This window comes from Neodiprion fabricii, chromosome 5 (genome assembly GCF_021155785.1).
Source record: "Neodiprion fabricii isolate iyNeoFabr1 chromosome 5, iyNeoFabr1.1, whole genome shotgun sequence".
NCBI lineage: Eukaryota > Metazoa > Arthropoda > Insecta > Hymenoptera > Diprionidae > Neodiprion > Neodiprion fabricii.
In genome coordinates, this window is record NC_060243.1 from 15,391,266 (window position 1) to 15,507,986 (window position 116,721).

The window sequence follows — 116,721 nt, forward strand, 5'->3', positions numbered from 1 at the left end:
ATTAAAAAGCCATCGAGAGAGTTGATCAAATACTATTATTTAATCAACCCTTACGATATCTTATAAATGGACTTGTATATTTGGAAAGATATTGAGGATTGAGTCAACGTAAGCTTAAAAGTATGTTTTTGAATTTTATAAAATTACTTGGATAATGAACACCGTTTTACAGAGAACGTTAAAACGATTACATTATTGTGCTGAAAAAAATATTTACTTGTTGAAGTAGATCTTCATATTCACTTGCATGATGAAGTTTTCAATCCTCTTTAAATTTAAATACTATTTTGAAGGTTAGAAAAAAATTCACGCGGAACACATTGACACGTTGTTGCACCAATAATATCGTTCACTGTGTCACTGATTATCGTTACGCCTTAGCGAGACTTCCATATCCATCGCTAGCATACCGACAATTATCGTAACCCACGGTCTCACATACAGGTCTGGTAACTCCGGCACTTTTAAGTGGTAGGAGGTGTCACCGTTAGTGAGGCACACGGTCTTGTTTCCTATCTATCCGCTAGGGGCGCCATCGGCCCGGGGCATGATAGATATAGATATATACCAATAAGATAACCTGCTCTTCGAAGTTTTTGACAGTTCATAACTCAGTGTAAAATGTGTGTCAAACTGTCTCAAAAGTTATGAGCCCTCGCTTGATGCTTATGGATTTTATTGACTTAAATATTTGAGGATTCCGTTAAAAGAAAACAATTATCACGCCCGCAATGGAATGCTATTGAACATCTCAATCATTTTTCATTCATATGTTTCTTCATTTTTGAATGTTATTCAGGATTGTTGATTCCGAAAAATCAGCTGTTCGGATCTGATTTATGATTGGCTTACCCGAGGGGGCAGCGCTGCAGACAGTGAAGACGAGAACCACGGTTCTGTCTTATTATCTGAGTCATTCCCCACCCTTCTAGTTTCCGGACCTGTATGTAAGATCGTGTCGTAAACTAACGATTCGAACTAGCGACAAATATCGTTAACTGCATCGTACAGAATCACCACTAGCGACAATTGTCGATAGGCAGCGTTAACGATAGCGATAATCGGAGGTTTTAATAATAATTCCAACGCCCTACAATTACAAAGTGCCTACAAACGACTTTTAATTAGACACGAATTGAAAGAATTTGAAAACGGCAATTGCCTTTTTGATGGCGTTGGCATATTGCATATTTCGTCGAGGCCTAAAAATTATAAATGCCCCATTGGTAATGCACAGTTTTCGGAAAATGCCATACAATTCGATCACGATTACATACAATCATGTTTTTCGTCATCTCCTTATGTAGAAAGCATTATATCTTACATATCGGGATATATTTCTTATAAATTACAATCGATGGTTGACTGTGTTACATGCAAACAGCAGTTGATAGGTGATAGTATGCCACTTCCATCAAAAATAAAAAATAGAGGTCCTTTTGTCATGCCATCCCAGGATGTAGAAGCGATTTGCAAAATTTCCGAAAGAATTATTTGCCAATATTCTCATGCGTTATTGAAAACCAACGTCAAGGCAACATTAATAAATAAAATTATGGGCCATCTAGGAACTCCATTCGACAATATCATGAATGAACATGTATTGACCCAAGACATATTCGACAATCATCGATACCAATTGTCAAAATACGTCATAGAATTTTATTTAAAATTTCGGATGCATGCTGAAGCGAAAAAAATGTCGGAAAAGAGTGTTATGTGCGATCTAAGTATACAAAACTCATATCATTTTCTAATCAGTAAACTTCACACTTGAAAACATATTTATATTTAATAGATATATGTAAAATACAAATATTTTCATAACTTATTATTGTTGTCAGTTTTTTATTTACTATCCAAAACCATTGCAAATTTCCTTCTAAACCTACAACATTTATTTCAGTCATCGAGCGATTTAGCTTTAATATTGCAATGGATAGCTCAATTGGTAGCGTGCTCTGGGGATAAGGGTGAATACATGGGTTTTACCTCCCCCGTTCTACAATTATTTATTTGCTATACTTAATCAAATATTATCTGTATTGAATTTTCTTTGGATTTTTTCATCACTTATAGGAATCGAACACAGGTCTTCTCCTCGACACTCAAGCACGCTGCCAATTGTGGCTATTGATTGAAGCATCATTATAGGCTAATCTTCCAATATTTAAGTTGTAGCCGCGCTTGGGGTTTAGTTTGGTTTATTGTTAGTTTGTTTGGTTGTTTCACAGTTTATGGTAACCCCTACTTTTAAATATAACGAGAAAAAAGTTTTCTATCAGCTCATATCATACACGTATCGCCAAAATAAAGCATACAAAACATCAGTGAGATCACCCTTGAGTCTATTATTGAACATACACGAGAGTGCTTATGAAAATGAAATATAATATGAATAAATATAAAAAATTTAAAAAGTGCACAATACATGTGAATAATAAATGTATGCATTTGTTGAGGATTTTTGAATGTGTGTTTAAAACGCCGAACCTCTCCTTTCCCCGCTAATGGCATCGACATTTCTGGCGCAAGTAACATATATCTATTATGTCTACGCCAATGGGTCGCGCGTGCGCAGAATGACCAAAAGTAACTTGCTCTGTCTCACTTCATCGCCGTCCTCGCCACTTATAGGGAAGCAGAGGGCGCTGGCAATATAGGAATATTACGATCTTCCGATGAGAAGCCCGTAAGACGGCAATGCCGTCTAATAAATGAGATGCTGGTGTGCAAATCATTAATCTACGAAAGAATTTTGTTGAAAATATGTAAATTTGACAAACTGGTGAATTTGAAAAATTAACAATATTGCAAGTAATTATGCAATTGCAAAATGCATTTTTCGAAAAATGGCACCACCAGACGATATAGACTTTTTTCCTGGGACCTTCCTGAACACAATGCAGAAAACCGCATCTCGATATCTGCTGTCTCCAAAAATTTCTTTATTCCGGCTGATTTTGATCTAAATGCCCTGGACTTGAGGTCCGACTGTAGGCAGAAAATACACCTCTTTAGGGGGAGGGGAAGGGGGGGGGGGGGGGTTACACTCCAAAACTGACCTTACCTAATATTAGGCGTACAGAGCTGTCGATTTATTTTATGACTATGTTTCTCGATAGAAATAACCATCTGAAACGGGAAATTGATTTCATCATTTTAGGCAGTTTTCAAACTTTTTATTTTCCAAAAAATGAATACATCGAAAATCCAATACGATTGATAGTTCAGAGCCGTCTTCTGAACATGTAAAAAAATTTGCAATTCTTAATCTTCACAATTGTGGGAGAAGATGAATTTTTAAGGAATTTTTTGTCGAAAAAAATGTTATAATTGTAATTTATAATTATACATCAACGTAAAATAGATTATATAACTTCAGAAAAGTAAATTAACAACAAAATAAATGTCATCAACGATATTGTCGATAAGAATTAAAAGGCCCATACATAGGACCTTAATTTTGACAGAATTTTTCTTGCCATCTTATCTGAGCCAATTTGATGAGACGACGTGTACGCCTATAGAATTCAACTGTCGTTGCGTCGATTGTGAAACCGATTTATTCTCTTTCTATTCCGCTGCTGTGCGAGGCAATAAGCTGTTTTTCCAAGCGAGCAGCAAAATAGTGCATTTTTCATCATCATGGCAACACACCCTTTGTTCAATTCTAAAATTGCTTCAGCTACCGCTGTTTCCACATGTAGTCTACACTTCTGCCAGATCACGCTGTGGAAACTTTTGTTTGCATTTTGGGTCCGACACGATGAGCAGCGTTCCAACAACGAAACATCGGACAATCTCTTGTGTATAGATAGGATTCTTTTCAGATATATTTCTTTCACTGGTGTGTCAACATGCCCCAAATGAGGACCTGGCTCCTCTCCTCGTGCAACTGCCGCTTCAGAAATACATAACAACTAACAAGGTATAGTATACCTGCACTCACGTTCAAGGACGGTCAAATATATCTCATAAAAGCTGGAAGCACGCATGATATAGGTAATAAACATCTTTCATTATTTTCCATGAATGAGTATGCTATCACAGTTCTCGACGTACATTTATCTCATAAAATAATTCCTCTAAAATTCATCTCCTCCCACAATTGTGAAGATTGAGTATTGCCGATTTTTTTACATGCTCAGAAGACCGTTCTGAACAATCAATCGTATTGGATTTTCGATATACTAATTTTTTCAAAAATAAAAATTTTGAAAACTGCCTATGGAATCAATTTCCCGTTTCAGATGGTTATTTCTATCGAGAAACATGGCCAGAAAATAAATCGACAGCTCTGTACGCCCAATATTAGGTAGGGTTAATTTTGGAGTGCAGTTCCCCCCCCCTTGAAATCATGAACTTGATTGAATTTTGATGTAAAACAAATTGGTTTTTCAACATGATTGTCACGTACTTATTTTCTTGAGAAAAATATCGTGAAAAGTATTGGTTTATTCATAACTTTTAAGCCAAGTATCATTATGGGCCGATTATTCGTTACATCGTTATATACTATTTATTTGTAAGTGATTTAGTTTGTGATCTTGAGGAGGTATATGGTCCAGCAGGACTGAGCGCCTGGTTACCCCCTTCTAACATACAATACAATACAATTGAGGAAGTATAATTTTTTGAAATTGTTCTGTGAATCTATGATTCAAGACGGAAAAACGGGTTTAGAATTCAATCAATATCTCTTTTCGTTGTCAAGTTATATCCAACTAAAAAGTTGAACCAGGAAATTTTTATAATTTGTAACTCAAGTACAAATTGAGATAAAGATTTCGAAGAAATCAGGAATGCTCTTTTCAATAGGCAGATTGAGATGGAAAAAATATAACAAATCAAAAATTCGATTTTAAAATTTTGTCGGGTTTCATATGGAAAGCATCAGATGTATTTAAGTACAGTACTGTCTCGTCTTTCAATGTGGGAATGGGAAATTAAAAATATAAATGAAGGGAAACAAAACGTAAATTGAATTTTGGTTGAGAAGAAAAAAAAAATTAAATATATTTGGTGTACATTCATATTAATTATCTCCCATTGTAATTTTAAACGTAAATTGTACAGCACCACTGATTGGGGAAAAGTGCACAGACCATTGCAAAAGGTCATTTCTTGTAACCGCAAAATTCTTTCTCGGAAGAAAAACACCTTGTCGCGTGTATGGATCCCAAGATATGTTAGAACCAGGAACAATATCTTTTATTGGACCTGTACTGACCTCAGTTGACGCATCCAGAGTCCAGTCAACCCATAACGCAACTCCATTGCAATTTCCAGTACTGCAATTAGATTGGCAAGCAATAATGATTGTGTCGAATCATTTTAATAAGATAAGCTGCCGATATTTTTTTATGGCAAACAATGCTACATTGAAACAGCATTCAATGAAAATATCAATTCAAATATCGTGAAGACATATATTTTGAAATGATCGATTGGACAATGTTTGCAATTGCAGTTTTATTGTAGAAAAGTATGATGGGAGAAGTAAGCATATCTGTGGGAATATTACCTATTTCATACAATAGAAATTTCAGTACTCTGTTTCTGAAACGTGCGGTTTAGACTTGAGGATTTACTAGACAACCGTAAAGCGGCACAGGAAACTTTGAGGGAAATTCCATAAAAAATATAATAGATATTGGAATTTAAAAAAACCTACCATGCTATGAAAGCTGTATCAGAATTTTGAATATCAGGCTGATGATCTATATTTCTGTCAAGGTGCAATTCTACAACGGTGAAAGGAGCCGTCAAAGCCTGTCCCGGATATTCCCAAAGAGGATGTGCTTCTATCTGATTATCGCTTATATCACTAGAAACCTGTAAAAATTGTTCCTATTACCAATTTAAATTACGGTAGAGCTCAAACTATGCAGTCAATGAATTAATTATTTCATCAGTACCTGAACAAGTTCATCAAACCTAGACATATCAAATCCTTCGCATTTTCTAACTGGTGCACGGATCTTGTGTAAATCTTTGAATTCTACTGCAACAGCTCTGACGGTAACTGCCGATGGTATGCGTGCAATGTGCTTTGGATATCTCGAACTCAGATGCCAAAAGTATATGTTATCCCATGCGAGAATGGAAGTAACAAAGTTAGGTTCGCCAAAAATTAAGTTCACTCCATCATCTGGATTCAAATCATCTTTCGAATTAACAATGCGAACTTTCTCAGACAGACCATTAGCCTTCACAAACATTTCCATCACTCTGTGGGAGAGACCGTTACTCTCAAAAATGATAACCTGTGAATTGATTAGTATAATTAGTGTGTTAGTCAAAAAGTAAATTTTTAGGGCACGTCACAGAATTTTAGATCTACTCCAGAATTTTTATTATGACAGTACTGGTCATAAAACGAAATCCACTTGAAAAAACAAAATTTCAACCATCCACACCTGAGATATGATTTAATTTGCATTTAGGAATTGATACAGTGAGACATCAAATATTTGTTATTTATAAATATTTATAATTATTTTAGAAAATTATATACATTTTGCTGTTGTGAAAATTCTCTTTTTGATAAAGACTCATAGGTTTGTTTATTGAACCAAATATTTCGATTTAAAAATATATTTATTCTTTTTTTTCTGTTAACGATCTTATTTTGTTTCACTGAAGTGTGCACATGGCTGATTCCATCTCAAATCATACAGGACAGCGCAGGTCATATTCCACAATTGCTTGTAACTGACCTATGATTTCCTCACCCAAAATAAGAGCATAAGTATATTTTATTATGACCCACATAAATTTTTTGCGCCTGATAACGATTTTTGAAGAATTTAAGGTAAATATAGACTAATATTTATCGTACAATTTCCGAAAAATAACCGCTATTTCGTAAGTTTTGAGCTTTTCTAAAAATTCTTGTTTTGGAATATGTAAAATCTGACACTGTTGAATCAAATATCAAAATCCAAGAAATTTGTAGAATTGCAAAAAATATAAAAATTAAAAAAAAAAAATTACCAATTTGATAATCAAAACACAAAGAAAAGAATAAAAACTAATGTTCCATTTTGTAGAATCGGAAAGAATGATAAAATAAGATAATTGTAGCAAACAAATCTAGACTTCTCGTGTTTGTTAAAAAATATTCGGAATGAAAAATAAATTTCACATGCGATAACAAGTAGTGAATCGATTCAAAAATGCTTCTACGAAATTCAAAAACTGATATTATATTGTTTTCGCAGGAATTCGCATCTGCAGGGAAATGCAGAATTGAATCATATTCAATGGAGGAGGCCTTCTTATTCCTTACACTACTCAGGAGCGTATCTGACCATGTAAATATAGCTGCCAAATGAAAATAATTAGATAAATAAGAATAAAATCGATAACTCGATTAATAATAAATCCACATTGCCATTCATAGGGTAGATAGTGTATACTCCCTACCAAACATACTAAGTTTTCCGAAAAATCAAAACTGGGCTTTTTCTGAAAAAAGACTTTTTTTTCAGCTAGCTATATTTTTTGCAATTTTGCAAATTTGTTGGGTTTTGATCTTTGATTCAACGAAGTGTCAAATTCTACGTATTCCAAAATAAGAATTTTTAGAAAAGCTCCAAAATTGCGAAATGGCGGTTATTTTTCGGAAATTATACATTGAATATAAAAAAAAAAAAGCATATTACTTCAAAATCTTAAAAAATCTTGAAAAATTTATTTGGTTAATAATAAAAAATACGTTTACACTTATTTTGGGCGAGGAAGCACGTATGTCATCAGTTATGTATAATTATGGAATATAATTCTGCTGGCCGGCATGGTTTGAGATGGATTCAGTCTAATGATTTATCAGAGATATTTTCCAAGCATCTTCATGTTCGTTTTCACTCACCTTCTTTGATCCAAGTTTAGCTGCAGCTAAACCTAGCAAGCAATTGTCTGACAAACACAAGCATACAGAATCTGACGTGATCCTTTTTTCTAATGCTTGTATGTACTTTTTATTGCGCTTCTTATCATTCAATTGCCCTATTCGTGTTCTCGAGTAGGCCAAGTGAACGAAACAGTCACATATTGGTCGCTGATAGTTGACTTCATCCATACTGTAGTCAAATAAATAACAGATTAGCTCTACTTTCTAATTTTATGAACAGATTTGCATTCAAAGATTAATGTTATCTTTCTATTCTTGAGATATAAATCGTTCGTAGCTTGATACAAGAATTCTTGGATGCAGCATATTAAGTACATTGTGCTTGATAATTTATTGAAATTTTTACACTTTTTCTTACGCACAAATTCTCCCTCAAAAGACTGCATTAGTCAACTTTAACCGACCGAGGAAAGTGTCACTCATTTTGACTATTATTTGTGCATCGTTGATGTGGAAATGCTGCAGATTGCGCAATTTTATATGCAACGCCGTACACAAATATATAAAAAAAAAAAAAAATGTTCTACACAACAATAAAGCCAGAAAATGTATTTCCGTGAATGAATCACCACTAATTTTGTTTGACATTGCATGTGTGATTTGCTAGAATGATATTTGAAATATTAGGTTTTCGATTTTCCAAAACGTAAGACATTGTTTGGCTCGAAATTTCATGTATATTCTCTGATTAGTGTAGGACAGTGTGTGAATTTTATCATCGGCAGGATTTTGTGTAGAAATTATAGGAAAATATTATTGTTTTCTAATCTTCACAAAAAATTTTAGATCCTTGGTTGGATGACACCGTATCTTCGTAGAATTTGTAATGAATATTCCAAAACTCTGAAGTCAATATACAAAAAAATTATAATCAATAATTTTATGACAGAATATGAGTTTCAGTTTCAGTAGTACTTAATAGGAAGCTGACAATCATATGACGTACAATGTATTTTTCCGAAAACTGCAAGGCAAACACATCATAGCTTTTAACCAAAATCCCAGCTCACAATCAAATTTACGAACACTAACAGGAGAATATACTGTAAAATATTGGGTAGAAAAAAATAGCCTTTCAAAATATCGAAAAAAAACTGGTATTTCTAATTTTTCAGGCCATTCTGATGCCTGTGTGATTCGTTTCATATCTCTGGTGAAAAAGTTACTCCATAGTGAACTTTAGTGTGATCAACCACGTTTGATTATTGCAAAAATTGTAACTCAGACTCTTGATTTTAAAGTAAATCATATCAGGTACTGTACAAGTACAAACTCCGACCAACTAGCGCTAACATTTCACTAAGATCGAACAGATTCTGATAGAGGCAAGGTTTTACCACAACAAGATCACGTGGAATACCTCACATATTTAAGTAATATGATTATTAACCTTGATCCGTCATTCAGGTGATACCAGAAAGAATATTCGTCATGAGAAGTGACCAACGTTAATTCTTGTCCAGAGCAAATTTCATACGCCGGTGATAGGTAATAAACTGCTTGCATCCAATGATCTCTCCATGGAATTTTTTCATTCAATTCAACTGTGCTCTTTCCATGATTCAACTCTAACTTCACATCTGGATGTTCCCAAACTGGTGCACAGCTTAAAAGTACCTAAATCGATGATTGCTATGTTACTGCACAGAATGTAAATTTGTTCCCCACAACCCACGACAATTTTTTTACCCACAAACACTCTCACAAGGAACATCAGTTTCGTGTTCTCTGCCAATTTTGTTGCAAGTCACCAATGTAGTAGAGCCTTGAAAACTACAAGATACGTATTTTTTTTTATCAGTAGAAAACGGTTCAAAGGGAAAAAGCAACCTCCAAAAATGGGCACCCAATAGGGTAGTTGCTCAGTTTCAGATAGAAGCGCTGAATGTATTCGGGTGAAGCTAACACTGAAATATTTTATTCATCAATAGAAAAATTCCAACATTGGTTTCGTTCACACACATCAAGCGCATCAAGAAATCACCCCGTTGGGTGCCCATCTTTGGGGGTCGTTTTCACCCATAAAATCGTTTTTGCTCCAATAAAAAAATACCTATCCTTCAGTTTTCTATGCTCTACAACATAGATAGTTGCAACGAATTAGCAGGGGACACCAAACTAATGTTTTTTGTCAATATTACACCATATATAATAATACCTGCCCCTCGGTATCCATCTTCAAATCCCACCACATAAATACTGCATGCGCAGTGCCTGCTGCAATGGATTTAGTTTTATGACTGAAGCTTTCTGACAGTTGAAGGGTTGCTACATCAGACCAATCGAATCTAAAAATGAGACGGAAACACGATGCATGAAAATGAATAATCACTTTCTCAACTTCTAATTTATCAAGTACCTGCAGACTGCCAAAGGTTTGGTCAAAAGTTTGAATGAGTCACGTGGCAACTGACTAAGCTGTAAATCATGGACTGCAGCAGCACCGCTGCATGATCTAGTGACAGTTGGCGTATCAACAAGGATTTTATCACCAGTAGAATTCAAAACTGGTTCTATCCTGTTCCAAGCACATACCAGTGGGCTGTCAACAACTTGAGCCCAGACTGTGCCGCTATGTGGAATAACTATACTGTCGTTCTGAATTCAATAATATATTTTAATACTACAGAGCTTGATGATAAGAGATGTCAGCAGCATTTTCTGAATGTTAACTGATCTACTTGAAAATGTGCTCTCTGATTGTTCAACTTTTAATCTCAATAATACTTACATCCAGCAAAACCTTGTGAGCATGTCGAAATGTGGATAATGCGCCTTCCCCGATTAATTCAGTATCAAAAACCTCAGTAACTAAAATGTTGGCACGATTTGGCATATCTCCATCTATTCCAACAGTGATCTCTGTTGATCGTTTGAAAATCAATTTAATCTTATCCGCATATCCATTATCTTCGATTATTTTAATTGCACATTCTGCCATTGGTTTAAATGCCTGAAAATTTTGTCTGTACCAATTAATTGACACTTATACTTTCACCAAATACGATGTTAAATTTTTATGGAGATTTTGTCGACGCAACAGAAATGGCATTATATTTTTCAGCAATTTCAGCTGATATTTAAGCATATATATTTATAGTGAATCTTTTAATGTAGCAAAGACTAATTTTGTTTTGCCAGAATGAAGTTGTTAAAAATTCAATTTAGCGATACGAAATGGTGAATTATTAGTGTTTTTATTTTAAATCAGATTTGATGTCAACAGACTTTTTCGACTTCCAGAATCATGAGATAGTGATTGCATTATCCAATTTTGTCTAATTTAAGTCTTCTATTCAAACAAATCTGATGTAAATGGGGTTCATCGATGGTCAACAACTATCAAGTCATCAGTCATTGACTTTCAAGCTGGCAATGGTAACAAAGACTTTTTATAGTTAATTTTTTAATAACAACACTAGGGAACCCATTGAAGATCACTTGTTTCATATTCAAATTAGAATTTACAGTAATGAGTTTTTATGAGACTCAATATACTTGTAAGGTCAATATAATTTTCGTTAATATTTAGCACTGCATGCACTTAGAGCTGAAATATTGGAAGTCATACATATTGATTGAGCATTTACAGTGGCACTAGCAAACTAAAGTTACAAAACACTGGACACCATGTTTGTTGAATGATTGTTTATAGAGTTTTTCACAACTATTTAATAACTTATAAATTACAGGGAAAAATCAGATAAAAAATGTGGCCTAAGCTCGTTTCCGTTTGCATTACCGATCTGTGAAAAGCAGGTATTTACCTCACACGCAGTTATTGTATCAGCCCCACATTTGGCAGCCATCATTGAGAGCAGGCCTGTTCCAGTCCCAATATCAAGTACGTTAGCTTTTTTTCCTAACGCATGTTTTTTGTCAATCGCTGCTTTTAAAGCAGCAAAATATTTTTCATTCTGTAAAAATTAGTAAAGTAATAAATAAACAGTGATGCTTTATTTTTTGCCAACTTTGATGCAGCTAGTTCTACTAATTACCCTTTCTTTGTCGTGCAGCATATCTGCGAATGCTGAGCGCGCCACTTCTTGGTGATAATCATAATCCGGATCTTTCTCTTCCCAGCATATTGTTCCTGTCATTGGATTGAAGCTCTGTGTGAAGACGCTCATGTTTTTATTACGCACAATTCCTCGAGATAGCTGCCTTACTGCAAAACGTCTGTGAAAGAAAAATGAAATATAAATTTTATTCAATTTTCAACGTCCATGAAATAGCCGTTATTTTGAAAACTCCTTTTTCTAAGACAAACGTTATAAGCCCTCGCTTTTAGCTCGAGAATGTCTCAAACAGAGAAAAAATCGCTGAGATCAATTTGATTTCGCTATTTTACATTGATTTCCATGAAGAAACTAAATTTCAAATTCTTGAATAGGATGTGCTGAATATAAAAGAAAAATAGTGAAAAAACAAGTTACATGCTCCGTCAACTTCTTATATTTCCGCAACTATTCAACTCGTGACATTGATTTTGGTAACATTGAAGTAACGAAACATTAAAATGAAATTCACTGCTTAGCAGCCTTCGACTGAAGCTGAAGGTATTCAGTTTTTAAACTATGAGAAGGGTTTGTTTTATTATGGTTTTCTAAATTTCAGAGAAATGTAGAGTAGAAAAATAGCAACTTTTCCCAAAAATGCATCATTACATTAACTTTACAAACTTGGACCGCCTTCAGTTTCGGCATTAGAGGCTGAGGAATGCTATATTTATTCAAGTTACATTCTATAAATTATTGATCACAAATGAAATATTAAAATTTTTCTGGCAACATACCAATGAGATCGCAATGTATGGGCGTGCAGAGTCCTAGTTTTCATTCAAATCATACAATAGTCGTGATCTTGTTCACAACCATAAGCCCCAACAGACAAACATTATTTTGTAGTGATACTTCATGTACACTAATCATGTTATTGAATTTTCATAATCTGTGTGTTCACCTATCCATAATTGCTATCTCATTGTTATGTTTTTAAAACAATTTGAACGTTTCATTTAGAATTAGAGCTTATACCTGAAATTTCAATCGATCACAATTGATTAAAAAAAGTTTAAAAGTAAATAGATAAAAAATCAACCTAGTTCATATGGTCAAAATGAACATTCATACCACCTTAAATCATAATTTATAAATAAATTAACGTGTTCGATTATTACAACAAATCTGATGATCAAAATTCGGTCTTATACGACATTGTTATCATAGATATTCACGCCTATAAAAATTCTTACTATTCTATTCTAGCATGCATCGAGCATCGTTACTTTTTATCACTTTTTGAAATCCATAATTTGATTATGTATTGAAACATTTTTTTAAATATATAATTAGGCAGAGCAAAACGACATCTTACATTATTTCATTTATTTTTCCGGTTTTCAGCATCTTTTCTATGCTGCTTAATGCAATGACGAATGCCTCTCCTTGCTCTAGTACTATCTAAAATCAACTAGGTAGAAGTATCAAGTTATGCAGACTCTATAAGTAATGAGTAATAACATGGCATACCCCTATAAATGATTGCCAAAAACTGGGACATTATTCATAAAGACATCAAAAGACACAACTACTAGGACTGCAAGTGGTATAGCAGTGCAGAGAATATGGTTATATGACTTGACAGGTTAATATCTACACGAAAAGACATAGCACACATCCATACATCTAAGTAGCGTCACGAATACCGCAGAAATGGAACTACAGATATGAACAGAGCGAGAAGGAAAAATTACACAAAACAGTTTTCAACATGGCTTATAGATTTTTGATATTCTTTATTGCAACGATATTCAAGAAACTCAAGACTTACGAACATGTATTTGAAATTATACATGTAATTAAAATACATATAAAATTTATAAACATTGAAGAAAAAAACACTATAGAACGATCAACAAATAAATATCTTATAGCTCATCGGAAATGCTAGCAACATTTACCGTGACATACAAAGTTTTTTAAGTGTCAATGGTCGAGAAAAGAAAATAATATGTGAATTGACGTTTCGGCCCTAATGGGGGAGAGTGGGTCTGCTTAGAATTGAAACAAATTTATTAATGAAACATTGTTGCAAAGGAACTGTGTTATTGTCCACGCGTAGTAATGAAATAATGAATTGAAAGAGAAAAGGAAAAGGTTTGAAACTTAGTAACAATAACGGAACGAAACATTAAGAACAGTCATATCCTAGAAGTTTCTATGAATTAAGTTTGATTAGAAACTAAGTTTTCTACTAATACTTGAGAAAGTCAATCTGGCAGGGTATGAGTATGTATTGCTTCATTATTTACTAAATTTTAGGCAATCATAAAATATTGAATGGATGATTATTGTAAATCATTACTTGACATTAAAAAATCTAACCTCATATTCTAGATGGAGGGCGAACTTGCTGACTGCCGGAAAAGAACCAATCCATTGAAAATATTTCTGAAAAACTGTATAATTAGGTATTTCAGAAAAAATTTCTCGAAAGTTTTTAATTTACTATGAAAAACCCCAGTTTCCACATTGAACTGAAATGAGTTCCTAAAATATAAGTATGTTTTATTTTAAATACAGGTTACTAAGTTTTAGACAATGGTAGATGTATTATTTTCACTACCTTAGATGTACCGTGACTATCAATTGATTCGTGTACGATCATATCTATTGCATAAAAGTGCAGGCCTGGCTAAAAATGCACAAGATTGTTTGGTCAGATATGATGGATGCAGAATTTGATTTTAAAACAATTGAGCGGTCAAAAGTTTCATTGACAATTATTGTAGAAAATATTTGTGATTAAATAAATAATTGAAGATTCCTAGAACTAGTAACAATTGAAATGTTTGACATGGCTCGTACAAGGTCACTACTAGCGACAAATGGTACCTCTACCTTCAGCGAGTTTCAACATAACGAGTTTTTCTGGAAATACATTGTTACATTCGTGTTACAAGTTTCAACTTGGTAATTTATCTGTGATAATGAAGAGTAGTTTACAAATAACGTATAAGTGGCGCAGATAAAAAAATTTCTGAGCATCTCGAACCTTCGGGCCTGGTATGTCTCAATAAGATTAGAATCTGTGATTGGGTTTGGTCGCTTATTAATTCATGCACGTATGGCAATTCAAGATATAGGTGTCCATAATTGGGAAAAATGCCAACTTTCTAATAAATAAGAGTAATAAAATTACAAAGGTGACTCAAACAAGCAACTTACCAAATTTTTCTTTGAAGTGTTACCACGAATAGCTGGATAAATAATCAAACAAAATTCAAACAAAACAGCTGGTCATAGGTTAAGTTCGTATACAAAAAATTTAAATTACAGAGCTTAAAGGTTTCAAATTCGGACATGAAGTTTTTTGTGCTTATAACATGTACAGATTGGATACACGTGACATTTATAACCTCAGATTATCAAAATCTAATTAGCGATTGTGTCTGTATATAAGTAGATATTTGCAAGTTAAATCTCAAAATTCATTATTTGTTTCGGAGTAATATTTAACCACAGTGTATTCAACCTAACATCGGATGGAGAAACAAACGCCTCCTGTGATCTGAATCAACCCGGCAAAATTTAATTGTGAAATAGAAACATTTGGTAATGACAAATTTTATGGAAATAAATTTTCATCAACAAATTAGATTTTATTTCACTACTATCTGAAACCAAATTTTTACTCTAATTTACCAGTCACAATTGAATAAAAACGTCTATGCAAAATCCTCCACTAGTGTTTTCAACCAACGTCCTAGACCAAAATCGTGAAAACTGGAGATATAGGATGCTTTCCGTTTACATCAATTTTCAGTACAATTACAGTATATGCTCTAAGAGTCGTACGTGATTTCAGTAATCTGATCTAACGAAATAAGCCTGTTACATACGCTTCTGATCAGGGAAGTTCTTACGTTGCCCACCAGTCAACTCTGCCGTCGTCAACAAAGTAAAGGGTCCCTACTACAAAGACGGCGACCACTATGTTTGACTCTTGATGAAAACACATCATTTGAATATGTCTCTCTACCTAATAAAAAAGTTCTGAACAAATGAACTGGTAAAAAAGATTATAATAACATTAGTATAAAAAAGATTATAATAACAATAGTATACATATGAAGTTGGCGGTGGGGTGAGATGCCGAAAACAAAACAAAAAGCATCTAGCAAACAAAACTTCCTTTGACAGCTGTCCTCGGCTGTTTATGACAGTCTTTGACAAATATTTTTATAGGTATCTGTTTCTGACACGCAAAAAATAGACCTGCAAACGAGAATTATCAAGATGATTCCCGACGGGAATTGTCTTTTTCGCGCGCTGGCGTATTGTGTATACGACACTCAAGATCGACACGCAGAGGTGAGACTGAAGCCGTGTTCGTACATTGACTGCCAGTACTAAAAATTCCCTAGGACAGAGACAGAGCTGTCCACGAACTCTGCAGCGCAAAAGAGATAAAAGATTGCTGACAGTACTGTCAGTCAATTTTCGAACACGGCCTGAGTATCGTTTTAAATATATCATACTGGCAAACATTGCAGCAGAAGTAATGAAACAGAACTCGAGGAGAGTTATATCAGAGAAGGAATAGGTTTTTTTGGATCCTGTAAATCCTTGATCCAGTTAACCACTAAGTAAGAGCCTTCCCAGTTTCTTTGTGGTTTCGGACATCGTCGTTTCTATCTTCGAGGTTGAAAGAGCCAGACAAAATCTCCGGGATTAAATTTTATGTCCCTGGCTCGAATATCATAACGAGTTTTTAATTTGTCTGAAGCCATAGAAATTCTATTTGTAGCAAAGCTATGAATTTCTTCTACTATGGGGAAAATAATAACTATAGCAAAATAAGTTGCCAAATGCTACTGGGGATGCATGGCATCGGGGGTTTTGTACATGTGAGTGGATTCGTTTACGAAAACAATCTGAGCAGGTCTGCATAGGGAGCCAATAGCAATGTCGGGTTGATCGGAAACAACCGATTCACAGTTGCAGACCTGTCATTAAATCAGCACAAATAAATTCACCTGTCTAACAGACTGTATAAGGAAATAGTGAGGCGCGAAGCGCCGAGGTGGGGTTGGTGCGCGAAGCGCGCAGGGACGAAGCCCTTAGTAATAAAAATATAACAATTAGGAATACCGAGTGCCTGAAATATCTTCTTATGAACTTTGTTTTTGTAGGAAATATTGTACGACTCATCGTCGTCAATCCTTTATATAGGTATTCACTGCGATGAATATAAGTATATGTAAATTCATAAGTGTTAAACACGCAAATTTCAAAGACACTTGTCATAAAAACAAAGGCATTATAAAAAAAAAATGGGTGCGTGTACTTATGTACGCGCGTGAGAAATTATACTTCTTTGGCATCATTAAAAAACAATAAAACAAATAACGGATGTCCTACATTATATTTAAATAATCTATTAAATTTTTGTCACGAACTTTTTATTAAATGGTCTGTTAAATTTATTTCTTTATTTTGTAAATATTAAAAAACCAATAATAAATATTCAACATTGATAATTTAATAATATTTAGTATTAATTATATTAAATAATGATATTTAATTTATATCAATAAATAATACATACGGATAACTAACCTTAATTATATTGGAGCACTTGAAAAAGTATTTTCGTACTATTTTTTCACTAATATTCACAAATTTTTCGAGACTTAATGAATTCGGTCGAGTGGGCAACTTAAATAATACACACGGATAACTAACCTCAATTTTATTGGAGCACTAAAAAAAAGTATTTTAGCACAATTTTTTCACTAATATTCACAAATTTTTCGAGACTTAATGAATGCGGTTGAGTGGGCAACTTCATCCTGTTAATTTTGTGTTACAGTGATGCGCGCGCATCTTGAAATTGAATTCGGTTGAGTGGGCAACTTCATCCTGTTAATTTTGTGTTACAGTGATGCGCGCGCATCTTGAAATTGAATTCGGTTGAGTGGGCAACTTCATCCTGTTAATTTTGTGTTACAATTTTGTGTTACAGTGATGCGCGCGCATCTTGAAATTTCACTCTCATCAGTTTTTCATAACGCGCCTAAAGAAGTATAACTTCAAAAATCAGGTGATTTTTGTTCCCAAACCATGACCTTTTCAGCTCTTAGAGCATATACCATGCAGGAAGCCTGGCGGCGGAAAAAGTGTCCCCGAGTGCGAAAGAGAGGATCATAGTAAGACGAGCATTCCTCTCTTCAGAAAGTGTGGCGTAAAAGTAAGATAGAACAATACCATGTGCAGCCTGTCCTTGTCGCTCTACAACCTGGATGGCTGATACGTTTCTTCTCAGCCAATAAAATGCCGAGTAAAAAAGATGGAGTGTCCAGGGTAAACCGGGGAAATATATCTCGCTCTCTCATTACTACGGCCACAGTTTCGCGAGGTTGACGACATGGCATAAGCAACTTGTAGGGGCATGGGGGGTACTGTGGTCGTGTTTGAAAATTGACTGACAGTACTGTCAGCAATCTTTTATCTCTTTTGCGCTGCCGAGTTCATGGACAGCTCTGTCTCTGTCCTAGGGAATTTTTATTACTGGCAGTCAATTTACGAACACGGCCTGTATATGCTCCAAGGCAGCTACCTGCGGTAGTATATGCCTTAATTAAGTACCGTGCTGAATTGTTCCATGTCAATTCTACCAAAGTGTGACTGTGTAAATATTTTGTAATACGTACTCCAATTTTTCATGGCAAATGACGACATGGTATGGGAAGAACTCCCAAAGATCGATGCCGATCCTCCGAGAATGCGTGACAAGTGTATACAATGCAGGTAGATAATGTAAAGTTGACATCAAACCTGCCGGATCTAACCTATTCTAATCTAATCTACTTGAACTGGATTTGTACAGACCATATGCATTTCATAAGAACCCTAGCTTGTTTTTAGTTTATCTATTCATTTGAAATAATTGACTGATACAAAAAGACACCAAATTATGAAATATATCTTTAATCCAGGAGACCTATCACAGTTTGCTGGTGTCTGGGATTACCAAACACACGGCTATCTCCAAACTCAAGAGTGATAATACTTCAGCATCCTGCGGAAGTTAAACGTTGCCTCAGAACCGCACCTATGTTGACGTACGCTTTAGAACCAGGAAAATGTTTAACATTCAGGTAAATACGCTTAGGCTGATTCTTGCAGCATCATAGTTTGAGAACCTAATTTCTAGAATGGTAGAAGCTGGTAACTGCCGTTGGCCACAGCAAATTTTATAGTGATTCGCTGCCTATTCTTGATGCCGCAATCTGCAGTTCCGAGGCAGCCACGTTACAAATTGAGCCACCTAATTTTCATTCGTCAGAAATAATCTCAAGTAAATGAAATGAGAACGAAACGTATTAAGGGGGATGTACATGTTAGATCTAAAATTATGCTTATTTTTAAGAACTTTTTTCTAAAGAAAATGAAAACACTTCAAGCAATTTGAGTTTGAGAGCTTTATTATTTATAATTTCAAGAACATTTTACAATTTTGTCCAATTCGTAACAGATAGAAGGAATGCTTTGAGTTAATAACACCTTTCAAGTGGAAACTCGTGGCCCAAATGATGAATACAAATTTTCATTCAAAATATAAACGATTAGGCACAAAAAATGTACATTTTCGCCGAAAAAATTCTTTAAAAAATTTTTGTAAAAAACATTTGAGATTGAAATTCAATAATCTAGCCACAAGCTAGAATGGATAGATAAGATTGTGTTAAAATTTCAATTCGATCGGATAAAAATTGATCAATAAATCTGTACCACTGGATTGAACACATGGTCGTTCGATACTTATTCATGCCGTGCCGCCATTTTGTTATCAATTTTAATGAAAAGATTCTAAAATGTTCTTAAAAATACAAATAATAAAGCCCTCAAACTCTAATTGCTCTAAGTGTTTTCATTTTCTTAAAAAAAAACAACCCTAAAACTAGGTTAGGTATGATATTAGATCGTCCTAGCTTTACCCACTCCCCTTAAAAGAGGTTTATTCCGATGCCTGCCAATCTGAAATTTAAAAGAAAACGTTTTGTATGATGCAAAAATTATTCTGAAATAATATTTTTGTTTTCAGTATTGCAAAGATTTGAGTTTATGTAAATTCATGAATGGTATGAGCACTTTTATCGTACGTTCTTTTTAACTTCCTGTTTCTCTGATTTCAGAGAAAATAGGAAGTTATTGTAATCACCTCGAAAATAAAAAGTTTAGTTCTCACTAGATCTCCACGTTTTGAGGTCCGGAGAATCACCTCCAATCATTTTCGAATGGACGTCTGTGTGTGTGTGTGTGTATGTATGTATGTATGTATGTATGTATGTATGTATGTACATTCTTTGTTTCGTTATTTTCCTTAATTCTGTAATTATTGTTAGCTGCCTTGGATACCGCCACTCTACCAGTTCGTGTGAGTACTTGAGCCTAGCCAGCCGTACAACGGGTTCTCTAATTATTTTTCGTACGGTTTCGTGTTATTTTTCTTGATTAATAGTATTGTTTGAAAATTGACGCTATCGCGTCTGGCGCCCAACGTAATTGATTTTGTTATAGTTTAATGTTCAGAATAAGTGGAGAATCGCGCCAAAGTGTCAACGGTTAGTCCTTATCTGAGGGTAACAGAATTTAGCTTTACAAATTGGCACCCAACGTGGGGCCACAACAGGCCAGTTACAGTAAATTCCAGTTCAAATTTAGTTAAAACCTTGAGAGAGAACAAGAGAGAGAGAGAGAGAAAGAGAGAAATTGTTATTAACAAAAGAAACCCCTTCCTGCTTTTATTCAGTCGGTTATCTTTAAAAACAGTTGATATTGAGTGACCCATCGACCCAAAATATTTAAACGTCCCGGATTACAGATATTACGACGACGAAATAATCCCTCGCGAGTATTACTTGTAGTCGACGCATTGTTCGCGTAGAGCAGCGCGCAGCCAAAACCAATTTTTTCTCTCGCCCGCTATAGTCCGGTCAATTTAGACATAAAAATAGTGATCGAAACACAATAATTCCGACAGAGCTGAATTTTGGTAGAGACCTTGGGTTTACCATTAAAAAAAAAAATAAAAAAGTCCCCATCGATACCATGTGTGCTAAAAAAGTTATTCAAGGTCAGAGGTCAAAATTTTCGGTGTTGTTTTTTGTTTTTAAGGGGAATACCATACACATTGTCGGGTGGATAGTCAGAGGTATCAAACATTGTATCTACATCACGTTTGATGATATCGTAGATATTAGGCACATTAAATTGATAAATAATGCTGTCTGTGTCGGTATACATCAATTTAGCTTATTTATTCGAAAAGTTGGTTTTAATGTGATTATAGTGGAATCGTAGAGAAAGATTTTTGACAGATCTAGAATTGATGCGCTGACGTTAATAGGTTTGGCGAAGTGAACTTTGACACGGTTCATTTCAATGATAACCATATCAGTGCCAAATACGGTGCAGCTGTGAAAGTTTGCTCGGGCAATAAGCGTTCTCGCACCACCTCTTCCCTCCCATTTTGTGACCAATTTAACATCTTTATGATTTCGCACATTCTCCATAGTCTTGCCGAACACCGCGTTATTCATGAGCTTGTAAAAGTTTTTCTCAAATTCATTCCTAGACCGCTTACGCATGTAAGCGTGTTGAGCGTGATGTAAGGCTCGAGCCATGGAGATTGCACTTTCGTTACTTTCAATCCTAAATTCAAACACTGTTTCAAATTTCTATAGTGCAATATATACTTTGTTTTGGGGTGAAGGGTGGTCGAGAGTTTGGCATTTTTACTACCTGGAGGAGTAAAATGTTCGGGACAAAGAGGTAAGTCTTTCTGATCCTCGTGGAGTTCTACAGGGTAGTCCAAATCTACCTCCAGAAAGTAACCGATCGGCGGATCGTCCGGATGGTTTGTTATATCGATGTGCTGATACTCCCACTCGAACGAACCAATTGGTAAATGCACGCTCATAGCTGCACCGTACAGATTATTCACGTCAAAATACGTGAGATACGATTTCACGTTACTAGGATCAAAATCTTTTCCCATGAATTTATTATTGGCCCGAGCGTGTCGATTAGAACATTGTGCTACGCCGCCTCGAATAGCTTTTTCAATAAATAAGACCATTTCAGGGTTATCTAAAAGTTGCAAATTTACATTAGTATGCTTGAGCATCGCGTCGAAAGCAAGTCCCGGTGCAGTGTAGTAGTGCAACGGAACTAAATCGTATGTTTTGAAGCAGCTAGCGCGGAAAACTATTGGAATTGTATGCGTCTCTCTGAAATTCAAATTACACCGATTATGAGCAGGACCACGATATTTACCCGTGAAGTGACAGTGATCGTGACACTCTTTCTCCTCAGGGGTAAACGGCTTTTCGCAAATATAACAATTCTTTGCGCGCATGTGACGATCGCGATGCACTTGGGTAAGACACTCCATCGGAATTAAGTTTTTGATGCGTGAGTCTACTTGGATCGATGAATCTTTAAGCTGTTGCATAAACCAATCTATGCAATCGGCACCGCGTTTACTGTGGAACTCCGATAAAGTCTCATCGTACGCGCAATGTACATAGTATGCTACACTGTGCGGGATATGCTTTTGAAATTCACATGTTTTACGGTTTGAAACGTGATTTTGGAATTGATCAACCCTTGCAGACTCTAATATACATTCGAGATCGTCGTAAACGACAAACGGGACAGTGCCTATGTTTCGAAAATTGGAAAATGCTAAATCTTTACACTCGGGAAATTCCATGCGTACCTTATTTAGCATAATACAATCTTGTCGATGATTGTGCATGTTTCACGGTAAAGTGAGACAAACAATTGTCACATAAAAACGTTTTGTGTTCATGATCAGACAATTGTTCGCACTTACATCATGTAGAGTAGCAGGGAATTTGATACCTGTACAGTCCAACTCGAAAATATAGCGACGATAGTTGTGAGTCCTATCGGTGTGGGTGTTGACCGGGTGGAAGGCTGCTGTGCCGGACTAGAGAAGACATCTTTCATCCTCGTTCCTCACGTTGATCACAGCCTTCTTATGTCGAATGTCCTGGGTCAACTCGATGAATGTTGAAGCCCCCGCGGCGAGAGGCTGGTAGCGGTTGATATTTACAGTGATGTTGAGGATCTCAATCATACTCCAGCCGGAATCGCGTTGCTCGAAATCTTCCACTTTTGATAGCAGATCATTCTGTGAACGTGTAAACCAGCCCTCTATATCGCTCGATGGGAGAAGAATCGCCACGTTGGAGGTGTTGAAGCTTTCAACTTCGGTGGAGATCTCTTCGTGCTTGGCATTTTGGAATTTGCACGATAATATGAGGTTGACCTTCACATTTCCCTCCTCGCGCAGTACCAGCTCCAACTTCTCGGTGACGATGCGCTGCACATCATCCAGAAAGACGTCCAAATTTTTATGACGTAGATTTGTGACAACCCCTGTTCGGATTCGGCTGGCAAATGCACTATCCACGTCGTCCCACTGTATACCCGCAGGAGTACCGATATTTCCACCCGTCACCACTACGCATTCCTGCAAATGCTTGATCTTCGTCATCCAAGATTGTAGGAGTGTGATCGTATGTTGAATCCGTATTTTCGCACCAACAGTCGTTCCTCGTTGCATAGAAATATTACGTAGAACTTGGATATTCACAATTACAATATCAGTCCAATGATTGATGACAGCGTCATTCACTTCTCCGGGTGGTTGCTCTCTAAGCAAATTGTACGTCCCGTCCATCTGCTCTGCAAGTCCCATATACGCTTCGATGGCCATGACTTTGACGTTGATATAAGCAGAACTTTGTATAACTTTTGACTTGTACGTATCGTGTAACACTGATGAGTCTGCATCGGATGCGTTGAGCTTATATATAGGCCGATAGATCGCAAGAATTTGGGTGTGGTGGTGGGGGGTCCAAGCTTTGTACCACCCCCGCCATCAAAGAATCAAAAATTTTTATGGTATACAGGTCTGAGCCTGCACACCCCAACCCTAAACAGCATGGGGATATGTGATGGGAAAAATCGATAAGCGAAAAACAGGTAGCGAGCAGTGTTTGGCGTGAGAAGAATCTTGTCTTGCCCACTCTTGACCGGATGGTTTGTGTACATACAGTTTTTGGGTTTTATGACTCTTTATAGCGACCAAGTCCGAGCCTACACACCCCCAATCATATTAGCGTGGGGTATGCAACGAGAAAAAAATCGGTCAACGAAAAGCAGGTAGTGAGCTCTTGAGAAAATTTTCTCCCAGCGTATACTGCCCCCGCGTCACATTTTTGTCTGTATGTCACGTGGTGCATGCTCTACGGATGATTGGCTGGCTGGTTTTTGCTCGGTGGAGGGTGGGTGCGACTCCTTTAGTATGAATTCGAACAGCGGTTTGAAACTTCTCTAGTAATTTTGAAAATCCTTCGTGTGAAAACAAGCGTTTTTTATAAAGTTGTGAGAAAGAAAAAAAAAAAACGGTGTTCATTTGAAAAATCTTAAGACTTCAACGAGTTTATATTTTTTGTGAGTACTTTATAGAATACACATATATATGTATATGGTGCTACGCTAATCCTCTTATGATACTCTGAATGTTGATTTGAATTCCGTAATGATTATCGCATTTGATTAGTATGTTAACAAAGTTTTTCGATTTGTTTCAACTTTTCTGTATTCCCTATCATCATATCCATAAAAATTCTGGAAAAATTTTAGAAACTTATCAAAAAAAAAAAATTAACGGATGGAAAAGAAGACCGTCAGACTCCCCACCCAATTCACCACCACGATCGCCGACTTATAAGCGGGTGTGCAGAGAGGTGGCTTACGATGAGGAGGAGGATGCTGATGAAATGATCGATAGTGATGCCGATTCGTTGATTATCGACACCGAGCCATGTATTGACAACAGTGCTGGTGATGATGATCGCGAGTTTGAGCAAAATTTGGTTGGCGAGCATCATCGTTTAGAATCATCACCATCACCGACTGATGCGGAGGATGAGGAGGAGGAGGATGAGGAGGAGGATGATAATGTTAGCGAACAGGATAACGATAATGATATTATGGATTATTTTGAGGAATAAACCACGATAAATTCACAATTATTGATTTTATGTTTTTCACAAGTAAAAATTCATAACATTTACATTTTGTATGACAAGAATGGGCGAAAGTGATAAAGATATATATTTGTAATGTATCCTAGTTCTAGATTATAATTTTATCGAATAGTAAATTTTTTTAATTTTATGTATAAGCTATGATATAATTGAGATTAATTCTATTGAATATTCTACATATAAACTCGAATATAATTGTATATATTGTAATAAATTCTATTGCTATTTTGGCAAATATTGTCCATATTATCTATATACACGATTGCAACCTAGACAGTCTTTAATTAGAGGATTCGGTCCATCCACTATATAGCCATGGGGTCCTGGTGTGTAATGTGTGCTACATCTGCGGAAACTTGCGATGATGTAGTCCATTTTCATATTCTCTGGTAGTTTATCCCACGCATTATTGATGGAGTTTGATGCGAACGTGTAGATGAATTCTTTTGGTAAAAAAGCTATATCCTCGGACATCATTGCCCTTAAACCGTCCAATTCTTTGTACAGACGGAAGGATTTCTCGAGGGAGCTGGTACACTCTTTCGAATACCAACTCCTTAGTCGCTGCACATTTTCAAAGGCGCAGTTGTATACCGAGATGTATTCAGAGTTGTCATCATACCAAATTGAGCCTGGCGCTGCTGCTTGCTGGAAGTTATTCGCTGGAGCCTATCCATGGTTCAAGTCATGCCACGGTGCCGCTTCCATATACCTCAATTTTTCCAGTGCAGGGGGTATGATATGCAAATCTTCCATATTAATAACCCTCGTTGTACCATCGACAATCTCCGTCAGCCATGCTTTCTTCTCCGCCCCTTTGACGTATACGTAACATACATTTCCAAGCATTTTTCTCACAATCTTCGTCACATCCTCGTGAAATTTGTTACCTGCATTCCATGATATTCCGTGGTGATTTTGTGTCAACCATACATTGGTAGCTCTACATTCAAGTGGTAAGCTTGCCAAATCATAGGGTGGCTTGAAAATGATGTAATCCAGACCCGACCCGTTTACATTGATGACTGCAACTTCCTTGGGTACAAACTTCATGTTATGACCAATAGAAAATGGCCGTGGGGGGAGCGCCACCATTATGTGGTCCAGAACCGGCGTAGCTCTACTACTTCTATCAAACTTAGCCGTTGTAATTTAACATACTAGATCGTGGGAGACGAGGTTCCATGATATCTCCATGATTTCGGTCGTTAATGTTGTATCTATCGATTCTTGGTTGCATCGTGTGATGCCGATTTTGTGTGAATCATGGTCCACGGCTTAGAGTTGCGGTAAGCCGCCGTGTGATTGCATGATTTCAGTAATTAATAAATTTCGTGTCTGAGCGACCTCGTAACTGCCGAATAATCAATTCTTTTGTATTTACGAATTTTCTGATTATTTATGAATTTCCATTAGCCTGCTTCTGTACTTTCTATCGTATTTTGAGCCCTATTGGCTTTATCTTTCGTTTCCTAATTTTTTGTAGTAATACTGTGCCTTATATTTCATTTCTGTTATTGCTTATTATATTTTTATTTATTTCCTGCCTATTGTATCGTATATCGAGTTCCTTGGAGTATAACCGAGCATAGAATCAGCCTCTAAATACTACTGCACCTTTTTCTATTGCTATTGGCCATTCTATATTATTTTTTCTTGTTATTGTTTTCTCTGTATATTTTAAGTTCTGCGTATTTTGTGTGAATCATGGTCCATGGCTTAAAGTTGCGGTAAGCCGCCATATGACTGCATGATTTCAGTGATTAATAATTTTCGTATATTCTTGATTCTTTTGTACTGCGGCGTATTTAGCGTATTTCTTTATTTTGTGAACTCTCCGAATTTCTCACTCTCTCATAATTTTTTATTCTCTGGTAATTTTGTATTCTCTCAAGAGTTATGTTTAAGAATTTATTGTTTAATTCTTCAGATCCGTAATTATTGTAAATTATTGATTCTATCGTTTATGAATAACTCTACCGAAAATTATCTATCGTACTTGACCGTATATCTAGTTGATCGTTTACGCTACCGATTTTATAAATTGTTAATGAATGTCAATCTTTCGTACTGATTGGAATCTTTGGTAAATTCGTCGTATTCTCCCGTTATTATCTACCGAGCTATCTTTACTTTGTTTTCTACCGATTGCAATAAAGTTCTCACTCTTGTTTTTAATCAACAGAATAATAATTTTCGTAGCGTCATTTGCAACTTGGGTAAGATCACGTTGCTCAGTGACGTGTAGTTTTAAGTAAATTCTTGCATTATATCGCTTCTCACGACCTACGCTCATTTTTCTCTGTTAACTACCATCTCTCGTTTCAAAGCTACCGTTTAATTCTATTCTACCGAAAATTTTGTGAACAATTATTGCCTATTTTATTAACTACCGCTATCGATACCATTTCATTTGCCTGTCCTAACCCTGTAACCTACTCGACAATATATGACTGATTGACCTGTTCATTTTTTCCTGACTTGAGTTATTCTTTATTTCATTATTTTCCTTAATTCTGTAATTATTGTTAGCTGCCTTGAATACCGCCACTCTACCAGTTCGTGTGGGTACCTGAGCCTAGCCAGCCATACAACGGGTTCTCTAATTATTTTTCTCACTGTGTCGTGTTATATTTGTTGATTCGTATTATTGTTTGAAAATCGACGCGAACGCGTCTGGCGCCCAACATAATTGATTTTGTTATAGTTTAATGTTCTTAATAAGTGGAGAATCGCGTCAAAGTGTCAACGATAAGTCTGCATCTGATAGTGAGGGTAACAGAATTTAGCGTTACAGTATGTATGTATGTATGTACGTGCGTGATCAATTTTTTGTCCGACGATATCTCGAGAACAGGTACTCAGATTTTGATGAACTTCATCTTAATCGACGCACCTCTTTCAGACTTAGACCTGATTAGATTTTGGCTGTGATTGGTTTAGTAGTTTTTCAATAATTTAAAAAGCCAAAATCACAAAAATAAAATAAAAATGGTGTTATCTTCGCAACAGATACACGGATTTGCATGATAATTGGTATCCGAAAGGATTTGGGGTCGTTGACCACATATCTGAAGTCACATTTGTAAAATAAAGATTTCACGTAGTAAATATGCACGAAAAAAATGAAAACATTCGGAGTTTGATGAAAATTGAAAAATTCATGTTCTTTGTGTCGCTGATCACAAATTATTACCTGCCCGGCTTTCGTTGCCCCCAAACGCTACACAAACCGGAATTTCATACAAGCGTAAAGAAAAACAGTGTTTGATACGCCAGGCCAAACTCGTTTCTTGCGCACTACTCGTCTGAAGGCCGCATGAAGCCGGGGCTAGTAGTATAACAAGGAGAGTTCTACACGCAGATTTCTGTTACCGACACTTACTGACATCCTCCCCAGACTCTAACCCTTTTTCCGCGATGACGTCACAGTTTGCCGTACGGACTTGAGGTCAAAAACGTGCAACCTTACCGACAGTTGTACCGGTCGACGCTCAAAAAATCGCACTGCTTTACCGACAGTTATTATCGGTCGAATGCCAAAATCGTGCTGCTTTCCCGACAATCTTAGCGACCTAAGGTCAAAGTCTGTAGTGCTCGCCTGCCAACGCTAGAGGGCATGAACTTTTTCACCGATCTGGATGTCGGTTACCGTCCCGCATTCTTTTCCCACGATAGGACTGCTGATGTGCAACATTAATCACTTCGAATTCTTTTCCCACGGTAGGACTGCTGATGTGTAACATCAACCACCTCACATTCCTTTCCCACGTTATGAACCACGCGACATTCCAAAATTAATGGTTTTGACAATTGTTTTTTATCCACTCGGATATCGATACGTTATCTTCGACGTGACATTCTTTCACCTCAAATTCTTTTTCCACGCTGGGAATACTGATGTGTAACATCAACCAACACACATTCTTTTCCCACGTTATTATCCATGTGACATTCGAAAATTAATAGTTCTGAGAATTGTTTCATTCACTTTCATCATATTAATCATGTGACATTCTTTACCCCCCCCACCAAATTTCAAATGCAAGTGGAAAGTGGTATTATAAAATGTAGAACCGAAAACTTCAGCATCAGTCTGAAGCCGTACTTCTTGCAAATGAAACATGCTCTGGAACAACAACATGAATTAAAGAAACGACTAGAACTGCTCATCAAGATCATTGGAGAAGTAAAACATCTGCTGAAAATCAGATCTGACCACAATCAACTCACAACAAAATTTGAGCACATACAACTCGACAGTGACCAAGATGGATTTTTCAAAGTTGAACGAAGTCGCTCGCCTCGAGTCACTTCTGCCCTTGGAAAAGCTGTCGGACCTCGAATTATACTTTGAACACCGAGTCAGCGGCGTTCGTCGAGTAAAGACGTAGTTCGGTGATAAAGTGGTAGTGGACTTGGAGGACTCTTTCACGATTTTTCCACCGAACCGGTTGACCAAAGCCCTCCTAAAAGATGATGATGTGTTCCAGAAGCTGACGACAGCCAGTAAGGACACACGGTTGAGTCTACGCTATCTTGGTGGACCGTATAATCAACTTGAATTCATTAACGTATAATCTAAGTATCACATGCACATATCCAGTATCTTGTAGTAGTCTTACGTTCAATATAAAAAGATTGAAATTATGAGTATTTTTTGTTTTACATCAAGCCATCCTGTGTACCTTTAACCCTACATACGTTTTATACCTTGTAATTGTAACTAAAATTAAGTCTTAAAATCCAAGAAAATGTTACTCCGAACACCAATAAGCAACGATGCAGGGTTGCAAGCTGCGTTTGCGCCTTGTAACTGTAATGTGAACTCTGCGATGAATTTTGAACGGGTTCAGTCAAGACCAAAGTGCAAAGTCGACCGATAGCTGCGGTAGTATACATTCAAAGCCAAGGATCTGCGGTGTTGGGTTACTATCGCTCTCAGAATACAAAACATAACTCGGTTTGAGTACAGCTCGGTCAAGGATGGAGAGCAAGGTTGAATCTCACATAAGCTTCGTATTAAAAATACAATTCTCTCTTAAGAGCTAAGGTGAAGGTGTAAAATTAATTCATGTATATTTTTAAAGAAACAGTTTTATTGAGTACAATTTTTTAGGCTACAGTTGACAATTACTTCACAATGATGGTACAATAATTGTATTGAACAGTATCGTAACCAGAATGATAGATTCGCCAGGAATGAGGGACCGTTCTTGCAAATGCTTCTGCGCAGTAACACAAATCGTACACCCTCGCCGTTTGAACAGTATGATGATTTTGTAGCCAATTTTGGAGTAACAAAACGTTTTGTGCTGCACAGATTGCGTTGGGTATTGTATGCACGTCACATCTTAGAGACACAGCTGAAGTTTTTTGCAAGGTTTGAAGCGATGGACAGCCAAAGTCTAGCAAATCGATGATTTGAACTTTGGGGACAATTTTAAGCAACCAATCTCGTTTTTCCACTCCTTTTACGTACACGGTTTCAGCTTTGCACAGCCTGTCTTCAATAGTCCACTCAAATTCCTAAAACAGCATGGTTGCACAGCTCTAAGGTAAACCGTGAAAATCGCGTTCCAACCAAGAATTTTGGCTTTCGTATTTGACGTCCAGACAATCCCATTCGTAAGGTGGCTGGAAGAAAAACATTGACGAAGATGCTTCCGAGTAAATTGAAATTATAGCCAATTTTTTCAATGTGAAGGTATTGTTGAAAGGTCTACGAAAGCCTTGTATGTCAACGATAAGCTCCATCTTTGAATTGTGCGAGATGGTGGGAACAGGTCAGCTTTTATACCAACATTTTCATCCGACCACTGATTGGGTTGTATTCGACAATATGATCGTGAATATTCAAGTAATACGCCGATGTTTCAACGGGAAAGTTGGCTCTAGCTTCAAATTCAAGACGGATGTCGACAGGTCCGTACTTCAAAGATTCGTTTTGTGTTGAACAGTCGATAACGAATACGGAGACGTCTTGAAGAAATTCACTCTTTGTCAACAACGGCTCGAGGTTCTTGTCGTAGGAGGTAGCTTGGAAGTTTACGTACATTTCGTACAGGAGTGCATACAGATTATCACTCATGTTGAGGTTTGTAACGGTCTTTTCGTTTTCGCGGTTTGCTTCGACCAGGATTACCTCCAACTGCGGAGCCTCTCGCAATCAACCAAAATTTTCCGCTATCAATTTACTTTTTATTGTTTTTATTTAAAACGGAATTTCGAATGTCGGTATGACCGAATGACATGCATCTATATGGAAACCGAATAAAAGAAAAGTATAAATATGAGAGAAAATAATAAATAAATTGTATAAATAAAATGGGCACGGCGGACATCTAGGACAATAACAATTCCATAAACGGCATACTCGTAAAATTACAGATAAAATAGTAGAGGTCAGAATATAAAACTTATCATAAGCTTGTCTTTGGGGATATTCTTCAAATCCCAGTTTCCATTTCCTCAGTTGCGCTCGCTAATTCCGTGCCAGGCCAATTTGAATCCCCTCGTCCGTCATATCTCAGTGGTTTTTCCTTGATCGGGAATCCGTAAAAGATGGGTCGCTGCTACGAGTCCTTCGTTCTCGCAATAGAATCCGTATGCGTTTTACTTCATTTTTCGTCGGTTGTATTTATTCGTTCGTTATGATTTCTTTATTTTAGAGCGCACTCTGATGACGATCGACCGCTCATTCGTCGTCTCCCGCTTAAACTTCTCGATCGATTGCTAACCCGTCGTCTCTCGCTTACACTTCTCGATCGATTCTCTACATCTGTCATATAACCGCTTAGGTGAAAGCCCCCCTCCCTACGGACCTACCTATTACTGAGTCCCGTAGTCACTGCTTTGGCGGCTGAATTCAACCGTTACAGGTTCAGGTTACCGTACGGATAAGATTGAGAGTTTGAAAATAGCTTGACGTCCGTGATATTGCAATGATCGAAATGACTTGCGTTCTTGCCGGTCTTGTTCTTTCGACTTGTTTGGAAACCCAAAATGACGTACCCAGGTTTTTCAAGCAGAGTGAAAGTTTTCACAGTTCAAACGTGTTTCGATGTTGTGGGAAGTAAGGGATATTCGTACAATTCCCAACTGCGGAAGCTCATCGCAACAGGCGGATCTCTCTTATTGAAATTTAGTAGGTCAACTTTTTTCTGATCCGCGAGTTTCCAATACGATATTAGCCATTTCACTGCATTGATCGTGATTTTGAATTCCTCGTCTTGAGTCTGCATGATTGCGTTGACGTCAGTTTTTGATCTCATCAAAATTAACTTGTGTTCAGCGTTGACAACGATCTTGCGGTAGCCTTAGGCGAAACCCAATATCATGCTGAGCGGTATCAGTACGTCGAAATTACCCTTGGCATCGGTTAATTTTTTCTTCTCTTCTACATCAAGCCATCCTGCGTTCTCCATCAGCCAAGTCTGACCAGGGTGCAGAAAAGCGTAACCCTTCATGAGACTTGTCAAGCCAAAGTTCTTGCTTCTATCAATCTCAACTGCATTAATTTCGTAGCGAATTCCTTCAAAAAAATGACAGATCGCGTTGTTTACGAGCTGTGTGTTCACAGTAGCTGTACCATCAGGTTTGAGGAGTCGTCCATGGATACGTACCGAACTTTTGCTGGGTAATATGCATAAATCCTGATGCTGAAGGGTGATTCGAATTTCATCGCTGTTGTTGAAAGTTGACGAGGCGTAAGGTTTGTGAGCGTGAATCTCGTAATGCGCAACGGATTTGTCAAGGACGTCTGGTGTTTGAATGTTTAAGATTTCTTCCTCCATGGTACGTAGCAGATGAAACAGCAAAATCGGATTTTTATTTGTCGGAAATTCCTCTTCCAAAAGGTGTCAGTTTCAGACTCAGAGCTATCAGGAACTCCACGTTTCGAGGTGTTAACGGTTCGAGAATCGATCTATGACTGACTTGATCGGGGCATGCCGACTTACTGATATACCCACTCTTTGACGGTCTGTTATATACAATTCCCATCGTTTATTGGGATTTGATATGTAGTCTCACAGTAATAACTTCTCTACGAAAATTAACCAGGTCTCCGTCTTGATCCACTAACCGGAGCTGAACGTGATCCATGGTCCTGACGGTGATCGGAAGGTAAATGACGTGCGACGGTACTTACACGATCTTATATCCTGGTGGGACAGTGGGGAAAACCTCGTGAATAGTGTGTACTTTATATCCATTGAGGTAGGCGCCCGTTGTAATACTGCACACAACTCGCAACGCGTTGACCTTGAGTGTAGTTACAGGCACGTCTGATTCGTGAGTTTTATCAACCTCCAATACACGTGGCGTGAATCCCAAACGTTGAGCAATGGAATCATTCGACTCAAAGTCAATCGTGTGGTTGCATGTGATTTCGCTGCGTGATGTATTATTGTTGGGTTTGATGCTGAGCCTAACATCTGTATTTCTTAGCACGTTTTGACGATACTTCTCTATGTGCTCGATCTTGTAGTTGCTGGTTGGTATGGTGATCACCATCAGCTACGTAAAATTTATTGTGACCAACATCAACGTCGGAAATCGAATTAAAGGTTAACAATGCTACCAAGCCAAAAGCATAACTTTTATCACGAGCAAGTTCGATCGGTGGGAAATATTGTGCCTCGAGAATCGAAGAGGTTCCCGAAATCGTCAACGTTAACGACTCATCAATGACTGCGAGTGATAGACCAACTTTGATGAATCATGCACCATGTTCATATAGCTCACCATCCAAAAATTTTAGACACAAGTGTCCGCATTCAATTGTATCATAATCCTGGTACCTTTCATGATTGTATTTAATGTTACCAACGCCGAGGTATTTTATGAGGTCTGAGGGTGGTTGAAGGTTGCCGAAACTGTCAAAGTAATCGATATTAGTGTCGCGTTTCTTGTATGCAACTCAGTGTGTTCCCGGACCGTCTTTGTCGTTAAGGTTGATTATAGCTGACTCGTTTTTTCGTCGACCGTTTTTGGGCATTACGTTTCGCACGAAAACACCACGGAAAAGCGGAACCTTAAAGATTTTTCCATATTTCAACAAGACCCAATCAGTCAACGCTCGACGTGGTAGCATCGCATCAAGTGTTTTGAAAAATGGAGGCCAAGACCTGTTTTGTTCGGTTCCATATGAAGCCCTTTGCCCAACGCGATAGCTTCCATAGTTTTGTTGTGTCGTTTGCTTTCTTCCAGTTCTCGTTTAGCAGCACTTGCATCGTTCACAGCCTTCGCTATACCTGCCGCACCACTGGCTGACGCGCCTGTAGCACTAAGTCCAGCGAAAATAGGAATCAGAAACGGTAGAAAACCACTGACTTTTGAAGCTACTGGTAGGACGCGAGGTGTTCGCGCTTTACATTTACCACCCACTTTTTTAACGGCGTTTTCAGCTTCCCTCAGCTCAGATACGATAGCTACTTTTGTATCGTTGCTGGGAACCATAGAACGTTTCACAGCATTCATACTTTTTCTCAAGCTCACATTTTTTGATTTTCGAATTCCCATTCGAAGTTTTGATTTTACTTTCATTGTATTAGCTATTGCCTAAGCCGCTGCTTATTCATCCAAATTGGCGTCTGACGCGAAAACCCGTTTCCAAGCTTTCTCAGCCAACACTCTATCAGCCTCGTTTCTAACTTCAAGATTTTCACGATTCTGGGACTAAGCAATGTCGTGGTCCTTGCAAGCTGCATCGAGCAGATTGATTCCTGGATCACCCCGCGCGCGTCTCTTCGTTAATTTTGTACCAGGCCCAGAGTACTGATAACCTGGTACATGCAATTTGACTGGATGGCGGTTGATGATTTTAATAATCAGACCATAGCCACGATGTTGCCGCTTGCTGCTTCGTTCACCTCTGTACACGATCATGTTCGTGCGTTGACTGAAAAAAAGTGCTTTAAAACGGGATATTTATAGCAAATCCGATATGTTATGTCCGAGATGCGGTTTGAGAAACAAGCTACTAAGCTTCACCTGATGAATTTTGACAAACTCTCGGAGCAAAATGTCAAAAGGCACAAACGGCATGGTGAATTACTTCTGAATAGTGTACGTGCAATATTCTGTGGAACGTCGAATTGTGGTAAAACTAATGCGTTGCTCATACTTTTAACCCATCCCAACGGACTCAGATTCGAAAATATCTATATCTACTCAAAATCTCTCAACCAGCCGAAATACCAATTGTTGAAGCAATTGTTGGACAATGTTGAGAATATGGAGTACTCTGCTTTCACCGAGCATGAGCAAGTGAGTACACCGTAAGAAGCACGGCCCAACTCAATGATCATATTCGACGATGTAGCATGCGAGAAGCAGGACAATATTAGAGCCTACTTTTGCATAGGTAGAAATTACGACGTTGACTGTTTCTATCTTTGTCAGACTTACGCTCGAATCCCCAAGCATCTCGTGCCGACAACGTCAACTTACTTGTGTTATTCAAACAAGACGACATGAACCTGAGACACGTATACAGCGACCATGCAAACACTGATATGTTTTACGCAGAGTTTGAAAGTGTGTGCTCCGCATGCTGGAACGGTGTGAAGTACGGGTTTCTCATGATCGACAAAGACAGTGAGCTTAACGAAGGACGATACAGGAAGGGATTCGATTCTTTTGTTAGCATGGAAAAGAAATAAAATCTAACGTTTTCGAGCGAGAGACGCAGTAGCGTTGCAGACTCAGTTGCGTCAACATGCAGAGCTCTGAAATTTCCAAGCAAAAAGATGTCCTACATCAGACCGCTCATGCAAGTGCAGCGATCCGTCGAAAACACAGATTGCTCAAATCGGGCAAGGAATCTACGGCTCAGAAATTGAGTGACGTTTTCAAACCAATAGTGACTCCGTTAAACGAACTGGTGAATATTACAAAAGGGACTCAACCTGTAAAACAAGAGGTGGAAGAAATTAAAGAAGAAATACAGCAGATGAAAAAGGAAACGAAAAATTAAACTGTCTCGGATATGGACGATTCCTTTGCTTCGGCAGGAGATGAAACAATCGTAGAAACACCGGTCGAGAAAATCGAGGATGAGTATTTTGCACTGATGAGAGATGCGAAGAAGAAAGGGAATTGGACAACGTGTACGGTGTACGCAACCTCGCAAACGGACTAATGATTGGTCATTCGTTGATATCTTTTGAGAGTGACTTCATCCGTATTGGCGATACGTTTTACCCACAAACGAAGGGTTTGCTGGAACTTTCGTTCAAAAAGAAGCCTGACGGTTCTTATGTGAGCGCCGGAGATCGGGAAAATTTTTAAAACATAATCCTCGCAAGCAACACGCATCAAAAGTATTACTCATCCGATGAGGCTGTTCCAAACGAAAACAGTTACAAATACCAAAATGTCATTGCCGAATTGATGGATTATTCCCCATCACCTCGCCGAAAGGGTGAAGGTCTACTTCCGCAAGCTATGATCACTCGACAAGGTGTTGAAACGAAATACGTTCTCTGGGCTGATCCAAACGAGTTAGTGGAGCGTCTTTGTTTACTCCCGGCATCTCAGGCAGCGGGAAACCCGAATCACAATAACGAAATAATCTCCATAATCGAAGAACTACGCGAAGCAGGAATGTCTTATTGAGCAGCTCCCATCGGTTTTGCATTTATTTCCGAGATGAGCGTCGACGTGTTTGGACGGCATCTGGATAAAAACACGGCTGCGAGCACTCACGGTCCTCCGGGTGTCGGATTTCAAATAACAGCGGACGGACATTACGATATACAGAACAAGAGACTCTTCAATGTCGCAGATCCCGCAGACCCGAACAATGCTGTAACTTTAAAAATATTGAGACGAAAATTCAACGCGCTGCAAAAACAAATCGACAATCTCGATCAAATGATCAAAGCTTTGGAGCTCACCACGGAGAAAGCCTTGGATACCTCCTACACAGACTTTGAAACAGGCAGAGACCTGTTGATTCGGAACCCTGAAAACATTTCCAAATTGAACACCAGACTAAGAGCGTTGGAATATGAACGAGAAAAAGCAAGCACTGGTGACGAAACTGCATAAGCCTGCACGCCAGAATTACCCGCGTTGACGTGTAGACATGCGCGGCATCGACGAGATCTGGCAGGCGGATCTTGTTGATATGATCTCACAGTTATTGATATCTTTTCAAAGTACGCGTGGGCTGTACCGATAACGAGCAAGTCTGGAGATGATGTTACGAAGGCAATGGAGTCTGCGCTTGTCCAAGGACGGGTACCGAAAAAATTCTACGTCGACAGAGGAACGGAATTTTACAACTCGAAATTTGAATCTCTTATGTCACGCTACGGGATCAAACTTTACTCCACGTACAGTAATTTGAAGGCTTCGATCTGCGAACGCTTCAATCACACGCTCAAAAGTCAAATGTGGAAACGGTTCAGCATGCAAGAAAGCTGCAAGTGGCTCGATATCTTATCTGATTTGGTTTCGGCTTATAACGACGCCAAATACCGAACCATAGGAATGAAACCGTCGGATGTCACCGTTGAGAACGAAAGGCTGTTATTACGTCAGGCGCAGGGGGGGCTGCGAGCGAAACCTACCAAACTGGCAAAGTTCAAAACCGGTCACAAAGTTCGAATCAGCAAATTCGAAAACGTCTTTGAAAAAGGTTACACTTCCAATTGGATGACAGAGATATTCACGATAAGTCGAGTGGAAAATACCTATCCTGTGACGTACAAGCTTAAAGACTACTGAGATCAACCCATCGCTGGTGGTTTCTACGAACAAGAGCTTCTCAAGGTTGAACATCCGGATATCTATCTGGTGGAGAAGGTGCTCAAGAAGCGTGGAAGAAAAATATATGTTAAATGGTTAGGTTTTGACAATAGACACAACAGTTGGATAAACGAATCGGACATGTAACATCAAATAATTGAATTTTTGTAGCGGTTCCATCGGTACAACAGTTTTGAAATAAGCTTCTAACGAATGTGCTAATTCCTCTAACTTATTCACAATCCATTGAATGCAAGTCTTTCCACGATTAATTTTGAATTTTGAAATTGAATCGTTGAACGCACAATGTAGATAGTAAGCTATACTATACGGAAGATGCTTGTGATAAATTGTTCTATTTTCCCTAAAACTTTTAAGAGAGGGTTGCAGTAAACATTCTAGATCTGCGTCAATGCAGAATAGAGCGGTTTCTTTGTGTTGAAAATTTTTAAATTTGAGAATCTTGTCCTCTCCCGCTGGTAAGATAACTTTGTTTTTGTTTAAATTCATGCAATCTACATTGTGCTTTAACAAACACCTTTCAGATTGAAAGTGAGTCAAACATCTATCAAATAACCAAGTACGACCATTACGTTTAGAAATTTGAGAACTTGTTAATCGAGACAGATTTCAAATTCAAGTAAAATGAAAGATTCTATTTTTCTCATAATTTTCTATCGCTAAAAGATGAATTACAGGTTTATCAGACTCATTCTGATCCAGGTGAATCGGTACTTCTTCACTTTTCTTCCGATCACCTTGGTCTATACCATAAACGTTAATGGAAAGTCCATTACGTTTCTCAAATTTTGAAATGGTGTTTTTGTCTGGAGACATAGAAAACTTTATACCATCATACTGCAGCACTGAACTGAAATGCGGGTACAAGCTGGTCGCGTTGGGATGGTTGTTGTCGACTGGGAACAGAGCTGCGGTGACCGACCAGAGAAAGCAGTAAGAGTCGTTGTTTCTGATGTTTACCACAACCTTCTTATCACTGATATGCTTAGGTAACGGGGTGTATGTGAACACACCGCCTCGTAGTGGCACCTACTTGTTGATATTCACAGTCAAATTGATTATTTCAGTCCGCGACCAGCCTGAATCTTTTCCTTGGAAATCTTCCACCTTTTTCAACAAACGCTCTATCGCGTTTCCGATGAACCATTCGTTAATATCCGTTGTCTGGAGGATGATTTCATTTCTCGTATTAAAAAATTTGATCTCTTCCACCGTGTGATCATCTTTTCTAACTTCAAATTTACAAACCAGGATAACAGAAGCCGAATATTTTGACTTCCGAATTTCATCTATTTCTGAATCTCTGCTGTCGATGATGATTTGTCCAAGATTTTGTACGCCGATTCCATAATAGCGATCAATCTCAAACACTTCTTGGATTCCATCTTGAGCTTTTTCCGCACGTATACTTGACAGGTTGAGACTGAATGATCGTTTGCAGTGATAAGCGTCCTTTTTACAGGGCAGCTGTACGTATGTTTGTGTGTGCGCGCGCTGTGCTTTGCATTCCCAGAGTGATAGTAACCCAACATCGCAGATCCTTGGCTCTGAATGTATACTACCGCAGCTGTCGGTCGACCTTTCACTCTGGCCTTGACTGAACCCGTTCGAAATCATCGTAGAGTTCACATGACAGTAACACGCCAAAAAGAATGTCACGTCGATGATAACGTATCGACATTCGAGTGGATGAAAAACAATTCTCAGAACCATTAATTTTGGAATGTCACATGGTTGATAACGTGGGCAAAGAATGCGGGGTGGTTGATGTTACACATTAGCAATCCTACCGTGGGAAAAGAATTTGAGGTGAAAGAATGTCACGTCGATGATATCGTATCGACATCTGAGTGGATAAAAAACAATTCTCAGAACCATTAATTTTGGAATGTCGCGTGGTTGATAACGTGGGAAAGGAATGTCAGGTGGTTGATATTACACATCAGCAGTCCTATTGTGGGAAAAGAATGTGGGACGGTAACCGACATCCAGGTCGGTAAAAAAGTTCACGCCCTCTACCGTTGGCAGGCGAGCACTACAAACTTTGACTTTTGGTCGGTAAGATTGTCGGTAAAGCAGCACGATTTTGACATTCCACCGATAAGAATTGTTGGTAAAGCAGTGTGATATTTTGACCGTCGACCGATGCAACTGTCTGTAAGGTTGCACGTGTTTGACCTTAAGTCGGTACGGCAAACTGTGACGTCATCGCGGAAAAAGGGTTTGACTCTGGGGAGGGTGTCGGTAAGTGTCGGTAACAGGAATCTGCGTGTAGAACTCTCCTTGTTATACTACTGAGGCTCTACCTCGGCTTCGTGCTGCCGTCAGACTCGCAGTGCGTAAAACGCTCGTTTGGCCTCTTATATCCAAATACACTAGTTTCGTGCACAAATAACGGGAAGTTCAAAGGCTGGCTCACAGTCAGCCCAAATCCGTCCCTTTTTTTTTCTCTTCCAATCAAGTTCAGTATGTAACGAATAATTCCAAATATTTTTGCAGTTTAGAATATAATTCTAAAATCTTTCAGAATTACACTTTAATGAAAGTGACTTGATTCTAGAAATTTCAACAATACTTGTTTACTCATTGTAATCGCTAGCCACTTATTCGTATAAAGTCAGATTCAACATGTCATCTGTACTGTTATTATAAATTGTAATTTTGGAATCCAGAAAACGGATCAAACTAGATTTCAGTTATCTTTAATTTTTTCTTGCTGTAGGCAGAATTTTATTGTCTACGGAATGTTGAAAACGAATTTAATTCTGTGCAAAAAGATCGAATAGGAATGGTTAGCAAAGGAACTGCATTTCATATAATTAGAACTGGATTGCAATTCGAATGGAACAAATGGCGAAAAATCGAATCGTAAATACAGATTCCAAACAATAGAACGTTTCATTCGGATTAATTTTTTTCCCTATGCATCTGACATGCATTACCAAACTGTGTGTGTGTGTGTGTCCGCGTACGTGCGTGCGTGCGTGCGTGCGTGCGTGCATGCGTGCGTGTGTGTGTGTGCGCTCACGAATGTGTGAACAGATTCTTATTCGAAATTTCTATTCGGGTTCTAATATCGGTAAATAAAGAAACTCCACGTGTAACTATACTTTCAAATTATATTTTAATTTTGTATTTTTTATGGACTCATAATACACTTCATTCAGCTGATTCTTATCCTATACGATTCTGAAAATGTGCCATACTCATTATCACCACGAATTCGGAAGAAGCATTACGATCTTTAACGCATTAAGAACCAGTCGGCAACTGACAAAGTAGATGAATTTCGGTCATTCATATTTCGACAGCCAATGATGCAAGTCGATTCGGATTTGTTTTATTTTTGAACAAATCGATATTTATAATCAGCCGTTTTCGGAATATCGTGGACTCAACAGGATACTATGCCACCGAGTGAAATGGTTGCCGTTATTGTCGACATCAGTGCTACCTGCTATTGATTCTAACAAAACCCAAAAAAAAAGAAATGGTAATGGAAATGTATCTCGACTCACATACTTTTGAAAAAACAAACCTCAAACAAACGGAATGATTGGTTGTCAAAGCATGAATTCCCGAAAAGGTCTAGCTGGATAAGAATGGTGAATCTGCCCCGGCCGAATTTTTCAAAAGTTTCTAACCTGGAAAAAAAATTGTGCAAAATTAGAGCCTTCTACGTCGATTCCGATGGGTCTTTCTGCTGAAATAACGTTTTTTTACTATAAAAATATGGTATCTAGTATCTAGTATCTAGGTACCAGGGTACCCACTTATAGGTGAAAAATGTTTAGTCACCTGGAAATAAGTATTAATATTGATAAATATCTTCATGAGATAACACAGGTTAATAAAAAAATAAATAAAGCCATGCTACGCTACTACCACTACCACTAACATTTCGAAAATTTGCGAGCCGCCAAAGATCAAAACTGACCGCGAGCTGCGTGCGGAGTGCTAGGAACGCCTGCCCCTTTTTCCCTTTGCGGCAACTGCACTGTCTTACAAAACTTGAAAATAGCTCAAATACTTTTCACTTGTGTTCATTTGATTAAATGAAACGATTTTGGATAGTTCCGTTCACATCCTTACTCAATGAATAATACAAACTAATGATGGGAACCCGGATACCATGGGTACGCGTTAATGTGGTCAAAGCTGGGTGCGCACATGAAGGTTAATGTGTCGCAGGTCGAATTTTGAAACTTTTATTTTTTAAATTTCAGGAAATGATGAGTAGAATCAGATCATTTTTTTTTCGTAAGAGCAAAAAATTGGATACACTGCAGAGCAAATTTTTAAAGGACAGTTTCGATAATTAAATATAGAGTTCAGCATTAAAAATTTTGAGAAATTTCTCTCATGAATGTCGAGATGTTTCCAAGATTTCAGAATTTTTTCAGATTTTTCGATCGCCTCCTGGTATGTGAAGCTGCAAAAATAGAGAAAAAAAATGTTGCTTCAGCACAAAGACTTCAGAATCGACGTAGGAAGCCATAATTTTGCTGCATTTTTTTCCAGGCTAGAAACTTTTGAAAAAATTGGCGCCTCAAAAATTCGGTGGGGGCAGATTCACTATTCTTATCTGGCTAGACCCTTCACCCACTTTGTCAGCTAAAATAATTTAAAGCGGATTATCATTTTGGGGTTTGCTTACAGATTCGCAAATATAATCCGTACGACTCAAAACATTGACTTCATGTTTGTATTTACTTTACAGTCATACAATTGAAACCTGAATTTGTCGTGATTTTACTAATTTTAGCCCACAGCATGATTTTTCTTCGACTTTTCAGTCAAGCCCGTTATTTTTACAAACAATCAAGAATAAGCAATTCCCCAACGAATGATGTATTCCAAACTCTCGGTTAGAAACATCTATTCGCGTAATAAATGGAAGTCGCATTTATCTATTTAGAATCAAATATCATTGAATGTGAAAAAATGTGTAAAATTGAAGAAACGTGTCTACATTTAAAAAAATGAAGTATTCGATAAAATTGTAGTTTCTGTCTTTCAAATCAATTTTGGGCAACTGAGGCGATTTGGTAAAATTTGAACTTTACTTTTTTCGCAATGATTCAAGCCGAATTGATTGACTATCTTGATTTTTTTGATATGACTTTCCAGTTGTAAGGTAACATTGATCAAAGATTCGTGAATTCCGCAAATAACCAAATTCTTACTTTTAAGAACTTATGAACGGGATAGCAGAAATTTTGAAAAAATCGGAGACGGTACTCGCTCTTATAATTGAAGGAAAAGTCATGGAAAAAAGAATGAAACCGAAGAATCAATTTATTATTAAAAATAAAATTAAAATAATAAAGGGAGAAAAACGTCTGTTCAACGCTGCGCCGCCCTTAATTAAGTACGTGCCGCCCTAGGCTAGAGTCTTGTTAGCCTAGACGTAAATACGGGCCTGGCATTACCAAACGAAAATAATCCCTAAAAATTGTATTTTCCATGATACCTCTCATTACTATACAAACCAATTCAATTATTGAAAATACCATCAGATATTTTCAAAATCTGTGGTGGAGGAAATCTAGCTGAAAAACAGGCCTAACTCGGAAAAAAATGCAGTCAGTGAACTTTCATGAAAATTGTTCTTTTGTGTGTAAGAAAGCTACCTGCGAAAGTTTCCGACCATACGGTTGTCGACGCCGAATGTTAAAAACATTTAGTGGTGAAATTACAGTTTTCGGCCCATAACGGTTTCAATTTGACTTTCTTCTAAAAGTCTTCAAACAAAACAAGCCGGTTTGAGCTGACTGTGAGCCAGTCTTTGAACTTCCCGTTTTCCCGTTTGCATTAACAAATAAATTTGCTTCTTTGCGGCAGTTTGGCGGCTATTTGTAACCATAGAAGCGATATGGCATGGTAATTTTCGTGGATGACTATTCGAAAATGATTAGTTAAAAAAAAAAAAAATAGCCTGTAACAAATGGTTTAAAAAATGAATAAATAAATAACGTGTTTTCATTGGTATGGCGGGCTATAAGCCCCAGCGGATAAGTCTGGCATTGTGCTAGCGCCTTATTTATTTTTCATGGACTACCGGAAAATGCAATAATTTTTGTGTAGCAAATTGTTTAGAACCCTTAATTAATCCGACAAGTTTAATTAATCGTCTTGTGATAACGCCTCGACGACCAGCACTATGACCATATTTTTTCGTTTCCTTCATTACGTAATTCGACCCCTGAAGGGTCGCCATACTGTAACAATTGGTTTGCCAAAATCTGTCACTATCTTCCGGTCTACATATTCATGATATTGTTATAAAGGGCGAAGGCGCCCGGTATCCCCCCCCTCTTCTGATATAGCAGTCACCATCAATAAAAAAAGACGCACAGACTGTTAAATGATATAAAATGAATAAGGTTGTTGTGTCAGCCGGGATTATTGTAAAAATACAATCTTGTTTCCAACTTACACCGAAAAAAACGTGTCGTTAATAAAAGCATTTTTCCCGTTTCTTCATTTCTTGTCCATTTAATCACTTCTTTTCGCTCAAGAACTTGTTTATCTACTCACGTAACTTGCAGACACTTTCCACACACATATGTATATGGCAAAATCTATATGGATTCACCGACCATTCTATGGCGACCAGCTTGCATCGATTTATAACTTTGATAACATGTCAAAGTTAATCTTCATGCGATTTCATGAGACTCGTATTTTTGCGTTTTGAGGAAGAACGAATTTCTATCTCTGTGCTATGTCCTCGAGATCTCATATTTCTTTCCCACAGTCTTATAGTCACTTTACACCGTGCATCCTCTCCGTATTTTCACCGAGTTAGTAGGGTCATCTCTAAACAACAACTAGCGAGGCCCCTACATTCTCACAACTCGTTACTGGCATCCTAACTTGCACACGAGTCACTTCTAATTATATCTCTTCATGCATATCCAAGGCCTTCCCCCAAGCCGACTCTTTTACATTGGCCACTGTTATAACTCAATTACTAAGTCTTTTATAATAAACCAACTATACCATTTAAATTGTCAACCTCTCTTAAAACCGATTCCTTCCTTCTGTTACGTGCAGTCGATGATCTGAAGGATCTCGTCCAACGTGACTGATTAAAAATATATATACATACATATATATATATATATATATATATATATATATATATATATATATATATATATATATATATATGTATATATATATATATATGTATGTATATATATATATATATATATATATATATATATATATAGTCTATTCCCGAGCGATTAGAAATAGATTGCTTTAGAAATAGATTAAACATACCAGCTGTGATGAGAGTACAGGATTCTGGGTGACAGGGTCTCAGTGGTATGGACAGGGCGAATAGATGAAACTCGTTTTGTCCACAATGGTTTATATTTGTACAAGATAAATGAAATGTACTGTCGCAAATATTATTGAAAGAAAGTAGAATAACTAAGGTACTACGTTACAGTTGAGGAATAGTTGAGTCAAGGAGTGGGACACCTCGGTAGCGCGAGGGTGACTCTTAGGACACACCACCGATTTGCCGAGCCGTTCCGTCAGGAAATCCTGAGTCTCCACGTTGCCTTTTCTGGGTAATGGAAGGTCCTTTCTAGTGGTCGGTTCGATCGATGTGGTGCACCGCTAACTTATCTCCAGGCTGAGATCTCGTTGATCTCACACTCCTCAATTACGACTGACTTGATGGTGTCGATGGATTACCGATTACAGCTCGGTTTCGTCGGTGGCGGGGCGTTATTCTGCAGAGTAGCCAACGCGCCACTTTTCGGTGTCGATGCACTTCCTGACTCATCTGGTTGTGTGCGGGGCAGCGATCCTCGGAGGAATGCGCCGAGTAAGCAGCTTGACGCCCAGCGCGTGTCGCGAAAGTCAAAAAGGGCCGTTCGTAACACTTCTATGACTTCCTGGATTGGAAGCAGTGGCACGTAAGTGCATAATCGACGTGTACGAACCCTCAAATAGCCAAATAACACCTTCGTTGGGCGTAGAGTTGGCTCCGGTAGCCGCTCATCGAAGTCTACACGATCTACCTTATAGTATTTTTTTCTCAATTTTGAAATTTTCAAGAAAATTGTGTTTTTCTGAGAATAAAAAATCGATGTTTTCTACAAATCGCCGCCATTTCGTTCCCAATCATCTATTTACGATTTTTTTTTTTTTTTTTTTAGGTATAGAATTTCATAAGCCTTCAGTTCGTGTCTAGTAAACTGTGGTTCAGTTGAAAGTCTCCAAGGTAAAGAAGGAAAACTGAAAAGAAGTCAATTCCACGAGAAATAACTTTTCTCAAAAATGCCATCTTGGATCATCGAAAAAATTTCATATATTTTTCAACATCCAAAAAGCTATCCTTCTGTCAAGTGGCAACAAGCTATCTTCATTATTACGCGAGTTACAACCTCGCGATAAAGAATGCAATTTCTTCACGTTGTAGCGTTGTACCTACCTCATTTACAAAGTTAAAAACAAATCTTCATTACATTATCGAAGAAGTACGAATGTTACACGCTATAGTATACTGTTACAAAGCGCATAACATTTTTCACTCATAACATATAATACATGTAAATAAACTGTGATCTAAGCTTTTTTTAGTTTTATGCGTTACTTCAATTCATATCATAATTAGGATAATGAAAAAAAAATCGCTTGTACTTGAAATTCGAAGCTAATGCACTTTTGGAAACGTTCATGCTGTAATATTTTCCATATGTATTACTTTACTTCGCATGATAAATGATTATGTGAAAGTATGTAATGAATGTGCAACATTTTTCATTTCTCATGTCGTAATCCCACCTGAGAATACAAGAGGTAAACAATGACAAATTTTAGGTTATACCCGCAAATTTCATATTATTATCCTTAAAAATTATTCGAAACTGATATGTATTTCACGTAAGTAGTACCATGATATGTGACGACCACTATGATGATCTACCAAATCCTCAGAAATATAAATAATTTCACGTGTTTTGTTCGAATAATTGTTGCACGCTACTGTTGTGTCTGTTGTAACCGTATGTGGTAACTCCAACTGTTGTGTTAGGATGAGAGGGTGTAACGGTGAAGGGGAGAGGGGGGGGGGGGGGGAAGGAAAAAAGAGGGGGTTGGGCTGTGTATAGAAGTGAAAGGTAAGGCGGTTCAAAGACGATGAGGTTTTTTTTGGCACGGCAATCAGGATTATCCGCGAGAAAGTTAGGGTGGTGTAGATGGGGATTTTGGTTGGCGAGCGTATGAAGATGAAGATGAAGTTAGCACGCGTGCTAGCTGGCGCGCGTGAGCAACTTTTGACAGAGCCTGTACGTACAGAGCGTTCAGTGCGGACGGCGTCCGATGCCTTGCGGCAACTTTCAGCATATGCGGCATAGCAAAGCCAAGATATAGTCATTAAGGCACATACCGGCTCTGCGCGGTTTTCACAAAAACGCAAAGCTCGCAGACGGCTACGGATCTGTACGACCATTGCGAACAATAATGGCGTAACGCAGTGTTCGAAACACGTATCTTCAAAATCTTACACATTTTATATTTGTTGTGCCTTCCTACTTTATCTCTTGGAGTAAACCCAATTTGTATTGAAATTTAAACTAAGCATGTCAATATCGTAGTATTCGATATTACATTTTCTTGTGTCAAGCCTGTTTGAGCTACGAAATAGTATCTAATTTATAATGCAGCAATTTTTTGGGATTATCCGGTAAGCGTGAGCTGCTAATGACCACCCTACGCTTCCCTCATTTTTACAACTTCATAAATTAATATCAATACATCAACTGTTCAAACCCTCAAAATTTGGAAATTGTACAGTGCGAGAAGAAACGCATAAGGCTTTAGTTTCATTGGCAGATTACCCAATGATTTTTAGAAAGGATACTACACATTTCAAAACACTTGCAAAAATTAAAAACGAAGTTGGACTCTATTACTCAAACAACGGGATGGGAATGCGAACATGCTATTAGGTTTAACCATGATTTTATGTCAGCTTCTATGGTCAATTGCATAATATATTATGTGACTGGTTTTTTATACCGCAATTTAAGGAACCAAAATAAATGTCAAGCATGTCAGAAAGCCGTTCAGTCAGTAAAAGAAAATGATACAGAATTGATTGACATGAAAACCAAAGGTGGTTCAAGTCATAGCAATATATTTCTGGTTTTTTTTCTATCAGCGATCGAGAAATACTTCTGTAAGCACATAGAACCTGAGGATGAATCTGTATATGAATCTACTATGTCTGATATGATACAGAATTACAGTTTTTCATTTCCTTACGAACAACACAAGGATGAAATTGTATCATATATCATGCACTACCACATAACTATGAGAATGCGACAATGACCGAGAATTCATACTCGTGACGTTCTAAAGCAGAGCCGTGAAAAGAGAAAATTATCGAAATTGATGAGTACGTAACTTTTAGCAGCTTGATATCCATAAGGTTGACGCAATAGGATAGTGGTAAGAGCACAATTTTGTAACTCAAATATTGTTGGAATTGCAAAATAAGCGAGACACAATTTTTTAACCAACTTCGAAAATTACGTAATGTAGTTTTCTGTTTTTGAAAGGCTCGACCCCTCAAAATTCAAACTATTTTCGATTATTCTGTTGCGTCAACATTACGAACCTCATCCTCATAGGATTATTATGACTTCTATTTATTTTATATTACTTTAGATGTTTGATATATTTTACAATTCTTTATTATTTCTGGTATTTTATGTTTTCAATTGCAACTTCTCATATTTTTATAAATATGACACGCTCATCTCATGATTAACCTAAAATTACTCTCATCTCTTTCGAATACGACATGCCGCCATTATTGTTTACAATGGTTCTATAGCTCCGTAGCGGTCTGGTGGACAAGTACCGAATTATGTGAAAATAATCACAGCCGCCGAGCCGCAGCCGGACTCATGGTCCTACATACAGGTCTGGTAACTCGCTCGAAAGGGCATAGCCGGATAAGCAGGTCGAATCGGCCCCCGCTGAATTTTTTGTCGGTACTTCAGGGATCAATTTGGACCCAAATGAAAATAATTCAGTGAAAATTTCAGCTATTAATCTTAAACGGTTTCCGGGTAATTGAAAAAAAACCTATTTTTTAGTATTTATTTTTTTTTTAATAGTAAAATTAAAAATTTTTTTTTGCTGATTTTTTTTTAAATACTTACGAGTAAAAGCTGTGAAAAAAATTTTTTTTTATGATTTCTAGACTAATAGCCGATTTTTAAACTAAAAAACAAAATTACAATTATTTTTTTTTATGCCTATTTTAAAACATGCAATCACTAAATTTGGACAGAATACGTCTTTTATACCCCTCTGTACTCAGGAATTTTTTCAATTTTTTTGGTTTGGTGCAACGTCATGAAAAAAATTAAGAACCAATTTTTTGTTAATTATTTTATATTTCAACTGCTTAGAACACTACTTACAACTAATTATAAAATGTATTTATTCATAAAAATATTCATCAAAAACGTAAGTGGTCATCAAAATATTTGTTAATATTTTCGTCAATCTTCATCACTGTCTTCATTAATAACTACACAGCGCCCGGTATTATTGAAAATGCGACTTAATTGCATATTTTCATGACGTTGCACCAAACCAAAAAAATTGAAAAAATTCCTGAGTCAGAGGGGTATAAAAGACGTATTCTGTCCAAATTTGGTGATTGCATGTTTTAAAATAGGCATAAAAAAAAATAATTGTAATTTTGTTTTTTAGTTTAAAAATCGGCTATTAGTCTAGAAATCATAAAAAAAAATTTTTTTCACAGCATTTACTCGTAAGTATTTAAAAAAAAATCAGCAAAAAAAAATTTTTAATTTTACTATTAAAAAAAAATAAATACTAAAAAATAGGTTTTTTTCAATTACCCGGAAACCGTTTAAGATTAATAGCTGAAATTTTCACTGAATTATTTTCATTTGGGTCCAAATTGATCCCTGAAGTACCGACAAAAAATTCAGCGGGGGCCGATTCGACCTGCTTATCCGGCTATGCCCTTTCAGTGGCGGAGGTGTCCTCTTATTGAGGCACCGGCGTTGCGCGTAGTGACCACGAGTGTCGCTGCTATCGAGGGATTTAGGCTGTGTGAGACAGACGGAACAGATTTCAAAACCACGGACGGTCAACAACCTTTTTCCATCTCTCTCGCACAGCCTGAATCCCTTGATAGCAGAGACACTCGTGGTCACTAGGCAAAACGGCCGGTGCTTCAATAAGAGGACATACCGTCACCACCAGAGTTCCCAGACCTGTATGTAAGACCGTGGCCGGACCACCTATTATTCTTACATCGTGGTCTACGAACAGTGTGGCCGGGAAGAAACGGGAAAGGAGATGTGACTCAAGCCTGCTTGCCAGCAAAAATTAGGCACGTTTTCGGCGCAGAGTTAGTAGTACCGATTTCATCTACTCGCCGCGTTCGTGTTTACGGTCGTTCGAAATATGCGAATGTTGTAAACAAGCAACTGCTAGCCGGTCAATAATCATAATAGTTGAACGATCAAACATCGATAGCAGATCGATCGTCAGTGCGGCGAAACGTTGTACTAAGGAACGGTGCGCTGAAATCTAGCCCAACTTTGTTTGCCGGAGTTACGTCTCCTTTCCTCTTACTTCCTGAGTGTGGCAGACGCCATATTCAGGAAAAATAAAGCGCGAGGTTCAAAATTGAAAAATATCACTTTTGGTGGTTTCACATGATGCGGAATTTATACCTTACATTACTAATAGCACATCGCTGTCTCGATGAAAAATAAACATGTAACAGTCGAATAAGCCCACCTAAATGATAATAAAATTTTAATGTGGATGTAAAGGCTTGATCGTCGTAGCCTATAAGTTTCGTCCTCACCATTTCTCGCTCTCACTCCCTTGACGGCAACCAAACTAGTAACATCGGTCAAAACATAAAAATAGATATACTTATCAAAATGGAGTGAGCTTGTAAAAAAAAAACTAATTGTTTATTTGAAGATTTACTGAATTTAAAGTTGAATAGTCACTCAAATTATAAAGAAAAAAAGGGAAAAATATATATATTAAAGGAACATACGGAAAGACAACACAGCGAGAAAAGATTCATAGTATCACCGAAAAAAAAAAAAACATTGAATTTTTTTGTAAGTTCAACTTTGACCTCGAATAACTTTTGAAGGAGTGTGACTGTCGAAAACTTTGTAAGGACTTTTTTTTGTAGAGCGTCAAATTTCCTACAAAAATATGCTTTGGTCCGCTAATTCAATTAGCCGTTGCAAAAATACGAAATTGCAAAATTTAAAAAAATATATTCCTGTGTTATTTGAACGGGTAATAGAAATTCCCGATGCGCGACCTCTTAATAATAATATTAAGGGCTCTGCTTTTTACAGGCGTCTTTTCACACCTTCTCGGAAGTTTTTGTGTGAGGATTTTGGAAAAAAAAAATTAGCCGTTTTTTTTTAATCAGCCTAATGTACACCTTATTTATTTACATTTTTTGATATACATATATACAAGGCAGTTAGTTCATTGGTTGCCACGCGAGGAAAGAAGTAGTCCTAGTCCTGTTGCACCGCGGTGGAGGCTGCAGCGATGAATTGGTGCGGTCCTTGGTGGCGGCGTGTATCGGCTCTCCGGAGAGCTAGGCGGTGTTGGAGGGCGGCGATTCTCCGGCTCGGTCGCTTGTTGTGGAGACTCCCACTTGCTGTCAGACGGTGTCGTCTGAGTGGCCGTTGACACGTAGGTGGGTTGAGACTCTGCAAACGGAGAGACCGCTGCCGGGATGCTGCGGTAGTAACTTGGAGACGTTACTCTCGCTCTTCTGACGTCCCACAGCGAAAGCAGGATCGCCGGTGGCCTAGTCAGAGGCCTTGATGGGAGGTCCACACGGTGAAGCCACCCACGGAGCTGGTGGGTTGTGGGAACCTGTCCTTTTGGTTGGGCTGGCTGTTGCCAGTTGAACAGAGTCCGTCATGCAGTTGTCAAAAGTCTGCGTGCTGGTCTGTGATCGTAGCGTAGCGTAGCGTTGCGTGGCGTAGCGTGGTGTAGCGTAGCGTAGCAGTGTAGTTCGGACGTCTGGTCAGTTTCGGCGAGACCCAAATGTCCTGCCGATCGATGAGATCGGTGGTCTCTTATCACAGCCTTGGTTGGTCTTCAGCAGCGGGAGACCGCGTTGGCTGATTGCGGGACGCGCTCGACTGCGTGGGTGGCGTGAGCGGCGCGCGTGACGTAATACTTCTGTGTCGCGCGACTAGAAAGCGTGAAACGCTTGTTGCGGTGCGTGAGTTGTAAGGCGCGCGACCGACTAGTTGACTTCATAAGGTTGTTGTGAACAATTCTATTCTATCTTTTTTATTGTTCTTTTATTAAACGTATCACGCGGAGATACGGCGAAGATGATACACTAAACTATTTATTATTTTAATTTATTTATTGTATTGTAATGGAAAACGGGCATTCCGTTACAAACATTATACAATCAAACATATTTGAAAGTCGTCACGAAATTTTCGAAATTGTACTCTTTCTATACAATGAAATTAAAGTGATAATAAAAAGCTTACAGCAATAATTTTGAAATGTGTATCCACTTACATATTCAATCATCGCCCTAGGCTCTGCATAGTTTAGGCCAATCAGAATATACATGAATATACACCGGTGTATATATATAAGTACATATATATAAGTACACCGGTGTATATCCATGTATATTCTGATTGGCCTAAACTATACTTATTGCCGAGCGCGCATACAACGCCACCATGGCTAAGCTCCCTCAGCTGGGAACTATTCTATCTCAGCTCTCCACACTCGAGTGCTGACCGCCTGCCTCAGACTCTCACTGAGCTCTCTCGTGTCGACTTCCGCAAGGTAAACTCTTTGATGTTCCTCTGAGATTAAAGTAGGGTACCTTACCCATTCTCTGCTACATTACAAAGATTGGAACTTAAAGTCGATACTCATGTGGTCTAAATCAAAACAAAAATAGTACGAGCGTTACGGGCGTCAAGCGCTGAGGCCGCCGGCTACTTACGCCGACATATACGTAAAAGTGGTTCAAACGTTAGTAATATATGAAAGTAAAAATATCAAGAAACAATAAAAATTTGCGTACATTGTAGAAAAATGTATAGAAATAAAGTTGTGTAAAATTATGATAAAGATTGTAAAATATAAATATACGATTATTTACGTGTATAAAAACTTGTTTTTGTATAAATCTCAATTATAAAAAATATTGTAAAATAGTCGACACAGTGACATTGAATAAACGTCGATCAGAAATGAATTAATTAAAAAAGAAATACTAAAAAAAAGCTAAGTTTTCTTCTGCGAGTTTCAAGTATCACAGCCTGAACCGTTCTGAAGCTGGTATGTAATTTGCCTAATATTTCGAAATTCGCGGGATCGATTTCCTAAAAATGGCGATGCCAATCATTACGGAGCTCGCGCTTGGGCCACACTGATCCTAGGCCCGTATTCATAGTCAGTTCTTAAATTTAAGCACGGTCTTAAGTCCTCGTTTACCATGACTTGAGATAGGACTTCAGGGTCTGAAGACCGTGCTTAAATTTAAGAACTGACTATGAATACGGGCCCTAGACCCACTGTAGCGCTAAACGCTCTGTACGTATAGGTTCGGTCGAAAGTTTCTCACGTGCGCTAACTTCAGCTTCATAGTAAGAAGTGATGCAGGCTATGGGGAGAGGGAGGTCTGCCAAAAGGGGTTTATTTGGTAAGATGACGGCCCTGGCTTGCCGGCCTAGACGTTTTGGGGCAGTGGGGGGGGGGGGGGGGGGTGGCCACTCGAATGGTGTTAGTGGCATCGAGGACGTTCTTCTTCCTCGTAGTCGGCCTGCTGTCCGTGGGCATTGGTTCTAGGGTCATGGAGTGTTAACCACTCGGAAAACTGAAGAATGATCGTGACCGGAAGGTGAGGATCCCGACAGGGATGGACGGGCTAGGCAGCGGGTAGATCGATGTACCGTAGTCGCTGCTTCTAAGTTATGACCGCCGCATAGTCCTTCGCCCAGCGCAGGACATCTTTCTGTAATATTTAAATATTACCACGGACTTATGGATGGAGCCTTCCCTTGCGGGGGTATCCTAAAAGACGGAAGGGTAATCGAATCGATCAGCTATCTTGATAGGAGCCATTTGCGCGCCACGTTCAAATCGTTCACCCTATGTTATGATTACTATGTAAGGAGTTTACTGATAAATATAAGCTTAAATTTAGTGTTTTATTTTCTCGGATGATAATTTACGTTGTTTTATTTGGAAATAATCATCTTTTTTGATAATTATATGAATATTAAATCAAGTAAAACTTTTAACTGAATAAAGTAACGGCTCGCTAAAGTATTTATTTGGGGCAAAGAACTTATGATTTTGATCTATAGTCCGGTCAATTTAGCCATAAAAATAGTGATCGAACCACAAAAATTCCGACACAGTTGAATTTTGGTAGAGACCTTGGGTTTACCATTATAAAGAAAACGCAAAAAGTCCCCATCGATCCCATGTGTGCTAAAAAAGTTATTCAAGGTCAAAGGTCAAAATTTTCGGTTTTTTTGATTTTTCTCATTAACGGTTAATTTTATCAAAAAAATTTTTCCGACCAAAATTGTAGATCATAAAATTATCCACAAAAATGGTCACTATACTTTTTTTCCTAAGAATTATCATTTCTGAGATATCGCGATTCTAAAAGTCGAACGAGTTACATTCTACTCAACATGCACGCATATTATATGTGTCACGGATATACATAGTATATGTGTAGTATATACACTGTGTATATACTACACATATACTATGTATATATACTGATATACATAGTATATATATAGTATATATTATAGTATATACAGGGTGTCCCTAAATTGCCTCCCACGGACTAGCCAGCATAATACCTCGTTAAAATCCAACCGAGAATTTCTTTTCCGGAAGCTCGTCCGACGCATAGTTTTTGAATTATAAGCGATGGCGCTAGGCCAATCAGAGTGCACCATTTCATCTAGATTTGCCGCCACGGAAATTGCTGTTTTTTTCGTCTGGGTGAATTATTATTATTTGCATACGAATTAAATATCGGCACCTCCCCTCTCTCGCTGCTGTATTCCTTATTCTTGAGGATGCGCTTCTGTTTACACACACAAGTGTGCGCCCATGGATGTGCGGCCGGCAGCGTGTGCCGCGGCAACAATACCGAGGTCAGCGCTCGAGAAGGGGTACAACAGCGAGTGAGGGGAGGTGCCGATATTTACTTTGTAACCGAATAATAATAATTCACCCAGACGAACAAAACAGCAATTTCCGTGGCGGCAAATCTAGATGAAATGGTGCACTCTGATTGGCCTAGCGCTATCGCTTATAATTCAAAAACTATGCGTCGGACGAGCTTCCGGAAAAGAAATTCTCGGTTGGATTTTAACAAGGTATCATGCTGGCTAGTCCGTGGGAGGCAATTTAGGGACACCCTGTATACTGATATACATAGTATATATATATAGTATATATTAGACTATTCGATCTCCAGCTTCATGAAATCATAGTTTATAACATAATATTGAACCTTGTGAAAGGAAATCGCCGTGCGATTTTTTTAAGAGGTGCCGCGTCGAGATTTTGTAATTCCCATTTGATTAGCACGTAAGAAATCCAATTCTGACGGTTGGAGGGAGATAATAATTTTTCTCTGTAACGAACGGAACTCTATATAGTAGCGCTTGACAGTTTATATGTTTTCTTCGAATCGCCGTGTTGGAGAAATTTTTTGATCGCACGATCTTCGAGTGATTCAACATAGCGTAAAACGTGGTTTTTCGCCTTTTCGAAAAATGGGTACCTAGGATAAACTCCCAGCTTCCTCGACTGGGTCACATTAAAATGTTGAATAATATCCGTCAAATACATTCGAAGAAAACATATAAACTGTCAAGCGCTACTATACATATAGAGTTCCGTTCGTTGCAGAGAAAAATTATCATCTCCCTCCAACCGTCAGAATTGGATTTCTTACGTGTTAAACAAATGGGAATCACAAAATCTCGATGTGGCACCTCTTGAAAAAATCGCACCGCGATTTCCTGTCACGAGGTTCAATATTATGTTATAAACTATGATTTCATGAAGCTGGAGATCGAAAAAAAAATATTTTTTTCTTTGAGGCAGTCTAATATATACTATACATATATATACTATGTATACACTATGTATATATACTATCTTAATATATATAAATCTCGTGTCACGATGTTTGTCCTCAATGGACTCCTAAACCACTTAACCGATTATAATAAAATACGCACACCATGTGCAGTTCGATCCAACTTGAGAGATAGGATAGTTTAAATCTCAAATTATAGTCGCAATTTTAATTTATTGCTAATTATTTGTCTGTTATTATTTGACAGTCACAATCATCTGTTAACTCCAAATGATTCTAACAGATGTCGATACCTTTCGACTGGGTTGAGTAAGTAATCAATAGATGGCGCTGCTATGGTAAATCTACGAACGTGTCATATAAGCTACATTTTAACGGCATAATTACCACGTGTTGTTGACGCTATAAAATTAATTAAATTTATTTTGGAGTGAACGAAATACCGTACAATTCAATTATTTCCACTTTTTAAATTTTTGGTGTTAGCATAGCCGGCCACGTGTTACTTAGACTGAAGTGTAAATTGCATTCATATTATAATGAAGATAATACAGTGAAATTAATCCTGTTTTTTACTTATTTGTGCTTCATTGATCAAAACTTTATAATTTAACTAGCAGCCCATCCCGGCTTCGCACGGGCATATAATAATATAATAAAAGAAAATACACAATGTTTACAGTGAGTTTCTAGAAAAATATTACATTTATATTATTACATAATATTATTATATGCCCGTGCGAAGCCGGGATGGGCTGCTAGTATATACTATACATATACTATGTATATCCGTGACATATCATATGCGTGCATATTTTACAGAATTTAACTCGTTCGACTTTTAGAATCGCGATATCTCAGAAATGATGATTCTTAGGAAAAAAAGTATAGAGACCGTTTTTGCGGATAATTTTATGATCTACAATTTTGATCTGAAAATTTTTTTTGATAAAATCAACCTTTAACGAGAAAAATCGAAAAAACCGAAAATTTTGACCTTTGACCTTGAATAATTGTTTAGTACACATGGGATCGATGGGGACTTTTTGCGATTTCTTTATAATGGTAAACCCAAGGTCTCTACTAAAATTCAGCTATGTCGGAATTTTTGTGTTTCCAAATGTCTAAATTGACCGGTGGTCGCTAGTTGTTGCTAGCTTTTTTTTCGACCGAGCCACTTATAAGGTGTGATCGTTCTGAAGTCAAGGATGAGATTTTGTGTTGTTTATAATATTCCTGAGTTATTCAAAATTACATGTATACACAACAAGGTTATTTAATATTTGGAGTCCACGTGATGGAAGGAGTAGTCGTGGTCCTCTGGAATCTCGGTGGAGGCTGCAGTGAGGAGGATGGGCGACTGATTGGTGCGGCGCTTGGTGGCGGCGTGTAGTGGCTCGTCGGACGTCCCAGAGAGAGAGACCAGTATGCTTGGTGGCTGAGTCAGCGGCCTTGGCGAGAAGTCCAAGGGGGTAGTACCCAAGGAGCTGGAGGATTGTAGGGGCCTGTCCCTTTGGTTGTGCTGGTTAGTGCTTGACTGCTGTCGATTGACTGTGACGTACTGGTGGTGCAACTTGATTGTGGCTCAATGAGGATGAGACCGAAGTTGTCCTGACGATCGGTGAGATCGGTGGTCTCTTATTCCAGCCGCAGCTCCACTTTGACAGCGGGAAACCACGCGAGCTGATTGTGGGACGCGCGTGGCTGCGTGGGTGGCGTCAGCGGCGCGTGTGACGTAGTGGATGCTGTCCGCTGTGGCGCGCGACAGGAAAGTTGGTCTTCACAAGGTGGTTGTGAACAACCGGACTACTAACAATCAGCAGCCTGTGAGATAAATTTAGATTATTAAAGATACATTCTGTGATTAGATTTAGTAGAAACAGCTCCAAACTTATATCTCTATTCGAAATAAAAGTATGCTATGACACTAGTAAACCAATTGGTTACGCCTTGTCCACAGTACCTTGGATCTTAATGAAGTCTTCCAGTCAGGTATCGCGAAATTAACACCGATCCGGTATAAAGTATCTGCAAATAAACGTGGTTGTAGGGAATCTCCGCAATCAGCGAAAAGCAATTGAAATGAACGTATGTGCAAAATTTTAATTGTTTGTTATGAAGGATAATAATATAAAACCACCACATATCTCTGACAGACAATATTCTGTTATAAAAAACCTATATGACGAAATGAACAGCAATATGGATAAAACATCTTATTTTGTTGTCTCCAGAGCTAAAAACTAAAATAATAAGTATATGAGTGAAGCACGTATTATTCATAGCTCACAAATAATACTACAAAACATATAATTACATATACAGATACATGTACTTACCAAGTATATAAATTTATATTAATATATCACATTCACCACTGTACCACTTGGTCAATATCACGGCATTCCTTTTGCTTTTTGCGTTGTTCTTAAACCAATGATACGTTGCACTGCATCTACATCTTTTAGCACCTATTCAATACTCAACTGGTCGAACATGGCGCGCAGATGACTCCTATTAATGTGGCTCCCGTTCTGATTGCCCTTCTGTCTTTTGGGATAACCCCCGCGCCTACATTACTACTTTGCGTTCCGTCCATAAGTCCGTGAATATTACCTTAGAGCCGAAAATTTCATGGTGGCACCATCTTGTATCATTGAATTTTCGCGATGTAAGATCTCAATATATAGTGCTTACCCAACGGAATTACAAGGTCTTTGAGGCTTTTGCAGTCGGAATCTGAATAAGACTTGGCTCCCGAGATGGAGCCGCGTTGAAGAAGAGCTTGTTGCCGACATTTCGTGATAATTGCAATTCACTTCAGCGGGGCGAGGGGCAGCCTAGACACTGGTTGCTCCCTTGGGGGGTGTCGCTATATATACCTGGACTGGATCCGTTTGGGCGTGACGTTCCAGTTGGGTGAAGTTGACCAATTGAGTGCTTTTTAATTGATTGGCCAATCAGTTCAAAAACCGAGAAGGTGGCATTCCAAATTGGATGTGTTTGATATCTCTTATTCCGGTTAATGTTGTTGGGATGTTTACGGATTCCAAGAGCGTCTCCGTATTTTCGTGGAAAGTACTACGGTGTATTGGACAGAGAGGTGGTTTGATTAAGGAGCATTGTTTGGCCTGTTTCCATTTGATGTACCGCTACTTCTGAGGTGCTGCAGTGCAGTTGTGGTAGTTTGAATATCAGTCTGATGTTGTGTTTCCATAGGATTCTTCCTATGGTCCGGCTGATCCTTGGACGTAGGGAAGACCGTTCTCCTTGTGTTTTCTGTTGGTGCGTCTGGGGGTGAGTTTGTTTTCAAGACCGTTTTGTTTTGGAGTTTTCGAGTGGTCCGTCTGATTGTCTGGAAAAAGTATCCACTGTATTGTAGGGTTTTTCGTAGGTGTAAAAGTTCTCTGTCTAGGCTGGTTGAATCGAAGACTGTGAGAGCCCTGTGGGTGAGTGAGCTGATGATTGATTCTTTTTGTGGTGGGTGGTGATGTGAGGATGCGTGAAGATATCTGTTGGCGTGTGTGGGTTTCCAGTATACTTGATATCCTAGGCGTCCATCTACTTACCTGGTGACCAATACATCTAGCAAGAGGAGTTGGTTGTTGTTTTCCATTTCCATGGTGAACTATATGTTGGGATTTCGCGAATTGATATGAGCCAGGAAGATAAGAAGGTGTTCTTTACCATGTCGCCAGATAACGAATATATCATCTACATACCTAAGCCAGAGTTCTCGTTTGGTTTTACTAATGGCGATGGCTTATTTTTTGAAGTGGTCCATGAAACTCTCGGCTATGATGGGGAAGACTGGAGATCCCATGGCGGCGGAGGGGATTTGTTCATAGAATTCTTCCTGGTAAAGGAAGTAGGCGCTGGTGAGGCAATGTTCAATCAGTGGAAGTAGGTGTTGGGGTACCTTGTCGGATGTCTTTATGATGTCCATGATGTCGGGGATGGGGACTTTGGTGAACAGGGATTCTATGTCAAAGCTGATTACAATATCCTCTAGAAAAAATTGAATCTGCTTGATTCTGTCGACAAAGTCTTTTGAATTGAGAATGCGTTAGCTGGGGTTGGTAAGTAGTCATTTGAGTTCGGATGCTAGGTATACTAGCTACTACTTTATAAGTAGGTGAGTGGGTTGCATTGACTGTGGATCTCAGGGGTACGTTGGCTTTGTGGATTTTGGGTAGACCATACAGTCTGGGATGGCACGATTCTTCGGGTAATAGTGCTTTTTTAGTAAGGTTTGAAAGGTTGCTTTCTTTGATCGGTACTGAAGTGTGTCTTTCATATTTGGACGTAGGATCTTTCGGGATGTTCCGGTAGGTCAAGTCATCTAAGAGTGCTCGGATCTTGGATTCGTAATCGGTTTGACGGAGGAGCATAGTGCCATTGCCTTTGTCCGCTGGAAGTACGATGATGCCTGGGTTGTTGTTGATTTCTCTCAAGACTTGGCATTCTAGTTGGGTTAGAGATTTTGGCATTCTGTAGAATGTTGGTAGTTTGGTTCCGGATTTGACGGATCCATGTATATAGGGACACCCTCCATGGGAGCAACCATTATCAGGTTGCCCCTTGCTCTGACGAAGTAAATTGCAGTGTGCACGATTCGTCGGCAACAAACCGTTCTTCAACGTAGCCCCATCCTGGAAGTGAAATGTTAAACGGAGTTGTAATTGACCTCTTCGTGTTGCTATTTTGTTGTGGGTGAAATAGATTTCAGTGGCATGTAAGTGTCGTGAATCGTTGAACAACCGAAGTGCTATTGCACACGTTTCAGCAGCAGCCATGTTGTTACAAGCAAGGATTAAAAAAGGGTACTCGACCTGATTAAACACTGTTATAGCTATTACATATATCTATACAATAATATAATAACAATACATATATCTTGGCGAGAGTACCAGAGGCTCACAGCGACGTTTTTTCTTCTTTTTACACTGGCTCGAGCAAAATAGACCTAACATGAACTTCTTACTTCATTGGCATAAGATAACCTTCTATCCTACTTCATTTTACCTACGCAAATAAGGCGCTTACTTTGACATTTTATAATAATATCATTGTTACAATACAGGCTACAGGAATTTCGAATTACAGTTTGTTAAATTTACTGTTCGAGTTTAGTAACTTTATAGTAAATGATACTAAAATTGTGAAGTGAAAAACGTCGATAAAAAACGGTTCGATAATTGATTTCATTGACTTTTTGTGAGCACAGGCATCATTTTAACAACTTCTCAGTAGCTGTACTGGATGAAAACGGATTTTAGATGGAATAGAAAAGCATTAGCATATAATTTGTTCTTACCCGTGTTCGAACCCCGTTCGCTCGCAATGTTCCGATTACTGGTCATACCTACTACGCCAAACTACCTTATGGAAAATCATGACTTCATTTGATTCATAATACAATGGACGCCGGTCCACACGGGCATGGCAAGTAATACAGTCAATGATAGCTTATGAATAAGATATTTTCCAAATTCCTCCTTACATTACAATTTTTAATGAATTTACGAATCCAATTATTAGCTAAATTTAGTTAATTTTCAGAACGTATCAGTCAACTTACGGTGTAATTTTCACAAATTAAAAATTCGATTACTAATTCCAAAGTTGACATGGTAATTTTTTGGACATTGCTTACATCTGATACTGTTACGGATTTTGCATAAAATTTATACCTGTACAAGTTGAGTAGATTCAGAGAAAAAAATTTTTATTTCCATAACCTGTTACGAAACTTTTCAAATGCAGTACGTTCAATATTTTACAATTCAGTTTTAAGAAATTCGAAATCAAACTAATTGTAGAGCAAAATTAATAGTAATATACATTGATTCCTTATGCCACAATATATTTTTAATTTTTACCAACTCTAGGTAATCGAATTATTTTGTACATGTGTCTGGTAATTTCAGCAGCATGTTTACTAAATTCCGAATGCCGCACAGTAAAAGAATAATAAATTTACAAATATATCAAATTTACCGCAACAATTTAATAAATTCAAAATACGCTTTTGTGTTTTTCTAAGCTAGAAGCAAAATTAAGAAAATTGATTGCAAATTTAATGAAAATGCTAAATAATTCACTTTCAAACACGAAATTTTTACTCTTGCTAGAATATTGTCTACTTACTGGGTAGCGAATTTACAAACATTATTAACAGTTCTCGAATTATCTTGACTGCTTTCTTTACTGTCATAATACTATTCTCCCGCTATATTATTCTGCCTTTACTTGCATTGTTAACATTTAATTTAAGGATCTTAGATTGTGGATTGCATGCTAGCTTATCTTAACCGAATATTGTATACTTTGCTGATTGTTGCTCCGAGTAATAGTATCGCGAACACACGCATCTACCTCTCGCTTATCACATATCCCTCTCGTTAATTAGCTAATTTCCACTCTTACCATTCTTTCCGGTTATACTGAATTTCCTGAATTGTCTGATTGTACCTAAATTTCTCGAATTGCTTGAGTATAACTATTTTCTCACTTTTTATTAATACACTGGATACCTATTTTCTTGTGTTTTATCTACTGGGTACGACCCTTCCTCTCTACCATTATCTTATCTAAACTGAGTTAGTTGTGCAAAACCGTCGTAAAACCTGACCTTGCCTTTTCTCTGCCTTTCTTTTCTCTAATTATCTAATTGACGCTACTGCGTATGGCGCCCCACAGCAATATCTTTATCTCTACTTATCGTTATTGTTCAGATCAGTATCTGTGCCGTAGGGTAGCAGGATTTACACCCCGGAAATTATCTTAAATGTCGTGTACTGTGACGTGGTATTTCGTACCCCGTCACTTTATTTAATTATCGCATTCCCCTAGGTACAAATATCGCTAAAAATAACGAAAGCACGTCTGAGGCCAATACTCCAAAAATGAACGACTAATTATCTTTAAGTTGATTTCCCTTTACTAAGCTAATTGTATGCTATTTTCTAATTCTGTAATGCTCTTCGAGAACCATCCGCGAGACCTTCACGTCAAGATACCAGGACACTACCTGACAGGGGTCACGTACCAGCTCAACATCAACACCACCGACTACAGACGAACGAATACCGCTGAAACCACTCCCGATGGATGCCTATCTAGTTGTCGAAAAGGGTCGTGCGTGATGCACAACAGCACCTCCAACTATTTGAGACTTATCGGCCAGGAGCCGAACCACGAACGAATGTTTCTACCGCTCGGATGCATCGTCAGGCGGCGTACAGGGCTGTGCGTCAAAAACACAATGAAGCCTCCCGTCGACGATACTTATCAGCCTGGAGCTGAACCGACCCTAATATCTACTAAGTCGTTGACTATACAATAGAAGACGGTTTTCTCTTAACGAACCGTCTTATCGAAGGACTGCGGCGTGGAATAGGCTAATGATATGCTGACCACGTGGATCTGGTGGATCTAGTGTGGGGATCCGGGTTGAGGGCCATCACCACCAGATCGTTCCGGCATGAGGGCTTCCATGAGCGAGGGCCGGGATGCAGCGCCGACGAAATAGCTACAACGGGGAGTACCAGTAAAACAAGGAGTGAGTTACAGTCTGTCGCAAGTCCAGGAGACCGGTGACGTAACATTGCCGCACACCTCAATATCGCAATACCTGAGCAGTACGACCCCAACCCCTTCTCACCAACGATACCGCATAGCTGCAGGAAAACATCTCTAACCACCTTCCGACGTCCTGATACCTCGATACCCGTCGTCGAGGGAAAAGAACATCAAACGGCGAGGGATTATCGCCGCCTATCCGTGGACCAGGCCACGGGACCAGCTGGTCCAATTAAGATACCGCAAATTTTGGGAAGAATCACGTGACACCAGCTCGATGAAAATCAGGATCATCGCTCATCTCATCACTCTACGTTCAGTTACTGACATTGACAGTCGTGCTATTGTTATACCTAATACCATTACCGCTATCGCTGTGACTAGTTCTCGTTATCTTATCGCATTCTCTATACCAGTTCTATCTTCTTTTACGTAAGTGAGGTTCCTTTTCTATTTTGTGAAGCCACGAGATTACTTGCAATATATCGTACCTTTACCTTTATCTCTTTCTCTCTTTACCTTGCAGTTGGTCTGCTTGAGCCAATTGGGCTCGTATCTTTTCTCTTTACCTTGCAGTTGGTCTGCTTGAGCCACCTGGGCTCGTACCTTATTATCTCTTATCTTGTCCCTTTCTCTGTCTTATTGCAAGTAACTTCGCGACTGGTTGATTATTACTTACGCATTGTAGTGACTATCGCTTTATCTTATTATCTTTCTCTTTTAGAATATTTGAATGTCTAATATCGCTGTCTAGCAGCGCGTTCCGTTAAAGGATCAATTTTTATCTTAGCTACTGAGCATTACTATTTTGTTATATTTTCTCTGATTAGTTTCTATCTGTCTCTTTATCTATTATCGTTGATTATCGCATCTTAGTGAGAGTACCGCGGAAGCGATCTTATATCGCTGCGCGGTCCCGTTCGTCGTTTATTTGACATTGGAGTATTGTGCCATATCGCATAACATCTTTTTAACTGTTTTCTTCGCTAATATCGCTGATCGTAGTTGTCCGTAGTCTATTGGGTTTGCCGTACGTTGCATATTAATTACCTTGAATATTGTTTGCCTTATCTTGAATTACCTTTTATCGTACCGACTATTATCTTTCTTTCTCTCGCACTTACCGCAAACCAGAGACTACGTATTATCTTTTAGTATCTATATTTTATAATAATTTTCTATTTGACCTATCGCTTGAATTTACCTTGTAGTGCATAATTCCTTGTCTGCCTATTTCTGATTATTCTGGTAATGTGATAACTATTACAATTATTGTATTTCGCATGTGGTTATAATCGCTTCTCACATTTTATGATTTATTTGCTTACCGCTTAATTTAAGTACAGTGTATCTCTTCTGTTCTGCCTACCTGTCATAAAACCGTGTTAATCATTACCTTTAATATCGCGAGCTTGCTCATATTTCCCGCTTATTCGGAAAACGTTCCGTTAATTGTTAACTCTCTCGCTTAACCTTTCTCTGGCTGTAACTATTGTTAATTATCGCATATATCGTACTTGTATCGCAAACTCTTCCGCTACTTGCTTGTCAGTAAACTTATCGCTTCTTGTTTAATATATTTGATATTATTCCTGCTTCACCTGTTTCTTATTTTATCTATTGGATTCGACTCCGCCCCTCTACCATTATCTTGTCTCTCTGAGCGAACTGTGCAAAACCGTCGTAGAACCTGACCTTACCTTTATCTATTACCTTTACCTTTACCTTTGTCTTTTTCTCTAATTATCTATTTTTGACGCATGTGCGTCTGGCGCCCAACAATTGTATCTTTCTCCCTTAGTATCTCTCCCTATCTAATTATTTAGGTTAGCGACTGCGCCGTAGGGTAACCAATTATCGTTATATCGTTCTTACCCTCAAGTATATAAAAATATCTGGTTACAGTACATATATAGATATGTAAACAATATAAAAAACGGGCTTTTACTGTCTGTTTCAGGTTTTGGTACAAGTTCTAATATTCATCTTCAATATTGCTGTCGATTTTGTCGATTCGGTTAGATAGAAAAAAAGTTAGAACAAGTTGGACGAAAAGCGTGCGCGTGCATCACGAATTTTTACACTACTACTTCAGAGCCGAGTTTTCAATCATTAAATCAAAAAACCCTAGCACTTACAGTATTGACCATATCTAAAATTTCACGGACCTTTTCTCATTTGACATTACTACCAATGCTCTCTTTTTTCTTTCTACACGTTTTTTATCAACATCTAGTTGAATGAGTTATTGGCAACTCTACTTTTCTGTGATTTTCCAACGAAATTGTTTAAACATTTGCCGGAGACAACGATAAGTAATAAACTCTTGCAGGTAACTACCTGTCCATACACACAAAAGAATACTTTTTGTCAAAGTCTACTGATTTCGTATTTTTTCCCCACTTAAATGTCAAGTTTCTCCCACTACATTTGTCGTTAAAATTCTCTTCTTTCATGTAATGGTTTCCTTGCTTATTGCATTATTTTATTCAGTTCATAGTAACACACATAAAATTTTCTATAAACGTCATATGGACTGTGTCGAAGTTCGTCGAGTATGCTTTTAAGAATTCTTTTCAATATATGCACACGGTCTAAGAAAACAGGATATGGCAATTTTTTATGCTCATCCGTTGAATATGAAGTTACGTATACTTCCGAGTTTTCATTGAGCTGTTTACAAGACCATCGCGAGAGTTTGTCGAAAATTGAAATTATTGACTTTCGACAGAAGCGTACGTTAAAAAAAATGGGTCCATCGCGGACGTACCGCAGAAGTGAGAACTTATTTGCGACGTATTCAAAAAATACCCATGGAACTTGTTTATATCGATCGAAAACAAATATTCACGTGTGCTTCGGTGACCGTTACGCTCACTAGCATATATATAATAACTCGGCGTTTGCGTGCGCGCGCAACGCAACTCCAGCCAGCCACGCAGAGCCGCAGGGAGCGAGAGCGCGACAGTAATCAGCGAGCCGCCGTTCCTTTTCACAAGGGATGTTATCCCCCCATTTTCAAAATTTTCGAATTTCAAGAGTTGCTCTGGTTTGCTCCAAAGTTGCGCTACATTGCTCCAGAAAAGTATTTCAGCAGACCCAAAATTGAACAAATTAAAATGAAAAAACCATTTTTCACACCAGCCCGCCGTTTTTGAAAAAGTGATTTTTTCGCGGTGCTCTAAGTTGCTCTAGTTGTTCCGAACATTGCTCCAGAACCACAATGCTGTCAAATGAACAGTGCTCAAATGAAAATCAAAACTCGACGGGGCGCTTAGCTCCCCATTTTATTACATAAAACTTTCTCAAACTGATCTTGGATTCGTGAAAACTTGATCTGCATTGCTCCAAAGCCGTAGGATTCTGAATCGAAAATTCGTCATGGAAATGACGAAAAAACTTTTTACACTGGGAAATTTGCTTTTGAGAAAAATAATCGCGTGATCCGGGAATCCGGGGTCCACGAAAGCCTACCCGGGGTCCAGAGTTGTGAATTACACATAACACTGCCTGATGTGAAATGGATGAGTGCTCAATTACAAGTACAACAAGTAACGTGCAATGGCTGGGTGCTCCATTACAAATACAAAAAGTAACGTATAATGGATGAGTGCTATATTACAAATACAGGACGTAATGTGTAATGGATAAGTGCTCGATTACAACTAAAAAAGTAATGTTTAATGAATGCTTTATCCATTACAAATAAATAAAGTAATGCGTCATGAAAGCGTGATCCATTACCAATTTAAAAAAGTAATTTGTAATTGATAAGTGATCCATTACAAATTACAAATGAGAAAAAAGGTATTTGCAATTGATAAATGATCCATTACAAATTACAAATGAGAAAAAAGTTATTTGCAATTGATAAGTGATCCATTGCAAATTACAAATGCGGAAAAAGTAATTTGTAATGGAGAATATTCAGTTACAAATTGAATAATTGCTCCACCACCATTTCATTTCGTTCACGAAAAGTTTCTTCTGGGCAAATTCGTTTTTATTCTGTTCACAGATCAATACTTCACGCAGACTAAAAACGTGCAAATTATAAACTTGCGCATTGCATTTTCATTGTTTTATTGAACTGACACAGTTTTCTATATGAGAAAGCTATCATTTGAAAACCAAGTTTCTCACTATGCATCACTATTAATAAAACACATATTTCAGCATTTTCCAAAATTCAACCGTTAAGAGGTAGCAAGGCGATGGAAAATTTTACATAGAAAAGTATTGAATACTCTCCTTTACAAATTACCTTTTTTTTCTCATTTGTAATATGTCATGGTTCTCTTGTCAATTGCACATCACTTTTTTGAATGTGTAATGGATGAGTGCTCCATTACAAATTCAATTTCTAATTTGCACGTTATTCTTCTGCGTGAAGTATTGATCTTTGAACAGAAGAAAAACGAATTTGGCCAGAAGATACTTTTCGTGAGTGAAATGAAATGATGATGGAGCAATTATTCAATTTGTAACGGATCACTTATCAATTGCAAATTACTTTTTTAAATTTGCAATGGATCACGCGTCCATTACGCATTACTTTATTTATTTGTAATGGATAAAACATTCATTAAACATTACTTTTTTATTTGTAATCGAGCACTTATCCATTACACATTACGTCCTGTATTTGTAATGTAGCACTCATCCATTATACGTTACTTTTTGTATTTGTAATGGAATACCCAACCATTGCACGTTACTTATTGTATTTGTAATTGAGCACTCATCCATTTCATATCAGGCAGTGTCATGTGTAATTCACAACTCTGGTTCCCGGGTAGGCTTTCGTGGACCCAAGAACGATTCCCGGATCGCACGATTATTTCCCAGTATAAAAAGTTGATCTCTCATTTCCGGGACGAATTTTCGATTCAGAATCCTACGGCTTTGGAGCAACTCAGAGCAAGTTTTCATCTGTCCAAAATCATTTTTATAAATTTTTATTTTAAAAAATGGGAGGCTAAGCTCCCCGTCGAGTTTTGGTTTTTGTTTGAGTACTATTCATTTGACAGCATTGCGGTTCTGGAGCAATGTTCGGAACAACTTGAGCAACTTAGAGCAGTCGCGAAAAAATCAATTTTTCAAAAACGGGGGGCTAGTGTGAAAAATGATTTTTTTATTTTTATTTGTTCAATTTTGGGTTTGCCGAAATACTCGTCTGGAGCAATGTAGAGCAACTTCGGAGCAAACCAGAACAACTCTCGAAATTCGAAAATTTTGAAATGGGGGGTTAACATCCCTTATTTCTTCTTCTCACGGCTACAAGAAAGATATAGCAGAAAGAGACAGAGCGGGTGAGAGAGGGGGAGCCTCTATCTCTCGCCTTACAGTCTTGCTCTCGCTGCACTGCTGCCTTTGTCCCGTCCCCTCTCCACGTCGCTGCCACTTCCGCACCGCGAGCTGTTTGGACCTACGAACGTACAGATGTTCAGAAAAATCAGTGCTTACAGTACTGCTCTCGCTGAACTACTACCTCTCTCCTGTCCCTCCACTACGCCGCTTCCCCTACCCGCACCGCGGGCTATCGGACGTACGAACGTACGACGTTCAACAAAATTGTTGCTCATTCGAGGTAGCGCCGCCAAAGAAGTTCTTATTTCAAAAATGGAACAACAATTTTTTGTGCCCATCATTACATATGAACTCATATAAATTTTAGAGTTTCTCATACAGCCATTTTTGAGATCATTGTGGAAGTTTGTCAGGAGAGACTGACATACCGACAAACCGAAATTTTTCTAGAACCCTGTTTTTCGGATACTAACGGACTGAAAACGTGCAGATTTATTGAAATTATACAAAGTCAATTTTTCAGATTATCAGAAGCAACGAATAGGGAATTACCTAAAAACTTATCTTTTTTATGCGAGAATCATGCTAGAAAATGTATTCCTAACATTAGTGGTCTATAAATTACAAGAATCCGTTTCTTGGAAATATTGTTGCGTACGACTTTCTTTGGATGTTTCAATTTGAATTGCATGCAGAGTGGCGCTAGCTACGGTTCACGGAGGTTTACAAAGTAGCGACTTATGTAATCATCCGTTACTGAAACGGTTCCCATTGTTTTACTGACAGTGTTGCGACGCGCAATCCTTCGATTTGCATGCATGAACATATATCACATTATAGAGACCGTGCGCAAAGTAAACAATAGTTCCAAATCGACCGTATTTATCTCAACCGACGGTTTTAGACAAATTAACCAATCTTTTTGAATCGGCCTGTCGCGTAGAGACAGTAAATAACAGTTTCCTCGGTATTTTTGACTGCGGTATTCACGAATGTTCGTTACACGTTTAACGGGCGTAATTGTATAACAGCCCGTTATAATTTTCTGTTTTTATTGTTTTTGACCGTCAAACTTACGCTGTTTACATGTTTCATAAGATGAACAATGATACAATGAACAGAAGATTATAACGGGCCGTTATACAATTACGCCTGTTAAACATATAACGGACATTCGTGAATACCGCGATGATTGTTATAACAACTAATAGCGCAGCAATCAATCGTCACTTTTACTACACCGTGCTTAGAGATAGAGAAAGTTCATTAATTTTAATCCTAGAAGGTTCGCAAAAGAGTAAGGGTTTGATGATGCGTGGAGATCGAAATAAAGAGGTAGCATCGCGTATATTTTCTATAACTAGTTCGCTTGATTCATTGGGTGTTTTACGGTCCGCTGGAGAATTCTGTTTGTGGGGGAAGACCAAGCTCTTTTGATGGTACTTTGTGCCCAAAAAGAGGCTTCATCGGAAAAAATTACATCCTCCCAATCACGATCAAAATTTTCATGCGCCCAAGTGATTCTTTTTGCGACATGTTTATCTGAGAGAAGAGAAGGAGAAGCGGTTTCTTGAGTGCGCTCTGGTATTTAAGATTAAAAGCTCGTAAACATGAGGCATTCGCCGAAAGGAGACATTTTTTCGGTATAAATATTTGTTTTGTCGGAAGAATGATGATAAATTTGGCTACTTGCGGCTCTACTTGTACTCGCGCTCGAATTCTATACCAAGTCGGTGAAAATGGAGGGTCTTCGCTTACAACAGCGCAGTGAATTGTCAAATTTTTTGGAATCGTAGGTTTACTTGATCCCCGGTAAAGATTTCAGTCCTTTGTAATCCTCCGTGCTATTATTTTATCGTGTCTAATGCATAGGTGCCTATAACAGCTGAAATAGTTGATCTTCAATACAGTTGATAAAGACTGACTATGCATCCTTTCGAATACAGATTTACTAAATCGTGTCTGTAATTCTCAATTACGCTAAAGCGCAACTCAATAATGAAATTGGCGCTAGTACCATTAAAGTAACCATAAAATTTTAGCCGCGATCGTTATTTCCAAACTTCAGAATTGTATGCAATTGTGTAAACCACAACAAAGCAAAATACCTATACTCATATTATGAAACACACCTAGTTTAAACTAATCCTAAAATGTCAAAATAGCTATTTGTTTCATTCTTCCGTTAAATTCAAGTTAGTAACTATTATACAGTCGCGTTCAAAATTGATGTTTAAGATAATCATTAAATTGACGACGAATCATCGCCATATTTCTCATTATTTAGGGGTAAAAAATTTCCACTTCCTCATCACGAAGGATTGGCAGACATTTTGAAAGATCCAAATACAGTTATGCTCTACCCAACTAATGACTCTGTGGCCCTCGACACGCTGGATCCTGTAGGAATCAATGGTCAAAAACCTTACAATCTGGTTATACTTGACGGAACATGGCCGCAAGCTAAGGTAACTTTTCGTCATTGGCTTACTCTGGTCTGACAAAGGAATTTACCAACTATTCTAGAATTATGGTGTCAACATATAGGTGCCACTTCGAAGTCATTCAAACAATGAAGAAAGTTCTCGACCGTTGGGATTTATGACAAAGTTTCTCGGTGTTCTCAGATCAATTGTTTACGACAAAAAAAATCCAAACATTACGTTTCGGCCCTAGTGTGGGAGGTCCTCCGCAGAACTGTAAAATCAAAATTATGATCACTATCTATTCTATATATCATGAAATTCGTCTCAAGAAGCACAAGTATAGATCTTTATATGTATGTGACATGTTTACAAGTGTATTTCACTACTTGTTAAAAGCCACGTAAGACGGATCCGGCCATCTATGCAATGATATGAAAATACGTGATACCTATTTTAGTGAAAAGAAAAATGCTAGAGAATGCAAATTCGGAAATTTTTGGTGATTTGACAAATTCACGACGGAGCCCGGAATCGAATCTGGTGTCTAGAGATGCTTTGCCGGAGCCTTACTCCACTAGACCACCTAGCCGCCTTGACTACATATCTATTCTATGCTTTGTCAGGGTTGTTTGTTCTACCGAAAGATCAAATTCCGATTGAAAAAAGTTCAAAACTAGTCTACAGAATTCCTTGCGCTGATTGCAATAAATGTTTTATAGAACAAACAAGTAGACATTTAAAAACAAGGATTAATGAACATAAACGAAACATTTTCTCGGATACGGATAAACAAACAGCCCTGAAAAAGCACAGAATAGATAATAATCATAATTTTAATTTTACAGAAGTTAGTGTCCTCCACCCCGAGAATGATTATAGGAAAAGATTGATTTTAGAAATGTGTAGTATTATCAGAAATTGCAACACCGTCAATCTAAGATCTGATATTGACAATCTTAGTAACATTTATTACAGTTTGATTATGAATAAGTAGTGAGTCTCTTCTTTTCGTGATAGAGGTACCTAACTTAAAAAGGTGGATGCCAGCGCCATGACATCTCTAGTCCATGCTTCCTCCTAGTTACTGATTGTCTTGCTTTACTTTGTAAGTTGTCATCTTACTGTGTCGTCATCCTAGTAATCTTTCCATGGTCTTCTTTGTTCGCCATTTTCCTCACTGTGAGCATCTATTTCCTGTCACTGCTACTAGTTTTTTCTCATTTGCGATCGTGGTTTACTTATTATCATCGTCCCGAAAGAACCGGATAACATATGAATTTTCAATTCCTTCCTTTGTTTGGTAAGTTTTTCTTCACTTTTATCTGAACCATAGCACTTAATAGCTTTACCTTATCATAGATGACGACTCAGCGATTCCTTGGTTTTTTTCTACTGTGTAACGGATTGACTCAAATTTCGGCTATTTTGCTGTTTTCTATGTAATTCATTGTAAGTTCTCTTTCCTTTTCCTTTTGTTAGCTTCCTTTCTTTTTGTGTACTTCGGTCTGTCCCGATATTCTACAATAAGGTCACTGTTTAACTGCTTAATTAATTACAATCTTAATTATAGCTGTACAATTTTTGTTTATTTTATTTTTTTCAGTGGTAATAAATAGTTCTGAGGAGGGTCCCCTAAATTTGGGCCGAAACGTAATGTTTGGGTTTTTTTTTCGCAAACAATTGATCTGAAGACACCGAGAAACTCATTGAAATAATGCCAATGGACATAGAGAGAAAAGTGGAGTAAAAATGCCTTTTGCAAATATATTAATGATATTTTATGGACAAGTAGGTACTATTAGAATACTTATTGTTAGATTCTGAAAATAAGTCTAACTACAAAAGTAAGCAGTACTTCTAAAGTAAGTGAATTATTTTAGTACATTACTCACATCAAAATGAAAGTACAATTAGCGAGAATAAGGCTGAATCTTGTTTAATAATTTATTTTTTCTAGAAAAAAAATGGCCATAATTTTTTTTTCAACCACGGCGTACAGTCACAAAAATTTGGGAAGAAGTACGAGTTCTTCAGAAATCTGTAAGGAATGTTAAAATACTAGTTTCATAATTTTGCTCGAAAAGTATTACAGTGAAAAAAAAAACCAAACCACTACATGAAAAAAATTTTTTCTCATAAATTTATTGAACTAAAAATCTGTCCATTGTGCCTATGAAAGCTGTTGACTCCCTCAATAATATATTATATGTTTAACCAAAGCGGTAAGTGAATCTTGAGGAAAATATGATTCTATTTTTTTTTTTTTCTCATCGAAAACGAATCGCGAGTGAGGTCTGTTCCTTTCATGACCTGAGTATTTTAAACAATACCTAGTCATCTATAAAATATCGTGAAGATATACGCAAATGGCTTTTTACTATACTTGTCCTCCTTTGGCTTTCATATGAGATTGAAATTCGTAACATTCACAATGCACTTTTAGGGAAAATCGTTATTCCGCAATTTTAGGAGTATCTGAAGCATTGTGAAACTGAGCGAACGTTAACAACCTAAATCATATCTGACATTCTGAAAACTTGACACCTCTAAAGTCAATTTGAAGTAGCGAATAAGTGATTTTTAATGAATGTTTCGTCACGTAATGTTACCAATTTCAACCTCAAAAATTTAAGGAGAAAATGTAACCACCGATCGAACTCAATATATTACAGCAATAGGATCTCACGCATAATATTACAGCTAGGTGTTGAGTTTTGAACAGAGGGTCCGGTTTTCTTTGAATACTTTTGAATGATTTTAGGCAATGTTCCATGGTAGTCCAATGCTTTACTCTATACGCTCCTGCAAACTTGTTGGGTTACCCACCAGCGAATATGTAATACGAACTCAACCAACCGAAGGATGCTTATCTACATTGGAAACGGGTACCTTTGCACTTTCTATTTTAGAGGGAAACTCCCAGCTGAAGGATGAACTTCTACGTCCGCTTCAATACCTGTGCCGGTAAATATGTTTCCGTATTTCACAAATTTTTGGAGATAATAAGGTCTATGGGTGAGAAAATTTTCGTTATTACTTAAGAGCAAAATGAGATATCGTACGACTGTTTTTCCGGGTTTTATATTGTTGGAAAATGATGCCCAGCATAACGCCTCATGACACTATTCGTTACCACTAGAATAACGGAAAGTTCCTCACCCTTAAATATTACAGTCCCGAAAATCCGTGAAATACAACTACAACACGTGGTCAAAAACCATATATTTAAATAAATTTCCAAACTTGAATGAATTGCTGAATTTTAAGATGACGAAATTATGCATTGTCGAAATTCGCACAGATTCCATTGTTTTGTTTATCAATTCAAATACCACCAGGTGTTTCAGATGCATAAAAGAACAGGCTAATTAAATGAACATCGGCGGATAGTTTTTAGTATATTGTGTGACAAGGGACGAAAGTTGGCGATTGCGACCAGTGTGAAATTTGCACGTAAGCGAAGCGAGGACAGCAATAACACGAGTTGCGATAGGAGCAGGATTTTAGGGGCAAGATGTTTCAGCGCGGAGACGATTCAGCGCGGCGACGTGTTGTCGCTGGGATGATTTGACGCAGCGACGTTTTCGCGCAGTCTGATTCGTGGAGCCGATAGAATATTTTTCTACAGAATATTTGTTTATAGAACATTTTCCTTCGGTATATTGTTGGGGGAGACCGAAGGACTGGTTCTGCATGAATACTGGTTCAAATTAAAAGTTAAACAATTTTTTTTTACCCCCAAGCATAGTATCGTCTAAAAGTTGTGATTTTTGGAAAATTCCAACATGCTGATGGTGACTATTGCAACCTGGATATTGGGATAAGTTAGGTCTTTCTACGACAGGGGCATAATTAAAACCACACCACACCATCCCTTACGGAAATGCGAGAGGTGACTGTCGCGTCCCAAAGGATAGAATAAGTTCAGCCTCCGTATGACAGAGGCATAACCGAAACCACAACACATCATCCTTACTGGAATATTTACTTTTTATCGTATGTGCATGAAAAGTCGGGTTTTGCATAGCAGTTCAGCAGGTGGAAAGTAGCCAATTTCATCCAAGTATTGTAAAGATAGGTGCGTGAACTTTCTCTGCAATTCCCATATTTATGGAACACGTGCGGAATTTCCCAATGAATTATTATTGTTTTTTCGTAAGCACGAAGCAGTCGGCTACCTAGGAAGAGTCCTCGCGCCCAACTGTTCCTGCACCGAAACATCCGAGGAAACATTCCCATGCCGAATTGTTTCCGCGTCAAAATAGCCTCCGGCGAAACTTAGCGCACGCAGTTGCAATTGCCAACTTTTGGCCCGAGTCACACACGATAGTTATAACAAGCGAATGAAAAGTAATGGAGCTTTGGGCACTGAAATATAATAATATACTGGCAAGCTCACGGCATGGCTCGGTATACGGCTGGCTTTCCGGAGAGAGAGAGATAGCTCAGAAGTGAAGGGCTGTCTTTCTTGCACCGGTACAGACAAGCTTGTACACCGAAGATCAGTGCCCCTATAGCATATATTTTCTTTTGTAAATTAGTAACATTATATTTTTACTTAGACTGTTCCTCGTATGCGTAATACCTAGTTAAGAGATAGCACTTTACTTCCAAGCTATATCTCTTTCTCCGAAACCCTTACCACCGTAGTGAGCGCTCTAGTGTTATTAAGCCGCTGTCCCATGGTCCGGAATTCATTCCGTACGGAAATCTAATTACTCTTCAGCACCAATCAGAGGCTTTTCGGGCGTTCCGTTCCATATGCATAGGATCAAATTACGTACTGTCAACGGAAGAGTGCATCCGTGAGATGCATCTTTGTGTGCGTAACAAGAGCGTAATCAAATCGAGGTTAGAGAAGATGAATCCGTCATTAGGTCTTGTCAGTATAGGTATAATTATTCCAAAAACTAAATGGAAATAATCAAATTCGTAAACTTTCCGCTATATTTGACGTAATGTATAAACTTATATATGTATCTTGCCAAGCGTTCGACCGTTCAAACTAGTGGATCAAGCAATCAACATAACGTCTGACCACACCGACATATGAACTATACACCGTGACTAATCTTTTCGTCTTCTGAACGTGGTCCCTGCCGCAGGACATTGGTATAAATACGACTGCTTCGGACACACCGGTCAGCAGACCCGTGGCATAGCGCCTAACTGACTCACGTCAATTTCGGAGCAGAGCATAGCATAGCGCCGGCTGTGACTCAATTCATTTTCATTTATTCTTTGTTTAATTGATAAAATACTATAGGCAAAGCGCCTTTTGAATAGACGATAAATCAAATTGGATGGCAGTAAAGCAACGGTTGCGATTTGCAAGCGATCGTTTCGCTGGTAAAGATTCCAGATCATGGAACATCCCAAGAAAAGCAACCTAGTACGAGTGAAGCTGGAACACTTCTGATTGATGCATTTAGAAGTGACTAGATTTCCGTACGGAACGCATTCCGAACCATGGGACAACGCCTTCATTATATTTCAGTGACTTGCGTGGCAGTTTTGCGAGACGTGAGTGACCAATTTCTTCTCCCTGTGGACGAAAGAGCAGCAATCCCAAACTGCACATGCGCGAACTTATCTTTACAACTCTAAGATGGAACTGACCACTTTCGTCCCGCTAAACTGCTACGCTAAGCTCCACTTTGCTTGCACGTACGAGAAAAAATGCATTTATTCAATCTCAACCCTACCTATTTTCTTGTTAGCACACCTTCATCTGTGGATATCCGTAGGCGTACGCAAAGGTGTATATAGCAAATACATTCCGATATAATATTGTTAAGAGAAATACCAGGGGGTTAGGGAAGGCAAATAAAGCAACGATATTAGTCAGCAGCTTACAATTAGTCAGCGGCAAGTTTATTCAGTTGGCTTCAGTTATAAGCACCGAAGAGTAACCGCTCAAGAGCTCGACAAACTCAAGACTGCCCGATTTTCGGTTGTTAAGAAGATTCTGGTGTTCTCGCCCCTCTTCCGTCCCAATTTCGTTGCCCGGTGGCTGTGATAAGCTCGTTCTGTGAATACCTCTCCCGCGGCGTAACCACAGACGTTAACGATTTTATGCTTGTGTTGACTTAATGTTTCCTTATGTTAATTAGGTTAACTTCAACTTCGGAAAACTAAGGAATCTATAAGGTTGTATATACCCCGTCAACGTTTTTATGGGTGCGAATGATTTCGTAGCTTACTTGGTAACGTGCTTGCCTAGTAACTGTTAGGTCGCGGGATCGAGTCTCGCTGTTGAGCTACGAACTCATTCGCACCCATGAAAACGTTCAGTACATTTAAGTCACTTTATATTTTAGAAATGCGTTTTTCTCGGCTATTCTTCGCTATCTAGTTCGATGGCTTTGTGCACTTAATAGTTAATAAGTAACCTTCCTCCATGGTAAGTATGGAGATATTCTGAGACCCGACTACCCCACCATCTCCTTGTATGCCTGTCATCTGAATTTGTGACTGTTGGTTACCCTGACAAACAACTGCTCTTGAATATTAACCATTGACATTCTTATATGTCTATGATTTTAACGCATACGCGTCAAACTATAGCAGTCGACAGATCATTCTGTCGATAGATAATCACTCTGTATGCATAATAATACAGTGCACCTTATAAACAAGTTCGAGAATCTGAACCACTTTTATTGTATGTTGCAGATTTCAACTGCAGAATGGAGCTGTAACACATCAAAGCAAAGAGTGGAGAATAAAACAAAATACATATCCTAAGCTGATTGGAAAGAGGCTAGCTAAACAATTGCGTGTTCTACCTGAAGTTAGTTAGAGAGCTTAGGTTAGGTTAGGTTACTTAGATTAAGTTCAGCTTGAACATGTGCCTGGAGAGAATAAAAATTATCATGATAAAAAAGCGGAGTAGGAGCTATATTCGTGCCCAGTGAAAGATCTGCTTGAATTAAGCAGAAAATTGACGAGATGTCTCGGGGATTTTGTGATAGATTTGGCATCAGAAATTCTCGAAATGATTGAATAAAACGTGAACTCATGGTGCACTTTTTTTCCTATAGATTTTGTGGGAAGTTCCGAACTTAAGTTGCTGGCTTTATCATTCCTTGGAAAAAAATGGTGCATTGTATTAAAAATGCAAATAGTGGGTAATTTTCAGCGAATATGTAGCTGTGTGAAGACGAGTGCTGCGTTTACACCAGAAGGCTTGAGCTGCAATGGCACAACTACCCGTGTGAACGCAGGAGGAGCCGAAACAAGCGATGCTATTGCTCGAGTCAGACGACGCATATCCGCATGTGCGTTGACTGAAGACATATATGTATAAGATGTCCCAATTTAAAACACGCATCATGCTTGCAGCCGACCTAATAGTTCAAGTGGAAAATGTGTCATACAAAATTGGTATGGTTCAGAAATGCACACAAAGAATTTCTTCCATGCAGCCCAGCATCATAACTGACAATGCTGTGGAGGATGGACCATTTTTTAAAATGGAATCATATATTTTTACTTCAACTCAAATATTCTTTATTAGAAAATGTACAACTTTCTCATGAAATTTTTTTATAAAGTGAATGTTCGTGAGGTACAACAAAAAATCGAATTCTGCAAGACACGGGGAGGTTAAGACATAATGAATAGACTTACTAATGCGTACAGAGCAATTCCAACGACAATCCTTTGAATCCACCTCCTCGTGTTTTGCAAAATTTGATTGTTTGTTGTAACTCACGAACTATTCACTTTATAAAAAAAAATATGATGGTGGACCGCATGAAAAAAATTCTTCATGTATCCCCTTCTGAACCATACAACTTTTGTAGGACACATTTTCCAATTGAACCATTAGGTGGGATGAAAACGTATTGTATCTTTCAAATCGGGACGCCCTACATATGCATTCAGTCAATGGCATGTGTAACACATGCTATTTTTGCAACATGTATAAAGAAAAGTCTAATCTGAAATTCGCCGAAGGTGCCACTGAAAGCACGTGAACTTGAGGTTCAGGAATTTACATTTATTATCAATGACCTAGTGACGTTGACGCACCAGATTTGCAATTATATAGGTAATAAATGATGGAACGATGAGAAAAAGAAGAGAATCACGTTACCTAACGCATACACGAAGCGCTATTGCTCCGATTGGGATTCATCGATATAAAATAAAGTGCTATCGCGCCGCTTGGTATTTCTCGACATCAAATAAACAAAGCGCTATCGCGCTGCTTGGGTCTTTTCGTACTCGTTTAGAGAAAGCCCGATTGCGCTGTTTAGGATTCTTTGACAGTGTTTCTTCAATACCCCCTGGGACTCAAACGGTTGCGATAGAAATTAAAAATAAAATACGTAGTGTCTTTCTTGCGATACATGCAGTAGGTACGAGATAGCGAGAAGAAACAGAAAAGAACACAGATTTTCTTAACGTATTGTTACGGTTTCCCCCTTCGAATATGCATGTATTCATTTAATTAAGCAAAATGAAGATCTGATGTTCCCGGACAACGATCGTCTCTTGAAATCAACGAGCATCTTTCTGGATTTTTCCTTGAACGGACTTTATAAACGACACACGTCTCCTTGTACTTTTGTCCTAAATAAACCGCCCCAGTTTTTTAAATTCTCCTGATTATTTATTTTGCCCGCTTACGTAACAGTATTAACAAAAGAGAATAGAGACCATTACAACGCGATGTATTCCAAACTAGAGGGACTAGAGACGAACTACGTAACAGCTCACAGCGGTATCAGAGATGAAAGGTAATAAGAAAGATGTTCTTCCGTACGGCGCAATACTCCAAAGGCAAAGAACGACGTGTTATACCGCGCAGCGATATAAGATCGCGCACGCAGTACGCTTACGATATTAATTACTCGAAAGATATTGGGTAAGAAAGCAGATCATAATCAAGTTAGAGAAGATATATACAAGATAGAGAAGAGATAGATAATCGATCATAAGAGACAACAGTAAACTTTGTGAATTCATAAGCTAACTAATTTACCAATCACTACAGAGAAACAAGAAATGATCAAATTCAAGTGAAGCAAGGTGATTACAGGTATTCTGATCCAACGTAAGCGAAAAAATAATAAAGCGCTGCTGTTCAGCGATATCAGATAATTAATCAATTATAGTGAAACGAGATCAAGAAAATAGGCAATAGTCACTACAAATAAGTAAGTGCTACTCAGTCGCGAAATTACTTGCGGTATTAGATACGAAAAAGGAGAGATACGAGCCCACGTGACTCATGCAGAGCAGAGTGCGAGAAAATATAAGAGCGAAGAGAACGAAGATATAGACAAGATATGTTACAAGTAACTTCGTGGCTTGACAAAATAACGAAACGAAGCCTCACTTACGAAAATAGAAGAGAATATCAGAAAACAGGTACAAGAAACAGATATAGATCGAATAGAAAATTAGAGACGATGCGGTAAAAGAATTGATAATAGAAAACACGTCTGAATGCCGAATAGACTGAACTAAAGTGTGCCGGGTCGAGTGGTGCTCCTCGCGATCCCAGCCGATTTTCGGCGTGGTGCTATCACACGGTTCTCTCCTCCTCCTGTGCGATCGCTAATTGAGCCAGCAGGTCACGCGAGACGGGCAGTGGTCCATCTTCACTCAGCTTCTCATCCTTCGTTGACATATATTGAAATATCGATCCGTCGAGCGATATGTAGAGAGGTTGCAGTCAGCTGCTCCGCGCTGTTCATCAGAAGGGAAGATTCACCCCTCGCGGTATTGCGGTATCGATACGTGAGTAGATCGTGCAGATAGACGACGATAATTGAAGATATAACGATATTACTCAATATTGCAGTACCGATATCGAAAAGGTACAGATCCTATGCCGACTCCTCGGTATTCTAATATTTTCCGCACAGTCCATTTCTCTGGTGTCTCAGCTCGACACTGGCCCTATGGCACCATTGTACCGAGACATCCTGGTAGTGATGATTTTTAGATGGGGTTCCCATCCCTAATCCACCAATTTGATGTGGTGTCCATCCCTTACCAACTCGGGTTTGGTTACGAAGCTGCGGTCCTTCAATGAGTCATGTGCATCAGGCAAACATGCTCCTATTTGATGACTGATGGCGAAATGGGCGGTATGGTTTGCTCAGCACCAGGCTGATAAGTGTCGTCCACGGTTTGTGTCTCCAAGCAGCTGTAGCGGTGTTTGGGTGGTTCGGTTCCTGGCCGAGAAGTCTGGTCATTGGAGGTCTGCGTGGGCACTTCCGAACGTGTACCAGACATGACCCTATTCACAATCCCTGCAGGCATCCACCTGAAGTGGGGTTGGGGATATTCCGATCTCTGTAGCTGACGGTCTGAAGCTGTTGACCCGGTCCGTGACCTCTGCGTTGCAATATCCGGTTCTCTCGAAGCGATGCTAATGAAACTGGCTCTCGTAGTGCGATACAAAAGGTAGAAAATAGACAAGTATTAGCTTAATAAATGAATATCACTTAAAATTAGCTAGTCGTTTCTTTGGAGTATTGGCCTTCGACGTGTTTTCGTCGTTATTCTGTGGAGGAAGAAGTAATTTATTATAGCCCATGTGACATAGTAGAGGAAGATCACCGGTTGTGGCCATGCTTCGATTGTGATCACCTTTGGATAATTTTCGATAGGAGGCAGATACAGTCGATACGACAATTGTCGTTTGTGCCCAATGTAAGCACGATGATTTCGTGCTGACACCGAAGTCAAAACATCCATATGATAAGTTAGCTGCGGTCGGTAACATTGTTTCGTGCGAGTCAGTCAACGCTGATGTAAATACTTATCGTGTTAAAAGTGCGACAAATTACACTCCGTCACTGCAAACAGGTGAGTAAAATCATGTTTCGAAATGGAAACCAATATATTATGTGTATCGGTTGAAGCAAAAAGTTCGCACCAGAAAATTTGCTGGTTTTTTTTTTGACAGCCCCGCTTTTTCTAGTAGTAGCCACACAAATGTCACCGGTTGTGGTCATCCACGCATTGTTCGCATGTAATTGAGAAAAAAATTTAAATCGTCAGAAAAACAAAAAAAAATTTATTCATTTTGGCGACTTTAAACTCACTTTAACGGCTTCATTAAATAAAGCACGGTGTTGAACAATCACTTCACACGTTCTTAAGCCTCGTGCGATTGCAGGCGCTGACATGCATGTCGGCATTTACACCTGCAAACATTGCGAAACACGCGCGAAATAATCCTCATTTGAACGAGTCGTTTTTGAGCCGTACCGGACGTGGCCCGGGAGTTTGACCAAACCTCGATAGATAGACGTCTTATATACCTGAAACTAGACCCTTGTAGTAATAAAACCTCCAACTTTTGACAGAAAGTTTCGTAGTCTGATTTTGAAAACCAGTTCTTCGCGGCTGCTAATCACAATCTTTGAGAACGCTTCGGAAGCAGCGAATCTTGTGGCTAATCTACACGGTTCAACCATTACCGTTTTATCGTCTTTGTCTCCAACAGACATGATGAATTACGAAAAATTGAGTTCCGCTCTTAAATTTCAGTACGGGAGTGAACATCTCAAAAAATTATGTTTGATCCAACTTCTGCAGAATAGACGCCAAAATCGCAACGAAGATTTAGCCTCCCTGGGGTCAAGAGATAGATTGTTTAAGTAGAGCCGTAATTCCGGATGCAGATGGCCTGAAAGGTATCTTTGCAGTAGAAGCATTTGTAAAATCTATACGTGATCCCGATATTAGACTCGTGGTTAGCAAGCACCTCAGAGGTTGCTACGCTTCGGGAAGCTATAGTTACGGCTCTTGAGATAGTCGCCTTGAAGTCTAGAGAACATCTAGGAGTAGCTAAAATTCGTTAAATTGAAGTTTCAAAAAACGTACCTGAGGAAAGACAGAATGTCGGTTCAGAAAATACCTCGTCTAACAGGCAAAAAAAGAATCAAAAATTTAGAAATAAGAATAATCGTGGTTTCTCTCGGAAACATAATAATAACTGTCAAGAAAATTGTGGCAATGAACCTGTTCAACCTGTCCCGATCTGTTTATTTTGTAAAAGAAAAGGACATGATGCCAATCATTGTTTTACATCGAAAAAGTTTGCTCGCGAACCGCCTCAGGACTTGAGTCCGAGAACTTCGGAATGGCGTAATAGGGACACAACTAAGAGGGATGATGATCCTCAACCAAGTTCCTCGACCGGAGCTGGTACGAAAAACTAGCTCCAGATGATTTAGCAGGGCGGAAATCATCGCGAACCTTGGGTAGTAAGAGCCCTTCCAGTACTCAGGTTTTGGTTACAAATTTCAGGCAGTCTGATCTTTACGCTCGCGGCTCTTTCAATCCGATGATCAGATTTTCCCCGCTTTACCTCTGTGAACTTCCACAGGAGAGACGACCCCAGTTTTGAGACAGGTTACTGTTCAGATTAACAATTTCAGTTGTACTCTCCTCATAAGGTTTATATCGCAGATATCGAGGATGAAGAAATTTTGGGAACAGACTTCCTTACAGCTCAGAACTGTATTATTTCAACAAAAGGGAATTCATTAGCCTCAAATAATCGCTAGATAGCTCTTTACGCAAATAGAGATGGAATTTATTGGTCTCCCCCTAGAATACGAGAAATAGAATACTCTCAGAACAAGTCTCGACACCAGTTTCCCTCGCACCTACAGAATCTGTTGGAACAATCTCTGCCGCTCTAAACGTAGTTCGGGTAGACTTGCTTAGGTCCCTTTTACTAGAGTTTGCAGATTCTTTCGTTAAAAATAGCGGTGATAAAGAGAAATGTTCTTCCGTTAAGCACAAGATTGACGTTGGACATAATTCTCCGATTAAGCAAGCTCACAGAAGACTCGGTCTGAACGGCCGGGAGGAGATGAAGAAGCTCGTCGAGGATATACTGGCAAACGACGTCATCGAGCCCTCCTCCAGTCTTTGGGCCTCGTTAATCGTACTGGTGAACGAGAAAGACAAAACGAAGCAATTCTGCATTGACTACAGAAAACTAAACGACATAACCAAGAAGTGTTCCTACCCGTTGATCAGGATTGATGAGACTTTCGACTTGATGGCTGGAGCAATTTGGTTCAGTATCATGAAGCTACAGGGTGGGTATTGGAAAGTCGAGATGGATCCTCTAGACAAAGAAAAAAACAGCTTTTGTGACAGATCTAGGAGGATTATGGCAGTTCAAGATTATGCCTTTTGGTCTGAGTAACACCCCGGCTACCTTTGAACGTATAATGGAGGCTGTCCTCCATGGACTCATAGGAAAAATATGCCTTGTTTATTTGGACGACATAATGATTTTAAGCAAAAACTTTGAAGAAGAAGTTCACAATCTGAAAGAAGTTTTCGTCAAATTGAAAAAGGCGGGCCTAAAGATGAGCCCGAAGAAGTGCCATCTTTTTCCAGAGAGAAGTCAGCTTCCTCGGACATATTGTTTCAGTTGAGTGAGTGAAAACAGATCCAAGCAAGATCGGCAAAGTTTCTACTTGGCTCACGCCTATGAACAAGGAATAATTTCAGATTTTTTCGGGACTCCGCACCTATTATCGAAGATTCGTGAAGGGATTTGCCACCATAGCTGAACCTCTACACCATCTAACCGGAAGTAAAATTCCTTTCGAGTGGAGCTCAGAATGCGAAGAAGCTTTCAAGAAACTGAAGACTTGTCTTACTTCTTCTCCCATTTTAGCTTATCCAAAGGTTGAGCTTGCTTTTATTTTAGATATGGATGCTTCGCTTTCAGGGATAGGTGGAGTTTTGTTACAGGTGCAAGGAGAACTAGAGGAAGTAATCTGTTACTATAGCAGGGTTCTTAGCAAAACTGACAAGGAAGGAATCTCAGCCCGAACTCTCCGATTTGATTTGTTTCGTAATATGTTATAGTAGACTAAAAACTAAGCGACACGTGTTTTTTTTAACGGCCATGAAACCCTTTAAGGGGGTGAAACCACCCTTCAAAGTTAGGCATGTCAATGGGTGATTTGCCAGTTTCACCCCCAAGAACATGATATTTCTTAAACAATCCGACTGGAAATGTTGTCTCATGAAGAGAAATGGAAAATGTATTTTTCCCAAAATAAAAAAAAAAAAATTATGGGGGTGAGCCAACCCTAAATATAATCACATTAATGCAAAAAGATGTCAAATTCAAATCTGAAACTCTGAAAAAATATATATTGCGTATGAATGCAAAGGAAAATTTACGTGTTATTGGATTTTCCTGAAAAAAAATATTGGCCGGGGTAACTACCCCCGATCGCTGTTTATCTTGCGCGTATGCAAAAAATTGTCAAATTCAAGTCTAAAAATCTGAAAAAAATTTATATTGCGTATATACACGAGGAAAATACGACAAATCTTTGAATTTTCTCGAAAACCAATATTGAAGGGGTAACCCCTGAATGCTCTTCATCTTGCGGGTATGCAAAAACTGGTCAAATTGAAATCTAAAAGTTTGAAAAAATATATATTGCACATGAACACAAAAGAAAATTTACGTGTTTTTGGATTTTATCAAAAAAAAATATTGAATGGGATAACTACCCTTGAACTCTGTATGTTTTGCATATACACGAAAATTGTTAAAATTCAAGCTTAAGAATCTGAAAAAATATGTATTGCGTATAAATGGAAAGGAAATAAGACGTATATTTGGATTTTCTCGAAAATAAATGTTGGACGGAACTACCTCTAAAACGTTTTGAATTGTTAACGTTTTTTCATTTTTTCACTGTATTATCAAAGGCTCAAAAATGAGTCATCGGAAACTAAGACAATGTCGGGAACAAAGAAAGTATCCCCAGACAAAGATGCTGCTGATAACGGATAAGACGCAATATTGTGTTATGGTACAATAAGTTACTCTTGAAGTGATATCCCATCTCTTCGTTGCCAATTATTCAATACAGCTTCCGGAAGGATTGCCGTATTGCTTGGATTTAATAAAGCATGTTTACATTTGATACACTAGACGTTATTGCAGACTCGTTTAACTAAGTCGGCAGTCAAACAGTAAGTTATGCAACTGACTACCTGTGGCATGCTATAAAGACGCTCAGTGATTTCTGTGAAATCCCAGTCTTCGTGTTTAATAATTTTCTGCAACTGTTGTTCAACAGAATTTGCAAGTTCAATGGAAGTGTCGGGATTGGCGTATATTGTTTTAAGATCCCCGAGTGTCACCAAAGGCTGTGCCAGGGTATTGTCACCGATGATGGAACAATTCCCGGTTTTTAGGGGTTTCAATATATTGTACACCGATAGTATTTTGAACATGTTCAAAAATGTCAGCGTCGAAGGGTGATCGTCACAGTCACCTGCCTGTCTTACGATTCCAAAAAATTTCGTTCAAACACACACAGTAGGAACAAGCGAAAAATCAAAATGAGACATCTTGGATGAATGGGTGAATGGACGAAAATGGGATACTCTGGAAATAGGCGACTCCAATTACAGAATAAATAGATAGATTAATTATAGATTAAATCCACTTTTTTTTTCGTGCCTGTAGCTTTCCCTGGATGTACCGGCGAAGATTTGTATCTATAGCGTGTTTAGCTTTGTTGCAATGTACACTAACTTTCTTATGGGAAAGTAGCAGAGGACATTCAACGTGTCTCCAAGTGGAGGAAAAATCTGTTTTTAATTTTTCGCAACTGAGCTGCTCAATTTCGGTCTTCACAGGTGGTTCCCAACAACCACGACACACATTCAGCCGATGCATTGCAAATAACAAATTCTGTAGTTCGTGTATATCCATGATGGGGCAAGATACATTGAACCGACGAAGGTCGAGTTGTTCGCCAAGAACGTTAACTTGAATCGATAAATCTTCCGCTATAATCACTTCTTTGAATATGCCACTTTCACAAATCCCCTCAGTTTCCACAGTCTTGAGGATGTAAAATCCTGTAAGCTGCTTTTTGACACAGCTAATAATTTGTTTTATCCATCCAGGCGGCAGGTCCAGATCTGCTGTCACGATATGTTGGAAATTCAGCACGTGAGTTTCTACAGATTGTTGTTCCATTTGAATAAGCGAGGTAGATTCAATGGATGGCAAATCTGGTTCTTGAAAAAAGATCGAATCGGGAACAGAGATTCTACCGTCATTATTGTCAGACTGTAGTACGTGAATACCTGTATCATATGCATTATCCTTTTTATCTACAATTTGAGGTTTTATCTGAACCTGACCAGGTTCCACTGGATTCGTCCAATCGTCCTAAGAAAACTTCGAAAGCGCTGTACCTTTGCGCAGTCTGGGGACTTTGTACTGTGACTGTAATTCGTCGATTGAACATTTTTATTGCTATCGTGAAACTAAACAAATTAAACAAATAGTTTTGACCTCCTGCAAAACATGAAAGATTGAATTTCTAAATGAACATACCACTCCAAGCACTTTACTATCAAGACCGAGCAACTCTCGCTGCCAAAGAATTTCATTTTTGACAAAATGTTTTTCACAAACTGCTAATCTGGTTGTAATACACGCGTCTGTGCGTTTCATAGCAATTCTCCATTTTTCAGCAATTTCGAGATCTTTGGAAATTGTGAAAAAATTTACTTTTTCCGAGTTTGAAGGATACCCGGAAGTACAGCCCGGGACTGAGCACGTTGGCATGTCGCTAATAAAACTTTACCTCGCGAATAAAACGGTTTTATATATTTTACAATTTTCACTCAATTTAAACAATAAATTTCACACGTCACAACAATAACAGCACGATGCGCACAATAATCGGAGCGGTCGGAGTGTTTAAGGGGAGGCCGTGGTTTTGTTGATCTGCTTCACTCCTCGCTTTATATCGAAGATTCACACAGAACAGCCAGCGCTGCTGGTGGCGATTTCAAGAACTTCAGATTCCGAGACAAAACGCGTTTGCATTCATCGTATAGGAAAAGCAGGCTAGTGTCAGGGGGCTGCTGTGGGCGAATGCCGGGTGTTAAAAAGGGAATTTTCAGATCTTTAGAGACATACTACTAACTCACCTACGAGCATCGGCTACTAGATCACTCACTTCGTTGTCAATTCTTTCTCTTGAGGGAAAGTAATGTTACAAAGGATGAAATCACCTGTTTCACGCCCTTTTCTAGTGATCTAGTAGTTATCCTGAATGAAACTCACATATAAGCTTTCACATATCTTGAAATGAATAAGGTTGCTGCGTCGACCAGCATTCTTGTAAAAGCACACCTGTTGCAGACTTTAAACGAATATCACTCATTCTGCAATTGAAACATTTCTCTCAGCACTTCTATTTCAGTCACTTGTTTGCTTCATAAGCTCAGAACCCCATATTTTATTGCGTTACTTCACCCAAAGTCACTACATCACGCAAAAGATTCAAAAAATGGAATTTTCCAAACTGGGTTCATATGCGATCGATATTTGAAAAGTGCGGGTGCCGAAATTCAGCACCCGGTATTCATTCCGGTTTTTTGCGACACCGCGTGGAAGCTCAGATGAATTTTTGTGATATTCTTGAGTTTTCGGCGACGCGCAAGCCACATGAACGATTTACATTGATTGAAACATATTATTTCAGCTATTTACCACATTTGTTGCAGTCCTGGTTACGGTCTATCCGGTTGGAATCTGGAACGCACAAAATTACACCGTTCTCGGCACATGCGCGATAATTCATTCTGGTGATGAATATTGTAAATTAGAGAAAACAATTTTTTTACTAGTAATTTTGATATTTACGGCTGAATTATTTCGCGATGCTGGTTGCGCAAAAGACACGCTAACGATTAGCACCACAATGTATTTGGAATTCTATAAGTTTTTCGCATAATACTATTTTCAAACATCGCGTGTTGAAGTTTAGCACCTCAACCTTATTTGCATTTTTCTAAAAAACAAGTGATCGCCCCAACGATAGCGAGTGATATTCCTCATATTGAAGACACGCTCAAACAATTTGAATTTCTTTCAGTACTAGCACAGCAAGGCGGGTTCTACACGCAAATTCCTGTTACCGACACTTACCGACATCCTCCCCAGACTCAAACCCTTTTTCTGCGATGACGTCACAGTCTCACGTACCGACTTGAGGTCAAAAACGTGCAACCTTACCGACAGTTCTATCGGCCGAAGGTCAAAATCGTGCTGTCTTACCGACCAAAGGTCAAAGTCTCTATGTAGTGCGCGCCTGCTAACGTTAGAGGGCGCAGCTGGGGGCGTGAATTTTTTTACCGTCCCGCATTCTTTTCCCACGATAGCACTGTTGATGTGTAATGTCAACCACCCCACATTCTTTTTCCACGGTAGGACTGCTGATGTGTACCGTCAACCACCTCACATTATTTTCCCACGTTATCAACCACGTGACATTCCAAAATTGATGGTTCTGAGAATTGTTTTTCATCCACTTGGAAAACGCTGATGCGTAACATCAACCACCTCACATTCCTTTCCCACGTTATCAACCACGCGACATTCGAAAATTAATGGTTCTGAGAATTGTTTTTCACTTACTCGGATGCCGGTTTGATATCAACCACGTGACATTCATTACCCCCACCAGATTTTGAATGCAAGTGGGGAGCGGTATTATAAAATGTAGAACCGAAAACTTCAGCGTCAGTCTGAAGCCGTTCTTTTTGCAACTGAAAAGTGTTCTGGAACAACAACGTGAATTAAAGAAACGACTAGAATTGCTCGTCAAGAATATTGGAGGAGTAAAACATCTACTGCAAATTAGAACTCAACTAAATCAACTCGCAAGAGATTTTGAGCAAACACGAATTAACAGTTACGATCATGGACTTCTCAAAATTGAACGAAATTTCGCGGCTGGAGACACTTCTGTCCTCGAAAAAGCTTTCGGACCTCGAAGTATACATCGAATACCGAGTCAGCGGCGTTCGTCAGGTTGGAACTAAATTTGGTATTGAAATCGTTCTGGACTTGGAGGACTCTTTCACGATTATTCTACCGAACCGATTGACCAAGGCCCTCTAAGAAGATGATGATTTGTTCCAGAAGGTGACGACAGCCAGTAAGGAGATACGGTTGCATCTACGCTATCTTGGTGGACCGAACGGTCAACTTGAATTCATATACGTATAATCTGAGTATCACATGCACATATCCAGTATCTTGTAATAGTCTTACGTTCAATAAATAAAGATTAAAAATCTAAATGATTTTCGTTCAACGTTAAGCCATCCTGTATACCTTTAACCCTACATAAGTTTTGTACCTTGTAATTGTAACCAGAATTGAGTCTTAAAATCAAAGAAACTGTTACTCCGAACACTAATAAGCAACAATGAAGTGTTGCAAGCTGCGTTTGCGCCTTGTAACTGTACTGTGAACTCTATGATGAATTTTGAATGGGTTCAATCAAGACCAGAGTTCAAGGTCGATCGATAGCAGCGGTAGAATACATTTGGAGCCAAGGATCTGCGGTGTTGGGTTACTATCGTTCTCGGAATGCAAGACATGACTCGGTGTGAGTACAGCTCGGTCAAGGATGGAGAGCAAGGTTGAATATTACATAAGCTTCGTATTGAAAAAATTTCTCTCTTGAGAGCTAAGGTAAGGGTGTAAAATTTATTCACAAATATTCTTTGAAAAACAGTTTTATTGAGTACAATTTTTAGGCTACAATTGACAATTACTTCACAACGATAGTACAAAAATTTTATTCAACGGTATCGTAACCAGGATGATATATTCGCCAGGAATGCGGGACCGTTCTTGTAGATGCTTCTGCGCAGTAACACAAATCGTACACCCTCGCCGTTTGAACAGTATGATGATTTTGTAACCAATTTTGAAGTAACAAAACGTTTTGTGCTGCACAGATTGCGTTGGATATTGTATGCACGTCACATCTTAGAGACACAGCTGAAGTTTTTTACAAGGTTTGAAGGGACGGATAGCCAAAGTCCAGCAAATCGATGATTTGAACTTTGTGGACAATTTTAAGCAACCAATCTCGTTTTTCTTCTCCTTCTACGTACACGGTTTCAGCTTTGCACAGCCTGTCTTCAATGGTCCATTCAACTTCCTCAAACGGTATGGTTCCACAGCTCCAAGGTAACCCGTGAAAATCGCGTTCCAACCAAGAATTTTGGTTTTTGTATTTGACGTCTGGACAATCTCATTCGTAAGGTGGCTTGAAGAAAAAACATTGATGGAGATGCTTCCGAGTAGATTGAAATTATAGCCAAGGTGGAAACGGGCCAGCTTTCATACCAATTGTACATCAAAGATTCGTTTTGTTTTGAACAGTCAATAACGAATAAGGGGACGTCTCGAAAGAATTCACTCTGTGTCAACAACGGCTCGGGGTTCTTGTCGTAGTAGGTAGCTTGGAAGTTTGCGTACACTCGTACAGGAGGGCGTACAGATTATGACTCATGTTGAGGTTCAGGTTACCGTACGGATAAGATTGAGAGTTTGAAAATAGCTTGACGTCCGTGATATTGCAATGATCGAAATGACTTGCGTTCTTGCCGGTCTTGTTCTTTCGACTTGTTTGGAAACCCAAAATGACGTACCAAGGTTTTTCAAGCAGAGTGAAAGTTTTCACAGTTCAAACGTGTTTCGATGTTGTGGGAAGTAAGGGTATTCGTACAATTCCCAACTGCGGAAGCTCATCGCAACAGGCGGATCTCTCTTATTGAAATTTAGTAGGTCAACTTTTTTCTGATCCGCGAGTTTCCAATACGATATTAGCCATTTCACTGCATTGATCGTGATTTTGAATTCCTCCTCTTGAGTCTGCATGATTGCGTTGACGTCAGTTTTTGATCTCATCAAAATTAACTTGTGTTTAGCGTTGACAACGATCTTGCGGTAGCCTTAGGCGAAACCCAATATCATGCTGAGCGGTATCAGTACGTCAAAATTACCCTTGGCATCGGTTAATTTTTTCTTCTCTTCTACATCAAGCCATCCTGCGTTCTCCATCAGCCAAGTCTGACCAGGGTGCAGGAAAGCGTAACCCTTCATGAGACTTGTCAAGCCAAAGTTCTTGCTTCTATCAATCTCAACTGCATTAATTTCGTAGCGAATTCCTTCAAAAAAATGACAGATCGCGTTGTTTACGAGCTGTGTGTTCACAGTAGCTGTACCATCAGGTTTGAGGAGTCGTCCATGGATACGTACCGAACTTTTGCTGGGTAATATGCATAAATCCTAATGCTGAAGGGTGATTCGAATTTCATCGCTGTTGTTGAAAGTTGACGAGGCGTAAGGTTTGTGAGCGTGAATCTCGTGATGCAAAACGGATTTGTCAAGGACGTCTGGTGTTTGAATGTTCAAGATTTCTTCCTCCATGGTACTTAGCAGATAAAACAGCAAAATCGGATTTTTAGTTGTCGGAAATTCCTCTTCCAAAAGGTGTCAGTTTCAGACTCAGAGCTATCAGGAACTCCACGTTTCGAGGTGTTAACGGTTCGAGAATCGATCTATGACTGACTTGATCGGGGCATGCCGACTTACTGATATACCCACTCTTTGACGGTCTGTTATATACAATTCCCATCGTTTATTGGGATTTGATATGTAGTCTCACAGTAATAACTTCTCCACGAAAATTAACCAGGTCTCCGTCTTGATCCACTAACCGGAGCTGAACGTGATCCATGGTCCTGACGGTGATCGGAAGGTAAATGACGTGCGACGGTACTTACACGATCTTATATCCTGGTGGGACAGTGGGGAAAACCTCGTGAATAGTGTGTACTTTATATCCATTGAGGTAGGCGCCCGTTGTAATACTGCACACAACTCGCAACGCGTTGACCTTGAGTGTAATTACAGGCACGTCTGATTCGTGAGTTTTATCAACCTCCAATACACGTGGCGTGAATCCCAAACGTTGAGCAATGGAATCATTCGACTCAAAGTCAATCGTGTGGTTGCATGTGATTTCGCTGCGTAATGTATTATTGTTGGGTTTGATGCTGAGCCTAACATCTGTATTTCTTAGCACGTTTTGAAGATACTTCTCTATGTGCTCGATCTTGCAGCTGCTGGTTGGTATGGTGATCACTATCAGCTACGTAAATTTTATTGTGACCAACATTAACGTTGGGAATCGAATTAAAAGTCAACAATTCTACCAAGCCAGGAGCATAACTTTTATCGCGAGCAAGTTCAATCGGTGAGAAATATCGTGCCTCGAGAGTGGAAGAGGTTCCCGAAATCGTCAACGTCAACGAATCATCCATAACTGCGAGTGGTAGACTGACTTCGATGAATCACGCACTATGTTTATATAGCTCACCACTCAGAAATTTCGAACACAAGTGTCCGCATTCAAATGTATCATAATCCTGGTACCTTTCATCATCGTATTCAACACTACCAACGCCGAGGTATTTCATGAGGTCTTAGAGTGGTTGAAGGTTGCCGAAACTGTCAAAGTAATCGATATCATTGTCGCGTTTCTTGTATGCAACCCAGTGTGTTCCCGGACCGTATTTGTCGTCAAGGTTGATTATAGCTGACTCGTTTTTTCGTGGACCATTTTCGGGCATTTCGTTTCGCATGAAAACACCACGGAATTGCGGAACCTTGAAGATTTTTGCATATTTCAACTAGTCCCAATCAGTCAACGCCCGACGTGGTAGCATCGCATCTAGTTTTTTGAAAGATGGAGACTAAGACCTGTTTTGTACAGTTTCATATGAAGCCTTTTGCCCAATGCGATAGCTTCCATAGTTTTTAGTGTCGTTTGCTCTCTCCCAGTTCTCGTTTAGCAGCACTTGCATCGTTCACAGCTTTTGCTATACCTGCCGCACCACTGGCTAACGCACCTGTAGCACTAAGTCCAGCGAAAATAGGAATCAGAAGCGGTAGAAAACCACCGACTTTTGAAGATACTGGTAGGACGCGAGGTGTTCACACTTTACGTTTACCACCCGCTTTTTTAACGGCGTTCTCAGCTCCCTTCAGCGCAGATTCGATAGCTACTTTGGCATCGTTGCCTGGAACCATAGAACGTTTTGTAGCATTTATAATTTTTCTCAAGGTCACATTTTTTGATTCTCGAATTTGCATTACAAGTTTGGATTTTACTTCCAGTGTATTAGCTATTGCCCAAGCAGCTGCCTTCTTACCCAAATGTGCGTCCTTTGCGAGAACCCGTTTCCAAACTTTCTTATTCAACACCCTATCAGACGCGTTCCTAACTTCAAGATTTTCACGATTCTGCGAGTGAGCAATGTCGTGGTCCTTGCAAGCTGCGTCGAGAAGATTGATTCCCGGATCACCCCGCCTGAGTCTCCCAGTTTATTTTGTACCACGCCCACAGTACTGATAACCAGGTACATGCAATTCGACTGGAGGTCTGTTGATGGTTTTATTCATCAGACCCTTGCCACGATGTTTGCCGCCTGCTGCTTCGTTTACACCTGTACGCGATCATGTTGGTGCTGTCACGGGGCAGATTGCGTAGGCTCCGATGAGCGGTAATCGGAGCTTACTCCACGCCCAGCCAAGGTATTATTTGGCTATTGTAGGGTCCGTTCACGTCGACCATGCACTTGCGTGCTACTACTCCCAATGCAGGAAGTGAATGGAATAGAAAGGGATCGGTATTAAGGGAAGGTGAACGATTTAGAGTATATGATTGTTTATTAGTAGTCAATGCAACGGAGTAGGTCGAGGGAAAAAGGTATGGTCTTGGTTTAGAGGGATAGGTGTCTTGCTTGAGCGCTAGGATGGATCTGCTTAGTTTTGCGGGATGTAGGAGGCAAGCTAGCCGCGAGTTACAGAAGAATCTGCTGACTCGCGAACGATAAGAGTAGACTACAGAGCGTAAGGTAACTAAGAGTGTGGGAAAGGAATATGAAGTCTGGAGGACGTAATAGTGCGTTGACTGAAGGAAAGTGCTTTAAAACGAGATATTCATAGCAAATACGATCAGTCATGTCCGAGATGCGGTTTGAGAAACAACCTACCAAGCTTCCCGTGATGAATTTCGACAAACGTTCGGAGCAAAATGTCATAGCACAAATGGCACGGTGAATTACTCTCGAATAGTGTACGTGCAATATTCTGTGGACCGTCGAATTGTGGTGAAACTAATGCGTTGCTCACACTCATAACCCATCCCAACGAACTCAGATTTGAAAATATCAATATCTACTCAAAATCTCTCAACCAGCCGAAATACCAATTGTTGGACAATGTTGAGAATATGGAGTACTCTGCGTTCACCGAGCATGAGCAAGTGAATACACCGTAAGAAGCACGGCCCAACTCAATGATCATATTTGACGATGTAGCGTGCGAGAAGCAAGACAATACGCTCGAATCCCTACGCATCTCATGCGCAACAACGTAAACTTACTCGTGTTATTCAAACAAGATGACATGAACCTGTGACACGTATACAACGACCATGTGAGCACCGATATGTCTTACACAGAGTTTAAAAGTCTGTGCTCCGCATGCTGGAACGGTGAGATGTACGGGTTTCTGGTGATCGATAAAGACAGTGGGCTCAACGAAGGATGATACCAGAAGGGATTCGATTCCTTTGTTAGCCCAGAAAAGAAATAAAATCTAACGTTTTTGAGCGAAAGACGCAGTAGCGTTGCAGACTCAGTTGCGTCAACATGCAGAGCACTGAAATTTCCAAGCAAAATGATGTCTTACGTCAGATCCCTTAGGCAAGTGCTGCGATCTGTCGAAAACACAGATTGCTCAAGTCGGGCAAGGAATCTACGACTCAGAAATTGAGTGACGTTTTCCAACCAGTAGTGACTTCGTTGCAAGAACTGGTGAATATTACAAAAGATACCAAACCTGTCAAACAAGAGGTGGAAGAAATTAAAGAAGAAATAAAGCGGATAAAAAATGAATCGAAAAATGAAACTGTCTCGGATATGGACGATTCCTTTGCTTCGGCAGGAGATGAAACAATCGTAGAAACACCGGTCGAGAAAATCGAGGATGAGTATTTTGCACTAATGCAAAGACGAAAAGTAAATTGGACAACGTGTACCGTGTACGCAACCTCTCAAACGGACTAATGATTGGTGATTTGTTGATATATTTTGAGAGTGTCTACCTCCGTATTTGCGATATGCTTTTCCCGAAAACAAAGGGTTTGCTGAACTTTTGTTCAAAAAGAAGCCTGACGGTTCTTTTGTGAGCGCCAGAGATCGGGAGAATTTTAAAAACACAATTCTCGCAACGAACGCGCATAAAAAGTATTACTCATCCGATGGGGCTGTTCGAAACGATCACATTTACAAATTCAAAAATTTCATTGCCGAATTGATGGCCCCATCACCTCGCCGAAAGGGTAAAGGTCTACTTCCGCAAGCTATGATCACTCGACAAGGTGTTGAAACGGAATACGTTTTATGGGATGATCCAAACGAGTTAGTAGAGCGTCTCCGTTTACTCCTGGTATCTCAGGCAGTGGGAAATCCGAATCACAATAACGAAATAATCTCCATTATTGAAGAACTACGCGAAGCAGGAATCATTTATTAAACAGCTCCCATCGGTTTTGCATTCATTTCCGAGATGAGCGTCGACGTGTTTGGACGGCATCTGGATAAAAACACGGCTGCGAACACTCGCGGTCCTCCGGGTGTCGAATTTCACATAACAGCGGACGGGCATTACGATATACGGAACAAGAGACTGTGCAATGACGCAGATCCCGCAGAGCCGAACAATGCTGTTACTTTCAAAATCTTAAAACGAAAATTCAATGCGCTGCAAAAAGATATCGACAACCTCGATCAAATGATCAAAGCTATGGAGCTCACCACGGAGAAAGCTATGGATACCTTTTGCACAGACTTTAACACAGGCAGAGACCTGTCGATTCGAAACGCTGAAATCATTTCTAAATTGGACACCAGACTAAGAGCGTTGGAATATGAACGAGGAAAAGCAAACACTGATGACGGAACTGCATAAGCCTGCACGCCGGAATCACCCGCGTCGACGTGCAGACGTTCGCGGCATCGACGAGACCTGGCAGGCGGATCTTGTTGATATGATGTCATACGCTGGACAAAACAAAGGCTACAAGTACATGCTCACAGTTATTGATATCTTTTAACAGTACGCGTGAGCTGTACCGATAAAGAGCAAGTCCGGAGATGATTGTAAGTGCCGATGCGAAGTTCAAATATTCGCGGCCTTATTAGGCCACTAAGATGTTAAATTAAAGGAGATCGGTGACGCGGCGCCGAGTAGCGTTAATAGCCGATACGTTCGCGGTATTCGCGCGGCCATCGAAAGGGGTAAGATTTTCGGGGTCCACGGGATCTCTTTCTCTTTCTCTCCGGGGACATTGAAGAGATCAGTCGCGTGCCACGTCATAATAACTGGAGAAGGAGGAAGGGAGGGTAACGTGGAGTGGATACCGGAGGCCCATCCCGATCGCGTTGAACACCGGAAAATTCCACACATTAATTCTTCACCAAATCACCATCCGAGAGTCCCCGGAGTTAAAGGAAAGAGCCAACGATCGACGAGGCATCTAGAGAAGATAAGTTGCTCAGACCATTGTAATTTCGCCCTGTAGGGATTGTACGGCTAGTAAACCGATATTTTATTATTTAATTGTTGTAAAGAAGGAAAATCGGACGTCAGACTGGTGAAGCTAGATTCCCAGAATTAAATATATTTTGTTATTTGTATAATCTCACATGATGTTACGAAGGCAATGGAATCTGTGCTTTACAAAGGACGGGTACCGAAAAAATTACACGTCGACAGTGGAACGGAATTTCACAACTCGAAATTTGAATCTCTTATGTCTCGCTGCGGGATCAAACTTTACTCCACGTACAGTAATTGGAAGGCTTCGATCTGCGAATGCTTCAATCGCACGCTCAAAAGTCAAATGTGGAAACGGTTCAACATGTAGGGAAGCTAAAAGTGACTCGATATCTTATCTGATTTGATTTCGGCTCACAACAACGCCAAACACTGAACCATACGAATGAAACCGTCGGATGTCACCGTTGAGAACGAAAGGCTGTTATTATGTCAGGCGTGGGGAGGGCTTTGAGCGAAACCTCCTAAACTGGCAAAGTTCAAAACCGGTAACAAAGTTCGAATCAGCAAATTCAAAAACGTCTTTGAGAAAGGTTACACTCCCAATTGGACGACGGAGATATTCACGATAAGTCGAGTAACAAATACTCATCCTGTGACGTACAAGCCCAAAAACTACCGAGATCAACCCATCGCTGGTGGTTTCTACGAACAAGAGCTCCTCAAGGTTGAACATCCGGATATCTATCTGGTGGAGAAAGTGCTCAAGAAGCATGGAAGAAGAATATATGTTAAATGCTTAGGTCTTGACAACACACACAACAGTTGGATAAACGTATCGGACATGTAACATTGAATAAATGAATTTTTTTGTAAAACGTATGTGCCTCTTTATTTTACACCCGATACATAACAAGTATGCATCGTCATTTTTTAGACAATCGACAGACATATGCATCGTTATACAATTTCCATATTTCGGAGTGTTCTTATTCACCATCCTACATAATAATATTTTATACATCATGGTACAGTTATAAATTAAGTCCTACGTAGATTACGATACGGTAATTACAAAGCTCAGGTGCAGGCTTGTAACCCCACGGAAGCGTTTCGGTTGTGTTTTGAAACACGATCCGCTTGTCGTCATTCCAGCTCGTTGCCTCTTTCTGCTGTTCTACAGTGTATACCTCGTGCTTTCGACTTAATATCAAATGCTGATTTCTAGACAAATTTTCACGTTTTAAAGCACATTCCAAATAATCGTTGAAAGTTATTTTTCTCAACGCTGATCCTGTGACACCTTTGGCACGTTTATTGTCTTTCTCATCTCCGAAGACTCGGAATCTGTACAATTTTGCTCCTATTCCTACAAATTCCAACATTATTTTCCCGTTATTCTCATCTTTCATTAAGCCGAGGACTTTTTGGTTCGCTAGAGGCATTCCATAAGCGTTATCAAGTGGATAATCAGACGTATCGAATTTATGCAAGTCCTCCTTCATATGTTCGTATATGTCGTGGACAGTAAAGTTGTAAATCAAACCGTCGGTATCCGTATACATTAATTTTGCTCGGTTGCCAAATTGCCGTTTAATATAATTATAATGAAAATCGTACATATATATTTTAGACAAATCCAGGATGGAGAAACCTGCATGCAATGGTTTATTCAACTTGATTTTCGTTTTACTCATTTTGACGATAATCATCTCTTTGTCGGAAACGGTGCAGCTGTGAAAATTAGGTTTGGCTATGGTAGCTCTAACACCGTACCGTCCATCCCATTCGGTGATCAATCGAACATCTCTGTACTTTCGCACGTTTTCCATTGTTTTGCCAAAAACTGCGTTGTTTATCAGTTCATGAAAATTTTTCTCGAATTCATTATTCGATTTTTCGCGTAAATCGGTATTCAAATCTATGTAGTTTTTGAGCCACGGGGTTTGCCTGAATTCGAGAACTCTGTGAATTTTGAATAATTTTAAACCTAATTGTAAGCATTGTTTCAAAACGCTATAGTGAACAACGTAGTTTTTCTTGGAAAGTAGCGTGGTCGTCAATTTCGGTTGCTTACTATTCGAGATCGGAGGTATGTAGTGCTCCGGACACAGTGGTAAATCTTTATGAGTTTCATGCAACTCCTCAGGATATTCCAAATCTACCTCCAGTATGTAACCAAACTCCGCATCGTCCGAGATGGTAAGAACGTCGCATTGTCTGAAGTCTGATACCCATTCGAAGAAACTGTATGGCAGAGCAAAGCTCATAGCAGCACCGTACAAATTATTAACGTCAAAGTACATGAGATAAGATTCTTCGACTTCTGGATCTAATTCCCCTCCCATATATCTGTTGTTAGCCTTTTCGTATCTGTTTGAACACTGTGACACACCACCCCGAATACCTTTTTCGATAAACATAACCATATTTATGTCGGTGAGAAGCTCGAGCTCGATGTCGGTACACTTTAACATTGCATCAAACGACAGACCGGGTTCGGTGTAACAATGTAACGGGTCCAGGTTGTCTGTTGCCCAACAGCTCTGTCGAGAGTTTTGAAAAACGTCGGATACTAAAAACACGTCCGTCTGTAAATATAAGTCTGAATACTCGTCCAAAGTTTAAACGTTAAAAGTTTGCCAAACTTCACATGCATGTGCATAGTCGTCGTCTGATATATCCCAATCATTTAATTTTGAGTAGAATTGTTCATTGGATGATAGAAGTCTGTCATCGAGCTTCTCCCAACTGTCTGTGTATTGGAAACAGACTCTTCAAATATCCTCTTGAATCTTACCGTCAAATAACTTCCAAAGTAAAACTAACAAAAGAATTTCTAAAACATCATAACCACTTAGTCGTCACTGATGCTGACAAAGGCAATATAACATTCGTCATGAACAAGATGGAGTTTGAAGAAAAATACCAACATATTCTTAATGATTCCAACACATATACTCTCATCTCTCGTGATCCCACCAATAAGATACAAAAACAAGTCAATGATATGATAAGCCTGTGGCAGCAGAAAAAATTTATAGATTCAAACTCGGCAAAAAATCTCAAAACCTACAACTCTCTGCCTCCTAAAATATATTTTCTGCCAAAAATACATAAAATCAATGTACCTCTCAGACCAATTGTATGCAACATCAATTCTCCTACGTAAAAAATCTCTACATTCTGCTCTAGTGTACTCTGTAACATCACAGGTAAATCCAACTATCACATCAAGGACACTTGGTCTTTTGTAAATAAAATCAGAAATACACCAATCCCCAGAGAACACCTATTGGTCTCCTTAGATGTCAAACCACTGTTTACTAATATTCCAACAAATTTAGCAATGTCTATAATCAGCAAAAATTGGCCCAAATTAAAATCACACACTAACATAAACAAAAAAGAATTTTTTGCAGCTACAAAACTTTGTCTAGACTCTTGCTACTTTGCCTACCAAGAAAAATTTTACCAACAAATTTTTGGTGTAGCCATGGGCTCACCAATTAGCCCAGTGGTAGGGAATTTAGTACTTGAACATTTTCAACAAAAAATTATTTCACAGCTTCCTTTTAGTCTCCCTTTCTACTACCGTTATGTAGACGATATTATAACTTGTATAAAAAAAGAAAACTTACAATTCTTTCTGAATAAGTTTAACAATTTTCACCCTCGCATACAGTTTACAATAGAGTTGGAAAAAGATGGTAAAATCAGTTTTCTTGACACTGTGGTGATTAATCAAAATGATACTGTAATCCTAGATTGGCATCACAAACTAATTTGGTCTGGGAGATACATTCATTATAATTCAAATCATCCGATGAAACATAAAAAATCTGTCGGCATAGCCTTGTTCGATCGTTGTCTTAAAATTTCAAACCCTCAATTTCTCAAAAAAAACTTAAAACTTGTAGAAACAACTCTTATTTCAAATGGCTACCCTTTAAAATTCATTAATGATATGAAAAAGTATAGAGTTGAAAAAATGTACAACTCGATTGATTGGAATATGGACTCGAACAATCAACCTAATGATAATAACAAATTTAAGAACACCATCTCTTCTATACCCTATATTGAAAATCTTTCGAGCCAAATTAAAAAAGTTTTGAAAATTGAAGGCATCGAAATTACGTTTAGAATTAATAACACTACTAAATATCCTCTCTTTTCTCATTTAAAATCTGTAACACCTAATTTAGATAGAATCAATTGTGTGTACAAAATACCATGTCGAGACTGTAGCAAAAGTTATATTGGACAGACGTCACAACATTTAAATAATAGAATTTCTGGCCATCGCTCAAATATTAAATGCCATGATACTGAAAGATGCGCTCTGGCAGAACACTCTTTGAGTCTTCGACATCAGTTTGATTTTAATAACTCCATAACCTTAGCTACAGAACCGAACTGGTATAAACGTAATATTAAGGAAATAATCCATATTTTTAAGTACATAAGTAACTCTGTCAACAAGCGCACAGATATCCAACATCTCAGCTATCTATACTCCAACATTCTCTAGTTTTCAAAAATTGGCGCCGTTAGTACGTTGTTTTCAGTCTCAAATCCATTTTGCTCCAGCATAGATCAATATCACACCTCATTACCATAGATTTTTGGATCGATATCCGCCGATCTTCACTTCCGTCCAAAATGCTGAACTAATAACACCTAAGCAGGAACAGGTCGTCAAAATTTGTGAGTAATCTGTTTAAACTTTGTTTGATCTTTTTTTAATTCAACTCTTACACAATTGTTAACTTCTTTAGTCGTCAAAATTCATTTATGTAAACTATATTTTATACTATTTTCGCCAACCGCAATTTTCACGCTTAACCGAAAAATTGTCATTCAGACATGTGACAATATATATTATATAACTAAGTTAAAATAGCAGCAACTGTTCTTACTAACATAGTCTCTGTTCCAATTAGAATTGTTTTCTGAAACATTTTGTAATTATTATAGCCTGAGGATGGTCGGCGGGGCCCGGTCGAAACGTCGAAAACGCAAACATGTTCGTTTTCCCAACAATTAAATTTTTCCATTTACCTAACCGGAATTTCGACTAAACTTTCTTCATTCTTCTGTCTGTGTATTCGTACGGGAACACTCCTTTTCTGGTCAGTAACTGAAATTTATTTGAGCTACGATAAAATTTTCGAGTGATTGATTTTTGATCATCACCGAGATCCGTTGCTAATTTCTGAAGTCTACTGGGCATGACACGGTACGAATCTATGAATCTAAAGTTTATATCTGTCCCTTTGACATATTTTGTAAAATGCACTTTTCTTTGTTTACGGGTAGAAGCTCAATTGTGCCCTCGAACGATGTAGCCAACGCTTTGATTAGAAAATGGGAATCGCAACGCGACAGATTGTGGAATATCACTAGGATAGTGTGCGAATTTTGGTAATTTAGATTGCAACCTCGATGAGCAGCACCACGGTACTTTTCTGTGAAATGACAGTGACCACGATGTTTCACGTCTGTTAGTGTAAATAGTTTTTCACAAATGTGACACACTGTTGTTGAATGAAATTCGATGATTTGATAGAAATTAAGCCATTCCATCGGTACAACAGTTTTAAAATAAGCTTCTAACGAATGTGCCAATTCCTCTAACTCATTCACAAACCATTGAATGCAAGTCTCTCCACGATTAATTTTGAATTTGGAAATTAAATCGTTGAACGCACAATGTAGATAGTAAGCTATACTATACGGAAGATGCTTCTGATAAATTGTTCTATTTTCCCCAAAATTTTTATGTGTGGGCTGCAGTAAACATTCTAGATCTGCGTAAACGCAGAATGGAACGGTTTCTTTCTGTTGGAAATTTTTAAATTTGAGAATCATGTTCTCTTCTGCTGGTAAGATAACTTTGGTTTTGTTCCAATTCATGCAATCTACATTGTGCTTAAAGATCTTTCAGATTGAAAGTGAGTCAAACATCTATCACATAACCAAGTACGACATTTGTGTTTAGAAATTTGAGAACTTGTCAACCGCGATAAAATCCGAATCCATGCGAAATTGTGTATTAAATTCTTTTTACAATTTTTCATACCATCGTCATCATCATCATCATCACCGTCAACAATTACAGACTCTAAGACTGAAAGATGAATTGTAGGTTTGTCAGACTTGTTTCGGCTTAAATAAACGGGTACAATTTCACCACGCTTTTGTGTTTCAATACAATGTATACCATAAACGGTAATTAAAAGACCGTTAAGTTTTTCAAATTTCGGAATTTGATCTAAGGACATTGGGAAATTCGAACCATCATACCGTAGCACTGAGCTGAAATGCGGGTACGAGCTGGTCGCGTTGGGATGGTTGTTGTCGGCTGGGAAGAGGGCTGCGGTGACCGACCATAAAAAGCAATATGAGTCGCTGTTACGGATGTTGACAACGGCCTTTTTATCTTGAATAGCTTTGGGTAGTGGTGTGTATCTGAACACACCGCCTCGTAGTGGCACGTACTTGTTGATATTCACAGTCAAATTGATTATTTCAGTCAGCGACCGGCCTGAATCCTTTTTCTGGAAATCTTCCACCTTTCTCAACAAACGCTCTGTCGCATTTTCGATGAACCATTCGTTGATATCCGTTGTGTGGAGGATGATTTCATTTCTCGTAATAAAAAAATTTGATCTCTTCCACCGTGTGACCATCTTTTCTAACTTCAAATTCACAAACCAGGATAACGTTGGCTTTCAAGCTCCTGTCTCTCTTCAAAGCGTTATTTAGTCTTGTCACAGCTAGTACCTTTGCGTCTTCTAGAAATCTCTCCACATCTTTATGCTTCAAATTGACGATGGATCCAGTTTGAATTCCCCCCTCGAAAGCTGATTCCAAATCTCCCCAGTGAACTTGATCGCATCTTTTTACTTTCCGCGTACCTCCATCCGTTTTCTGAAGACGTTTGAATTTTTCCGCGAGCGCTTTCAAGAGACCGATCGTTGTGATAATTCTCATCTTTTCTCCAATCGATAAAGCTGTTACGCCCCGACGTACTGCCTTGGCGTACCTTTTTCAAAATTCCATTTCATTTCATTTCTTTAATTATTTCATTACAATCTCATATTCTAATAAGGTCACATACAGTCCTCGGCATCCGCTGACATTGTATCTTATTTGCTGACACCAGGAATTGCGCTATAAAATTACTGACCTAGTAACAGCGGCGCTCAGCCCGGGAATATCTCTCTTTTTAAGTCAAAATTATCATCAATAATTAGGATAAACCACTATCTTTGGAACCACCAAATTAAAATAGATTATTTGTTAAGATGTGTGGATGAATGCGTGAGAATTATCTTAAGATACCTTCTGTTACCATCTTGTACGTATAAGTGACGAGATTGAGAATCGTCGGAACACCGTCGAATGGCGCGAACTAACGCTGACCGTGTAGATTTGGACACCGGGAGGTCGCCCCCGCACTTAATTGGCTAATTACTGTTGCAACTTGTTGCAACTGCAGATTTTTCCCTATTAATACCCTCTGGCCCAAACAGCCATGTCTTACGTCTGTCAAGTCGCGAAGTGCGTGGACGTAAACCCGGATTAGCCCTCTCGAGCAATAGTAGCGTTCGGAAAATCTTAGTTGTGACCGGCCTAAAGTCTCGCGCTAATTCGTCAAATTCGAGCATTCAGTTATTCTATTAGCTGCAAGAGACTCACTTTCTTCTACGTTTTCATCTTTTCTGTGAATAGACATTTTTATGATATTCCATTTTCCATAATTAAACTGAGTTCGGCCCTGATTCAATCGAATCAGGTAATCTTAAATATAATTCCAAATCTAAAAGACTAAGTGACCGACGTTCAACACCGTTCGATTCATCAACTCTTCCAAACTTGAGGTGAGGCCCCTGGTCCAGCATTCACCCGGCGCAGACCGACACGATCCGACGGCTCTCAATCTCGTCGACCGATTCACCTAAAGCTAAGTCAATCCGAGTGTTAATCTTCGAAATTAAACGAATTCTTGTTTCACCTTTATAATCAAAATCTACTTCAGTAATTTTCATTCGAAATCAAGTCTAGAATTGGTGGCTAGCTTCACTACCCCCAATTAAATCGTACTTATTGTTTCCAAGAATTAACGAATAAGACTTAACCATAATATATATATAATTGATTCAAGATAATCTAAAAAGAGAGATACAATCCAATAATCACGACCAACTAGTTAACCATCGTTCAGAGTAGATGTTCCTGGTACCAAATAATAATATCCTTTAGAATATTATAACACACGATTTGTATGAACTTGAACACTTTATAAATTGTTATTTTCGGCTCATATATCATTATCACCATTGATTGTTAAATCATATTGAACATTTATTTTGAACGACCTTCTTCCCACTTTCTTTATTATAAAATTGCCTCAACAATTTAAACAAACCTCACAGACCTGTACAGGACTATAGCAACACGATCCTACAAATTACCGGCTTATCGAAAGGTAAGTCTTTCTCTTAGTTTTAATAATTATTCATTGTCGTTACGTGGGAGCTTGATTATTCAATTAATCATTAACTACCACCGCTCAGTACACCCTCACCCCCACGTAACAAAGCCTTTCGCAAAATTTTGTTCAGAAGCCGAATACTTTGACTTCCGAATTTCATCCATTTCTGAATCTCTGCTGTCGATGATGATTTGTCCAAGATTTTGTACGCCTATTCCATAACATCGATCAATCTCAAACACTTCTTGGATTCCATCTTTAGCTTTTTCCTCACGTATACTTGACAAGTTGAGATTGAATGATCGTTTGCAGTGCTGAGCGTCCTTTTTATAGGGCAGCTATACGTATGTTTGTGTGTGCGCGCGCTGTGTCTTGCATTCTTAGGGCGATATTAACCCAACACCGCAGATCCTTGGCTCTAAATGTATACTACCGCAGCTATCGTTCGACCTTGCACTCTGGTCGTGACTGAATCCGTTCAAAATTCATCGGAGAGTTCACTTTACAATTACAAACCAAAAAGAATGTCACGTTGATGATAAAGTATCGACATCCGAGTTGGTACAAAACAATTCTCAGAACCACTAATTTTGGAATGTCACGTGCTTGATGACGTGGGAAAAGAATGTCAGGTGTTCAACGTTACACATCAGCAGTCCTACCGTGGGAAAAGAATTCGAAGTGGCTGATGTTACACATCAACAATCCTATCGTGGGAAATGAATGCGGGACAGTAAAAAAGTTCACGTCCCCCACTGCGCCCTCTATCGTTGACAGGCGCGCACTACGTAGAGACTTCGACCTTGTGTCGGTAAAACAGCACGATTTTGACCTTCGGCCGATACAACTGCCGGTAAGGTTGCATATTTCTGACCTCAAGTCGGTACGGCTGACTGTGACGTCATTGCAGAAAAAGGGTTCGAGTCTGGGGAGGATGTTGGTAAGTGTCAGTAACAGGAATCTGCTTGTAGAACCCGCCTTTCTGTGCTACTAAAAACGCAGTTACGAGAAATCAAACTGTTTTATCTTGTGTATTTTGTAATGAAATTAGACATGATGCCAATCATTGCTTTTTACTTAAGGGATCGTCTCAGTGTGAAATTTTCAAAAAATTGTTTTTTTTTTTTTGCATTATCGTATAGTATACACTGTTCTAAACATTCTCTCAAATTTTCAAACCGAAATTCAAATTATTACGGTCGCTACAGCGTTTCTTGTAGAAAGGGAACGGGTTTTCTACCTGCGCGAGTACTAAGGTGCTTAGGTTCTATAACCTTGCAGAATAAACTGTCCAAGCATTTCAGTTCGTTTTTGTCATCCACCACGGATAGACGTACGAGAGAAACCCCCAAGAAAAAAATCAAGACCTGGCATCGCCGATTGATCGTAAGTAAACGATTTATATAAACTTTTCCAACTTCAATCTTTAAACGCGTTTTTCTCAGAATGGTGTTTTTCAAAACGGTTTCCACTCTCAAAGGAAGAGTTTTAAAGATATCTAGTTCCAATTTCGGGAGAACATTTTAAACGTCATTCTTTATCGCGCTATGGAAGCTTTTTTTTTTTTTTTGAAAACTTCCTATTTTTTTTACGAAAAACTGTCGAAAAAAAGGGCCACATTCGACACTTTTTGTTCAAACCGCCGCCATTTTGTCAAATTTGAAAAAAAAAACCCTCCATAGCGCGATAGCGACTTTCCTACAGATCAATAATCTTTTTGAAATTTTTTTTTCAGATCAAAATTGCGGCCGTCATCGTGGAAACCGTGCAGCACCTTTTTTTTTCACGTGAAATTACAACAATTTATACAACAATGATGCACTCAATAAATAAACTTTAAAAAAATCATTTTGTATTCTTCATAAACGTATTTATTTATGAAAAAAAAACCGGAACGATTAGTTCATGTGAACATTAAAAAAAAAATTCGCGAAAATCAGTGATTTTTCGGAGTGTCACACTGAGACGATCCCTTAAAAAGATTGGTAGAGAAACGATGCGCAACTCGAATTCAAATTCTTACAATTTGCGAAGAAGAGAGATAGATATTAGGGAAGGAAATCCTCAATCTAGCTCTTTACCCGAAACTGTTACAAAAAACTAATTTTGGATGACTTGCCAGGGCGAAAATCATCACGAATTGTCAAGAGTGAAAGCCCTCTCAATCAACAGTTTTTAATTAGAAATCTAAGACAGTCTGGTCTTCATGCACGCGGTACCGTCAATGATGTCGATTGTCTCTGGGTAATAGACACCGGCGCGGAAATGACCGTGGTTCGATCGGATCTCTTTAAATCCGATGACCAGATTGTTTCCTCTTTATCCCTGCGAAGAGCTACTGGAGAGACGACCCCGGTTTTAAGACAGGTTACTGTCCAAATTTACCTTTTTGAATGCATCGACTCTCAACATAAGGTTTTCATAGCAGATACAGAGGATGAGGGTATTTTGTGAATAGACTTTCTTACAGCTCATAACTGTGTTATCTCGACTGAGAGAAATTGACTAGCTTCAAACAATCGCAAAATAGCTTTCTGTACGAATATGAATGGAATTTGTTGGACTCCTAGAATTCGAGAAATGGAACTTTCTGAAGACGAATCTCAGCATCAATTTCCTTTTGATCTACAAAATCTTGTCGAAAAATCTTCGACTTTGATAGATCCAACCCAGAAAGTATCGTTCGGGTCTCTTTTGCTAGAGTTTACAGATTCTTTTGCCAAAAATAGTGGCGACAAGGGCCGATGTACTTCTGTCAAGCACAAGATCGACATTGGACAAAATTCCCCGATAAAACAGCCTCCTAGGAGACTCGCTCTCAACGCCCGGGAAGAGGTGAAGAAGCTTGTTGAAGACATGTTAGCGAATGATGTAATCGAACCATCGTCCAGCCCCTGGGCCTCGCCAATCGTCCTTTTAGACAAGAAAGACGGATCCAAACGATTTTGTATTGATTACAGGAAGCGGAATAATATAACAAAGAAAGATGCTTACCCTCTACCCAGAATAGACGAGACACTCGACCTGATATCTGGCGCAACTTGGTTCAGCACCATACAGAGTGGATACTGTCAGGTCGGAATGGTTTCTCTAGATAAAGAAAAAATAACTTTTGTCACGGGTTTAGGACGACTATGGCAGTTCAAGGTTATGCCGTTTGGTTTAAGTAATGCCCCGGCTACCTTTGAACGGATGATGGAGACTGTTCACCATGGGCTCACTGGAAAAACATGCCTCGTTTATTTAGACGATATAATCGTCTTTGGCAAGAACTTTGAGGAAGAAGTTCATAATCTGAAACAAGTTTTTACCAGGCTGACGCAAGCAGGCCTAAAAATGAGCCCGAAAAAATGCCATTTATTCCAAAGAGAAGTAGGCTTCCTCGGACACATCGTCTCAGCTCGGGGTGTGAAGACGGACCTGTCCTAAACTCGAGAAGGTTTCTGTTGAACCAATTGTCGAGTACAGTTGTCGTGACTATACGAGTAGAGGAAGCAGGAAGCGGGTGAAGAAACATACAAAATATATAGTACACGAATAGAAACTCTTTGTTTAAGTTTTATATACGTATTTATATAGTACGTGACTCTTGCTCGAGATTTCGAAAGCGACTGACTCGCCTCAGAAGGAGACCGAGGTACATGTGCGCGCGCAGGCGCTTACAGTCGAGCAGGATAGCCAACCTCAACAGTTTCTTCTTGGCCGATACCTAAAAATTAAGAGCAAGTACAAAGCTTTTTAGGTCTATGTACTGTAACGCTAAATTCTGTTACCCTCCGATGAGTACTTACTGTTGACACTTTGGCGCTATTCTCCACTTATTCTGAACATTAAACCATAACAAAATCAATTACTTTGGGTGCCAGACGCGTTAGCGTCAATTTTCAAATAATAATACAAATCAAGAAAAATAACACGAAACCATACGAAAAATAATTAGAGAACCCATTGTATGGCTGGCTAGGCTCAGGTACTTACACGAATTGGTAGAGCGGCGATATTCAAAGCAGCTAACAATAATTAGAGAATCAAAGAAAATAACGAAAGAAAGAATAACTCAAGTCAGGAAAAATGAACAGGTCAATCAGTCATATATTGTCGAGTTTACTTAAAACTACACGTCACTGGGCGACGTGATCTTACCCAAGTTGCAAATGACGCTACGAAAATTATTATTCTGTTAATTCAAAACGAGAGTAAGAACTTTATTGCAATCGATAGAAAATAAAGTAACGATAGTTCGGTAGACAATAACGGGAGAATAAGACGAATTTACCATAGATTCTAAGCAGTACGAAAGATTGACATTCATTAACAATTTATAAAATCGGTAGCGTAAACAATCGACTAGATATACGGTCAAGTACGATAGATAATTTTCGGTAAAGTTATTCATAAACGATAGAATCGATAATTTACAACAATTACGGATCCGAAGAATTAAACAACAAATTCTTAAACATAACTTTCGAGAGAATACAAAATCACCAAAAAATACAAAATCATGAGAGAGTTAGAAATTCGGAGGGTTCACAAAATAAAGAAATACACTAAATACACCGCACTACAAAAGAATCAAGAATATACGAAAATTATTAATTACTGAAATCATGCAGTCACACGGCGGCTTACCGAAACTTTAAGCCATGGCCCATGATTCGCACAAAATACGCAGAACTTAAATTAACAAGATACAGAGAAAAGAATAACAAGCACAAATAATATAGAATTGCCAATAGCAATAGAAAAAAGGTGCGGTAATATTTAGAGGCTGATTCTACGCTCGGTTATACTCCAAGGAACTCGATATGCGGTACAATAGGCAGGAAATAAATAAAAATATAACAAGCAATAACAGAAATAGAATATAAGGCACACTATTACTACAAAAAATTATGAAACGAAAGAGAAAGCCAATACGGCTCAAAATTCGATAGAGACTGCAGAAACAGACTAATAGAAATTCACAAATAATCAGAAAATTCATAAATACAAAAGAATTAATTATTCGGCCGTTACGAGGTCGCTCCGACACGAAAATTATTAATTACTGAAATCATGCAGTCACACGGCGGCTTACCGCAACTCCAAGCCGTGGTCCATGATTCACACAAAATCGATAAATACCATAAGTAAAGAATAGAAATTTTGAGCAACTTCGTAACGATACAATACAAAGGCTGAAGCCTTACCTTAACAGACGATCTCAGGGACACGACACTGAGTCTAATTTAACAGAAACTTATAATGACCAAGAAAAAACAGGAAGGATGAAAAGAACTTGAATTTATAGGAAGAATCTAACGGTAGAGCAAAACGATAGTAATAACGAAACGGTAGCGGGATGAAAAATGGTAGTAGGATAGAAACGGTAGCCGTAGAGGAAGAAGTATCGAGAGCTTATATCGGGAGGATGCTTGAATACGTAGCTGTCACTCAACGGGTCAAGCGTAGAATAGACGGAGGTCGGAGTTCGGCTCGCCGATCTCGCCGCTGCCGTGAGGTGACTCTTCTTCCCTTTGATTTATTGGTTGACCCCCACCGCGAATAGGCCATCCCCCTGTGGCGAATATCGGTTACGGCGTGGTCATGTGGTGTCGCAGATTACCGCTAGATGTAGCGTAATGTGCTGCTCTGTGGGGTATAGATACTCTGTCTCTCTCTAAGCGCTAGAGTGGGAGTAGCGGCGAAGTAGGAGAAAGCCTAGAAGGCGAGAGGGGAAGATGGTGACTCTCGCGCGGCAATTACGTGTCGACGCTTAAGCTTTACACATCTCTTGTACTCTTTATATCTTTAATAAATTCCTTTGTTACTATTAATCAAAGCGTTAATTATGTGAGTACACCTTCTTATTGAACACAGCAGGAGTGGGCCTGCTATCAACTAAGTGGACAACTTCACTACCTTCCAACCCATAGCTCGTGATTTCGTCATTGACACCAACTCGTATGATTTAATAGCTGCTTTAGGTTACTGTCCAAGTTGTCTATCATTGGGGACTTCTTTGACAGAGGCATACACAGGGTGCCTCTCGGTCAAAGTTACCGAGTGGAGAGTGACGCCTCACTGTTCACTTCCGCCGGCTTTGTTATATAGGCAGTGGCCGGCTGTCTATAGTATCAAGGAGATCATGCAGTCACACGGTTGGCTTACCGCAACATTTAAACCGAGGACCTTGATTCACATGATTAGTCCTTGCTGATAGGAAGGCTGCGTTGATCCTCAGAACGAATGCTTTATCAATCTGGACGTAGTGGTCTGGGGTCGGTCCGGCACCAGGCCGGTAAGTCGGAAGATGGCAGGCTATGGACTGCCCTGTATGCCGTCCTTACGGCATCGTATAAAGCGGGTGGCTGGTTCCTTCTTGAGGAGTGCTGCCCTTGGCTGTCGGGAGGATTTTTATCTCCCTGTTCACCGGCAGTCAAGGTGATACGAGAGATTCGTGTGAATGCTACCACAGGTGTGTAGAAGTGCACCAACGTAGCCAGTGTAGTTTTATTAGACCGTCGGTAGGCGAAGTCGTCGAGAGCTAGAAACGGTATATATCGGTAGCTGTAGATCCCTCGGTGACCAGAATCGTTGTCGTCGAAATACCCTATTAGCGTGCGCCGAAGCGCGAAGTACAGAATTTACAAAGAAAGAATTAGTTAGGAGTAGGTATTGCCCATTTTGTATCGAGTTCGGTTAGAGTACCCCGCTGAGGATGCGTTTTCTAGAGATAAACAACGGTTGTGTACCCTTGTGACTGGCGACTCTAAAACGCCACGTTAAAGTATATATTACAGAAGGTTTGTAAAAGATTTCGCTAGCATAGCTAAACCTCTCCACCACTTGACCAGAATCAAAATTCCTTTTGATTGGACCCCGGAATGCGAAGAAGCTTTTAAGAAACTAAAGGATAATCTTATTTCTTCGCCGATTTTAGCCTATCCAGAGGTCGAACTTCCTTTTATTTTGGATACAGACGCCTCTCTTTCAGGAATAGGTGGGGTTCTGTTACAAATGCAGGGAGGTCGAGAGAAAGTGATTAGTTATTTAAGTAGAGTTCTGAGTGAAACCGAGAGAAATTATTGTGTCACTCGTAGAGAACTTTTAGCTGTTGTAAAAACCGTGGATCATTTTCATCATTATCTGTACGGAGGGAGATTTTTGATACGAACAGACCATGCTTCCCTTAAGTGGTTACTTTCGTTCAAATCTCCCGAAGGTCAGGTAGCTAGATGGTTAGAGAGGCTCGGACAGTACGATTTTGATATTCGTCATCGAGCAGGAATTCAACAGGGTAATGCCGATGCTCTCTCCCGAAGACCCTGCGAAGAAATGTGAGAATGTGAACAATGTGCACGTCTAGAGAAGAACCAAAACCCTCCTCCTTTATTACGGAAGGTTTCCCTTGAAAAAGACCTAGACGATTGGAGAAAATCTCAACAAGAGGACAACACTCTAACTCAAATTAAGTCCTGGAAGGAAAAAGAGACGCGCCCGGACTGGCAATATATATCTTCAGCTGAACCAGACTTGAAAATTTATTGGGCTCAATGGGACTCTATCCTTTTAATTCACGGAATTTCATACCGAAAATGGGAATTTGCAGACTTCAAGGAAATCAGGCGGCAACTTTTGGTTCCTAGGACTCGAGTTCCAGAGAATCTTGCTCTTCACCATGATTCTCCTACAGGCGGACTCTTTGCCTCGAACAAAACTCTAGGCAGGATACGCAACTCCTACGTTTGGCCGCGTTGCCGGACGGACATTGAAGATTGGTGTCGAAAAAGTCGAATCTGTACGGCAAAGAAAGGGCCTCGAGCTAAAGGACATAGCTCTCTTCAGGTTTACAATGTGGGAGCTCCTTTCGCGAGAATAGCAATGAACATCCTCGGACTCTCCCTACAACCTATTTCGGAAATAAGTATGCTTTGGTCATTGCAGATTATTTTACCAAGTGGCCCGAAGTGGTCCCACTTGCTAATCAAGAAGCCTCTACTGTGGCTCATGTGTTCGTTAGAGAGTTTGTCTGTATACACGGAGTTCCCCTAGAACTTCATACCGATCAGGGCCGAAATTTTGAGCCAACCTTAATAAAAGAGGTTACCAAGATTTTAGGGGTTAGAAAGACTTGTACGACTCCTTTGCATTCTGAATCTGACGGCATAGTAGAGCGTTCGAATAAAACCTTACTTCAATATTTGTCGTCCTTCGTAGAACAGAATCGAAGAGACTGGGACTCCTAGATCCCTTTCTTCCTCTCACCTTACAGGTCTGCGATTCATGAGACAACAGAACAGACGCCAGCCATCATGCTTGCAGGAAAAAATCTTCGATTTCCGTCAGATTTAGAAAAAGGCCCTGTTCCTGTGCAAAAACAGCACTAAACAGATTATGCCTCTCTTTTACAACGACGATTAAAAGAAATTCATAGTTTTGCTAAAAATAGAATTTCTATGGTCTCGGATAAATTGAAAACTCGCTAAGATATTCGAGCCAGAGATTCAAAGTTGAATCCCGGAGATTCTGTCTAGCTCTTTCAACCTCGAAGACAGAAAGGACGATGTCCGAAATTACAAAGAAACTGGGAAGGCCCCTATTTAGTAATCAACCGGATAAATGATATTGTTTATAGAATCCGAAGATCTTCACATTCACGACAAAAAGTTGTACACCTGGACCGACTAGCTCCATTTGAAGCTCAAGAAGAGAATGGAATTTAGCACGTCGTTTTAGGTCAGGTCGTTTAGTGAGACTCCGAGTTTACACGATGTTAAAACTTTTTGAACAAAACCAAAACATTATAGGAGTTAACCTCTTTCTTTGAAATATTCTGATTATGTGTGACGGGCATTCACAACCTATTTTATTGCCTGTCAAAGAAATGAAGACGTCGATGATTAGCTTTTGTTTCTGTCGATATCTGTTTGCTTGTTTGTTTCCTTCTAGAAGTTTTCTTCTTCTGAATCGGATTTTCCAGAGGATGACTGGTGGCTTTGGTTTTTAAAAATTGCATGGAAATGATTGGGATAAGATCGTTTCTTTTCTCTCTTAAATGAATATTTAATCCAACTTATTCGTGCTTTTCCCAAATTCGCCTAGTGAATTTGGATTGATCTGCGACCACTCACATTTGTCCCCCCAAACTCTAGGGTGTGCTGTTTGTGGAAGAAGTTTTGGATCCAGTAACCCATTCTTTTTCCTGTTTCCTGATGCTAATTCACAGAAGGAATCAGCCTTTCCCGTCTGGTTTACCTTACCTAGTCCCAGAGTTTTCCCGGTTACGATTTCCCGCTTCGTCGTACTCGGCCGTGTCTGTTTCGACCGGTCTATCTTCCCTGAAGAGGAATGGCTGTCTTTCCGACGTCGTTCCGAATGATCTTTGATTTCTTCAAATTCATGAAGATACATAACACTAACAACACTTACCATTATAAAACAAGGCACATCAAATTTTTAAAATTCAATTTAATGCTCAACTATCTGCTCAAGGTTTTCTGTGGTTTACCTTGAGACTGTGGGCAAATACCAGATAGTAAAAAGGGAGTCTAAATTTTTAGAGCCACGCTAGATCACTTCTACAATCTAGTAGTCATCATAGATAAAAGAAGTTTATAACCTCTTATGTCTTTAAAAAGAATAAGGTTGCTGTGTCAACTAACATTATTGTAAAAACAGTCTTGTTTCAGACTTTAAACCAGAAACACGTTCTCTGCTATTAAAGCTTTTCCATAACATTTTATTTGCGTCTTTAATTTGACTCACTAAAAGAGCTCGCGAATCCATATTTATTTTACAACGTCTTAAAACGTTACACAAAAACATAAAATGGAATACTTGTAATAATGATATTTCGTGATTTGATTGCATTATTAAATTTTCAAAAAGTACTATAATTTTTGGTTCGGTACTATAATCGTATGGCCCTGGTCACATAGTCCCCCACCAAAAAAGATGGGAACACTGATTATGCGTTTCTTTGCACTTCGGGCACAGACCGGAATCCTACACCTACCCACTTCTCTGTGCGGCGCATCTCGAGCGACGGTCACGTATATCGGATCGCGGAGCGCGGCCGAGTGTACACAAAGTAACAGTTTTACGGTATGAACCAGCCCTATTCGATTACTTTTGTACGGGGACGTAATACTTTATCTCTGGATCGATTTTAGCCATTCTTTCACGTAAGCACTCTTCTTTTATTCAACATGAACATTTCTTCCGAAGGAAACAAGTATTATGCATGTACAGTTTTTTACTAAAACCGAATGAACTAAATGGTGCTAATTTTTATTTAATTCTTTCAAATATGTAGCTTCGTCTGATAGCTTCATTCGATCCCAACTTCATACCGTTTCATTTTCAATCTTCTCGGGACTTGGTTT

General features: G+C 38.9%; 2 protein-coding genes and 1 long non-coding RNA gene across 8 annotated transcripts; 2 read left to right on the forward strand and 1 right to left on the reverse strand.

Moving 5' to 3' along the window:
- Nucleotides 1-4,994: 4,994 nt before the first annotated feature.
- LOC124182966 (protein arginine N-methyltransferase 7) lies at nt 4,995-15,771 on the reverse strand. Of its 5 annotated transcripts, none has more exons than XM_046570847.1 (13): nt 14,546-14,682; nt 14,305-14,370; nt 13,295-13,380; nt 11,917-12,097; nt 11,686-11,835; nt 10,650-10,871; nt 10,278-10,516; nt 10,077-10,206; nt 9,309-9,535; nt 7,877-8,087; nt 5,922-6,269; nt 5,678-5,838; nt 4,995-5,294 (listed from the first exon to the last, which is right to left on the reverse strand). In XM_046570847.1, the coding sequence occupies exons 1-13, from the start codon at nt 14,585-14,587 to the stop codon at nt 5,039-5,041; spliced, it is 2,319 nt and encodes a 772-aa protein (XP_046426803.1). In that variant the 5' UTR covers nt 14,588-14,682; the 3' UTR covers nt 4,995-5,038. The 5 variants fall into 5 exon arrangements, with proteins under 5 accessions (XP_046426803.1, XP_046426802.1, XP_046426804.1 ...); XM_046570846.1 differs by having other exon boundaries at nt 5,678-5,853; XM_046570848.1 differs by lacking the exons at nt 13,295-13,380; nt 14,546-14,682 and adding an exon at nt 15,625-15,771 and having other exon boundaries at nt 5,678-5,853.
- LOC124182989 lies at nt 11,622-14,365 on the forward strand. The gene is made up of 3 exons (XR_006870900.1): nt 11,622-11,762; nt 11,935-14,208; nt 14,317-14,365. It is a non-coding gene; the product is annotated as an uncharacterized LOC124182989 (long non-coding RNA).
- Nucleotides 15,772-18,549: 2,778 nt separating the features above from the next.
- On the forward strand, nt 18,550-78,560 carry LOC124182978 (tRNA-uridine aminocarboxypropyltransferase 2). Of its 2 annotated transcripts, none has more exons than XM_046570869.1 (5): nt 18,550-18,732; nt 18,921-19,082; nt 71,228-71,408; nt 74,128-74,330; nt 78,042-78,552. In XM_046570869.1, exons 1-5 carry the CDS (start codon nt 18,647-18,649, stop codon nt 78,166-78,168), a joined length of 759 nt encoding a protein of 252 aa, XP_046426825.1. In that variant the 5' UTR covers nt 18,550-18,646; the 3' UTR covers nt 78,169-78,552. The 2 variants fall into 2 exon arrangements, with proteins under 2 accessions (XP_046426825.1, XP_046426826.1); XM_046570870.1 differs by having other exon boundaries at nt 18,605-18,741; nt 78,042-78,560.
- The last annotated feature ends 38,161 nt before the right edge of the window (nt 78,561-116,721 follow it).

Bases quoted from the DNA above. Each gene is read 5' to 3' on its own strand.
- LOC124182966 (XM_046570846.1), bottom strand. From the start codon at position 14,587: ATGATCGTACACGAATCAATTGATAGTCACGGTACATCTAAG. The intron at 14,371-14,545 runs GTAGTGAAAATA...ACAGTTTTTCAG, and splicing joins ATAGTCACGGTACATCTAAG to AAATATTTTCAATGGATTGG. The intron at 13,381-14,304 runs GTTAGATTTTTT...AGTTGATTTTAG, and splicing joins CCCTCCATCTAGAATATGAG to ATAGTACTAGAGCAAGGAGA.
- LOC124182978 (XM_046570869.1), top strand. From the start codon at position 18,647: ATGGCAAATGACGACATGGTATGGGAAGAACTCCCAAAGATCGATGCC. The intron at 19,083-71,227 runs GTAAATACGCTT...CTCATTATTTAG, and splicing joins GGAAAATGTTTAACATTCAG to GGGTAAAAAATTTCCACTTC. The intron at 71,409-74,127 runs GTAACTTTTCGT...GAATGATTTTAG, and splicing joins GAACATGGCCGCAAGCTAAG to GCAATGTTCCATGGTAGTCC.